Raw genomic sequence first — 144179 nt, 5'->3', positions numbered from 1 at the left:
TCAAAAAGTTTGAGGTCGTACTACAGCTTTTTTTTTTCTTGAGTTCAAGTAAGTTTTAATAATCAATAGCAAATTTTCATTAGAGGACATTCCGATTTTCAGCGGATTTACACATATATGCTAAAAAAATGTTTTTAATATTTAATGAAAAATTTCAACCGTTATATATAATACGGTCATCACCTTTCCCTTTATTGAAATATGAACATGTCGTAAAATGTGAACTGTTACAATTTACAAATACAATCTTAATATTGTCAGTAATTTAGTAGCATATTTTAATAAGATAATAGATTAATGTATAACTGACCATTTACGATATATGCCACAATCGACACGAATAGCATTAAATACAATCGAGATGGTAAGAAAGGCGTCTCAGGTAATTCTTGTTGCAGTCTTCTTTTTTAAGCGGTTAGCTTCGCTAGCCGCTATATGGCATGTGTCGGCAACCGGAAACCTCCATAAGGCGCTACCTATCGACAACAGAAACTTCAACAAAGCCTCTACCAATGATTTGTTTCTGACACATATAAAATATGTTAAATAAAATCAAGACTATCAAAACATCATATCTTTCGGTTTTTAATTTTTATCTGATTTTGTTTGTCAATGAAATAAAGTTACTGTTGTATTTTAAAATTTTATGTATAGGAGCATTTGGTGTCGAGATTAAATTTCCGTGACGTCAGCTAATGGCGATCGGGCCCTGTGACGAAATTTGAAATCAGCATGAAGTTAAGCTGATAACATTATCAACGCGTTGGATTTAAACTTAAGGAAGAAATATGTAGCGAGAAATATCATTTTTAAACCCAATGCTACACGAAAACCAGTAGGCATATCCGATTTATGTGTTAAATTGAAGCCTGAATTGAACAGGGGGTCAAAATGGCGTTGCACACCTTGTGTATCTAAACTGTACATAGACGGGTAGAATGTTTCGATATTTGGCTAATTTAGAGACTTACTGATAAAAACTCAGGTGCCTGTGATTAATTATAAAGCACCCCTCATGGACAATAAATATTTGATCGAATTATGCTACTGGCACAGAAAGGACGGGTTAATTACTGGCTTAAGGGGTTGAAGGTTATAACAGACTGCAAAACATCGGAGAATCTCTCGATCGAGTTTCATTTTCCTTGCCAAAATATTTAGCCATCCCTTTAATTAACTTAAGTTATACTAGTACATGAAGAAAGCTTTATATAAGAAAAAACTGAATACATCTGCAGAGTTCGCCATCATTTGAAATTTTACTGTGTTGCAGAGTTTACGTGAAGCACTAAATTTTTGCGCTATTTTCGAGATCAGTTCGCAACTGAATTACTTTTCATTAAACTTTTAAAGGAACATATGCGCACACTTTTTAAAATAAATCACTATTTCGATGTACAAATATTTTCGTCATACATATTGATAAAAGTAAAAACACGTGCTATGAAAAGCAGGGGAAATTCTGATCGATACAATCAAACTAATTACCACTTTTGAAAGTAAGTTTGTTGTACTTTTTTGTCAGTTTTTTTTTTATCAAATTACCGAATTGCAAAGGAAAAAATATGGAAACTTCAGGAAAGGATGATATTCTTATGAGTTCCTTAAAAATGTGTCGCATGCATAAAATTTTAATCGTTACTGTGTCGTAGAAAATTTTGCTGTGTCGGGAGCAACACAGTAAAACAGCTCATGGAGAACCCTGCATCTGTAAGCTGTACAGTTATAGATTATTTTAAAAGATGATGAAAGCTTTGTTTCCAGGGATAAATTCTGTACTCAGTCTAATCATTACAAACGATTATAAACGTCACATTATTTAAATATTTGCCAAATACTCATTATATGTTCGTTTATATATATCGTGCTTACAAGACTCTTTTTTTAATTATTGTCATGTACCATTTACTAATTCGAACTTTTATTTTATTTAAAGTCAATAGTGTACATTTCTTAAAACTTTATTATCTTGTTTACTTGTCTTTCTTCCTGTGAGAGAAATAGTTCATAATATTAATAAACAGATGTACTCAGTTTCTGTATCAAAATACAGAATGAATAGTGATCGGTCTCAAATGAAAAACGGATCCTTGAAAGTTCCGGTGCCTAGGAGAAGTAAGCATCCCCAATAACAGGTCACACCTGCTGACCTGCAGTGAGACTACGAAATTGAAGCCCTCTGAAATTAAATTAATTTACAAATTCTCTGCTCGTCCATCCGTTTTTCTCAGACTAGCCAGCTAAAGATCTATGTACAGAACTCCAAATAAATTAATCTTAAGAATTTGAATTATCATTACCGTCTTCCTTGGAAGACGGTATTGTATAGTTGAAGTTTTTTTTACAGTCGTCGGACTATGCACTTCCTCTCTTTTGTGATTGGTAGAAATTGCATGATGAGAAAATTTTCAATTATTTCATTGGTTGAAACGCTGTTCAAGGCAAGGGAGATAACTTTCTGATGATATATTTTTCATACAATTCCAATCTTAAAGAAATGACAAAACGAACAACAAAATCAGCAGTAATTAATTCTTAATAACATAGCGTTTTTACTGTTTTATAGTGATAAAAGTGTTTTATAGCAATAAATAAAAAGGTCTCTTAAATTTCATTATAAATAAAATTTGATAGTTATTGCTTGCAGGCTTTACAATTTGTTATTATTCTTTTCCCCTTTCTTGTTTGAAGAGTGAATGGAAATCAGCCGAGGTTTGCCGAAAGCTCTCGGCCAGTCAACGTTTACGGAGATGACCGAGCGACAACCGTGGTAGGGCTAATGCCCGTATAAAGTTTATTTAGAAATACAAAATAAAGAAATTCAAAAGAAGTATAGATCTGTTTACTATTTAAAATTGTTGCTAAAGACGGTAAGCTTTTTTGAAAAGCTCTACTTGTTTTATTTTCTTTTTGAGTAGGCTTTACAGTTACCTAATTTCAGAGTCAATAGAGCATGAAAGACAATTAAATTTGCAACATCAACATTTTTTTTTCGTTCTGAGCACATTTGGACTCCACCAATGGAGACAATTAGGAAGAAATTTTTTGAAATTGAACTTCCTGTCTTTCAAACTGAAAATCTCAGGTTGATATTTTGAAACATACATTTGTGACATCAGTCTTGGATGTTATTGGTTTTTCCATTTAGTTAAGTACCACAAAAGTCAGTGTGTCTGCTTCTTCGCTGATGACATTGGACAAAGATATGCATGCTTACTTTAATATCATCACTGAATGCATTTTTTTGTTATTCTACACTGTACAGTCAAATTCCATGAAAGCATGCTAACCGCTTTTCAGTACTTTCAGTACTTTGATTAACTACTTCATAGCCTTACTTGAGACAGATATGCTTAGGGATGTTTCTAACATCTTGCAAAGAACCAGCCAAGGTTTCTTTTGCTGCAATTTCAGCATTTAAATGAACAGATTGATGTATTTGGAGCAGGTTAAAGGTTTTGGTGTAGGTTCATCTTTTTGTTGAAAATCTAATTTCTAAATAATTGTAATCCCTATCTCTGTCAAACTTGCATTTAAATCTATTTAATTTTAATATTGTGCAGTAAGTCTTGTTTACGAACAAAAATATTATAAAGTTTGTGTAATTTAGAATCAGAATACTTGCTTCATCAACTTTAGTCAACATGTATTTTTTTTTAAATGTATTTTTTGCATTTAGATTAATTACCGGTACTTTGTATATTTAAAATTGTACAACAATCCGTCCCCAATCAACCCAATATCACCCCCCCCCCTGAAAACAGTTAATTAATAAGGAAACTTATATTAAAGTTGTTAAAGGGAAAAACCATATTAACACAAATCTTACATCAAAAAATCAAAAACCACATTAACATATAAACAGACGGATTGGAAGTACAACGAAGAGTTAAATTATATTTGTACAATCTTTCAACGTTTAAAAGTTGATTTCGTACTATAGACCGTAAAATTAAGTCCTTAATACTAGTAACCCCCCCCCCTTAAAAAAAATTCATTAACTTCTGCACCAACAAGTTCACTCCCATAATATTTTTCATTCTAATGAAAACTCCAGGACCTGCCGGTGAAAAGATGCAAATTTTGTCATATACGTGGCACTTTCGGACATCGAGCAGTGAAGGATAATTAAACGTGCCAGCACCTATTTCGACACAAGACTTTCCTTAAATTGATTCGAACCGGTCATTTAAAAATTAACTTCTTACTAGTATGTTATTCTAGAGTTGTGGGCAACTACGACCAAGGTAAAAGAAATCTTTAAATGTTAATGTTAAGATGTTAATGTTTAAGGACAGACGAGACGTTCCTTAATAATAGATAAATTTTTCTAAGAGTTTGTCATTGAAGTATTGCTACTTAAACATGTTTACTCACAAAAAATTGAGGTACCTTACCAGGCATTTCTGCAAGATACCATGGGTAGTTTTTCTTATATAATAATCCTTTGGGGAAGAAAAATAATTTTCCAATTTCAATTGTTTTAGTGTTTGGATTTTTTGACAGGTTTAGAAATCAGAATGTTATTAAAATTTTGAGTATTTTTCATACATTACGAAGATATACAAAACAGATTTCGAGGAACGTCTCGTCTGACCTTAAAGGTTAGGTTTAACTCCAAGGTCCCGTGGTCAAACGTCATTTTATATTCAGAAAGATAAGTTACAGGTAAATTACTTTTTAAAGCACTTCTTTTTTTAAAATTAATGACGAAGGTTACAGGTGTTTTGACTGAGATTTAATATCCCTACGCTCAACTTATGCAAAAGGGGCAGCTTAAGGATTTACTTAAAATTGTATATATCCATGGAGCAACCCGTTTTGCTTCGAATTCGCCAAATAATCAATTAAAAAGTTCATGGCTAAGACAGACGTTTTAACATACGTGTTTTTTTTCAAATACGCGACTTTTACAAAAAATAAGGAATATTGTGAGAAACATACCTTCACTGCGTAAGTAAAACACAATATCTATAGTGTTGAAATAATTCTGCAGGTCACAGGCAATAAAATATATCCATCCTGTCCTGGAAAAATTCAAGTTAATGCAGCTGGGCTGCGTGCGATATCCATCAAACAACAAATAAGAAGGCAAAAAAAGTTGGTTCTCATCTATAGCTATCATTTGTGAAAGTCTTTGCAACGCGACATTTTCTGTACCTAAAAAGAAATAAATTGATCTTTGGAAACTCTATTGGCAAGCAATTATCCTGGCTTGGATAAAATTTAGACATATATATTATTAATCTAAAAGTCAAATCTATTAGAATTTTTTTTTAAGTCAACATATACAAGGGTTGTCAGGTAAAATCGTGGAAAAGTTGTCTAGAGGGAACTCTTGATTGTTCTACCCGGGAACTCGATCAAAAACTATTTCCATAAGAAAAATTCAGTTTCACTTGTATACTAAAGCTCTGGTAATATTTATCTTTTTTTTTTTACTTTTAAGGCGTCAATACTACATTTAAACCAAACTGAACTAACGTTATCGAAAGTCGCCTTTTTTTCGTGTGTTACGTTAACCACTTTCCCATTTTGATTGCTCGGGAAACTGCCAAAAATTAAGCAAAAAATGCCTTGAAATTTTCCGAAAGGCGACACAATAGAAGGTGGACTAAAACTAGGATAATTTTTACTCAAATACCTATATTTCGAAATAATACTCATGAATTCTGTAATGATACCCTGGGTTTTAGCTCACCTGAGCCGAAGGCTCAAGTGAGCTTTTCTGATCACATTTTGTCCGCCGTCCGTCCGTCCGTTTGTTAACTTTTCACATTTTCGACTTCTTCTCAAGAACCAATGGGCCAATTTTGACCAAACTTGGTACAAAGCATCCTTGGGTAAAAGGGAGTTTAAATTGTTAAAATGAAGGGCCACATCCCTTTACACGGGGAGATTATCAAGAAAAGACAAAAATAGAGAGGGGTCACTCAAAAATCTTCTTCTCAAGAACCACTGGGCTAGGAAAGCTGAAACTTATGTGAAAGCATCCTTGGGTAGTGTAGATATTAAATTGTTCAAATCATGACCCCTGGGGGTAGGGCGGGGCCACAATAGGGAATTCTAAGTTTAACGTAGAAAAATATAGAACAAATCATGACCCCCTGGGGTAGGGCGGGGCCACAATAGGGAATCCAAGTTTTATATAGAAATATATAGAACAAATCTTAAAATTTTCTTCTCAAAAACCACTGTGCCAGGAAAGCTGAAACTTGATATGGAAGCATCTTTGGCTAGTGTAGATATTAAATCATGACCCTTGGGGGTAGGGCGGGGCCATAAGTTTTACATAGAAAAATATAGAACAAATCTTTAAAAATCTTATTCTTAAGAACCACTGGGCCAGGAAAACTGAAACTTATGTGGAAGCATCCTGGAGTAGTGTAGATTCTAAGGTTTTAAAATCATAAAAGGGAAGGGGGTAGTGAGGCATGATAGCATGAGGGGGAACCCGGTAAAGAACTGCATCACCCAAGTTACTCAGGTGAGCAATGTGGCCCATGGGCCTCTTGTTTACCTTGCGCCATAAGACTGCACACTGTGCACATTCAATCATAACAAACATTCTGAGAGTATTGCATGAGCGATATATGTCCCCTACCGGGTTCCCCTTTTTCTTCAGGATGTTACATCAATGCTTAATGTAAAACTGCACGATTTTTTAGTTTTAAATGCCTTAAACCTAAATAAAATAATCCACATTAATACAAAAATTCAACTCAATTTTCCAACGTCTTTATCTCGCTTCATACTTATGTCGAACATCGGAAGTTAGCGCAGCACGAACCCGATCTTAGTTAAACGAATGCGAAAAATTCAAAATGCCACAATTCTGTCAAAAATCAATGAAACGATGCAAAATTCAAACTTGATCTTTAACTCATCAAGATACACTCACATACCAAAATTCAGCTCAATATCTGAAAGCGTTTAGAAAAAAGTGCGGAAAACCAAGTGGGACAGACTGGCGTGGACAGACAGACGGACAGACGCAGAGGAACCATACAGTCCCCTCCGGTTTCATCGATAAGAGACTAATAAAATATTCTGGGGTTTCGTATTACAAAAGGACTTAAGGACGTTCAAATTCAATTCTTCGTATAACTTTTTTTATATACATTATATCGAAAATTATTTTAAACTTTTTAAAAGGAATGTGGTATAATATTTTTACACAAACAATTTCAAAGAGAAATATTGATCGTGACTCGTGGCCCAACCCAACCCCGGGGTCATGATTTGAACAAAGAGCTAAATCCACGAATGTGCTAAATCGGGTCCAATTATTTTAGGAAAATTAAAGTGAGGAGAAGAAGAAAATTGTTCAAGAAAATATTATCCTTAGATATCAAACTTGAATAGTTTACGCTAAAATTTTCATTTGATTACGTCCCATTTGTAGAGAAAACGTCGAAACACGTGTATTTTGCCTATTTTATCAAAATAAGGCATTTTTTCGTGTTTGGTTCAAATTTTTGCTGTTGCCACAACCTTTGTACCAAAAAAATACATTATTAAAAAGAAAATTCAAAAATGAACAAATAGAGCGTATCTTAATTTTGTTCGAGAGGTGTGGCCACATCGAAATTTATACTTTTCGTTCGATTCAAATCTCTTAACACAGACCTCTACAGTGGAAATAATACCTATTTTAATTGAAAAGAAAAAAGATTATGTATTGCTTTTGTAAATATTAGTAAGATTTTAAATGGAAGTGTTCCATTTATTATAGGTAACCTTTATGTTGTGGTGCAACAAAGTACGAAGTCTCTAAAAGAATGACTGCATAAAGACTTGTCGTGCCTTATTTCTTACATGTTCCCAAGACTTTTAATCTGATCTACGTTTTATTTATCATTGATTTTGCTGAAATGTTTTTAAATCAAAGTACTCAGAGGTACAGAGAGCCGGGCTCATTTACAGAGTAGGGCTTTATGGAAGATTTGATCATGTGCCAACCCGTTTTACATCTAAATAAAACTCAAAAAATGATACCTTATTACTTATACTTACATTTGTGACTTATACATACTTTAAATTTGCCTGATTGTTACTTTTAACGTGCAAAAGGCGTTATTTTTCAAACCCAACGGCATGTATGTAATCCACTAAACTCGCGTCGACCCTTTATGACGTCACACAGAGATTACGTCGAACGTTTATCCAAACGCACATCTATGACCTCTTGACCCCGTACCTGTATTTATACAGTTACAAAAACGCTTGCTTTCTGTAGTGTTATATAAAGGAAAACATTTGCAAATGTAAATATATACATGTAACCATTTTGTTTACAATGCAGTAAGAATTATTCATACTGGTATTGGCACACCTCAAGTGAATGACCTTTTTCCCTCTATAAACATCCCTGCTATAAGTATGAAGACCTACAGACAGTCTTGGGCATCGAACAGGTGTGACAAAATTGAATCCAAGCAAAAATTGAGCAAGTACGTGTATATACATGTACGGAGGGTGATCAAACAGTTCGCGAACTCTCTCTATATTCACAATATTACAATTTTGATAAGAATAAAATTTGGCACACCTATAGGTATGCACATATTCGATAAATAAGATATGGAAAGTAATGATTTTCTCCATCATTGTAACGTCATAATGTGAAATGACGTGAATATGTAGGTGACTCCTGACGAAAATGTTTTTTTTTTTTTACAGTTTTACTCGAGCAACGAACGAATGTAAAGTTTGACGAACAGCTTTGGAATTCCTTTGAAGTATCTTATAATAATTTGTACAAGGTTATTGGAGACAATATAGACTTTCCAGACATTTAATCAAAAATTTGATTGAATGTTAAAGTTATGGGAGGGGGATGTTTAAAAGTGACGTTTGTTTTGTAGCCCAGCGAGGGTAGCTGGGGTAGAGATGTGTCCTTTGTTGGTCAATTTGTGATGAAAGATTGCGAAGCTACAACTACACTTGTAAAAAAAAAAAATAGGTGTATGTCTTAACAATGATATTATAATTAAATCCTTAAAACACCGTTTTAATTAAACTTTAAACATATCAAATATATATATAACAAGGGCACCGCTAGGCGGAGAATCCTCTCGCGACAGCAACTTCACTGGTATTGGCAATATCTCATAAGAGATAAATTCTCTCAAGGGACGTTAAACATGTTAAAGATTGATGGTAAAATGTATTTTGTTTAATGTCCCTCTCAGGAATTTTTTCTCATATGAAGGCTTGCCGATGGATAGCTGCACATTCTTTTCTATAATAGGAACTGTCGGAAATGACGACCATTGAGCCGTGAGGGATCTTTTTGTGCAAGCATCTACTGGGACATGGGTCCTTGGTATACACAGTCTCATTCGAAGGACCAGTCTCCACGTCTCACAAAGTTTCAAAGGAATTAAAACCCGCAACATTAGGATCATCTCCCTTACTTTTGACAACATTATTAGTGGGGTTTTGTTGTTGATCCTTTTTTTTTTTTTTTACAAAATGCAAATTGTCTTGGTTAAATGGGGGCATAACATGTTTACCTAATTTGGGGTATATTAATAATAAGATATTAAATTGTTTTTCAGCACTATTTATTTCTTAAACATAATTAACGGGGTAGGGGATGTCTACTTTTAGCAAAAATCAAATAATTGCATAGCATTTTAGTTTGGAGGGGGGATAATATGCATACGTAATTGAGTGGTTTCCCTTATACTTAGCAGAAACATATCACGTATGCTATATGTTTAAGTTTCAACTTAAGTAATTATTTACCTACCTAAGTATATCTCACAGATTCAGGCAATATGCATTTTTTTCGTAATGAAAAAGAACAATGGGCATACAGTACCCGCATCGTTATTCTTTACAGGATACACGATACGATAGGATACACGCACGATACGATAGGATACACGCACGATAGGACAGGATACACGCACGATAGTATAAACGCAAAACACGATAAACGCAAAACACGATAGACCTGATAAACGGTTTTCACGATAGGATACACGCAAAACACGATAGGATTGTTATAAAATACAGAACGTTTTATGAAGAAACGAATAATTTCCATTCAATATAATTTAGTTAACTTAATTACAAGTATTTAACATGATTTTTTTTTTAATTATTTCTTCGACTAAGATAGATCTAAATATAAACTATTTACTTACAATTAATCAGTTTTAAATTCCTGGTAAGTAATCGTATAATTAATTATATGTTTCCAGATTGCCCGTCCTAACTCTAAATTACAGATACTGTAGTGTAATTACCGACGTCGGTTTGTTTAAAAAAAAATAGATTAATTTATAAATGCTTTGAAAATAGCGTTACAAACACAAGAAATTTTGGAAAGAAAAGGCAGCAGACACTTTTAAAGCAGTCAATACAGAAGAACACGTAAGTTGATTTCACGATTTATATATAAATATTTTTTTACACATTTTTTTACTTGGTTTTCAATATATCAATTATAATAAGTTGTATTCAAATGTATTGAATATGAACTTTATCTGTTTCTAATGGTATTACATGTAGAAATTGTTTTCCCAAAAGATATGTAATAATCAATAAAATTAAGATTTTTACGGAACTGAATTTTATTAAAATCCGACTAAGATGAGAGGGCCCGGGTAGCCCTGAAATGATTAAGTCCCCCTGGCGATAACAACTACGTGAAAAGGTAAAGGGGGCAGTATGTAGATGGTAAATACACAGGTGGAAGTGGCAGGTGGACAGGTAGACGGTGTACTGGTAGGAAACATTGGTGTCACCCTTCTTCAGTATGGCTTCCTGTGTTCGTATGGTACACGACTACTCTATAAGTAGAGGCGTTGTCAACTGTCTTACTTATTATAAAGAGTTCCTTTCTCGGCTTGACAAGTAAGTTTATCTTGTTCATATCTATTAGTATGCATAGCGTGTTATTTTAAAAGTAAAATTTTCAATCTAACGTTAAACTAGGAACCATGCAAATAAAGGTAAAAAAAAAATCGACATCATTTGAATTTAAGGGGGCCGACTATAGTTTTCATTGCGCAATATTTTGCGCATCATAGTAAAATGAAGCGTTTTAACTGTTTTAATGCAACTTTTTTCACTTAATTATTAAAATTAAACAAAATTAAGAAATTATAGGTATAAAAATGTAATAACAATTTGATATAACTCATTTTTTAACCGATTTTGCAATTGATAGGTAGGTTGACGTCGTTGCAGTGCGTTTTTGACGTTATGATAATCTGTGACTCTTAAAGAAAGGGGTAATAAAAATATTATTAAAGGAAAAGTAATAAACATACGCTCCTGAAATTTAAAACATAAAAATGTGAGAATATCTCCAATATTTTTATTATGTTTTCATGTGAATTCATTGTGTACGTCATATTTTGTAATACGCCATAAAAGTAGTAAAATTTGCTAATTTTTTGCATTTTGAGATGCCCCCTCTGGTAACAAGACGGTAGAATTTTGTGTTTCTTACATATATTGTTTAATATAGTATCATTCATTAAATATTATAGTTTGAAGAAAATGTCTATTGTAGTATTTGTATAATTCACTTTAAAGTGCTAAAAATAGGCATTTTCCTATATAATCCTATAGTAAATGTACCTGTATTTTGAGACGGTCCCTCAAAAATACCTGGACGGTAGATTTCCCCCAAACTTTGTATTAACACTGAAGTTAATGTAAGTTATGTATGGTATAAAAATGAAGAGTTTCGCTATTGTAGTTTTCACACAATAAAACTATAGTCGGCCCCCTTAATTTGGTCTAAAAGGTATGAAGCACAATAACTCATTCAGCATTTGGATAATTTTGAATTACTTTTAAAAGACAATTAACAGGAAAAAAATTAAGTACAGTGTCGTAGTGAAATCATAAACACCACCCATGCAAATACACCCCCCCCCCTTCAACAAAGAAGAAGAAAAACCGACAGATTTGAACAATTTAAAAATCAATATAAATATCATGAAGCCTTAAAAAGAGGACAAAATTTCTTATCAATGTATATATCAAAAATAAAAACTACATGTACAAGTGGATCGAATATTTTCATGTCCAAATTCCTACTTTTTTTAAACTTAGTTTCACTTTCGGTTTACGCTACATGTGCTTCTTTACTTGCATCACCATGAACGGTGACAGGTTTGTCGGTTTATCAGTTTTCGTTAATGTTTTTTTCATTGAAAATGTTCTATTTTCAAAGTACAAAGACGTCAGTACATGTTTCTAGTTATATGAAGATCAGTAATCTAACTGTGTCTCGGGACAAGTCAATACCACAAGCCGGGTCCGTAGGACTAGTGTAGGACATCATTTTAACAGTAGAGCGTTTTTTTCCCTACATGAATGTGTAATTACTAGATATAATTTTATTATAGCAATATCTATCAATATCTACGATTATGGCATTAGCACTGATGAGCACACTCGCATCAAATTCTGTCAGATCTAGAATAATCACATGGCCAGCATTTAAACTACAGAATTAGGATCATGTTGATAGCTTAAATTATTTTCATAGCTATATATAGTAGGACTGAAACGATACACCCCCTCCACAATACAATACGTTTTGCAATTACTTGTCTCACAATTCAATCGATGCGATACATTTTAAACTTGTTAAGAAAGAAACTCATCATTAGGTCAAAGAAAACAAATGTATTCAGATTCCAAAAGATACGTAAAAGGTGGTGATACAAAAAGAAAATGCTTCTTTTGCTCCTGTAGATTAAAATAACACATTCTCTGTGTCAATTCTAGCCGTAGCAGCCTGCGTTAAAACTTCCTCTGTCTCAATTATCTCTCTCTTGAGTGTCAAATTGTCCAAATGAGTACAAAGCCGATCATTTCAAGGGGTACAAATGTAATCTACCCTGATTATAAAAAGATGTATTGAATTGAAAATTTGATAGCTGATCGGATAAGTAACACTAGCTGTCAGTCTATAAAGTCATCAATTTACCGGATATGTTTTATGAGATGACTACCTGGTAATAATTGTATCTTTTTATTTAAGCCAATTTAAGGACACTGCTCAATGATTGATGAGCAAACTAGAAGTTTTGACAACTGCGATGCGATCGTCGACATGTGTCGTTAAAAATACAAAATTAGTGTTTAACTAGGCATCAGGCATAGACACCGTCTACTGCTTGATTCAAATTGGCTCTGTGGATCAAGAAGAAAAACTCTAGACCGTTTAAGCACAAAAAAACCCAATCATACCAGTCACATGAACGTTAAAGACGCAGGTGACAAAACATTTTTGACGTTAGCAAAGAGCAAATTCATTCTTTTTCTGTTTAATAATTTAACTTATAGTTTAAACCCATAATGTTGTTAGACTTGTACATGTTTTAAGAATGAAAAAATAGAACAGAAAATACCTATGCTACAGTTTGGTCCCGTGTAGCCTTCTCTGCAGATATAGCATGCTCCATTGTTAACGTCACAAACTTCACAATTCTCAGATTTATTACATGGCAGACAGTCGTCACCATAGTGGTCAACCTCACAACCTGCAGATGATATATAACAGAGAAGCAATTTTAAAACAGATTCATAACACCAGTATTGACTTGCCAATTAGCTAAATCTGCATAAAAAAACAATTCTTAGCTCATTATAATTCCACAAGATTATCAAAAATACTTTTAAAAAATGGAAAGAAAGCTAAATTTTCAACTATGCAAAACATTTTATTTAACATGTTTAATGACAGTGGTTCATTTGGAATTCATTCGGAAATTTGGTTTGCAATCAATAACGTTTAATGCAACTCACCATTTATTTCTATTTCACATAAATCAAATTCGACAGGACTTTCAAACTCGAAATCAAATGTTATAACTACTCCTGTGCGTTGTACATCAAATGTCACTGTATGTGGAATTCCTTCCCTTCCATACGAATTAAAGACACGAAAAGGCCAGCCAGGTGTGTCATCATCATAAAAAATGTCTGTTCCGTTGGCAGGAAATGATCCTTTTTAAAAGTTCATGGTGTAGAGGTAAAATAAATATTTTATCATAATACATGTACTAATACATATTTCAATATAATTATATCTTGTTTAATGAAAATTTTGGCAATCTCAGTAAATCATTTTTGGTACGATACATGTTATTAAATTACCTCTGAATATAAGTCGAGCCAAATTGATGGTGTATGCCTTCACAAGGTCAACAGTAAGATATACTCCGTATCCAGTAAAACTAACACAAGTGTTAACTTCATCTCCGTCGGTAAATTCCCCAGCATGGTTCATTCGAACGTACGTATTAGGATCGTTCATGAGACTGAAGACTGTTACAGTTTTACCAGGGGCTAAATTATCTAATTAAAATAAAATAACTTATATTGGTTGTTGTAATGAGCCTTTTCAATGGATAACAAATAAATCCTTAGAATTTTGGTCCACCGTTTTCGGTGTCTTTGTGGGAGAGATGTCATTAATTTTGGCAAATATGCCATAGTATGGTTGGATTTATATCGTCACAGGTAATGTACATGTCAAACATAAAGCCCTTTCTTTTCTCAATCAAATGTAAGGAATAAAATAAGGAAAAAATATTTGGTATCGTTTCGAAAAAAAATGTTTAGACGGACATACAGAGAGGTAGACACCAGTTACTTTCCCATTAGCTCCTCTTGTCTGTGAGCAGTATTGCTATTAGTTATTGACCAATTCCAAACGACTGCTTCTGTTTCTTCAATACCGACGCGTTCAATAAAACATACAATGCATATGCAGTGCCAAGAAAAATTACATGAAAGCAGATCCAATATCATTTGAATACACAAAATATTTACAATGGTCAACTTACAAATTGCCGCTATTCCTCTAAGATGGCACAAGAAGAGACAGAAATATATCTCAAAACTCTTCATGCTGCACTGGTAACCTGAATGAAATGAAATAAGACTCCTTAAAGATTAGCACAATTTAAAGAAAAACACAACGAACCGGAATGTTTTAAGTTAGTTTTTATGATGGGTGGGTATTTAAAAAGAACTATAAAAGGTGAAGAACAGCCTCTAAAATTGTCTACATTTTAAAATGTTGATACATCTGTGTGTCAAGGTACTTGTATATTGAAATCAGACCAAAACTGTTGGAAAAGTAGCATTTTGAAACATTTTCACAGAATTTTTTTGTTTTTACTAACTAAGGCAACACTGTTCAACGAAATCAAAACCCGATATACAGAAGTATGTATCCCAGGATAGTCTACTCGAGTGCCAGGAAATCAAACCAAAACTGTAGGAGAAGTAGCATTTTAAAACAATTTCACAGAAATTTCTATTTTTAATAACCATGGCAACAATAACAGGATTATGTATCTTTGTGTAGTCTTCTTGTGTGCCAAGTTATATTGAAATCAGACCAAAACTGTAGAAGGAATAGCATATTGAAAAATCATTTACAGACAGACAGACGGACGGACGCCGGACGCATTACTATCGCATAAGCTCTTCTGGTTTCTGACCAGTAGAGTTAAAAACGCCGTCTTTTAAGATCTAATTTAGACATACATGTAAATTTGTTTGCTAAACGTACAACTCTATGCTTTTCTAGTATAGTAGAAAAATATTAATACTCGTACTATATATGAATGTTAAACGGGCTAACACAGGGAAAGATAAGGCGACTGTACATAAAGCTATGCATGGATGCATTTTATAATTGGTTAAAATCCTCATTTACAAAAGAAATCCTTGCATTATCTACAAACCATAAATACTGTTGATATTGTTAAAATAATTGTCAACTTAGGAAGTGTTTTTCCACGTGCAGTTTAGATAAAAAAAACTTAAATATTTTTCAATATTTTTTTCTTTTTTTTTGGGGGGGGGGGGGTACGTCGAACACACTAATCGATGCAGTTCCCCCAATCCATTAGAGTGCATTCAACTAAAACAATTTCGTAAACCAGACAAATCTTGATTTATAATCTAGCTTTTGACTCATCGAGCGTAAAAAAATTATTTCCAATTTTACAATTATCTGTCCCATTTCTGTATTTAAATTGCACTGTTACAGATGTGTATCGCTCAACATTAAATTATTCTTTTTTTCTCTTTATAGTCTTAAAAGTAAAGGTCTGCTGAACTGATGGGCTCTGTGTGGTATGCAGCTAGGTTAAGGCCAACCATAGGAAATATGTCTGAAAATATTCGGAGAAAATCAATATAATGCTGAGATTTTTTTTTATTAAAATGAGTTTAAATTTAATAGGAATTCTACTAATACATATATATGCATTGGGTCTCACTCGGGTTCGGCCTAGGCGAGGTCACGTACATCAGCTGTTTGTCACGTGACTTGGTTAAAATTACCAACAAAAAATATAGTTAACTGTATTTAACTATAGTTTATTATAGTTAATCAAAGTGTCAAAATTGAAATATTTTCCAACAGATTTTTTTTTGGGGGGGGGGGGATACAGGTACGTCGCACACACTAGTCGACGCAGTTCCCCCAGTCTATTTGAGTACATTCAACTAAGACATCTTCGTGACCTAGAAAAAACTTGATTAATAATCTAGTATATAAATAAAGATAATCTTATACTGAAAAACTCATTATTTTCTTAGGGTCAAATTTTCAATGTTTGAAGGACAAACGGTTTGTTGGGACTTCATTTCGTGGATGGAGAAAGTTTTAGGAGTAATGTATTTTAAATTGTACATTTCGTGGTGGTCACAAATTCGTTTTTTTGTCCTGGTCTAATAAACAACGACCCCCCACAAAATTTGTAATTTCACAGTATTTCAATTCTTCTTGGGGTTGTATGCTACATGCAAAATTTTCTAGTACAAAATACGACTTACAGAAAAGTATATTTAAGTGCATTAAATCTTTCCGACGCGAGATTTAGGTGAAAACATTAAAAAGTGCATCAAATCTTCCCGGCGTGAGATTTAGGTGAAAACATTAAAAAGTGATTCATCTACAGAGAACAGCAAACGGCGAGGGATCAGAAATTTTTAGTCCTGTTAGATTATATTTCTTACAGAAACTTAAATTCTTTTCAAAATTTCTTTTACAGAAATTTTAATTCTTTTCAAAACTTCTTTTAATATGGTTACAAAGTATTTGGAAGACAATATTCTCTGAAATCTTTGTCTTATATTTACAATCACTTCTGTATCTGTTCAAAAAAGGATCTTTAAAATGTATCATGTTATAACAAAGTTTCATTACAATGTACCTGTAGGCAACAATCTAAGATGCTTTATTGGTTAAAAAATTATGGTAGTTAGAAATATTTATTTAAAGCGCCAATATTGAGAACATCATTTGATCTACATGTAAAATACAATAAATAACCTTAAAGTGTACAGGTGTAATTTTCCTATTTCAAAACAGCATAATAATCGATCTGACCCAGTGGCTCTGACGCTGCACTTTCTGCGTTAACTAGGTATAACAATTTGTTTTTTTTCCTGACTTCTCGAAGTTCTTTCTCCTACATTCCATTATTTCTTACAAAGTGCATTTTACTTAACTGGTACAACAGTACTTTTTTCATAACTACATTGTAAAATAACGTTTTTACTTGAACTTATACAATAAAACAAATTTTAATAAAACACCCTCTTTTGAAGATCTAATTTACACATACATATAAATCTGTTTGCTAAACGTACAGTACTATGTTTTTCTAGTACAGTAGTAAAATATTGATTAATACTCATACATTATAGACCAGTGGGGATCCAGGTAAGAATAGGTCTCAGTACCCCTTTGCTTGTCGTTAAAGACGACTATGGGGCGGTCCTTCGGATGAGAAACGAGACCCCGTGTCACAGCAGGTTTGGCACGATAAAGATCCCTCTCTGCTCAAAGGCTGTAAGTGCCGAGCATAGGCCTAAATTTGCAGCCCTTCACAGGCAACGGTGACGCCTCCATATCAGTGAAATATTTTGGAGAGGGACGTTCAACAGTATACAATCAATCGTACATTATATGAATGTTAAAAGGGCTAATAGGGAAAGATTAGGCGTTTGTACATAAAGCTTCGCACGGACGCAATTAATTGTTTACGAGCATCATTTACAATGGTAAGAAAATTCTTGAATTATTAAAAGACTATTAATACTGTTGATGTTGTTTAAATAATTATTAACTTGGAAAGTGTTTTTTCTTCGTGCTGTTTAGATAAAATAATTGAATTATTTTCCAACAGAATTTTTTGGGAGGTGGGGGTGGAGGTAGGATTGGCAGTTACGTCGCACACACTAATCGATGCAGTTCCCCCAGTCTATTTTAGTACATTCAACTACAACATCTTCGTGACCTACACAAATCTTGATTGATAATCTAGCTTTTGACTCATCGAGCGTAAAAAAACATTCCCAATTTTACAATTATCTGTTCCATTTCTGTATTTAAAGAGCACTTTTATATAAGTATATCACTCAACATAATAATTCTTTTTTTCTCTTTGCAGACTTAAAAGAAAAGGTCTGCTGAACTGTTGGACTATATAAGGTGGCAAGTGTATTCAGTACACAATAAAGGTTCTTTGTACTTTTAATTTATACTTCAAATTAGGAATTGAAATGATAAGAATATATGGATTAATAAATTAAATTAAATATTGGTTTTGACATTCTAATTACATTTAAAAACTAGACGTACTGTGAGCAATAACCTCACTTAATGATACACCCGCCTGACAGATGAATAAAATGGCAGTGCATCTCCATGTTATTTCCCAATCACGATAATTATTTTATAGACTTTTGATTTTATTATTGTTTGTTATCTCCATGTTTTAATACATAGATATTTGGATATGTAATTTATGAACTGTTTTATTTTTAACTTTAAATTATTTGAAGAGACCATTCTGTGCCACAAAGAATTTGTTCGGAAAGAGAAGGATTTGCATTTTTGTCGACTTCAGAGAGATATTAATCAAAGTACTCGGAAGTACAGAGAGCCGGGCTCATTTACAGAGTAGAATGGATTTCTTACATGAATCACGTTTATATTCTGATGAAAAAATTATCTTAAAACTAGCAATGTAAATGATAACACACTGACAGTGATTTTTTCAATCCTAATACCACGGTCCGATTTTGTCAGAATCAGAATTAATCTGGTACCGCAGTTGAATGTAAACAAATAGGCCAGTCTGGTTCCCTCTCCTGCTTTACCTCGTATGTGTAGAGAACTACGGTAACACTTATAATCAAAAACCCTTACGCTAATGAACTATATGTTCTTTGACTTATGAAGTTTTCAAAGTCATTACTACTAATGTTTATTTTATATAGATAAAATTTCGTTTTATTTTTGTTGTTTTATTTAGCGTTTTTTATTATCTCAAAAGCGGTTGAGAGTAAGAACTATATTTTTGCACGTAACTTTAAAATGGCGACTATGGGGTCAACATCCTGCCTTGAACAGGATCACATAAGCCGGCAATTGCTCTTTGAGCAATAAGCCCGGGTAAAAATAGGGATGGAAGATGAGAGGAGGAAGGACAACTGGGAAAAGTAGCCATACAGAGAAGGAAGATAAAAGAATAAGGAAATATCTGGAATAATCAGGAATGGCGAGGATGTACTTAATCTTGTCATAATTTGACCTGCAAACGCTTCTTATACTGTTAGTCACAGGCACTTGTTTCTGTAAGAAATTTTTGACCCATATTATAATAATAACATAAGGTATCTAACTCCGATTTACACCGAATACCCCCCTTCCTTAGAATTGCGCTCATTTACACTTTCCGAGGAAATGCACGGGTAAACTGTTTATACCCATGTCTTCTACGATAATTTATCTACACAACCATATCTGTCATGCTTGTCTATTTTCTTTTATCCGTAACCAGCGTCAAAACTCAAACAAAAAAATTATTACAGAATAAAGTGCCTGTGCTGTTAGTATCCTGGAATTTCATTTTGATTGCACAATTTGATTTTAATATATTTATAACGGGATCGACTTGGGTCTCAATTAGGCATTTCGCGCATCACTGAAAAAGGAAATTTTAAAAAATTTACAGTTTTAAAGCGATTTTTTTACTTATTAAAAGAATTAAGAAATAACAGGTTGAAAAATTTCATTAAAATTCTATATAACTGATTTTGCAACTAATATAATACGAAGATTGGTGTGTTTTGTTATATGATAAGGCTAATAAGGGGTTTTAAAAATGTTTTCAAAGGAAAATATAATGCTCTTGAAATTTAAGTCACAGAATTTAAGAATCTTTCCTGCATTTTTTATATAATTTTTTTCCGTATCAGTCATAAATATAATAAATATTCCTGAGTTTTTACCGTAATTGCAAATATGGATCAGAGAGGGAGGTGCCCAGATTTCTCCATAATAACAAAATATACTTTTCAAGAAAAAAAAGGAAATGATACCAATAAATATTTGTTTCTTAGTTTTATATCAGGATTGATTGATGAGGCCAAACACAAGCATCTAAATGAATTTGACCTTAATAAACTTTACGCCTTGCCAGATAGGTCTATATTTTTTGTACTGGTATGTTAAGTAGCAGTAGTACTACACAATGTGAGAATAAAACGTCTGAGAAGTTTTATTTGAAAGGAGAGGCCATACTTATAGTAAATAAAAATTTTGGTAAAAAATATATTGCAGAATTTAATCTGTTCTGCAACCAGCAGCGAGGACATTCGAAAGTTAAGCGTTCATACTTGTACATAAAAATTAATGGGTCCTTAAACGGATTTTTATACATATCATAAATGCTGATGGAGGCGAGAAAAATACGTAATTTTTATTGAAAAAAGTGATCGGGGTGAATGGGTTGGGGTGTATTTTTTAAATACCAATTACCGGTAAGCTACAAGTAGAAGACAGGTTATTATACCGGGCTATATGTAACACACGGAGGGGTAAAAATGAAATTTCTAGACAACAAGAGGAAAGTCCAATAAGCACATACATCAATGTATAACATATCCCACATGATAAGCACATTTCACTAATGATCAAATGTCACAATAGTCTTTTTTTTTGATCGATTACATTGAAGTTTAAAAGACGCAACATTTAAAAATGACAGATAGCTATGTAAAAGAGTTAATTTCTTAAGTCTGTTTCGACATGCTGGACATCCCGATTGTATAATTGAGAACTGTCAGAAGGTAAGATGATTTCGTTTTGCTGTAAGAGTGTTCTCTTCTCTCTGGTAAGGGAGAATCACACATCCTACTGAGGTATCGGACATCGATATCCGGCGTCTTTTCCCTTATATAACTTGTACCGATAAATGGTACCATTCCAAATGCAAAGAAGCGTTGAGTCCCCCTATTTTGAGACTGAAAATTACCAAAGAAAAAAACCCCGCTGGTATCGGTATCTGCTTAGCAAGACTGAAAGTTCAAACGTTGTACGAGTTATCTAAATGTTTCACTTCTTGTTATAAAACGATAGCAGAGAGCATGGCGGTTTGTACGAACACTGATGTCTCGTAACAGTAAATATTACCGAGAAAAATTGAATAGAGATGACTCTAGCAGAAAAATTGTACCTCCAATTACGGAAATAAACAACATGATATGTGAGATTCAGCAGACTGTTGTAAGTCCTAAACAATCAGAGGAATTCAAAAACGAACTCGAGCTGACTTTCTAACATGCAACAAAGTATGGGCTTCATTATGATTGATTTTACTTCAGTACATCTAAAAAAGGCTATTGTTGCATGTAATATAAAAATGTGTGGGGATGATCCTTCGTTAACATCGCCGTTCACTGTCGGAACAATTCTTGGAAACCAGCTGAATAGAAAACACCGCAAGAAAATGTACTAAGGACCTTGCAAGTCCTGTTATCAAATATACTGTTCGAAGCATAAAATTTATTATTCGCGAATATGTCTATTTTCTAAGGATGAACTGACTTAACTAAATATATATAATTATTTATATTCCCTACAACTTGAGTACTTTTGTTGCTATGGAGAATTAATGTTTAAAAAAACCACACAGTAAAGAAAAAGCCAGGGCTATGTTTTAATAATATATTATAATTTTGACCCACCTGCTTCAGGTAACGTCACAATAGCGGATATGATGCCTCGGCGTATGTTTTGTGTTTATGTCGACAGACGAGCCAATAACTACAAAGTTTGGAAATGTTTTTGTGTTCTTCTTCTAAATAGATTATTTTACGGGGGTTCATTGAACATTTATTGACGCAAATGTCTTAAAAGAATCCTCTCATTTTGAAATCACTCGAAACAGCAGATAAAAGACGCAAGGACTGGGGGGGGGGGGGGGGCCAAAAACCAAAAAAAAAAAAAGAAATATTGTTTTTAAAATATTTGTTTTTTTTTCTCAAATGTCAGCTCACGTGAGACCAATACCAGAAATATTGGTGGTACGGTTTTGTTACATATCAGGTGAGGCAGAAATCTAAGATTTGAGCTGATATTTTTATGATTGTGGCCCCGAAGCCAGTAGTACATGTATCCCGTCTTATGAGCCATGATCTGTACATGTAACCACTTAAAATTCGTTGCCACGCATGGTCACCGATTTTGATGAAATTTGACCCATTCTTAGTACTTGACACCAAAACATACATCAGATAAATTTTCGTTGCTATATGTCTCAACTGCGCCAAGAAGTTGTATAAAAGTGGAGTTTCGGGCAAGAAATCATTCGAAGCATAGATCCGAGAAAAGTGCAAGCGCAGTTGTGTACAAATTGGTGCAAGTTGCGGTGTCAAAAATTTTGGATATATCCAGAACACATAAAAAATCGGAAAATGCTGTTGAGCCCCCAAAAAAGAAGTTGAAAAGTGAAATTGCATCATAGGAAGGTTTTGCTCATTGTAGCTTTAATTTTGAGCATTGGTTTTAAAGGCCATTTTACAGTGTTTTTTTTTTGTTTTTGTTTTTTGTTGATTTTTTTTTGTTTTTTTTTTTTGTTTTTTTGTTACATTTTCCAAAAAAATATTTCTAAACGTAATGTTAATAACTTCTAAAAATAAATAAGATTCTGTTTAATTTCATGCCATATATAATACTTAATGTGTTGGTGGAGTGTCTTTTTGACAGTAATGATATGCAAACTTTATGTATTATGGAAACATTTCATTTTTTGCAGTTGCAACCGATATCGATTAATTTATGTACTTACACCCCCCCCCCCCCCCCCCCCCCCCCCCCCCCCCCCCCCCCCAAGAAATAGGTTTTTCACCATTGGCCGAGTTAAGGTGTTTTTTTTAAATCTCTGGGATTGGATATTTTTTGACAGGGATGGACTCCCCCTGGAAAAAAAATTCTGAAATGCATGTCTGAAGGTGCATCTAGCAAAATGGTTAATTTCATGCTCCCTAGGCAGGGGGTATCGGGGGGGGGGGGGGGGGGGGGGTAATGGTCTGAAAATAATTAATGCTTTGAAATCTCTTCTAGGTATTAATCAACCATTTATGATGAAATAAAGTTTGATAAAATTTCCAGAATTTTGAAATATGTGGACGCAGGTTCAGTGGTTCCTGTGGGGTGGGGTGCAAAACTGGTGGTTATGAAGTGGAAATGCTTTTTCTCTTTGTTACTCTGATCTCTCTCTGTGTAAAAATGAAGTATGGTAAGTGTATAATTATGATAAGCAATTTTGCTTCTTTCAAAATTGTTAATTTCATGGCTTTGAGATTAACCAAAATCAATTGTTGGAAAGTTGTTACTTGATACTCAGGTGACCTATAAGGCCCTTGGGCCTCTTGTTTTACACTCCAATATTTTTTTTTGATTGGTTTAATACTTTTTTTAAATGGTTTATGTACTTTGTGTTGCAGGTTGAAATGGTTTCCTCTCTTTGGATCAGTAGAGGGCATTGTAGCGTCCGTCTCCTTTCACGGAAAAGGCAGTTTGACGTGGAATTCTGCAGCTCATAAGTACATATTTGAAGCGAGGTCCTCTGCCTTTCTAGGTCTTTTCTGACCATGTTAACAATCCTGAGTCCTACATTGTTAGCATTGCACTGCAAACCACTAGAGGATAAAACAGGGCAGTTGAGGGCTTGGAAGACTTCCTACAGCGTACTTCCCATTGTGGGTTTGTCCGAATGTTTGACGTAGCTGTATAAGGTCCCTTCAGTCAGGTTTCTATCACCTCATACAGTTGTGTAGGATAATTTGGATTAACTTCATAACGAACTTCATTACGAAGATGGAATGCATTGTTAAACATAGGGCATGCCTTCCATGCATGTTTTGGCGGTGTTATAATTCTTGGAAGGAGTAGAATTCGCATGGAGCATGTAGTCTTTGATCGGAGTTGCATGATTGGCTGTTCAGGATTAAGTTGGTCTAAATTGTCCCTAAGATTGTTCTCTCTGGTCTTGCTGATTTTTGCAGATGCTTGCCCACTCACATATTCTTAGGCTTGTTTCTTCAAGCCACTAAGGAGGGGAGCGGGGCTTTTACGACCATCTGAAATTTGGAAAAAAGACCTCTTTTACTATGACCTTTTACTTTCATTTTCAGTCTGATGCTCTAATATTGTTTTGCTTGCTCCTTTTCTTTACTCAACAAGAAACCATTGATGTTATCATCAATTGTCGCCGGGAAATAAAACAAACAATGGAAATGATTCCTTGATCATCAAATTATTGGCTAAATACATTTACGTTAGTCATTCTTAAAGAAGCTGTATTCCAAGAGGAGAAAAGGTGACAGTCAGTAGAGATGGTGAGATTGAGGAAATGCAGGAAGCTGTGGAGGAGGACATACAGGAGGAAGATGTGATTCATATTTCACCTTCAGAGTGTGATGATTATGATGACGTTGAAGCTACTCTAAGCAGAAAAGACTTAATAGAGCTACAAAAAAAGTATTGTGCCAATTCAATGAAAATGATGTAAAATTAATGAAATAAATTCTGTTAAGTAGAAGAAAAGACTTAATAGAGCTTCAAAAAAGTCTTATGCTATGTTAATGGAAATTATTATGTGAAATTAATACTGTTTAACGTCCTTCTCCAGAATGTTTCACTGATATGGTGAAATTACTGAAATAAATTCAGTAAAGTAGAAGAAAGAGTGTGTCAAAAGTAATTACATTTAGTAAGCCTGAAAAGCATGGAATAAATTTATTCAACAAAAAATTAAACATTAATGAAGGTCCACCAGAATTTGAGAAGGTCCAACAAAAAATCTTGACCAGTGGACCTGCGGTCCACCAAGGTAAAAAAGTTAGTGTCAAACCCTGCAAAATATAGGGTCTCAATAGCTCAGTTGGTTAGAGCGCTGACACGGTAAGTCAGAGGCCCTGGGTTCGAGTCCCGGTTGAGACTTGACTTTTCTCCACCTGTGACATTTGGCGCCAAACGAAAAAAAAAACACTGATCCCTTGGAATATGCTTCAAGCGTTTCCTTAAGTCATAAATTTGAGAACGAAATTCTACAAGAAGAGGGGGAATTTGACATCGGGTCCATAGGAGCGTGAAAGTCAGTCAAAATATCGGGTCTCAATAGCTCAGTTGGTTAGAGCGCTGGCACGGTACGCTAGAGGCCCTGTTTTCAAGTTCGCTTGAGACTTGATTTTCACCACATGAGACATTTGGCGTCAAATGAAAACAAAAACAGTTTCCTTTGAATATGATTCACGCATTTCGTGAACTCGAAGAATTCGGGGACGAATTTCTACAAAGAAAGAGAAGATGTCACCCGGTTCACAGGTGCGTGGAAGTCAGTCAAAATATCTGGTAGTAGTATAAGCAGCCTAGATAGGGGAGCATTCTCATTGGCTAAGAGGATCACGTGGCTAAGAGGAGGGGTATAGGGGGTTCAAGGGAGTGCACTTTTGGCCCTGGGGGGAATAGGAGGGTCAAGGGAGTGCACTTTTGGCCCCGGGGGATAGGGGAATAAATTCAGTACAAGCCCCTGGGGTGTAGGGGGATAGGTGGGTCAATTCAGTACAGCCCTATGTCCAATACGGCACTTACACTGTAAAGCTTTTCATTACGCTGCTACTACGATTTGGCAGCGATTCAACGCTGCTTCTACGATTTGGCAACTATTCATGTCTGTGATTAAGACGTCACATTTTCATTCACAGTCAAGCCTAGAGCTGCATTTTCCGAGAACGTAAAAGAAAACAATAATAATAACACACAAGGCAAAAACAATGGATTTTTATTCAGAGTCAATATATACAGAATTTTCCTCTTGTAGGTGCTGGCTGGACTCTTTATTTTTCTCCGGGTCTGCCTCCCTTCCTAGATTACGAATCTCTTTCAGCACTTCTTTTAATCCCTGCATGATAGTAACCATTTCATTTAGGATACCGCATAGTAAACTTCTTTCATCTAGGTCTAAAAGATCCTGTGTTTCTGGTACGGCTTCGTTTGTATTTTCCTCTGACATATTTTTTAAGTCTGTCTAGTTCATAGTGCTACAACATGTAACGAAGAGTGATCGTAGATGTCCAGCGCTGGTTTATATACGGTTTGATTGTTTAGGGTCGTGTGCAAAAAAATAAGTTAGACTTACGTTTTGATCGTACTGTGTACGATTTTGTACACTGTCCAGTCAGCGAGCTACCCTATGCATTGTGACGTCATCCACTGTATAAATATGGCTTTTCTCCGACTTTCGGCTCATTTTACTGTCAGATCCATCTTCCGCCGGGCCTGGATTCTACCAGAGAAAAGCAGTTACATGCTCAACGACTATTGAAATGGAAAAGAAGGGAGAGAGAATAAGATCAAATTTTTTATGAAAAAAAGTACAAGAATTAGAGCTCCGGGAAAAAATGCCAAAATATTACAGAGAAGAGCTCTACTAGAACAACAACAAAGACAGCATCAACAAAGGACTAGGGCTCATGAGGGACCAAAGTCATATATCCATTCACCACCCAAACCCAAGGCCATTTCCAAGTACTATCAAGTAAGACTTAATCAAGCTAAACATTCTAGAAAATTTAAAGCGCAGGAAAATGTCTACACCGTCGATTTTAAAGAATTTCCAGAGGAGGAAAACGGGATTCGTTCGGCGATTATTTAGAGACATGCTACAAACCGTCAAATCTGAAATGCAGTGTAATCCTAACGATTACCTCTGCCTGAACATACGCCACGAGTCGCTGAAATTTGACATTTGGTAAGAGTTTACGCAATGTAAACGTTTGATCGAGGACCTCATTTTAGACAAAATAGAAGCCGTTCAACAATCCAAGCAAGATTTCAAACTGGGCGACGGCTCCATGGAATTCGATCTGTTTGATGTCAAGTATCCAGAAGGCAGTGGCGGAGACAAAACTAAACATTTAATGCTAAATATGGAGACTTTCAAGAAGATGAAAAGAGCCATCGTTCAGATCCACAATCCCTGGGATAAGTTTTGTTTAGCTAGAGCCATCGTCGTTACCCGACTAAACAGTGAAAAACTGAAAAACCCGTACATGATTTTTCCTATATATTCTTATGTAAAACTTTGATCGGCCATTTTGGCCCCACCCTAGCCCCGGGGGTCATGATTTGAACAAACTTGAATCTTCACTACCTGAGAATGATTCCACATGAGTTTCGTCATTCCTGGCCCAGTGGTTCTTGAGAACAAGATTTTTTAAAAATGCCATTAATTTTTCTCTAATTTATAATTATCTCCCCTTGGAAAAGGGCATGACCCTTCGTTTGAACAAACTTGAATTCCCTTTACCGAAGGATACTTTGTAGCAAGTTTGGTTGAAATTGGCCCAGTGGTTCTTGAGAAGATGAAAATGTGAAAAGTTTACAACGACAACAACAGACAACGGACGAATTTTGATCAGAAAAGCTCACTTGAGCCTTTGGCTCAGGTGAGCTAAAAACTCTCTATCTTGTAACTGAATGTAACGTCGATAACTCTTCAGAATGTAAAATTCGTCTTATTGCAGCATCGGATGACCTTTGATTCTTTAAACTTTAACTTAACCAGTTGCATTTCAGACTACTTTACCCAAACCTATACCGTCATAGGTCTCATCAACTTCATGAAATATAATCCAATTAAAACACAAAATAATTCCTACTGAGATTCATGCAAATGATGTGTATACCACACTAGTACTGCACGTGCAGTGCAATCTAAAAATGATAATGGTAAAACGTGTACTTAAGTGGGTATGTGACGCAAGCCCAATGTGATGCAGGTGTTCAGATACATTTATAGATGAAGAACAAATTTAAAATAATATCATTTGCAAAAGATGTTTTATCTTAACTTTGCCATCTTGGCCTATTTCCAAAAATAGGCAAATAGGGTGTGTTTGTGTGCGTGTGTTGATGGGAGAGGGGTGGGGTTTTACGAAATTGATTGGGTATATGACAGCTTTCAAGGTGTTTCTGCATAATCAAATATAAAAAGGTTTGTACATTTTGAAAAAAAATCATCAAAAACGCTTTATACCAATTTGAGTAATATTATTTGTTGTTGATCTGTATGAGAAAATAGATTTAAAAAGTTCCAATTATGGGCCAAAAATCTATATCCCCCTTTATCAAACCTAATTTACATCATTAATTAAATTCTGTTGTTTAATTTCAGACTGGCAATGAATTAAGAATACGAAATACTTATAAGATCGAGACCCATGGGTCACATGGTCACTTGAGCATATTATGCTCAATTTGATGAATACATATGTAAATCATTTAATTATATTGACTTTTTCCAAATTTAAAAGAGCGTGCATTTAGAGGCAAACACCTAAGTGCGGGTATTACTGTCTCATGACAGCATCTAGTTTTAAGTTTAGAGAAGATTTATTGGAAATATCAAGCCTCTCACTCATCGTAAGAATACAACACAGGATTTAATACCGCCGTGATAACAAATACTGAGTGTTGGTCGGCTCAGTCATCACCAGAATACGACATTGGATTTAATACCGCCGCGACAACTACTGAGTACCCCTCTTGGAAGACTGAATTTTGCACGTTTAGCCTGTTGTGTCAATCCCCTATAAAAGAAATCAGATGCTTAAAACGAGTAGTTTGACTCTATGAGAGTTGACCTTTGCAAACATCTATGCTCATCGACTGTGTTTAAGATTTTTAAAAGAATTATGAATGTATTCAACGTAAGATATCCTAAAAGACATATAAACCACAGGCACCTGACGTTACTTATTTTTCTTTACATAAAAAAATATATACACTTACCTAATAATAAACAAGGTCCCCAACGGCGCCATCTTGAATTTTACTAGGTCTGTCACATCCTCTTGTATTTTCGTCTGAAACTCCGTCAAATAAATTCTCTGCAACCATATTCTTCCTGTGGCCAGTCTTTCGAGGTCTAAACTTACGGACATTGCAACCAGAAGGCAACATCACACTTGTAAATATTAAAAATTCCTCGTCAAACTAGATCTACTGCTTCAACAATCCGAGAATCGCCAAAGGGGGGCCGGAAGTTTACATACTTGAAATTCTTAGGGAAAGCCCTGTTTTGATTGGTCAATATATTTAAGTACGATTTATTTTTAAAAATAACCTGCGAAAGTTAGTATACTTATTCCAAAAACAATAATTCAGACAATAATACAACATAATATACATGTAAGAACATTCATTTTATATCTCTCAAAATAATTTCGATATAGCTTGATCAAAGCGATTATATTTTATAAATGTCGAAGATCGGCCTGATCATGCTATCTGATCAATGAACATTTTCGAGACAAAATATTGAGTCGGTTGTAAGTCCCTATTTACATGCACTCAATATAATCAACACTGTCATTATTGACGCCCTGATTGAGCGCTATCCATGGAGAAGATTAACTTTGTTTATTTAAAAAATGTACGCACGTGTTTGAGAAAGGGGGGGGGGGGGGTCCACACAAAAATTATTCCAGGGAGTGTTGAGATCTGGACCTGCAATTTTATGTATTGCAATAAAGTAGTGGCATGGCGACATTTTTATTTTTTTCTTGGTGACAGATTATACAAATACATGTTGCATATGCTAATATTTGATTTCATTACATGTATATCTCCGAGCCTTTAATCAGTTGACCCCTCCCCTTTTTCAATTAAGCATATGCCAGGTATATATTTGTTCCATAATGTATATATATAACTGGATGGTTTGTAGTCTATTGTTTTTTTGAAAACCATTCAATTAACTCTGGATGATTTGTTGTTGATTTTTTTTTCAAGCACCCCCTTCTTTTATTCAAGATTGTTTCGAACGCAACGATCTGTATAGATTAATACAGTATATTTTACAGGTATGTTTATAAGAAGTGCTTTATTTTTCCCATTTTGCTTCTTTTTTTTTCATTTCAATAATCGAAATATTTATTAAAATTCAAAGTAATTATAACACGCCGCTTTTGATCCACCACGAAACGGAATTCCCATTAGCATATTGATGTAAACTTCCGGCCCCCCTTTGGCGATTTCTAGGATTGTTGAAGCAGTAGATCGAGTTTGATGAGGGATTTTCAATATTTGCATGTGTGATGTTGCCTTCTGGTTGCAATGTCCGTAAGTTTAGACCTCGAAAGACTAGCCACAGAAAGAATATGGTTGCAGAGAATTTATTTGACGGAGTTTCGGACGAAAATACAAGTGGATGTGACAGACCTAGAAAAATTCAAGATGACGCCGTTGGGGACCTTGTTTATTATTAGGTATGTGTATATTTTTTTTATTAAAGGAAAAATAAGTAACGTCAGGTGCCTGTGATATAAACAAATGTATTGTTCTTAATACTGTCAGAGTATTCTAATCTGTCACATTCTTCTTCTATATAGTAATTTGTTGTCTTTAATATTTTTAAAAACATTTTCCTAACTTGTATACTTGCCCTAAAGGGTCCAGGATTGGTAGCAACAGATAGTATTACAAACTTAGTATAAAACATATATGTATATGTGTATGGTAGACTTCCATTTTAGCTCACAACGACGAAGTCGATATGAGCTTTTGAAATACCGTCGGTGTCGGCTTCCCGGTTAAAGTTTTTGGAGCAGGTCTACATGTATTCCCAAGTTACGACCTTCGCTAGAAAATAATAATTATATATTGAATATAATAATTATATACTATTAAAAAATCAGTTATATCAAATTCTAATTACATTCTTATACCTATAACTTCTTAAATTTGTTTAATTTTAATAATTAAGCGAAAAAAGTTGGATTTAAACAGTAAATACACTTCATTTTACCATGATGCGCGAAATATTGCGCAATGGAAACTATGGTCGACCCCCTTAAATATAAATTAGCAATTCAGATGACTCTGCCATAAAATATTTGAAAGATTAAAAACTTATTTGATTTCAAATTAATTTGTTCATAATTTTGAAAATAAACACGTTATTCTACATTTAGCAAGTTGAGATAAAGCCACTTTCAGAGCCTTGAGAAACTCCAAATGCAGTCATTTTTCAGGGACCATATTTACTGCAGATAAATGCCGATCATGAGCAACAGAAAACAAGATGTGTGAATGTCAGAGTTTTCGTCATCTGGTTAATAGGTTAATATACGAGTACACTAATCCTTAAAAGAGGTGTAGTCGAGGCCTGAAAGGGCCTTTGACCCATTGCTTTTAATAAATGTAGTGGCTGCTACCAGTACATGAACCCCCTTAAAATCCACAATTTAAATGCTTGTAATGTAGTTCTCAACAATTAGTTGATAGAAAGCCTAAACTAGTTATAATAATCTAACTGTGTCATAGTTAAATCGGGTCCGTAGGACAATATCATTTTAACGATAGAACATTCTATCTAAGCCTAAACACGTCTTTGTCTTTTCCGGAATTCACAAGAGTTGTGAATTTTATCGTGCGGTATAGTGAGGAGTGCGGGTTGCCAATAAACCCATTCTCTTGCCTTGCCAGCTTCCTCAACAAAGGTTGAAATTCACTCAAGATACACGTCCGTGTATGAAGAGAGCAATGAAAGTTATCTTATGTCTTTAATATTTAGCTGATTAAAACCTGACATATGTGTTATATTAAAATTTATTTATTTAATAATTATACTATTTTCCCGAGTATTGGTTTCGTTGTCAAACTTTACACTTTGTTATGTACAGTATATTATATCTTGAATACTGCTTCTATCATCTGTATATTTGACTTGACATCGACCCTTGTCCAATCTAGAGCCGACAGTCAAAGTAACTTGAAATTTGGAATTCTGTACATAACAATGTATTTTTATACTGGAATAAACGAAACGTGACATTTTGTTAGATTACACACGGTCGCAAAACAATATTCCGGGATATCTCGTACCGTACACATAGCAGTGTAAAACGCTAGTTAAATAAATAAAGGACTTAGATCTTAACATTTTATTAATTTTACCAGAACCCCTGACCCTGGGCCCATGAAATTCACAATTTTCGTAAAGGCATTCTTGTTCATCATAGCTATATTCTCGGTTTCTTTACTCGATACCTTGGAGCACAGAAAAAGATATTCAAAGAATTAATGCATTTTTTAACTATGTAATCAGTAGAACCCCATCCTATCACCACAACCCTGACGCCATAAAATTTTTAATTTTAGGAGAGGCAATCTTACTTACCATAAATATGTACTTAGTTTTTTTTTTAAATAATACCTAGAAGAAAAGAAGATTTTCAAAGAATTTATGCAATTTCACTATAAAATCAATATAACTCCAGAGCCCTTGATCCTGGGTCCATGAAATTTAAATTTTTGTTAAGGCACTCTTGCTCATTATAACTTTGTACTTAGTTTGTTTCTTATTACCAAAAAGCAGAGAAGAAGATTTTCAAAGAAATTATGCAATTTTACAATATAATCAATAGAGCCCCACTTTAACACCAGACCCTGGGGTCCTAAAATTAACAATTTTAGAAGAGGCACTCTTTGTTATCATAATTATGTACTAAGTTGGTTTATTTAATACTCGGAATCTTTTAAAGAAATAATACATTTTCACTATATAATCAATATAGCCACACCCTAACACCAGAACCCCTAACCCTGGGGCCCTAAAATTCACTATTTCGGTAGAGACACTTGCTCACTGACCGGTCGGCAGGGGATGCTCACTCCTCCATGGCACCTGATCCCACCTCTGATGTTTCGAGGGTCCGTGTTTACTCTGTTCTTATTTTGTATTGTTTAATGGAGATTGAATACTGTTCGTTATCTCCATATCATTCACTATAACTATGTACTTAGTTATTTTATTTGATACCCAGGAGCAGAAGAGAAGACTTTCAGAGAAATAATGCATTTTCAATGCATAATCAATATAGCCCCACCGAAGCACTAGAACTCCTGACCCTGGGGTTATGAATTTCACAGTTTTGGTAGTGGACTCGATGCATCCTGATGACAATTATGCCAACTGGTTAACTGCTTGATGCCCAGGAGTAGAAGATTTTTAAAGATTGCACTAATTTAAGTGTTTTTGGCCCCATCCCCCATGAAATTCACAATTTTTGTTCCCCTTCACCCATAGATGCTATATGCCAAAATTGGTTGAGGTTGGTTCAGTAGGTTCAAAAAGAAGCGGAAAATGTTCAACGCACCACGAACGACGATGGACGAAAACAGATGGGGGGGGGGGGGGGTGAGTGTTGCACGCTCGGTGGTAGATCCGCCTTTGAGTTGCTACATGTATAACCCCGATTTCTACGTGATTATGTATTAAATTCATATTTAAATAATTTGTTTAACATGGATCGTGAATGTGCTCGACTGTATTGTTACATGTAAACGGGATGTACGCGATTATGTGATAAAAATCGTTAGTAATGTTTGTCCTTATGTTATGAATAGTTGGTATCTTGTTTGTTTTTAGGGAGCTGTTAGACAACAAGCCTCATAATACAGTGTTCTTTTTTGCATCAGTTGTCCAGGTATGTCCATACAGAAGTTTTTCAAAATATGAACAAACTATTTTTGAATTCAAATTTATTGAAAACAATTATGGAAAATTGACAAAGATCATCCAGTAAAGATCTACATTGTCTCTTCCATAGGAATAACTTCGAGAGCCTTTATGAGGTCCTTTTTCAAGCATAATCTATGAAGTAAGAAAACAAAATAAAAGACTCATCTAAAGTTTATATCCAGAGAGCGTTTATCAAAACATTTTTACCTCGAATATAGTAAAGAATTTCTACTTGTCAAAATTAAAATGCACTCTACTGACTCTAGCAGGCCAGACTCCATTTTACTGCATTGGGAACTTATCACTCTCGTATCAGGTTATGAGCCACGGTGAAATGAAATTAATATTGATTGATTGAATACTGTTTAACTTCCCTTTCCAGAATATATCGCTGATATGGAAACGTTACCATTGCCAGTGAAGGGCTCCAAATTTAGGCCTTTACTCGGCACTTTCGAGCAGGGAGGGTTCTTTATCGTGACACACCTGCTGTGACACGAGGCCTCGGTTTATACGGCCTCATCCGAAGGACCGCCCCATTTAGTCGCCTTTTACGACAAGCAAGGGGGTACTGAGGACCTATTCTAACCTAGATCCCCACGGGGTAATTAATATTGAATGTCATTACCTAGTGACGCCTGACCATCATCAGTGTCCCTCTGACGGATTCCCCGTTCCTAACTTTGGGATATCAAGGCTCATACCACGTATCTGGAGACCAGGGCCCGTTCAGGAAGGCGCGGGAACAACTTTTGAACCACCAGCCTCCTTTATAGTGAGCAGCACAGTTTTTATAACTACTCCCGTCGTTGTCTCTGTCAGACGTTGAGAATTTCATGCCAGACAGACCAAAGTAAAAAGAGCCCGTGTCCAATAAACTGTCGCCTAGAGTTTTAAATAAAAAAAAAAATGACACAAAACAGCTTCATGCTTGGGACAATCTACTCCTTGTTAAATTGTCGCTCTTGTGGCGCATTGGTTAAAGCGTATGCTCTAGGGTTACGAAGTAGAGAGTTGCTCCTTACTTCGCGGGTTCGGATCCCCGAGTGGGATGTGGAGACCGGTCTTTCGGATTAGATCGTGTAATAGATTAATTATATACTATATAATTATACAGAAAATTTATTATTTCTTGATGTTTTAAAAATGCAAAATTTATATACATGAAATATGTCCTATGATATACACTAATCAACCGTCCACAGGGGCTTGAGACAATCTTAGAAAAATCGGGTATATACATAATAGGGGAGAAGGGGCCTAACAAGCCACCATTAATTCCTTGGTGCCTTGCTTCAAACTCTAAAAAACTTCGATTTTGTTTGGAAAAATAAGGTAATGCACGAAAATTGCATTGAAAAAATGGTGTATGGCTAACGAGGGTGACCTTATTCTTCGAAGTTCGTATATTTTTTTTCTAAGTTTAAATGAAGAAAGGTATATGATCAATTTATGACAATAAAGGACCATATTCTGCCTTTCAACTGACAAAGCTTTTTCGTGGGGTTTTAGGTCAACTGAGTCTTTCAGGTGACCTATTTCTATCCCTTTTTGTCCGTCGTCTTGCGTCGTGTGTTAACATTTGAACATTTTCAGCTTCTTTTCTGAAACTACCGTACCAACCAGATTCGAATTACGGCATCTGTAGGTGAAGCGGAACGTAAATTGTGAATTTTGTGGTCCCAGCACCCCCCTGGGGCCTGAGAGTTTGGGCCAAAACCACTAAAATTAATGAAATCTTTAAGTAGAAGTGCATTTTGTCTTTGTTACTCTGATCTACTTCTGGGTATTAAGTAACTAGAGTAAGCATGCTAAGTGTATAATTATTGTAAACCTATTGTGCCTTTTTTTCAAAATTGAGAATTTTATAAATATCCTCTGGTGTATGATTGATTGATTGTATTCTGTTTAACGTCCCTAAACAGAATATTTCACTGATATGGAGACGTCACCATTGCTGGTGAAGGGCTGCAAATTTAGGCCTATGCTCGGCACCTACGGCCTTTGAGCAGGGATGGATCTTTATCCTGCCACACCTGCTGTGACATGGGGGTCTCGGTTTAAACGGTCTCATCCGAAGGACCGCCACATTTAGTCGCCTTTTACGACAGGCAAGGGGGTACTGAGGACCTGTTCTAACCCGGATCCCCACGGGGTGCCTCTGGTATAAGGCATGCACCAAATTCAACTGTTGGAAAGTTGATACGTGATACTCAGGTGACCTTTCAGGCCCATGGGCCTCTTGTTTTTAAAAATAAAAATCAAAGTTTTTCCAGATTGAAACGAGGCACCAAGGAATTAATGGCGGCTTGTTAGGTCCCTTCTCACCTTTTATACTATATAACCGATTTTTAAAAGATTGTCTTAAGTCCCTGTGCAACCGTCCAGGTAACTGAAGTGTAGGTTTTTTAGTTATACCCCTGGGTGTTACGTGGTATGTGCAGGAATGAAGATGTTTTATAACAGGCATGTCATTTTGGAATGACTTCGAGTCCCTTATAAATACTCTAATGACAAGATTTAATGTCAGCCAAGTAATCAACAAAAGAGAGCAGCTGTGTGTTCAAGTACAATTATTTGATATACATCAAGAGGCTGCATTTTGGCCAATTTACAGTTAGTACACCAGAAATATTGATCCCAATATGATCAAGTTTGCCATTATTCAATTCTAATCTACTGTAAAATCACATCGTGGATAGAGCGTCTGCCCAAGAGTCGCGGAGTGAAAAATTCTTCAGAAAAACATTAATCAACAATCAAACAATAAATCTCTTGGGGTCATACTTTCAAGGTTAGGGGAATTTGATTTTATGAAAAATTGACGAGTTGTTATATATTTGAAATTTAATATGAAAAAAGTTGATTTCATGGGTCACCTTACACCATTAAAATCAACGAAAATTAAACACCAAAGGAATAAGTGGTTTCAGAGTAGAATGGAAAGTAAAGTAACGAGGTAAGATAATATTCTAAATACTGTTATCAACACACGTCTATCGCAAATTTAACAAACTGTGCATACACATAATATGTAACATTACAATCATGTAAAGCTTAATCTGGTCGACAGGGGATGCTTACTCCTCACCTGATCCCACCTCCGATGTTGAGAGATCCTTGATTGCTGTGCTAATATTTTGTATTGTTTAATGGACTTTTGATCTTGAATCTTGTTCGTTATCTCCTTATGTTTCAAAGGTTAGGTTGAAGTTTTAATGATTTTTTTTTTTTGGTTAATAACTCGTTTCACACCCCCTTCCCCCTCTCTCGTTTATTGCCCTTCGTTAGATATCTTATTTCACATTAAAAGTGAAATTTGCCAATATATCTGACTCAGTGTAACATTCTACCTGTCACCTACCTAAGGTCCCCACTGCAGTTCCCGCCAGAAATAGTTTATACTTCTCCGTTTCGTTAGAAATGGTGAATTTTTCGTACAACTCATACAGACTTCTACCATTCTGGAGAGTGATGGAGACATAAAGGGACGAGTTGTTTTCTTTTGTTAAGTGATGAATTACGTCATTTCCTGTATAAAGACTCAGGTGACCTATGTCTATCCTTTTTCGTCCGTTGTCGTGCGTCGTGTGTTAACATTTGAACATTTTCAGCTTCTTCTCCTAGACCACAAAACCAATTTCAACCAAATTTGGTATACAGCATCTATAGGTAAAGCGTAACGTAAATTGTGAATTTTATGGTCCCCACCCCCTGGGGCCTGAGGGGTGGGGCCAAAACCACTAAAATTAATGAAATTATTAAGTGGAAGTGCATTTTGTCTTTGTTACTCTGATATACTTCTGTGTATTAAGTAACTAGAGTAAGCATGCTAAGTGTATAATTATGATAAACCTATGGTGCCTTTTTTAAAAATTGTTAATTTTATGTTCTCTGATATAAGGCATACACCAAATTCAATTGTTGGAAAGCTGATACATGATACTCAGGTGACCTTTAAGGCCCGTGGGCCTCTTGTTTAAAGATAAAAATCGAAGTTTTTACTGATTGAAACGAGGCACCGAAGAATTAATGGCGGCTTGTTAGGTTCCTTCTCACCTATTGTACTATATAACCGATTTTTTAAAGATTGTCTCAAGTCCCTGTGCAACCGTCCAGGTAACTGAAATGTAGGTTTTTTAGTTATACCCCTGGGTGTTACGTGGTATGTGAAGGAATGCAGATGTTTTATGACAGACATGTCATTTTGGAATGCCTTCCTTCTAGTCCCTTCTAAATACTCAAATGACAAGTGTTAATGTCAGACAAGTAATCGACAAAAGAGAGCAGCTGTGTGTTCAAGTACAAGTACAATCATTTGATATATATCAAGAGACTGCATTTTGGACAATTTACAGTTAGTTCACCAGAAATTATCGATCCCAATATGATCAAGATTGCTATCATTTATTCTAATCAACTGTGAAATCACATCGTGTTTACAGCGTCTGCCCTAGAGTCGCGGAGTAAAAAATTCGTCAGAAGGACATTAAACAACAATCAAACAAAAAAAAATCCTTGGGTCAAACTTTCAAGGTTAGGGGCAATATTTGTTCATGGGAATTTGATTTTATGAAAAATTGCCGAGTTGTTATACTAATATATTTGAAATTTAATATGAAAAAAGTTGATTTTATGGGTCACCTTACACCATTAAAATCAACGAAAATTAAACACCAAAGGAATAAGTGGTTTCAGAGTAGAATGGAAATTAAAATAACGAGGTAAGATAAAATTGGAAATACTGTTATCAACACACGTCTATCGCAAATTTAACAACCTGTGCATACATATTAATAATATATAACATTACAAATGTGTCAAGTTTACTCTGGTCGACAGGGGATGCTAACTCCTTACCTGATCCCACCTCCGATGTTTTAGAGATCCGTGATTGCTGTGCTCATATTTTGTATTGTTTAATGGACTTTTGATCTTGAATTTTGTTCGTTATTTCCTTATGTTTCATAGAATAGGTTGATTGATTATTGTTTTTTAACGCCGAGTCGGCAATATTTAAGCCATATTTCGGCGGAGAAATTTATATATTGTATGAACGGTTTTGAAAGTTTTGGGTTTATCTGGTGGCCCCCAGTGAGCCTACTCTTTTTCGAACTCCAGGTTAGGTTGAAGTTTTAATGATTTTTTGGGGGTAAATATTTCGTTCTACATCGCCTTCACCCTCTCTAGTTTATTGCCCTTCGATAGATATCTCATGTTACATTAAAAGTGAAATTGTAACAATCTACCTGTCACCTACCTAAGGTTCCCTCTGCAGTTCCCGCCAGAAATAGTTTATACTCCTCTGTTTCGTCAGAAATAGCAAACTTTTCGTACAACTCATACAAACTTGTACCATTCTGGAGTGTGATGGAAACATAAAGGGAGGAGTTGTTTCCTTTTGTTAAGTGAAGAATTACGTCATTTCCTGTATAAAGATTAAAAGGTGAATTGTAATGCACATTGTTTGTAAAGTAATTTTCTTCCAAAATAAGATAACATTCTTCATTTATTTCAACTAATTGGGGACCATTGGGAAGAGATCATCATATTCAACAGAACATTTTTTTTTTCTTGACCTCGATAATGTAAAAAATTTGTTTAACTATTCAATTTTGTTTCATGGACCTTTTTTTTAATATTATAATCACGGGGAAGGATACAAGAAACAAGGGTTGATATGCCTCTCATTTAACTAATTTGCGACCATTGGGAAGAGATCATCATATTCAACAGAACATATATTTTTTTCTTGACCTCGACAATATTAAATATTTGTTTAAGTATTTAATTTTGTTTCATGGACCTTTTAGTTTATTGTTATAATCATGGGGAGAATAAAAGAAACAAGCGTTCTTATGCCACTCATTTAAACTTAATGTTTCGGAACTATCAGTATGAAATGACAGATAAATGTACATTTATGTATTTAAATTAGATCTTAATTTACTCTGCTAAATTGATATTTCTCTAAAATGAAATAGACCATTTGTGAAATATGAAATTGGAATAAGGGGCCAGTTTTAATAGGATTTATATTAACCGATCCAGTCATTTTGTTCCGGTGTTCCGAAACCATTCTTATACGCCGCCCAGTTCTCATCAAAGCTCAGGGATCCATCCACTCGTTTTTGTATGACCTTCCAAAAGAAAAGAGATATCCGGTTATTCATTTCATTATTACTGTGACGAATATTTCTTAGATAGGTGTAATACAGGTTCATATTGTGAATTTCTTGTCTCCTATCAATCCCTTGTACGGCAGAATAACAGATTCAAATGAACATTTCTTTTGCCAATATCAAGACTTATAGCTGAACACGACTCGTAAATAGGCATACATCATTTCGATATCATAATCTACGATACATCAACACCACGGTATACTCTTCAGATTCGTCACACCTGCTTTATTGTCAAAGAATCGACGTGGAATGGCGACCCGTGTTCGTGCTGGTAATCTTTCATTACTCTATACCGGTGTCGACTGATTCCACTGAACAGTGTCAAAGTCCTGCCCTTTATATAAGGGGTCTGCAGGTATAGTAATTCTCTGAACAAAAATGGCGGACACATTCTTTTTAAGAATTGCGTTCAGATTTAATTAAGAATTCTATAACGATTATTGCCGAGATCAAAGAAATGCTGCGGATATGGTTAACCAATAAATCACGAACGTCATAAAATAATTTTCAGCTCAAAAACACGTATCAAAATTACATTTCAAATGCATATTTGACTGTAGAATGAAATACTTTAGACATTAATGTGTCGTCTTTTGCATTTTAATTGTGCACTGTAAATTGCAAAAGGGTGTTGATAACTGTCGGTTTTTATAGCTAAGCGGGGCTGTTCCACAAACCTCAATACGCAGTTTTAGTCCTAATAAAGCAGTAATTAAAATAGAAACATGATTCCGTTATTGTATATTCCATAAAATTATTCAATATACAGACCCTGAGACGTGCTACTACCCCACACGCCCGCTGCACGAACGGTACACGAATGCTACACGGTTTGCACGAAACGCTGCACGGTTTACACGAAACGCTACACGGTTTGCACGAAACGCTACACGGTTTGCACGAAACGCTTTGCGCGAAAGGCTGCACGGTTTACACGAAAGGCTGCACGAAACGCTTTGTACTCGTTTCTCACACGCTTTGTACACGATTCTCGCACGTTTTGGCCTCGGTTTGGATTTTATACTCGGAATATCTCGGGCATTATTACGGTTTTATCATTAATTAAATGGAAATCTACTTTCACAAAGCCACATTTAGCAGCTGTTTAAATTAAATATCAGTACACTAGTACATGTATCATATAAACCATTAGAAATATCTAATACTCTGACAGTTGTAATTCATTAAAAAATAATTGTCATTTTGTGTTTATTTATCCAAATGTTTAAAAACGAAATGCCGGTATCATGAATGCCTTCTTGATGAAATACAATTTTTATATATTAGCCATTCATTACAATGTATCTCCTGCAATTAAATATTTTTACGAGTATAGTTTAATAAATTAAACAAAAATGCGATTTCTTTCAGCAGGAATATGAACTCATTGATTTTAAATAATATAGATGATATTGTGTTTGAATTCCGTGGGCGGATTATTTTTCTTGAATTTGATTTAGTAATAAAATTTGCCTATATACTCTACAAACGATTATTGATACATTTTTAAAGATTTTTTTTTATCTTACTTAAGCATTATCTGTAGGAGGGAAACCGGTAAGGGGGTGTCTTAATCTATTTTTATTTTCTTTCTCTTTTTACATGAAGCTCATCAAATAAAATCAGTATACCCATCATACTGTAAAATCCTTCAAAACCCAACTAGACGTATATTACATGTGGACATTAATTAATAGTCACGGTATTTGACTATACATTGTACATACAATGTAGATCGATCTTTACACCGACATTCAGGTATATTACAAGAAAACGGAAAAATCTTAGATGAATTGTACGTGATTGATAAAACAAATATTATACAAATAATAATAATTTACCCCTGAACTTTTCATACATGATATTCATGGAAAGATTACCAAATCAGGTCTGTTTATTTTACTGTTTACGGCTAGAAATTCGGATTTACAAATAAAAGATGAAATCCGCTGATATATAAGTTGAACCAATTAAATATTCATAGAATCATTTTATTTCAAAACAATAAAACCCAGTCGTAATTTATAAGTGTCATTAAGCCGTGAACTCAACATGTACATATAGCAAAACAGGTTTTTACTTGCCATGCACTCGGAGCCCGTGATCATTATTGTTTACATGACCTTGATCACAGTTCAAAGGCGGAAAGAAGATTCCAATATATTGTAAGGACCTGTCAGATGTCTATAATTTAACCTGTTGAACTTTGTAATAGTTATTTGGTGGGTGGACTTTACTTGTAATGATATTTCATGTGTGTCAAAAACGTTGTGACAACATTGGCCGAGAATGTTAGATTTTGTATTTATTTTTACATGTCATGAATTAATTACCTTTCATCTTAAATCTGCATGTATTTCTTGAGTTAACTGTCATTATTTTAGCAGTTCTACATGTCTGGATTAGCTGTAATAGTTTGAATTATCCGCTGCCATGTCACTTGTTTACATTCTGTCTGCCATTTTTATATCGGCGCATGTTATGTACACAGTTTCGTATTTTACCAAACATGTTATTTATGCTATATTACGGGCATAATTACTTGCTATTTATTATGTTTATTATTATTGTGGGTTCTACTATTCATTTTAGCCATTATTATTCCCAATTACATGTGTCTACAACTTGCACTATATATTCGTATCTATCCGCGATATCGTCTGCATACTCAGCAAGATTACTTATGTGAAATTTACTAGTTTCAGAGATAAATTGTTTACTTACTTATTATGGACACATCTTTTGTAATCCATGTTTATTGATTATTTTGTCTTTTCACATGATAGTTCCAGGATTTGTTTATAATCTAAGTTGTACGACAATTTTGTCCGACAGTGCGACACGATTTTCATTTTGTACGATGTCGTACATTGTCGTGATTGGTGGAACGTCGCCGTACAGCATTTTTATTGGTTGAATCTAGTCATGTGACCCTTTTCCGAAGGTTATATATATGGGCCGATTTCATTATGTAAACAGATAATTTGCCGAGTTGACAGGCGCGTATATTTCAAAGAGACAATTCCAAGATCCGCCCATATTTTTCACAGTAGTCTTTTACAGCATTACAATCGTGATTTCATGTGAGAAAATGATCGACAATTATCTCCCAACACACTGGACACCTATTTAATTGTAATTAACTGTGGGGATCATCCTAGTATAGCCACTGTACACCCCCCCCCCCATTTTTATATAATAGTAGCCTGTACGGTAGACGCCACCAGAGTTTATTATTGTACCTGTTGAAATGAGAACTGATTTATGATTAATAAATATTGTTGAGACCAAGACAAATCTTGTGTTTTCCCTATAAGCTGAGGAACAAGGATTTTAGTACAGGAGTACTTACCAGTATTTATTTTGTAGCGTCCCTGACTTAAGCTTGGCCATTCCCAGGGAGCTTACAATTTTTGGTGTCAGAAGTGGGATGCCTATTTTCCTAAAGGCATCCAGTGATACAAACCCATTCCATGTCCAGTAACCGCCCAGCTGTCCAGTGTGTTGGTTTTTATTGTATATAGTGTCCATAGTGTGTGTATATTATAAATATACAAATTTACTGAAAAATAATTATTTTCAAAAATTTGATTTATTAGCCATTATTACACAAGTGGACCATGGCAGAGTGCTTTTATACCTCTCCTGACCCAGAAATACAGTTTAATATTCACAGTGAGGCAGGTCAAGGTGACCTACCCCCTTCTCCCAAGCAGGTTCGACTAGAGGGAATCAATCATTTACCAGCTCCAAATATAGCCCCTGAGATGCTCCGAACACCAATTATACCAGACTTTGATAGAATTCCTGTCCCAAGACGTCAGCTTGGCAACCCTATAGGTGACGTTACCCAGCAGGATATGTACCTTGCAAGGGGCCCACTCGATTGGGACCCTTCTAGAAGCAAAGGGGAATGTTGGAAGGGTTGGAATATGTATGTCTAAATCAAGTGTTCAGAAGGATATTGAATAGGATGGAATATTATCTGCGATGTTTTGAATTACTGCAGTTGTTGAATTTCAAGAATTTGAATCCGGTTTTTGTAAAGCATGTTAAATGTTAGTTCGAAAGGGAAACTTGAGATAATTAAGAGTGGAAAAATTAATTTAATATAATAGTATTGGGAATTTTTTTTTTTTATTTATTTAAAGAAAGATTTAAAACATCAAGTGTCTGAGACAGAAGAATATTAAAGAGCATGTAAAAAAAAAATAAAACAATTATGGTCAAATCAGGGACCTATTTATGGCTCAAATCTGCACCCCATATTACATGGTAAATTATGAAACTGTGTTCAATGGTTGATTTTACTGCAATTACATAACAGAAAAAATGCTTCTTAACAGACGTACACTTCATACATGATAAAAATACATTTTGCAACTGTATTTTGTTTTAAGTTAGGTTTATTTACAATAATAAAAATCCCCCAAGTTTTCACCAAACCGCTTGACGCCATATTAGAATGCTATCCTTCAGCTATCCTTCCATCTCTGACGTGGAAGGCTGAGAAGGCCTTCTAAGTCTACCCTACCAAACCAATCGAGCAGACAGAATGGTTATTCTGGAATAAGAAGGGTCCCAATCGAGTGGGCCCCATGAAACCTGAGCCTTATAATGGTAAGGAGGATTGGGACGAATATATTTCCCATTTCCAAGATTGCGCCGAATTAGGTAGGTGGTCTGATAGAACAAAACTTCTCTTCCTTGCTGCCAGTCTCCGTGACCAGGCTAGAACCTACTACATGAGTCTATCTGCTGAAGACAAAGAATCCTTCCAATCCCTAAGTGGTAAATTAAATCAGAGATTCGGAAGTAGTAAAAATCAAAACAGATGGCTGTCCAAGCTGTAGTTGAGGAAGAGGTTACCAGGTGAGTCTATTGCTGTTCTTGGTGATGATATTCGCCAGTTGGCACAAAGAGCGTACCGTAATCTTGATGCACTTGCCCACGAGGCACTGGCCCTGAATCAGCTGTACAAGGTCAATCCATTGGAAATGAAGTGTAGATGTATAGACAAGGACTGTCAGACCGTTGCTGAGGCCGTTGATGTGATAGAGAGATATGAATCCATTCTGGGCACAGAGGAAAACAATCAGAAAACTCAGGTACGCAATGTAGACTCTAATCCCAAGCCGAAGCCCTTTGCCAGTGAACTAGGATCTGAAGCATCAACAACACTTGACGAGTTGAACTCAACACTACAAGAACTTATGTCCAGACTTGACCGTTTAGAAAACAATGATAACAGTCAGAGGAATTATCAACGATACCCTCAACCCAAAAACTGTTTCATCTGCAATTCTCCAGACCACTTTATGAATATGTGCCCACAGAGGTATCAGCACCAGAGATCACAGAGACCTTCCTATAACAACACCAGGGCTAAAACAAACCAGGGAAACTCCCACCCGCTGATTCAGTAGGCCAGGAGCCAGTGGAGGTGGAGAGACCTAAGACCAGTTTGGAATCCAGGGGAGGCAAAGTGTACCATGTTGACCGATTATTTCCCTACCAGGGCAGAAACCCACCAAAATGTTACCAAAAACAGAACAGGTAATAGAACTTCAGAGTTGTTTACTTCATTAAGAGACTATATGACATAGGATTTTTTTTTATTATTGTTTTATATAATTGTGGAGGCCAGTGAAGGGAGGCGACGGGCGTGTGTGGTCTATGGCCCGCACCATTGGGTATTGGGAGGGACGGAGGTGCGCACTCCATGGCCCTTGCCCAAGTGGTGACGGGAGGCAACGGATGCGTGCAGCCTATGGCCCTCACTGGGTCGACATCTAGATGCGAGGGCCCTGCATCTCAAGATGTGACCATTGCCTGTGTGTAGATAAATTAGTTGTGTGTTGTTGCCAGCAGAGGTGCTGCTGCATTATTATGTTCCCCAAACGAAGTTGGGGAACATATTGTTTTTACTCTGTTTCTTATTATGTTCCCCAAACGAAGTTGGGGAACATATTGTTTTTACTCTGTTTCTTATTATTATTATTATTATTTTTCTTCTTCTTCCTGGGTACTTTTTTGTCCGGGAATGATCTCGTAAACTATACATCCGACTAAGGTGAAATGTTTTTAGGGTCAGTAGACATGTTATGTAGATTTGCGGAACGAAGGTCATTTTGTGCGCACGTGCTTGCAAGAGTGTGCACGTGCAACATGTGTAATGACCGATTTAATTGATATAGGCGTAACTTTTTAAATTTTTGATGAAATGCTTTGAAACTTATAATATAAGGATAGTAGCATAGACAATATGACATGGTCAAAATAGCAAGATCTCACGCGCATGCACGTGCGCTTTGCTCTGATTGGCTGAAACTAAAGTCTCAATATCTTGCTTGTTTTTTGAAGAAATCCTTTGAAATTTTGAAAAAAGCCATGCATTAGGATATCCTACAACATGATATATAGCAATTATCATGAAAACACGTGCATGCACGTGCGCTGCAATCTGATTGGCTTAAACTTTAAATAGCTATAACTCCCTTGATTTTCAACCAAACAGGATGGGATTTGGAACATAGATAGATATACTGGACTACTACAAGAAAATATGGTCACCATGCACATGCATACACGTGCATGTATGTGCGCTGCAATCTGATTGGCTGAAACTTTAAACAGCTATAACTCCCTTGGTTTTCAACCAAACGGGGTGGGATTTAGAACATAGATAGATGTAACGGACATCTACAAGAAGGTATGGTCACCATGCTCATGTATGCACGTGCGTGCACGTGAAATGAGCAAAATCAAAAAAACACTTGAATGAGCGTATCTTTTTAATACTTTTGGATTAAATACTTTAATATTAAGTATATTAAAATATATAGATTGTGTAGACAAGATGATATGGTCATTACGCACATGCATTCACATGCGCACGCAAAATTTGAATGAACTTGGTACACTTCTGGGTAAACGTTATTAAAGTCTTAAATGCATCGAGTTTGTCTTATTTAATGAAGCTTACAGGGAATATGGCACCAAAAGGGAGTTGGGGAGCGTTTGGGGAACATCTGTAACGGTCCCCGTTACAATTAGCACTAGTTATTATTATTTTTCTTCTTCTTCTTCTTCTTCCTGGGTACTTTTTTGTCCGGGAATGATCTCGTAAACTATACATCCGACTAAGGTGAAATGTTTTTAGGGTCAGTAGACATGTTATGTAGATTTGCGGAACGAAGGTCATTTTGCGCGCACGTGCTTGCAAGAGCGTGCACGTGCAACATGTGAAATGACCGATTTAATTGATATAGGCGTAACTTTTTAAATTTTTGATGAAATGGTTTGAAACTTATAATATAAGGATATATTAGAAGCATAGACAATATGACATGGTCAAAATAGCAAGATCTCACACGCATGCACGTGCGCTTTGCTCTGATTGGCTGAAACTAAAGTCTCAATATCTTTCTTATTTTTTTACGAAATCCTTTGAAATTTTGAAAATAGCCATGCATAAGTATATCCTACAACAAGATATATAACAATTATCATGAAACACGTGCATGCACGTGCGCTGCAATCTGATTGGCTAAAACTTTAAATAGCTATACCTCCCTTGATTTTCAACCAAACAGGATGGAATTTGGAACATAGATAGATATACTGGACTACTACAAGAAAATATGGTCACCATGCACATGCATACACGTGCATGTACGTGCGCTGCAATCTGATTGGCTGAAACTTTAAACAGCTATAACTCCCTTGGTTTTCAACCAAACGGGGTGGGATTTAGAACATAGATAGATGTAACGGACATCTACAAGAAGATATGGTCACCATGCTCATGTATGCACGTGCGTGCACGTGAAATGAGCAAAATCAAAAAACACTTCAACGAGTGTATCTTTTTAAAATTTGGATTAAATGCTTTAATATTTAGTATTTAAAAATATATAGATTGTGTAGACAAGATGATATGGTCATTACGCACATGCATTCACATGCGCACGCAAAATTTGAATGAACTTTGTACACTTCTGTGTAAACATTATTAAAGTCTTAAATGCATCGAGTTTGTCTTATTTAATGAAGCTTACAGGGAATATGGCACCAAAAGGGAGTTGGGGAGCGTTTGGGGAACATCTGTAACGGTCCCCGTTACAATTAGCACTAGTTATTGTTTTTCTTTTGTCATTGTTTTTAGTCTCCCTTGGTACCATATATTTGAATTTACTTTAGTGATAATTTGGTTATACTATACCTACTATTGCCAGAGATATTAGCAAGTCCTTTAGCCCATTTTCCCTCCAGGACCTATACAGATGACCTATCTTAACTCCTTGCCCAAGACTGTATATCCCTCCATACCAGCAGAAACCTATATTGCCAATTGTACCTGTGATTTCCTAGATTTTGTCCCATATTGAGAAGTCCTATAGCTGCAATGGTGCTACTTTGATATTTTACATTAATACCATAATGACCTAGAAAACAAACGAACCAATATTAGAAAAGGAATTGTTTGCTGATTCTTATATTGATTCTAAGCCGTTGCCAACCAGGCCGTAGACACCAGAACCCAGGCCCCAGCCCTGCCAAACCCAAGTTCTGAAGGAGCCAGAGAGATAGAAGATGCCCCAATGAGACTTAAGTTGTCATTCCTCCAGAGCCTGCTGCTGTTCCTTTGCCTGCTCTCTCCCCATTCCCTGAGGACCCATCTCTTGGACAACTGGCAAGACGGGCCAAAAAGCTTCTTTCCACTGGCTGTGTGCCACTACTGCCAGGAACAGCTGTTCTCTCTCCGAAGAAGACTTCTAATCCCGCATCAAAGAGCCTTGTATACCTATACCAATCAGTGCGATCTATTGCCATGGGTAAGAGTCACAGCCAACATGATGAGGCCATGGTTTCTTTTCTGGAGGCTGGTTGCACGCAACCGGACAAACAGTGGGACAAGGTCATCTCCAAGATCGATGAAGCTAGGATTCCTCTCCGTCTGACTGAGTGATAGTGAAATAACATTATTATGAACTTTAATATATTGCTGTATTGTTATTAATCTATGTACTGAATATTTGCAAATCTATTAATTCAGGAGAATTAAGGGGAGACAGGGAACATGTCACATGACTAAAAAGACATATTACGTCATAATCGGTGATGATATACATGTTAAACGTTGTTAAAATCAACAGTTCTTGTGTAATTTTATTCTAAATTCTAAAATTGTTTTTTAAACATTTAATTTCAGAAATTATTATGAATAAATTTTTTAAAGATCTTTCCATCATTTAGATATTGTGAAGTTGCCCAATCCATGCATTTGTTTCTCTTTACCCTGCAGTTTGACGTCAGTGACGTCATAGACGTAGTGTTTGAATTTTCAGTGCAGCGAGATCAAGTACACACCCGTCATGGTCAGTTTTATTTCATAATAAACAGGTCACAGTCAATATATCGAGATAAATTTCCGAAGCAGATTTTTTGAATTCATATTTGTTCGTGTTTAGTAGCAGAGATTCTCTCTATTTAGATAATTTTGAATGTTTATGTTTTCGTGTGACGTCACAATTGATTTCCCGCACTAGGAAAATACAAACGTGAAGCGTTTTTATCATGCTTACGTCTAATTCAACGATGTCCTGTCCGATATTGAGGTAAGCTTCACCCTGTGATATTTATGCAGGTAATAATTACGATGAAGGACTGACATTCAATCGTAAATTTAGAAATATTTATTGACAGAATTTTTTCCCAATGAGGTTTTTGTCGTTGAAGCTACCTTGAAAAATGAAGAATTTATCCCACCCAAATACTATATAAAATTAAAACGGTTGCTTTCAGATAATTTAAACACTATGAATATTCTGAAATATTTGAGCATATAGTGTTATCTATCATAATTATCGTTTGTGCGTAAAAATTCGCATTGTGGACTCCGTAATGGGCCCGTAAACATGAAGTATCTAAACTCCATTTAAACTCTACACAGGGCGGTATTTGTGGGGCGATATCTTATAAATAAGTCAAGAAATCCCATGACAGGGCCGTTTTAAAATGTTAAGTACATATTAAATTAGTAATATAAAAAATATGAAAAAAATTCATTGACAGAATTTTTTTCAGCTAAAGGTCCTGTTCCTCCTTAAGTAACTAGGGAGGGGGAAATGTAAGGACCTGTCAGATGTCTATAATTTAACCTGTTGAACTTTGTAATAGTTATTTGGTGGGTGGACTTTACTTGTAATGATATTTCATGTGTGTCAAAAACGTTGTGACAACATTGGCCGAGAATGTTAGATTTTGTATTTATTTTTACATGTCATGAATTAATTACCTTTCATCTTAAATCTGCATGTATTTCTTGAGTTAACTGTCATTATTTTAGCAGTTCTACATGTCTGGATTAGCTGTAATAGTTTGAATTATCCGCTGCCATGTCACTTGTTTACATTCTGTCTGCCATTTTTATATCGGCGCATGTTATGTACACAGTTTCGTATTTTACCAAACATGTTATTTATGCTATATTACGGGCATAATTACTTGCTATTTATTATGTTTATTATTATTGTGGGTTCTACTATTCATTTTAGCCATTATTATTCCCAATTACATGTGTCTACAACTTGCACTATATATTCGTATCTATCCGCGATATCGTCTGCATACTCAGCAAGATTACTTATGTGAAATTTACTAGTTTCAGAGATAAATTGTTTACTTACTTATTATGGACACATCTTTTGTAATCCATGTTTATTGATTATTTTGTCTTTTCACATGTTAGTTCCAGGATTTGTTTATAATCTAAGTTGTACGACAATTTTGTCCGACAGTGCGACACGATTTTCATTTTGTACGATGTCGTACATTGTCGTGATTGGTGGAACGTCGCCGTACAGCATTTTTATTGGTTGAATCTAGTCATGTGACCCTTTTCCGAAGGTTATATATATGGGCCGATTTCATTATGTAAACAGATAATTTGCCGAGTTGACAGGCGCGTATATTTCAAAGAGACAATTCCAAGATCCGCCCATATTTTTCACAGTAGTCTTTTACAGCATTACAATCGTGATTTCATGTGAGAAAATGATCGACAATTATCTCCCAACACACTGGACACCTATTTAATTGTAATTAACTGTGGGGATCATCCTAGTATAGCCATTGTACACCCCCCCCCCCCCTTTTTTATAATAGTAGCCTGTACGGTAGACGCCACCAGAGTTTATTATTGTACCTGTTGAAATGAGAACTGATTTATGATTAATAAATATTGTTGAGACCAAGACAAATCTTGTGTTTTCCCTATAACCTGAGGAACAAGGATTTTAGTACAGGAGTACTACCAGTATTTATTTTGTAGCGTCCCTGACTTAAGCTTGGCCATTCCCAGGGAGCTTACAATATTTTTAAGGGGTGTATCTGCGCACACAGGATTTAAAAAAGAATATAAAATTAAGCATTTAGTTAAACTAACATTAGATGGAAAATTACAACAAAAAACGAAAGACTGTACTAGTAATTTTATTAACCCCCCTTTTCTAAACACGTGTGCATGTGAATTAAAATAATCATCCATTTATTTGACAAAAATGAGCAACACATCTGAAGGTATTAAAAGGTATTAAATGGCACATCGTTTCAAAACTTTCTTTCGCGTACTTAAAATTTTAAGACAAAGAGTCCCAATATATTCTTGCATTTGCTTTTTAAAAATTAAAAAAAAAAGTAGAACGGGTATTTCTTTCTTTGAGAAAAAATATTTAAGAAGCCATGATCGCGTGGATACTATATTGAATTTAATGCCCTTAAAATTGTTGTACATAGTTTATTAATTTGAACACCTTTTCTTTAGAAGGAAAAGAAAACAAATATTAAAATATATGTTATACATTACCGTGTAATTTCATTTTGTTGTTCCGTTTTTTTTTACTCCTAAAATATCATAAGCATAATTAATAATTAATTCAATAATAAAATAATAATACAATTTAACATCCTGACCCATCGATAGCCATATTTAAAATGAAATGACTTCCGAATGAATCTTACACGATTCTTGCACGAAAGTCGCACGTTTCTTACACGGTTCTAACACGAAAGTCGCACGTTTCTCACACGCTTCTCGCACGCTCGCTGCACGGTTTGCACGAAACGCTTTGAAGCTTACACGAAACGCTGCACGGTTTACACGAAACGCTACACGGTTTGCACGAAACGCTGCACGGTTTACACGAAACGCTACACGGTTTGCACGAAACGGAAAGCGCACGAAAGTCACACGCTTTTTTGGGGTAGTAGCACGTCTCAGGGTCTGTATGTTACAAACAAATTTGTTATTGATAAAGGCTATTTTAATGCAACGAAAGTTCAAATCGTCTATATTCGTACAAGAACACAGATTTCCCCTCTGGTTTTTAAAGGAACGGCGAATTCGAGACATGGTGATCTAATTCATCTCTTTATAGAGGAAACGATCAGCTGTATTTTATGGCTCTACGTAGAATAGATAATAAGTCATTGTTGTCGTGCAGGATAACCTCCTCGGTCTCGAAATGATGTTTCACTTGAAAGATAAAAGCCGAGGCGTTAGGCTTATATCTTTTGACAGCATTTCGAGATTTAGGAGGTTATCCTGCAACATTCTAGCGAACCCGGACTTTATTTCTTAAACATAAATACCGTCCACCCGCCTCCCGCTGTTTCCATGTCGCAGTACACTGGGACTGGTTCTGAATCGGTACCAAAGGGGTAAATATCATATACACCGGAATCAGTTTTACCATTTTCGAGGAGTTCCTTACAATCAGCTGCAGCACGAACTAAAACAGAAAAAATATATTTACAGATATTGATTCTAGAAATATATCTAAGTTTGAAAAAGAAGAGCCCGAAAAAGTATTTTCCTCTCTACTTTTAATATATATATCTACATATAATTAAGAAATTCTTGCAAAGTTTTCGTATTTTGCACTAGAATTACTTGTAGAAATAGTTGCTGTTCTTATCTATAGATTCTGCATTGGCGTTTTTATTCTCCGTCTTTATGGGTACATGTACATTATTTCGTCCAAAATTATAAATATTGGAATGAGTTTTAAAACTGAAATCGTATAATACTCAAATTAGATAATTCTTCCTTAATATTGCGTGTTATTCTGCTTTCCTCCTGTATGATTTTTTTAGGTTTTCTTTTCGTTCCTTTCAAAAAAAGATGTTAAATTCTAATAACATAGTAATATTTAGAAGAAGAAATAATCCCTCCACATAGGACCCAAAAAGCTATGTTTAGTCACATTGATATGGACCGATTCTTAGGTAGTAGATTCAGGTTTGTTAAAATTATGATTCTGTATTCCCAGGGATGGAGGAAGGGGCGACAATGGCGACTTTTGCAAAGAGTTAGAAAATAAACTTCCACTTTATAACCAGTTTTGCACCTCATCCCAAAAGAACCACGGACCATGTTGCCATATATTTAAAAATTTTGCAAATTTTATCATAAAATGGTTGATTTATACCAAAGAGCAGATTTCAAAACATTAATTTATTTTCATACTATGTACCCCCCCCCCCCTGCCCCGGGGTGGGGGGTGGGGCATAAAAAATAACCATTTGCTAGATGCACCTTTCTTTATCATAAATATATATACTTGGATTATTGGCATAAAACCCAGGAGCAAGGAAAAGATTTTCAAAAAAAATAATGCATTTTCACTTTATAACCTATATAGTCCCTCCCTAGCACTAGAAACCCTGACCCTGGGGCCATAAAATTTACAATTTTGGAAGAGGGACTCTTTCTCATCATAACTAGGTGCTTAGTTTGTTAATTTAATACCCAGAAAAGAGAAGAAGATTTTCAAAGAATAAATGCATTTTCACTACATATAATCAATAGAGCATCGCCCATACCCCAGAACCCCCGACCCTGGGGCAATAAAATTCACAGGTTTGGAAGAGGCACTCTTGCTCATCATAACTATGTATTTACTTAGTTTATTTAATACCCAGGAGCAGAGAAGAAGATTTTTAAAGAAATAATGTATTTTCACTATATAATCTATATAGCCCCGCCCTAGCACTAGAACCCCTGACCCTGGGGCCATGAATTTCACAATTTTGGTAGAGGACTCAATGCTCAATACATTCGTGCCAACAGTTTGCCTGCTTGATGTCCAGGAGTAAAGGAGAAGATTTTTAAAGATTGCAATAATTTTAGTGGTTTTGGCCCCAACCCCGGGCCCCCCGGGGGGGGGGGGGGCAGGGACCATGAAATACACAAATTATATTTCCCTTCACCCATAGATGCTGTATACCAAATTTGGTTCAAATTGGTTCAGTTGTTTCAGAGAAGAAGCTGAAAATGTTAACACACGACGGACAAAAACAGATAGCAATAGGTCACCTGAGTTACTCAGGTGACCTAAAAAGACAGCATGTAGATGTTTTTTTTTTCAACCTTGACAAACCAAGTCCGTTATCCAGGTCCCATTTTTATGGCAGATGATCGTTCCGGATCCTCGCTGTTCAAAGGAATCCAAGCATTTAATGTGTATTCGTTTTTGTATTCCTATTCCGTCCCAGTCCTGTACATCCCACGTAGTATTTTCGTTATTGACAGGAATCCCACAATCTGAGAAAGAACCATATTTCCCTGTCGAGATTGTAGCTCTACTGGTTATACTTATAACAAAGGAAGAGATAAGTAGCAGCTGGGACTTTAAACTTTACAAAAGCAAAAAACAGAATACTGATCCTGATAAAGTCTCTTCTTGTGACAAGATTGCAATATGACTACTACTGTAGGAATAGCTTTTAATAAAATTTTACAGCATTTTCCATTTAAGTTACCATGGAAACACCAATCAACAAATCACAAAAAAAAACAAAAGACAATTATGTACCTCAGTGTAGTCTCAAGTATTTCAGAGAAATTTCTATTTAAGTAATCATGGCAATTCTGTGTTTCGAAATCAACAACCAATAAACAGAATTAAATATCTCAGTATAGTCTAGTGTGCCAAGTTATATTGAAATCAGACCAAAACTGTAGGAGGGGTAGCATTCACTGAAATTTCTATTTTTAGTAACCACGGCAACACTTCGTCAAATCAAAAACCGATGGGTGTTGCTAAAACGCGGAACGGAACGGAAAAAATTATGTCCAAAAAATAACATACATTCGATATAAATCAGATATTAAAGCAATATTCTTGATGCGAAAGTCAAACCTAATAAAATTTATTGTCAACTTTTATATAAAGTGAATCATACACACCACCCGCTCAGAACTGTTGTAAAAGCGATTATCTATAAAATACATGCTAACTAGACTTAAAGTCCTGAGTATTCATCTGAGCCTTTCAAACAAATTATTTTCTTAAAAGAAAGTTTATTTATAAAACAAGATGTTTTGAAATAGGGAGAAGGAAAAAAGTACTAGTACTTATGTATATGCATATATTTGTCCATCTTCGCTAGCCAAGGGTTTCCGATCCGATACCTACTCTACAACCCTTGGCAGATTTGGCCGAAAATTTTAGAACTCGCGCAAACGAATTTGATTGGCTGCGAAGTCCGAGTCTTCGCAAGGTTTTTACTAATCGACGATTTTCGGCTGAATTAAAGTCTGTTCGTGTTTTATGCACAAATAAAAGTAATATTTACAATGGATGAAAGTTAGGACGTGATCTATGCTTAAAAAACAAGGGATTAATTAATTTGAATTGTTTTCTTTTAATTATATATGTTTTCAAGAATTATTGAAAGGACCACATAAGTCCGTGTTCCGCATTTTAGATGCATCAATTTAAGCCAATCAAATGTCACGGCTCATTGATAATAATTGATACCGCGACAAGTAGAAAGTAGTGTCAAACTCTTGAAGAACGATACCTTCTACCACTTTTGAGGTGTGCCCACTGCCCACAGCTGTATGAAGTTGTTTCGATATATTCCACATGGAGGTCGCCATATTGTTTCAAACGTCATATTGATCTATGTATGTTACAGCTATTTTCATTGGACAAATATTAAAGAGCTTCAAGGGACTTAACTCAATTACGGCGATAGGCGGCGCAATCAAAGTTCCCGTTTGATAGGACTAAATCTGCCAAGGGTTGTAGAGTAGGTATCGGATCGAAAACCCTTGGCTAGCGAAGATGATATTTGTCATAGGTATCGGAACCGGGGGGCTAAGCCCCCTTCCTACAGTCACATACACACATACTTTTGTTGCAAAGGTAGCCATGATATAGGCAATGTAGTTTGAATCGTACTTGTATGTTTAGCCCCGCACCCCAACTTTAAACAATAATGTCGCAGATTAGGCCAATGAGGTTAAGTGGTACTGTTTGAAAAAAAAAGGTACTGAAAGAAGTTCGACCCCCCACCTTCCCCACGAAATACGACTCTGGGCAAAGGACATATTTTCCTTTTTTGGCTTGTCAAGTTTTTTTGTATGTTGGAAATTTTTTCTTTTCGATTTAAAGCCCCTTTTAATATGCTTCCGAGCCAATGTTTGTAAGGACAAAAATAACTAGTTTTATCAATCAGATTATGCAAGCTGTAGCGAATCCAGTAATCTTGAAATGGAGGAGAGCAGTTTGGAGTATGGGCAGGGGAACACAGATACGTTAAAAAATCAATCTGTTAAATCTTGTATATGTTTGGACGTAAAGAGGAGCGGACCTTATGCAACTTCTCAGACCTTTCCGATGAGCGGGAAAAAATTCAAACTCATCCCCCCTCCCACAGTCATAACCTTTTTACCATAGAAATGTTCATTGACACCCACGCGTTTTGTCAATGTAATCAATATAATGTAGTAAGTTAGTGTAAAAACATAACTGAAAGATGTTGGAGTTAGGACTTATCCCCACTCCCGAAATAAACAATTGTCTTCTTTTTGTTTTTGTTTGTTTGTTTTTTGTTTTTTTTTTTTGCTTGTCAAATACTTTTCAAGCAAGTTTACCCCCTTTCAAATTCGACTGTTGGTCACAGCTATATCAGCAATTTTCGTAAATAAGAGACTGAGCATGAATAACTCAACTTGTATTTAATAGTGGGGAATTTAATATGTATACGACATATCGTTTATGATTAAATTAATGTATATTTAGTGATTTAATCCAAAATAATATAATATTCCGTTCAGTTCCGTTTTCTGTTCCGCGTTTTAGCAACACCGAAAACCAATGCATAGAATTATGTATCCGCTAAGCAAAGTCTACTGGTGTGCCAAGTTAAATTGATATCGGACCAAAACTGGAGGTGGAGTAGCATTTTGAAAAATTGTTTACGGACGCCAGACGCATTTCTATCGCATAAGCTCTTCTGGTCTCTGACCACTAGAGGTACAATTCTGTATAACTTATCCAAATAATAACTTTTCTAAAGTAAGATTTGATATGTTGTATGTTGTTTAACGTCTCTATTTCTTCGAGATGTGGAGACGCAACCATTTGCCTGTGGAGTGCTACAAATTTCGTCCAATACTGGACACTTAGGGCCATTGAAGATTGATGGATCTTTTTCGTGCTAGCACCCACTATTCCACGGGATCTCGGTAAATACTACCTGTAGAAATGTAGCTCTCTGCTTGTGAAAAGTCGGACAGATGAAGCAAAGAACTACAGATCCATGCGTTGTAAAAACCGTTTTAGATTTCCCCCGTTGTAAGAATTACATCCGATAATTAAGCATGTACATGAATCTTTCTTCTCTACTTTAAAATATAATGCAGCAAAAATCGTTATTTAAATTAGAACTCAAGTCTGTGTTAATTATTTAACTTTTAAAATCCCAATGCTTCATCATCCGAAATGTAAAAGAAAATGCAAGCATATTGTATTCTGCATACATGTAGCTGAATATAATCATTCGCTGAATTATGCAGTCCGGAACCATTTCCGGGCATGTATAGAAAGCCAGCGGCGTAGTAAGGGTACTTTTGATGTGGACGCCCGATCGCGACTAGGCAGGTGCCCAGGACCTACATACATTGTAAGATCCCTAATGGGTCCCGAGGGTAAGGCTTTTTAAAACATAAATTTCTTATTTACTGAATTCATCTTACACAGGTCATTGCTTTTCTCTCAAATGCTATGCTATTATATAATTTATAAAAAAAAAATTACCTCGTACCGATACATGTATTTCCACTGACATATAACCTATAGAGCATACAGAAGTCATCGCATATAACATATTGTGATAATTTTAATCAATAAATCTGCGTACACATTCGTATTTCTGACAACCAATTGTTTCGTTATTTACTGTAATGCACGATATAAGCAATGAGAGCAAAACATGACAACGGGAAGTGAAACACTGATGCCCCTGTATTGAGTTCATGACAAAGGTTCAAGTTTCTCAAAGTGCACCTTAAACGTCCAAAGTAGGTAAAAACACTTCACAAGAAGCCTACATTCAATTGGTAAAAATTGCCTGTGTTCCAGGGAGTGTCTTGTCTAAATGAATGTTCAAGTGAAAAATTAAAGCCCTAGAGGACTTTTGCGAGATGTACTGACTTTTACAGTTGACGGTTTACTCTGGCATTTAAACCTGTATCATGTACGGAGGATCAGAATTTATGATGGCTAAGAAAACTTTTCTAATGGTCATAGGTATTATGTTACGGACAGTAGTATAGAGGGGGACATTATAGCCCACTTTGAGGATCGGTACGATTGAGGATCGTGACGTAGCAAACAGGAAGGTAATTAGAGCCGAGAAGGGGGTAGTCGTAATCAATGATTAGGATTAATACTACGACATGTAACCTAGATTAAATCATTTGAAGAAGTCTTTCCGGAAAACAAATGGTTTAGTCTGTGTTTTTATTAAAAGAGTGAATGAATAATTTAGTTATAGTGTTGATAAATTTGTTTCATGTATTCAGACGATAGTTTATTTATGAAATTTGTATTGGAAAAAATATGATTGATAACGACGAATCCTTTCTTAATGTATACTGAATAATTATACCGATGTGTGTTCTCAAACGGGATCTTATTTATAAAACTTAAATGTATTAAAGAATAGTATTATTACAGTATAATTATTGATAAATAAAGAGGTATTTAGTAATCCCTTTGGAAAACGGTTTCTTTTAAAAAAAATAATTAAAATGATAATTGATAAGTGAGATTTAAAAGTATAATAAATAAATAACAACTCTGATATAGTCAAATGAAAAATATTTATTCATTCAGAAAGTGTACATTGGTTAAAATCGAATCCACGTTGTTTGAAGTCTGTAACGAGATTTTGCTTTAATGTTTTTATTTTCAATTGTTTTTTTCTTTTTGACCACTGGCTTTTCTGTAATAAGCGATTCCTCGGATTCCTTCGTAGATAGATTGGTTGATGTTGTTTCAGGCTTTATCGAGTCCTCGGATTCGGTCTGAGTTGACATGTCGAGGTTCTGTGATTTCTCCGGGTGTGGTAGGGCTATCGTGTTTTCAGGTACATTTTCTGCCACAACCCTCTCCGCGTCTGCTTCGGAATTCGCGCGATGTGTCTCCTGGAGTGACATGAGACGGTTGTACTTCTCGTAAGGTATCAGCACAGATTTCTGCATCACGTCCACCATTTTTTTAGGAAAGGTTTTACGATTTTTAACAAGGTTGCGATGCCGAGCTGGTTTCTTTTTAAGTAACCTCCTTTTATTCTTTTAACCGACTTCTTGTCGCCTAGTACGAGGAGAAAAGATTTATATTTTTTAAGAGCTTTTTTCTCTTCTGGATTCAGTAAAATAACACTATGGATGACGTTCGCGGCTATTTCACCCAACACGTTTCTCTGGTGATGGAACTTAAAATCAATTTTCTTTGTGCGGGATTTGACTGAAGCAAAAATTCTAAAAAATGTCTCTGTTGTCTGACAGCAGAAGTCATCATTAATATCTTATACCAAAGGTCAACATTTATTCTTATAAACATGTGTATACTGTAGGGTCCTCTCCCGGAAATATATCTGTTCTGAGTCTAAATTTATCTTCGCCTCGTGGTGACGTGTCCACCACCAGGTAACCGAAGGGACGCTTAGTTGCATCTTTGTACGCCTCCACCAAGAGATTAGAACATCCCGGATATAACTGTCGACCCAACATTGAAATTTGCGATGCATCTCTGGCATTTTTCATCAGTATCAAATAGTAGGTATTTAAAGCTATGGTTCTTGACTTTGAACCTTTCGGAAATAAATTTTGTGTAATGAATACTACACTGAGACGTCGGTGGTGACAGCCTTGAGTAAACAAAAGTTCCATGTCGGCATCTCTGACTACTCGATGCATTAAATCGTCCAGCACAATTAGCGTATGTTGTCGATCAGAGGTCAGTTCCTCTATTTCTTTGTTTGTGGGAACCCCGTGATGTAATCTCAAGTTAGAAAATCGCTGCTCCATTTCGTCAAAAAGAGGTTGATGAATACCGTAACAATACAAAATTTTTTTAGGAGGCTCACCACCATACATTTCATTCAAATCAGTCAACAAGCGGTAAACAAATCGCGTCTTACCACTTTCTGTTTGACCGCTTATACACATACTCGAACACGGTTGAAATGGAATAGACATGTTGTAGATTTAAGTCTTATATCCGAGTATCATTAACCTTCTTATATTTTTTCCGTTTTTAAAGAGGGGTTAGGTAATATGTAACCTATTGCACTGCTAAGTAAGGAAATCCACAGTTCAGAGGAACCGTTCTTTAGAGATAAGTTAACAATTGAGGTAATGATGATGATATACACCACAATCATTTGACAAAAGTAGACAATTTCAGATTTGGGAATTTTATTTCCCATTAAACACCACGACTCTGTTGACGAGCTGGAAGTTCTCTCCATGTTAAATAAAATGCTTTTGAATATAAAGATACTGAACCCTTCTTATGACCTTGTCTTGAGATAAATGACAAAACGTTAATTACACCAAAAATCTTTATTGTGTATACAAGTATATACGTATGTAAATATATACGATAAATGAATTTTGAGTTAAAATTCGGTAACAGTATAAATACATGAGAAATAATAATGAAAAAAAAAATACATGTAGATGTATATATTGAACACGGATACTTCAAAATAAACGAGTAATATTTTTTTAACCACATTTAAGTCAAGTACATAAACAATCATTCAACGTACATAAATAATTACCAAATTTTACAGAAGAAGCGAAAATATTAGATAAACTTTCTTATCACATCCAAGAGATGAAACGATGCAACGTTATGGACCCCCCTTTCCAGTGCAACACAAACTTTACAAAAAAGAAAGTATATACAATCTCTTCGAACAACAGTGTCATGCAACAAATAATGTCAATTACTCGCTTTCCGCGAGCATGTGTACTAGTTCGAGATCAAAGTCATCTATTTCAGTTTCATATTCCTTTTTGCTTTTTACAGGACATAACTCGAAATCTAATGGTTCAGTGCTAACTCCGTCATTTAAAACTTTTCTCTTACAGTAAAAATAAGTCAAACCATTCCTTATTTGACGATACGTATACACACTGTTGTTTCTAAGTTTGAATCCCATATTTGTTCCAGTTCCCACTTTTTGAGTTTTTAATACATCTCTGAATAAGGCGAGGGGAGCTTTAAGTCTTTTCTTTGAAATTCCCTTGCAAGAGAACTTTAGTTTCGTTACCAAACGTGGTTTGATAACTTGAAATTTTCTAAACCTACATTTCTTTGCGCGTCTAAGTAGTCGCTGCGCTACAATCAATTGACTGGAACGTTTCTTCTGCGTACGCGTAGAGACGATGTAAGTCTTCGAACATAAACCTATCAGTTCGTCACCTTCAAATTCAATTTTGAAGAGTCCAGGCGTTCTACGATCGAACTTTGCGTGTCTCTCGCAACAAGTGCGAGGAAACCAATGCCGATCGCAGTCCGCCTCGATCTCTAAAGTGTCGACACAGTGACCTTTGAGACTGTGATCGTAAATCTGTCGCAATTCAGGTTTAATCACAGACTCAAAGGTGGGTCCCGAAATGGCCATGTAGGCAGTGTCGGTGTCCATCTCGCAGTATTCAAAGTCTGCACGGTTTACAAATCTATCCATGAAGTCATTGTAAAACTGTAACATGTGCAGTTTTGCATACTGCAAGATAAAGTAACCGATCTGAATGGGTAAATTCAGTTTTAATTTTTTCTTATTTTTTTCAATTTCGAAAAGCTCTTCCTCGTCGAAAAGCGTAGATAATTTCTTAAAAGTGGGTTCGTTTGTCTCCATCATGGCCTTTCCTTCGCCGCGCACGAATTTGACGGTTTGAAACTTTTCCTGGTCCATAATTGTGGATCCGAATGCACTATTTCCTTCAAGTTTACGCGTATCCGCAATTATGGATTTCGTCGGGTCTACGTCGCCTTGACGTCGCGCGTCGCTTACATCGCGAACGAAGTTCTTAAAACATCTCTGAGGTGTATATTCTACAGTCTGGTAGATTTTGGTAATCTCCAGACCGTGCTCTATATACCAGCGCAGTAAAGGCGTAGCTATTAACAGTTGTCGCGCTCTCATGCCTCCTACCAGAAGACGACGAGGTTTCGTACTCAGATTAAACCGTTTCGCATGGTTTTGCATGTGCGAGCCTATGGCGTCAAATGGAATGTCCGTGGTACAAAAGAGAGGACTCATCTCTGAGAAATACTCGAATGGTGTCATACTCGGGTGTTTGAAGTGATCGGGCCAAGCCTCTGGAACCCGAATGTCACATTCTACCATGCCAAATAACTTGCCGCTCAAAACTTCTCTAATGACATCATCATGTGTCATGGGACCTTGACCTGTAGGTTGCTTTCTCGAGTTGACGAATGTTTTCAACTGAAGGTTAGTGCGAATGTTGTTACGGAAAGTACACTCGCGCATTTCAACAACCTTGTAACCTTGTTTTCTGAGGTAACTCGTTGCAAGTTTGGTTTTATTTTGTCTCATTTCTAAGAGTTTGTCGTTTTTGACATGACGAGTCAACCAACAACGATGTCCATGCCAGTAACATCCATGAAACTGCAGCACCGTGTTAGTCTCCTCGTCGTAGCCGTCAACAGGAAAGCGGCCAATTTTTTTTTCTTTACCTGAATTCAGCTTATGTTTGATGGCTTTATATTTCCCACAGTGAGACAACCAATCTAACCAATCATATGCAGTGGTATATTTATCTCGTTTCTGAGGTTTGAATTTATCGAGCATGCGCCTACGCACGAAAGCACCGACGGGCATTTCTTTTCCTATACAGTATAGGTATAGCGCATTGGCGTCAAAGCCGATAATTCGACCACATGGCTTTTGTGGATTACCACGAATAAATGACCTTTTTGTTTCATGGTAGCGTTTGAAAATAATGCTCGGTCCTCCTATAATATTCTGCTTGATCGTGTCGTACAGATCTTCATTTTCACGATCGAACAAAGCAAAACTGGCCCCCTCTTTCGTACCACTTTCAAATAACATTCGACGCGCAAGACCCGGTACAGATATACTACATTTAAATATGTCAATACCGCGCTCGAAATAATATTGCTGTAAATTCTTCACCGCTTGCACGAAAGGTTCGACGTCGAGATTGTTGTACCATACGAGGAAATCGCGAAACGTTGTCATTTTCTTCTCGTCCCACACTCTTTGACAGAAGGCATATTCTTCGTCGGTAATGTTGGCGTTTTTGAGACTTGAATAAAAGGCCTCGTGAGGTGGAAGTCGGTCGTAACGAAGTTTGCCTATATCATCGAAAAATTCGTATGGGAAAAAACCCTTACTCTCTTGAACATCGAATGCTCTTAAAAACCTCGAATAATTTATACCAGGGCTCAGATATTGAGAGAGGTCTAAAAACTTAAAAGTGTTTGTGCTGATGCACGAATAAGCATTATTGCGTTTGACAACAAATGCGCCGTTTTCGTCGAGTCGGAGGTGTTTGACGATGTAACTCTTAATTAAATTAATATCGTATTTGGCCGAATTGAAACCAATGCAGATCATTTGTTCGCAATAACTTTCAAATTCTTCTTTTAATTTTTTGGAAAGTTTTTTTTCTTCATTTACCATTTTATGAATTTCCTCATCGTCTCCGATGCACTCGAGTGCGTCTTCACTAATTCTCTCGTCAAACACCGAGTCCTCGAGGGCGCTAAATACATCAGTAAACTTTTGTTTGGTTAACTCGGTTGCTCTCTGAGCGATTGTTGTCATGTTCTCTAGCATTTTTTCAACAAGAGAATCAATGTTTGATTCAACAATGCATAGGGGTTCGGTGTGGTCTTCTACATTTGAACAGATGCTTACGGATACGGGAACGTGTTGTTCCGTATATTGAAGACTTGCACTGTTTTGACCATCATCAGCTGATACAAGCATAGATTCAAAGTCGTAAACTAAAAACCATTCATACAAACGATCACTGGGATTAACAGTGATACCGTATTGTTCTAATTTATCAAAAATTGTGTTTGGGGTAGAATAAAACCCTCCTGGAAATTGTCTCTTTGTTTTATTCTTGCACACTCGCTGATGTTTTTTCAAGTTTTTCAAATACCCAAAATGACGATGACAAGTTTTGCACTGAAATTTTTTGGCGTAAGTGTCGAATTTCGTAATGTATGACAAATGATGTTCGAAGAGATTTAAGTAAATATCATTTGAATATTTACATTTTGATTTGTAAATAACATGTGCAGAACCATCATCTAGCAAAGAAAATACGTTGACATTGATTTCGAAACATTTTTCGAAATAGACTAGCTGATCTAAAGTAATACCAGAAAATGTTTTTGAATTTGAATTTATGTCTTTGTTTTGTCTTTTGTTAAAGGAGACCCATTTTTGAAATAGCTCTTGGGTTTGTCTCTCCAACAAAGACCAATCTTTATTCAGGTGATATGCTAAACAGCGGAAAGCACAAAGGTTGTCTTTATATACATAACCTTTCTTATTCGTTGTCATTGAAATGAGTGATTTTGATTGACTGATGTGTTTAGGCACAGTAACTCTACCGTTTCCCAAAACAAAATTCAAATGATATGTGACGATGCGGACATTTGTGATCAGAAATGGTTTCCACTTTGTATCGGGACGCTGACGCAAAATATAATCAGTGATGTTTAATTGCTGCATGCGATGCTGTAAACGTTTTAAATGAATTCTTCTCGATACGTAATGGGGCGTTGAAATACCTCTTGATTGTGATAAGGTTTAAAATACCGATATTCACCTGTTTCGGTGTTTTTCAATATTAAACCAAATTCTAAATTTAAACGGAAGGCATTTTGTTGACGGTCATAAATTTCGTTTCCTGCTTGCATAATTTCGGAAACGGTGAAATGATTATCAATAGGAAAGTTGTATACACTATAAACATTTCCTTCCTGGTGTCTTCTCAGGATTAAAGAGGCATTCGTCTCGTATACATCCTTTAATTGTTCATCAATTCTTTCGCATTCCCCCCATGGTGGAGACCCATTCCCCCAGGGTCTGGGTTGTAACAGACCTGCTCCTATTTGAACATGGACATTCATCTGATGAACTTACAATGTTCGTCGACAATCAAATCTTTGATGACATGTTCGACACGTATAGCCAAAAGAAGCATCCTAAATGAGAATTAAAAAAAAATAAACTTCATTGTAGCAAAATACTAGTATAGATTAATCATCAATTTCGTAAAGTGCGAGTTAAATTTTTTTTTTATAATTATTTTACCTTCGTTGCGTGGTCTTGTTTTTGTTGTGTTGATGAATTTGATGATCTTTGCTCATTGTTCTAAATGAAAAAAAAAATCAAGATTATGTGATGAACGAATCATGAATACAAATTTTAAGAGATTGTTACCTCACTGCAGACTTGTATAGATATAATAGATAAAAAAAAATTATAATTTTGAAAACTAACAAACCTCAAAGCTGTTGTCTTGAGCTGATGTCGAAGGGATTGAAGGATCGTTGTTCTGCTTTAATTTAAAAAAGACCAGTAAAAATATATTTAAGAAAAAAAAAATACTATGAATATAATATAAAAAAGACCCAAAAAAAAATAATTGTCATAAATTACCACAGATCCGTTGCTTTTGTTTCGTTGCATTGACGTCGTAGATGTTGTTGGAAAATTGCTCTAATTAAATAAATGTGTGAAAGAATTAGAAAGAGAGATAAGATGTGACCTTTTTTTGTTACTATTCTTTTTATTTTAAACAGCATTTTTTTCATAATAATTATATCATTATAAAGTTTTGAATGCTGAATCCAAAAAATGACAAACTCGGGATATTAATTAAGATGTCTGGATCATTCTGCTATTCGATATTTTTAAGTGATTGTTTCCCGTGTTGAAGGGAAGTAACTGGAATAATCTTTAAAAAATCCCGGATGATGATGTGTAAAAAAGGAATATAGATGTACACGTGTACTGCTTTTCCAGACGGATTAATTACAAATACTGTATTTGTTTTATATGTAAAGAGTAAAAAAGGGGATTTTTTAGTCTATCAAAGCATATAAATAAGCCTGCGCTCAATGTATTTTTCACTTCCTAACTTGTACCTATAATATTAACATTGAGAAGGACAGAAAATATGGCAGGAAGAAAAGGTGGAAGTGTAAGTATTTAAACATATTTTATGAATTATATAGAAGTTTTTTTTTTCAAGATTATTTTCATCTTCCTGCGATGTCATCTAATATGTGAAGCGAAAAAACTATCTATTAGGGGAATTCTTTACAACAGATGTAATGCAAAAATGTTTAGTGAAAGAATAAGAATGTTTTAAGTCATGGACGCTAAGGGACAATAACTCTCATGTACATGTATCCTCATTCATACATTTTCTTTGTTGTATATTTAATGTAAATGGTGTCATGGATATTCACAATTCAATCATGTTTATAAAGTAGACATTAATTTCAAACCTTCCGCATCAAAATACTGTATTTGAACTAATTTTAACACATTTTTTGAAAAAAAAAAAAAAAGAGAGAGAGAGAAAAAAAAGAGAGAGAGAGAGAAAAAAAGAGTGTTCACTCAAATAAATGTTTTTAAATACCGACATACTTTTAATGATACCTATAATATCTTATAAAAATATAATAACCTATTATTAGTTATATTTTAACTATATTTATTGAAAATAATGATTTTCTACTTTGAACTATTTTGAGGATGAAAACATCCCAACAAGTAAAAAGAATCATAATCAAATGCTAAGTTCGTTACACTAATATTTACTGTCAAATTCAATGTTAAGCGAATGAGTGGTACATGTACATGTAAAGCTATATCAGCAAACTTTATTTAAGTAAACACCTTTCATTATTTATTCGTTTCAATTTCAGACCAATGATGTGTGGCTCAATTCCAGAGTCATTGTCATAGATTCAACCCCTAGAGGACCTAGGTTTCGCCAGGTTTGTTTTTATCAATTTGAATTTTTTCTAATCTCTATTTTTAAAATTGTAAATATTCTACGATCAATCAAGAAATTTAATATATAAACTATCGATTGAACAACAAATGTTAATGAATGACAAACGCATTCATGAAAATTATGTTAATAAAAAATGTAAATATGCATTTTTTTGTAGGTGAGGAGACGAATTGACTTTTCTTCGGAGGCTGGGGACGGCGCATGCGTGAACCTCCAAACACCTTCAGCGTCCCCCCAAATTCCTGCAGATACGGTACATATATCTTATATTTTAATTAACAACAATTTTCAAAATGTGGTACTATACCTTGCATGTCTGCTGGTGTCTTTGATACTTTCTCTCCTCCAAGTATTCAGTGCAGCAGTTATCACACTTAAATAATTTATCCTTATGCTCCTTGCGAACATGTAATGTGCGATGCGATGAAAACTTAAAAGTATAGTCACAGTAAAAGCATTTAAATTCTGCTTTGCACACTCTAACATGTCGATCGTAATTGTCTTTACGATTTAGTACCTTTTCACAAATATCGCAACGAAAACTATTTGTTTTTTCGTGTTCATTTTTACAATGTCGATTGTAATTAGAAACAGTACTAAAGGACTTGTTACATATAGCACAAAATGTCTGCATAATTCACAGTCATTCTTTCAAATGAGTACATTTTCCTCAGTCTTATATAGTACATCATTAGTCATACACATGTATTACATTATTTTACATGGATAATCTTTTTCCGGGTTATGACTGAATTCCGGGTTATGACTGAATTCATCATGTGTTATCCGAAAGTAAACAGTGACGGATCCAGGGACGGCGCACCGGAATAACATTTCTTATATGTAAAAAAATGTGTCAGCTTCCGAGGGATTCACCCCGAACCCCCATCAGGACCGTGGCCTTAATAGCCCTACCGGGGAGGAGGGGGGGGGGCTTCATTACAACCCCCCGCTCCCTACCTTTTACTGTACCCTCTCGTTGCGAAATTCCTGGATCCGACACTAATTAATGTATTTCATGTAAGGTCATCTTTAAAATTGTTTGACTGTGCTTTCCCGACCAACTCAATTTCCCTACGTTCCAGATAAAACGAAATATATATTATTTTTCTTTATTCCTTTTATCTTGTCAACAAATATTTAAAAAAAAAAATTGAGTCGGGAAAGCACAAGTAAACATTATTTTAAGGATGATCTAACCATGAACTTCTAGAGGACCTGTTTTATAAAAAAAGAACTTACGACTACGACCAAATTTAATTCTGCTAATAACTTCTCTTTTTTGTGCTCGTAGTCATAAATTTTTTCTTTAGAAAATACAGGCCTCAGTTTACTTTCCTTTGTTTTATACATCCTTAAGTTTTCTAGTCCTTTTCATTATAATATCATTTATCTTTTCCAGACCATCCAGGAGGAGGTATTCACCCGCGCCTGCAGAGACTCGAAGAAAGTCTGGAGGCGCTGAGAAAGGAGGTGGCAGGAAGGAGAATCCTCCGGAAGTTAAATGTTTGTCATTTTTGTGAAAATTAAAATGTTTTAAGTTTCAACCTGTCTTTTTTTTTCAATTCTGTAAACGGTTGAAACAGACTGTAGCAATTGTACTGAAAATTTACAAAAGAACCACTGACACAATAATACAAAAATTACAAATAATTCAAATATTTATATTTCGTTTATTAGATACATAATTTCAGAAAAAAATCAACAAGTTTATGAAAAAATATCTTTACAAGTACAAATCAATATGACAGTCTGATGGGTGGGCGCCTCTGCCTCGTTGAGCGTCTGAGTGGCGCTGGTTGGGGCGCTGGCATGACTGGGGGAGGTGTGGGGGCTCGCACGAGTACTTCACGGCCTCTTCTCTTTACACAAACCGTTAGAATGATCACTAAAAAAAAAGTTAATCACACTTGAAATCCCGCATGACAACTGCATCGAATTCTGTAAGGGATTGAGATTCGAGATCCACCCGTCTCCTCTGGCACCTTCTTTTAACCATAAAAACGATCATCCCCATGAATATAAGTATCACTACACCCGTCCCTCCAAGGATAACATATATCCAAGGTGTGTCTAAATAAACAAAGGGTGACTTTAGAAACAACTTCTATGTAATAGTAATTTAAATAATCCTTTATACTATTTATTCAAATTTATTTATTTTTTAATTCAAAACTTACTGAAGGTAAAAGCTGCCAATTCAACAGGTCTTAGGGTGGTCATTGCTACGTCTTTGGGTTCACTGATGTCCTGGGCGTTCTGAAAAAAAGAGATAGAAACATAAATTTCAATTTTTAATTTACTTTTTTAATTTTGTTAAAATAACATCGATTCAATTGAAAATTCTTAACGATATATTTCCCTTACAAGTTTTCTTTTGAGAATTAAAATTATTGTTTTTTTTATGACATAGATAACAAAATTAAATATATATATAAAAAAAAATATAATTACCTGACAAGTGCGGGAGCCTATGCGGACCGTCGTCCAGGGGTTTGCTGATATGTCGTTGCAACTGGCTTGTTGGTCGTGGATGATCAGCCTGGTCAGTGCCGGATAGTCTTTAATGTGTATCTCTCCTATGGCCCTCTCCAGGATGAGGACGTTGGCCATGACGTAGTTCCCCCCTTCAAACTCCCTCCAGTCTCGACACTGCACTACCCCCTCTGTCACCCCGCACCGCGCATCAACTTGTATCACCAGAATAGCAATCAACATGAACATCGTGCCTCTTGAAGTCTTCGAATTTAGAATTAAGATGGCGATTTTTTTCCTTCATCTCTTATATAATAAATAATGACACATTCCAATTAGGGGTGGAATGGTCATTTAAATTACGAAGTCATGATTGTTTTCCCCCCAAAATAAATTCTAACAGTTGATAACTAAGGGTATAATTGTTTTTAGAATAATAGTGGGGAAAAAAAATTGGATATAATGTACAAACATAGTTTTTAAAACTAATAAAAGATGTTCATCATCCCTGATTAGTAAAATGGAACTAGTCCTTGACCAGTGGAAGTGTCCATATTGGTAAAGTTGCCCCAAGGTTAAGAAAAATAATCATTTACAAAGAAAAATGATTAATTAACGATTAAAAAATGTCATAAATATTAAAACAATAAATCTTAGTTGTATGTTACTTAAATTATTTGATTCCGTAGAAGTTCAAAGTCAGCTAGTTGAAGAATTCCATTCCTTTGCCCCCCTTGAGAAAGTCGAGTCACCCAGGCGCTAGCGGCGCCTTTGATGCTTCTCGAAGACTGTCCCCTCGCGTAGCGGACCAGCTGCACGATGGGGACATTACGCAATGTGTATATACGTCTGTAGTAGGAATGATTATACACGATTCTTAGTTAGCACAGCCTTGAATCGAGTTTGCTGAACATTACGACTTTATTCTCGTAAAAGTATTACGTTTTATTTATTCAAAAAATAGTAAATCGTGAGATTGTATATAAATTAACACTGATTTTACTGAATAAAAGTATTCTTATTACGTTTTTTTTTTTAAAAGATGGTTTTTTAGTAGCCCTTAAACCTCGATTGTATTCTAAGACTTAATTCTTTAATGTGAATATACAAACATCGAGAGATAAACACAGTTAAAGAAAAGATTAATTAATTGTAGGTTTTTTTCTTTGACCCCCTCCCTTCCCATTATGTATGATCAAACGCGAGTTAAAAAATAAACATATTAGACACCTCCAATGGCCAAGGAGAAGTAAAAAAATATTATATATATATATATATATATATATATATATATATATATATATTCAAAAAATTATTTTTCCTTGGTATAGGGATAAAATAAAATCCAAATTCAAATGATAAACTCAAACTTTTATCTAAAGCGCTTTCGCCCCATGCGGGCTCATCAGTAGATTTGAAATTGTAAACAAGTTACATTATGACGTCATTCTCGTGACGTTATGTAGGCAACGTTAAACATAATGACTGTGACGTAATAGTAATATAAAGTACAGTTCATATATATATATAAAATGTACATAATAAAATAATTTGATATAAATTCCATTTAACAGTTCAATTTTGGTTTAAACAGATTTATAAAATATTGTTCTTTTCCGTAAAAAAAGGAAAAGGTAACGTCAAACTTCATTCCGTTTTTAAAAATAATGGTTTGTCCGGTTTTTAAAACCCCCCCCCCCCCCCTGATTGCTTTAAAGAAATTGTGATTGAAGCAGGTTAGAACAAAAGGGACGTGATGTCTAATAGTACGTAATTCGTTAATATATATATATATATATATATATATATATATATATATATATATATATATATATATATATATATATCAATATAGTGTAATAAATATACTCTTAAAAAGGAAAAGTTAGAATGACCCCCTCCCCCCCCCATTGCTTTACTGAAACTTAAATTGAAGCAGCGTCTGAAAGAGAGAAAAAAATAACGACAAAATTTTAAAAGGGAAACATCTATTTCACGCTTCTGTACACCAATTAACAATCATAATAATTTACCAGGTGTTGTTGTGCTCCTGCAGAGAGGACAGCCAAGGGACTTCTTTAGTCGCCGAAAACATGGCATGCAACACGCTATTTTCTTACATGTGTAGCATATATAGGACACATTTCGCTCCTCACAGCAAAGTCTACATTCAAAATAGGTAATCGGGAATCTTGCATACATGTAACCCCACCTCACCTCTCCAGTTTTGTTGTTCATGATTTTGAGGGAGGGGGGGATTCGTATAGAGTGAGGGTTCAGTACTGGACGAGTTTTAATAAAAGACTTTTTATAAGAAATCTGTTTAGTTTGTTATTACGCTGATTTACTCAAGTACTACACGGGTGGTCAGTTTGAGAAGGTGTAATAACATCCTTCTTCTTTGATAAAACACAACAATTCCATTGTAACAAATGAAGTGATAGTTTTGAGTTATTTACAAAGAGACCTTAATAGATTTATCTGTGTAAATAATGTCTGTGGGTTAATTAACGTGTTTTCTTTTTCATTCACTGACACTACATGTATCGTCTACTGAAACAACACATCAATAGAGGTAATCCACATTTACTTAAAACTTCACTTTTTTTATTTCCCCAATAATCCATACAACTTCATTGTTTATAATCCCTTTTTTTATTCCCTAAATTCCTCATTACAAACAATGATTTTTTTTTTTTAAATGATGTTATTTGGTTTGGAGCAAAATGAAATTTAAAAAAAAAAAAAACATTATTTGAATTTTTTTAATCAATACATATCATTTATAAAATCAGTCACCAAGCGATCATTAGCATGCGTATTTAAATCATAAAAGTCATGTACAATGGTATTCATGGAACGTCCTTTAATTCTTTGTAAGATGAAATAGATACAGTATTGTCCACACAAAGAAGATTTCTCGGACTGGATTCTGGAATCGATATATTTATATCTCGGTCCATTGAATATTAGAATACTTTGAAATCTCCTATGATAATGTTCCGGGGGATTTCCGAGGGAATCAAAGAACTCCATAGATCCTTTTGAGGGAAAATGAAAAACGACCCAATGTAAACCTTTTCCTCCGCATTCATCTGTATTTACGATCCAAAATTGGTGCTTTTTTGCAACAGCAGGTAGGTCGTCGCTGCATACGACTTGAACGTCGTATGATGATAAATAATGTTTCAATTCGTAATTGTTCATTTGAATATAATGCTCCTAGACTGATCAATGTGGAGAACCTGTGGGAATTTTCCGTACAATATTAAAGTCACACTCTCGGGAAGGGGTAAAGCGAATTTTAATTCCAAGCGACAATGACCTTTCCGCTTCGTATTAAAGTCGATGTAGGGATTAATATTCAAGACATATAAAGCATTTCCAATGGGATATTCCCCTCGCTCTACACTAACGTGCTCTCTACCTTGAAGCAGGGTTTGGTAAGCTTCCAAGTACGCGCCTGAGTCGTAATTCGGTTGTATAGGTTTAGAGGGAAGTGATTGCCCGTCAACGTAGAAAGCTACAAAGTTACAATTAAAATGTTGAAAGTTATAAGGAGATTTCTTATAGTCTCCGTTAAAGGCGCTACTGGACACCATTCCCAGAATGAGCGTAGACGGAACTTCTCCTTGAAATACGTCGTCCATGGTCAAACTGAATTCTCCCTTAGCGATAGAAGCAATTTTTAAATTAGAAAACAAGTAGGGATACACGGCAGGGGACTTCTCCAACATTTTCACATGCGCCATGGTAAGGGCGGGATTAGGTCGCTGAATGCAGAGTTTAAAACTGGCATCGATAATTTGTATTTTGTAATCTTTACCCTCAGCTGATTTTAATCTAAATGAATCCTTACTTGGCCATAGTTTTAGGGAAAGCGCGACCCCGTTCAAAACCAAACGATCTTGTTGAAAAATATCTACGTGTAAGGGACCTTCCAAGTCCAAAATTTTTCCACCTTTGGTAAACTGATATCTTTGAAATAAACCGATGTTTATCCCTTTGATCGGGTCCGTATCGTCGGGATCAGAGGTGTCTTTAAAGTAGAGCTGAGACTGACGGACTTCGTAGTTTTCGGAGGATGTAGATAGTAAGGTATCGATGTAGGCCTTGTAGGGATAATTCGTTCCCAGCTGTGACACTGGAGTCTGCTGCAGACCTGTGTCCACTTGAGAAAAGATGCTGTGTAGAGGTAAGTTAGTCAAACCAACGGCATTCTCTTCGGTGATGGGGGTGTTCAGCGGACTTAGTATTCTTAGCTTAACTTTTAAGCGACTGTTCTGAAGGTCCATGTATCCGGTGGAGAGAGGTGGAATGTTGAACTCCAAAGCAGAATACTCAGAAATTTGATTGATAGGTCTAAACTCTACCCATTCTCTTGTAAGTATGGTCGTGTCCGTCGGCGGAGGTTCAAAGATGGAGAGCTGGGTCAGATGGTTTTCGTTCATGATTAATCGTCGAATTGGGTGGTCAGCTTTGGCTTCTTAGTTCTAGGTTTAGCAGGTCTTCCCGGTGGACGATACATTTCTCGCTTTCTTATAAATTTTCGCTTTTTCGGTGAGGAGTTGTCGTTTTCACGTTCCAGTTCCGATTTAGCCATTTCGATTGCCTGAGCTACTGGGGTCACTAATTTAACGGAAGGGTGATGGTCTCTGGAAGGAGTTTCATTTCGGTGTTGCGAGCCGCTCCCCACAATGTACCTCCCTTTATAATCCGGACGAACCCTGCCAGCGGAAATGTCTTCAAAATGCTTTATCCATTTATTAAAATCGGGAACGTAAGGAACCCATTGCATTTTATCGTAGTCGTACACCTCTACTGAGCCCATGGTTTCTTTTTCCGCAAACACAAGACACACGCAAACGATTCAATACTTGTTGGAATAGGTCTTAACTGTTCGTTTCTTATAAAAACTCTGATGTTACGAAAGTCTTGTTTAGATATATCAAAGTAGAAGGGAGGGTTATAAGACTCCTTAATGTCCTTTGCTACATCGCAAGCTCGCAGAACCGGTATCATATTATTTCGAACATAACTGTCTTCAACTATATCGCAACATACGTACACTCGAGATACCGCATTTTCTTTGGACAGACGAATGTTTACCTCTAAAAGTGCGCACTCCCAAGAACCGGTCAATATGTATTGCTTAGGTAGAGTAACGATAAAATCATCGGGAGTATTAGAGGGATGAAAATTTGACGAGTCTTTCCCGTCCAAAAATAAATACACAGTCATGTTTTAAAGCGAATCGTGGCTCTTCTCTCTTATAACTTAAGATTCTCTGTCTCTCAAAATACGAATGAGTATTCTCGCTAAGTAATAATCTCTCAAAAATCTTGGAATCAGTTCGCAGTGAGAGAGTAGTGTCTCTTTTTTTCTTGCAATTGAAATCCTCGGACTGATCAATTGTCTCATAACAAGCCGCCAACGCCGGAAATGAGAGCGATCGCGAGGTAAGATCGGAACATGTCCTTGCAGCAAGTGAGCCACGACATCGCAAAGAGCTAAAATTTGTCGATCGTTTGCACTAGGAATCATAGTGCGCTGTTGACTGCGGTTAGCTTGTCTGAGAACTCTCAGAAAATTGGCATTCTGCATTATATTAGATTGCTCCATTCTTTTATTTTTTTTTTAAAAGTAAATTCAATGCTATGATTAAGTTTTATTAATTATTATATTTTATATACCACATAATTAACTCTTCTTATAATGTTTTAATGACGATCTGGGTATGTAGCTGTTAAATTTTTTAGGCCACCCCCACCATTTGACTAAAGCCTGATTTCCTTTATATCGCAACACCTTCTCGATTCTATACATGGCGTCTCTGTCGATGAGTACTTTTTGTAATTCTCCTTCGTAAAATGTCCCTTTTATGTCTTCGCCATCTATGTCCTGTAATTGATAAAGGGGTATTCTCTGTTTGACCATGCGCGATTTAACGACGAAGTATTCACCTGTCCATCTCTCATCGTATTCTCGATCAAATGGTTGTCTCAGATGAGAAATGCGAACTCTATCGCCGACTTTAAAATGAAAACGCAAAGGTCCAGATATATTTATTTCTGATTTTTTAACTTTACTTCTGGGAGCATGATCGTACATGTTCATCCATATAGATGCTTCGTCCTTCTTTTTCACTTGTTCGGGCGCCATTTTGATGGTTCGGTGATAGGTGGCGTTGTAACTCTTTGTGACATTAGCTAAGACATCGATCCATCGATGAGTCTGATTTTGAGTCATGTATCGACTCAATTTTGATTTTATAGTTTTAATACCTCTTTCGGCAACGTTTGCTTTCTTTTCGTTTTGAGAACAGAAATGAGACACACCCTTTTCTTTTAAAAGCTTCTGAACATCTCTATTCATGAATTCGGAACCTTTGTCGGTTCGTATTTTCTTGGGCTTGTTAGTTTTTGACAATAAAGAGGCTAACGCGCGTGACATCTCGCTACCTTTGGTGGATTTTAAAGCGACTGTCCAGGCATATTTCGAAAATACATCAATGACAAAAAGAAAGTAACCAAATCCATCGTTTTCTTTGCGATACGAGTTCAATACGGCCGTGTCAGCATCCCACTGATAACCAATCTCTGGAACGACTACTCGCACACGTTTAAATTTTCTATTAATCTGTCTATGTAGAGTAAATGTTTCCTGTTTTTGTAACCAGTTCTTGATTTTTGTTCGACTGAGAACATATTTTCCCTCTTTTCGCACGGCACGATATAATTTTTCCAACCCCCCAAATGACCCTGGATGCTTTGGGTTGTAATAAACGGACTCTAAATATTTCTCGTACGACATGTCTCTATCAAACATTAAAAGAAAGTGTTCTTATAAACACATCTCGATTTCTAAAATTGTTGGAAATACTACGTTGTCTAAATCTTTCAATCTCTTGATACCGGTGATAAGGACTGTTCCTCGCAAATGACAGGTGAAATGAATACCTTCTCGTCGTAACATGACAGCGGGAAACAACTCCGGGTCGTATGAAAAATTCAAACTTTTAGACAAGGAACTTGCGTCCACTTTTCCAGATAATTTGTGGCAAGCAGACGCAGTGACTAGTCGTACGTTTTGCAAACGTACATCGTATCCGAGTTTCTGTATGACGCGTGCATACTTTCTCAGTCTTTTTAGACCTTGACTGAAACTTTCACAAGGACCATTACAATTTATTTTCCCATTGGAAAATATTAAACAATTTCCTCCGATTTTCCTATTCTGGTAAATTACACCCGGAAAGGACCTAGGGTCGTAACGTACATTAATTAACTGTTGAGTCAAAAAGTTGAGATTTAGTACACAGTTCATTTCTCCCTGATAAACCACGTTAGTCAGCCTCATGTTGAAATCATAAAATGATAAATACCCTTTCCGAGTTGTAATTTTTATGAGCATATCCTGATGATGTAATATGATTATATAACAAATCGGAAACATGTTTAACAATAACACAGATCATACAACAAAAAAGAAATCATGTTTAACAACTTCATTTATTGACATGTTAAAGAATATAACTACATTTTACAGTACAAGCTCATATAATATGTGATATATCGACAAAGATTTTAATGCAAAACGATTCATAATGAAAGGGAAACAATACTGATAAAACATACAAATAATTCTAGAAATATTTATATTACAATATTCATGCTAATTATTGTTCTTTAAAAAAGTTTTTTTTTTCCATTCACCGTTTCTTTTCACCAATTCGTATAATTCAGCGGGTTACAGGTAGGGCACTGGAGCAGGCCTAATTGATTCAAATGATCATCGCGCATGAAACATGGAACGAGTGAATCAAATTCGGGAATAGCTTTCCCTATTTCAGTCACATGAGACTTCAACTTTCTGTACTCGATCGGGCGAAGACAAAGTCCCTTTTTCGTTGGAGCGAGTGGTTCTTGACCTACTGGTTGCCAGTACTGACGAATGTCCACACATGGATTGTCCTTTTTAATTGTGCAAAAAACGTTGGATCCCATGTGGTAATTTAACTCTTCATTCTTGTTCAAAGCGTTATCAATCATATCTAAAGCCATTGTCCATGTTTTAAAAATGTCTGGTTTTAAACTTATTCCCTTACTGCTTGGATATCGATCTGATTCCCATTCGCGTAGATCTACTCTGTATTCGTCGTCTTTCGTCGTGTATACCTCCACGAAACGTCCATTTTCTAACGATAACTTACAGCAAGAGGAAAACATGTTGTCGCCGTGAATGCTTTAAAGTAAATGATGAAATTACAAAAAAACCCTTTTCGGATATCACGCCGGAATAGCGTCATATCCGATTCATAATGTATTCATCTTGCTAGACCGGAATTGATGAGTTCATCCGGACATGCAAACACTGTGTGTTAATGCTGACTAGTACAATATTTTGTTTACGGGTGTAATCGTTTTCCGGTCTGAAAACATGGATTTCCATTTATGTTACTCGATATAAGTTTTAAATGTTTCTTGAGCACTAAATCAATCATTGGGGTTATTCTCTCGATTCGTGTCTTAAACCGACATCTGTCTACAGCTAACATCATCCACTCTCCTTTACGGTTCTCGTAAGGAATGTTAATTATTATCACTTCATTTAAAAATCTTACACACTTTTTCATCTTTATCAAAATCAATTTTTTTATCACCAATTCATTAATTAACCACAAAAACACAGACTAAACCATTTGTTTTCCGGAAAGACTTCTTCAAATGATTTAATCTAGGTTACATGTCGTAGTATTAATCCTAATCATTGATTACGACTACCCCCTTTTCAGCTCTAATTACCTTCCTGTTTGCTACGTCACGATCCTCAATCGTACCGATCCTCAAAGTGGGCTATAATGTCCCCCTCTATACTACTACGGACACTAACATGTGAAGACCGGGAGTATAGGGGAGGGTGGTTGTGGTTTCCTTGAAGAGCAACTTACATGTATTTGTGCTTTGAAATAACCCATTATTTTCGTTTAATTTAATGTTGAGGCAAATATTTATATCATAAAAGAGCTCCCATTCATTGTCCTAGTGTAACTATAAAAGTCAGCCAGCCTTACTCGCAAAAGTCTAGCTTCAATCCTTCAACTCAAAGGTCAAGGTCAAAACTATTGGTACCCAAAGAAAAGTCTTGCATGTATCACGAGGAATACACCTGTGAAGTATGAATTCCTTACAACCCAACCATTCAAAAGTGATGACTAAGGTTATTTTTTAATATTATGCAAAAGGGGGTCATAATCAAAGATAGTGAGGTAAAATGTGTTTGTACTCAATAGATATCTTAAAGCAAGAAACACGTATTTGAAACATGAAATCTAAAGCTCCATCTAATCAACAATAACGTTATGGCCAAGGATATAGTTTTTAGACAAGTATAATAAATGACAAATATAGTTATAGACAAACAATGTCCCAATGTCTTCGATTTCACGGGCATAAAAATAATCGAAACTTTCATTTATCAATATCATTTCTTTTATTTTACTTTCAAATTGTTGTAAACAAGTAGAGCTTTTTTAAAAAGCTTACCGTCTATAGCAACAATCTTAAACAGTAAACTGATCTACACCTATCAGGCCGTATAATTCTTTTGAATTTTGTATTTTGACATTAGATTTTTTCTGGCATTAGCCCTACCACGGTTGTCGCTCGGTCATCTCCGTAAATTTTGACTGGCCAAGAGCTTTCGGCAAACCTCGGCTGATTCCCTTCTTTAAACAAGAAAGGGGAAAAGAATAATAACAAATTGTAAGGCGCCTGCAAGCTATAAAAATCAAATTTTATTTTATAATGAAATTAAAGAGACCTTTCTATTTGTTGCTATAAAAATACTATGTTATTAAGAATTAATTACTGTTGATTTTGCTGTTCGTTTTATCATTTTTGTAAGATTGGAAATCTTGCAAAATTCTTAAGTCGTACGACAATTAAATCATCAGAAAGTTATCTCCCTTGCCTTGAACAGCATTTCAACCAAGGAAATAATTGAAAATTTTCTCATCATGCAATTTCTACCAATCACAAAAGAGAGGAAGTGCATAGTCCGAAGACCTTTAAAATTTCAACTATACCAAGCTATTCCAAGGAAGACGGTAATAAGGATTTCTTACCTGACAAAACGCACTCGAATTTTCCTAAAGGTTTGTGGATGCATTTTTCATTTATTTGACAGGGTGATCCGGCACATGACTCTGCGAGAACCTGATTATTATTTTCAAAAAAGAGAGATATTTTTTTCAACATATGAAATAACATAAAATTATGAACCTGAAAATAATTGACATATTAGATACATATGTACCTGGAGAAGTAAATCTATTGTTAATTTAAAAATGGAAATCCCCCCCCCCCTTTGTCATGAAAATTTTGAATATACCGGGTGGCAGTAAATACACAATTTACAATATGACATATTTTGTTTACATCAGTTTAATTTTTAAGAAAATCACAGGGCGAGATTTGTATTGAAACTTTACCTTAGCCTTGTTTTTTCGTACCCAGTTAAATATACAACATGACATCTTTTTCTATGTTTAGAATGAGAATACAAAGATATTTACCTCATCCCAGTTCTCTATGTCAGTGTATAACCAGCCCGCGGCTTTTCTGTAAAGTGCTGGTCGAGTTACGTTTCTTCTAAAGTTTATTTCACAAAAGTTGGCGCCTTTATAATAATTGACCGACCTACACCTCTTTGTTCTCAGACACTCTTCAACACAGTCCAGTATGCTATAGTTCACGTAAGATTCTATCATTCCATAGAGAAGTCTGTAGCCAAATTGTATGGAAGAATATCCAGCTTTTATATCTCCTTGGCAACATAAGAGAATACTAAGGATTATGAATACAGTTTTTTGATATTTGAAGATTTTCATGACTCCTGCCAAGCAAAAGCCACGTTTATGAAAGTTAGACGACGTTAAGTTGTTTATTATCCTCTCGGTGGATATGGAAGCATCAGACCTCTAAATTTTCTTTCATTCAAATGCAGTGTTTAACGATTTTTTCCACTTAATTTATACAGAGTATTTAATCATTATTAACAATCTAACACTTTCATAAATTAAAAATAAGTGTATATTGATCTTCAACTGCAGAAGAATGGCTGAAAATATTTACATCGTTCTCTATGGGTTTGTTTTAAAGTAGACTGCGTTAAATGTCGCAATGGAATAGTTGAAATAACATTTAACCTTAAAAATAAAACATATGCAACTGGAAAAAATATCAGGAAGAGAAGGAGCATGCTCATTGAAGAGTTTCATCTTATTGTTTGAAGGAAATAACACATTCAAAAGCATGACAATTGAATTTAGAAGTTCATCATATTGTCGATTTAAACCTATTTTCCCTGTGCGTATTTAAATTAAAAAAAAATTACATTTAAAGCTTAGATAACGTCTTAAGGAAAAGCAAAAGACACGAACTGTCTCTTTTTTAATATATGCACGAAGATATTAAACAAAACGAAAAAAACAATAAAGAGACAAATTCAAATGAAATCAAGATGTTTTATTATTATGTTCCCCAAACGAAGTTGGGGAACATATTGTTTTTACTCTGTTTCTTCTTATTATTATTTTTCTTCTTCCTGGGCACTTTTTTGTCCGCGAATGATCTCGTAAACTACACATCCGACAAAGGTGAAATGTTTTTAGGGTCAGTAGACATGTTATGTAGATTTGTGGAACGAAGGTCATTTTGTGCGCACGTGCTTGCAAGAGCGCGCACGTGCAACACGAGAAATGATCAATATAATAAATGTAAGCGTAACTTTTTACATTTTTGATGAAATGCTTTGAAACTCATAACATTAGGATATATTAGTAGCACAGACACTATGACATGGTCAAAATAGCAAGATCTCACGCGCATGCACGTGCGCTTCGCTCTGATTGGCTGAAACTAAAGTCTCAATATCTTTCTTGTTTTTTGACAAAATCCTTTGAAATTTTGAACTTTGCCATGCAGTAAGATATTCTACAACATGATATATAGTATATAGCAATTTTCATAAAAACACGTGCATGCACGTGCGCTGCAATCTGATTGGCTCAAACTTTAAATAGCTATAACTCACTTGGTTTTCAACCAAACAGGATGGGATTTGGAACATAGATAAATATAATGGACTTCTACAAGAAGGTATGGTCACCATGCACATGCATACACGTGCGTGTACTTGGGGTGCAATCTGATTGGCTGAAACTTAAAACAGCTATAACTTCCTTGGTTTTCAACCAAACGGGGTGTGATTTAGAACATAGATAGATGTAATGAACTTCTACAATAAGGTATGGTCACCATGCTCATGTATGCCCGTACATGCACGTGAAATGAGTACAATCAAAAATATACTTGAATGAGCGTATTTTTAATACTTTTTGATTAAATACTTTAATATTTAGTATATTGAAATATATAGATTGTGTAGACTAGATGATATGATCATTACGCACATGCATTCACATGCAATGCTAAAATTTGATTGAACTTGGTACACTTCTGGGTAAAATTTGTTAATGTCTCAAATGCAGAGTTTGTCTTATTTAATGAAGCTTACAGGAAATATGGCACCAAAAGGGATTTGGGGAGCGTTTGGGGAACATCTGTAACGGTCCCCGTTACAATTAGCACTAGTTAAAATATTAAAAATAAAATATAAGAAAAGACATCCTGCAAAAAATGTTCCTTATAATTGGAAACGTATTTACTTTTTCTATTAATATATAATAAGGAATTACGATTACTAGTGACATTTACTTGTATTTTTACATTGGAAGATCTTATTATCGTCTACTAGGATCTTTTATCTTATACAGCGCCTTTACATATTACAATTAAACGCTTTCTCCCCTTCACATTTATGAAGCAATAATATGAATCTGTTGAGATTGTTATAGAGGAAAAATTTGGGATTTGTCAAATAGTTTAAAATGGGTGTATTTTGTGTTTTCTTTTAACGAAAACAAATACTTTGCCGATGTGATGTACAGATTGTCAAAGATAAACTAAATTTAAAATAAAAAAAAAATCTGGCACATTTCATAATGATATTAGGCCACAACTTCGTATCAATGTATAAAAATTATTATTGATAAATCAATTTCTCACTGAATGATTTGACTAAAGATTTGCGGGATTGCGTTGAGCGCACAAATATGAATGATTAATTCTTACTACTTAAAAACAGGTTAACTTTAAAATGGATGTGATTCTTCCTTAAATTTACCATGTAAATACCAAAACATTGATTTGATACATTTTTTTGTTTGTTTCTTTGTTAGTTTTTTTTCGGTTTGAGGTTTTATTGTGTTAAATTTAATTTAATATCTCTTTACATCAAAACACTTAAATCAACAAAAATTCACTTCCCTTTTGAATACATATTTAGGTTCTTTATTTCGTTCTAATCATTTTAAAAACATTTTTTGTGTTAAGTCCATGAGACTTACGAAAATTGGTCACTTCAGTTCAAAGTGGCCGTAGCGTATGAAATATCTGTTGTTCGGTTGACATTCAATTGCAAAGTCCATACATAAGTACAATGATGTTAAAAAAACTAATTTGTGATTTGCATTCAAGTTAAGATATTGAATTTTAAAAGTAAGATTTTATGCACTTCTTATAATGTTACTGTTTTTAATCTGTTCAAATTTGATTCATTTTAAAATACAGGAAGTATCCATGCCCTACTAACACGTTAAGTATAACATGCTTGAGCCATCAGACCATAGAATGGTAAAATCAACACTGAATCACACATTAAAAACTCTGTATTCAGAACAAGAGGCTCATGAGCCTAACAGGTCACCAGAGTATAATACAAAACTGTAAAAGATTCAATCAAGCAAAGGCTAATTATATACGCAAAGGTTTTTTTTGTTGTTTTTTCTGGGTTTTTTTTTACATAAAATAAACACCCCTTCAATAGATGCTAAATGACTTGAAATTGGTTAACTAGTTCCAGAGATGTTGCTGAAAATGTTGAAATGTTAACGCACGACGACGGACGAAAAAGAAAGCAATAGATTTAAAAAAAAATACTTTTTTTTTAAATTAAGCCAAGTGTGTAAATTTAAAAAAAATTCAGAATTTTTTATTATGATTTTTAAAGCAAGATCCAACCTCTTCAAGTTATATCCAAGAATACTGATCATAATCAGATTTAGAAATAAAAATATAAAAAAAAAGAGCTCTTTCCATACATACATATAAATCACTAACCATCGATTACTATTTTACAAAATCTTGAATTTAATTCATTCCATGCATGTAGCATGGTGCACAAAAAATAAATAAAAGTTCATTAATGTGCACAAATATACTGAATTTTAATAATTGACATACCCCTGTCATCAGTCATGCGAGTTCAAAATATTCTAGGTAAATTCTATCGTTTGTATTTTTGTTAGCTCCTCGATTTATTAGTTTTATTAAAAAACTAGAGGTACTGTGAGCAATGAGCTCACTAAATGATACCCCCGCCTCCCATAAGGTTATAACTGATGACAAAGTCGATGTACTCAGTGGTACATGTATAAGAGGAGTTGCAGATAAGAGATGGGTACCCTAAAGCGTTACAGACGGACGGACATACCGATTACAATATACCCTCCCACTTATCAAGCGGGGGGTATAATGAATGAAACACTAAGAGAACCCTAAGGATGGATGCTGCAGTATTTCCTGCTTTGTGACGCTTTTGTCGCTCTTAATTATTACTTTGCATTATAATAAATATTTTAAACGTTTTATATTGATTCTACTATAGCAACGCTATTTTTCATCTTTTACATATCATTTGTATCAGTCATTCAATAAGGAAGTGCATATTTTACATTTCCAGGGAGAGAAGGGACTGATTATTAATTATGCATTAATACAATATCGCTTAGTTGTTATTACAGAGAAAAGTTCAGAACGATCGGTCGTCACTTTAATGACCTATTGTAACATTGATGTTTAGAGTGTAAATTTAATTAATTGAAAAATGTATAGAATATTAATACACAATTTACTTTCTGAAAAGTGAGAGGTGTTCAACCAATGACAAAATTTAAAATTTTCTCATAAATAAAGAAAATACAAATATTTTTGTTTATTACAAGTGTGTTTCGAAGGCACTTGAAAATTCATTTTCTATAACAATAACTTTAACGAGATACTGTGACGCATAACAGTGGAAAACGGACAAATGTATAATTTTTGCATGTAAATTTTGTTTAATTCCTAAAAGTATTAGGTTTCAGAAATTTTCAGGTTTCCATACTTACCATGGTCTCAAGTACCAAGGAATGAATGTAAGTAGACCAAAATTTTGAAGCAATCTTTTAAACAGGAGACCCATGGCCCACATCACCCAACTGAGCACATTGGCTAGGAAATAATAGCAGAAATCACTTCAGTATTGAGAAATTTACAAGGAGGTTGGGGGTCTGAAATTTTAAACTACTAACTACCTGATGACGCTTCCATAAAACAAATTCCTTTTCTGTTTTTCAGCATATGATTTTTCCCTATATATTCATTTGACCCCACCCCACCCCCATAGTGGGCCAGTCCTACCCCTGGGAGCCCTCAATTGAACCAGTATGACTTTGTACTACATGAGAATGCCTTTGTATCAGTATGTTTAAAAATGGCTTTTCTTTTCCTGGGAAAAAAAATCCTTGATATTTCTAGGCATAACTAACTTTGATCCCCAATTGTTGCCCACCCTACCCAACCCCTACTTCCCGTTCATGATTTGAACAAACTCCAATCAACACTACATGAGGATGCTTACATAAAGATAAGACCAACCATGGCTTTGTGGTTCTTAAAAAGAAGAGTTTTAAAAACCCGATGTATTCATTCCTATGGAAATCATATCGTCAAATGTGGCCCCGCCCTATCCCTGGGGGTCATGATTTCAACTAGAATCTACCGGTACACAACCTGAGGATGTTATCAGATAAGTTTCATCTTTCCTGGCCCAGTGGTTCTTGAGAAGATATTTCCCATACATTCCTATGTAAATCTTTGATTGTCAGCTGTGGCCTGGCCCTATCCCCCCCCCCCCGGGAGTCATGATTTGAACAAAATTGAATTTACACTACATGAGGATGTTTTCACATAAGTTTTATCTTTCCATGGAGCAATTCCTCTCGACAGCGAGGACGACGCGGATCAGGAGGAACCACCAAAAAAGATGACCAGAACTTTTGACGGAAGACTTTGTAGAGCACACGCCATCCGAACATGATATTAGCGTCTCGCAAGAAAAAGGTGAAAATGGATTAACATATTTCTGTCAATATAATATACTGCACAATGTGTTACAATGTACAAGAAATTAATGACAGAACTGTGTTTGCCAGAAGCCTTAAGGTTTGTATTGCAGAAAAAGCAAGAAAACTTACGACGTTTCAACTTTAAATACAACCATTCCCCACGATAAAGTGAAGTCCAGGCTTTTTGATATCATTGACAGCTGCTTTTTCAAGTAAAATGGAACTCGTAAATTTACTTACCTGGCCATTGATCATTTGCAAAACTATTTTGTTAAAACGCATTCTGATTGCACACATAAGTACTCTGAAGTTGACATCAAAGAGATGCTTATATTTGTGATTGACAATATATATGTGTTTTTTGGAAAGCAGGTATACCGACAATCTGTTGGAATTCTCATGGGTAGCAACTGCGCTCCATTATTTGCGGACTTATTTTATATTCAAATGAAGCAAAATTTGTGCAAAACCTTGTGCATGAAAAGAAGAAATCACTTGCTGTGGCCTTCAACTCGACATTTAGATATATCGACGATGTATTGTCAATAAAAAATGGTAATTTCCATTAGTACGTCGATACGATATATCCTGGTGAGCTTGAGATAAAAGATATTACAGATACCGACACTTCTGTTTCATACCTGGATATTTTACTTGAAAAAGACACTAGGGTAAAATGATAGTGAGTCGGACACATATTTTTTTTAACATGAACTGTATTTAATCCAATGAGTGTACAGTGATAAACTTTGCTTTGATGTTCTCCATCGGGACTCATCTAGCGTTTTTATGTCCTTTAATGCTTTAATATGTTCCGAATTGAATAAAATCTTTCGAAATAAGAAAAAGTTGCGAGTGACCGTAAGTCGGACACCATGCGATCGAAAGTCGGACATAGTTTTACAACTTGATAATGAGACGCGCAAGCAGCACAATCGATGGGATAATTTATTGAATCTATCGAAAAGAAGCGATTCACAGGTAAATTAAACATCAAAATAATTTAGCATGACGTTTTCACCGAAATTTCGTCGTTTAAAACAAAAGCTTATTGCAAAATTTCAAAAGCATGTATATAGGCCTTATTAAAATTTAAATAAATTATTTAAATGAAAAATTCATTAAAGTTGGACAGGTACTCTATTTGACAACTTGGATAAATCTGTATTTCCATAGTATTGTAATGGAGCGTATTTGACCATGCCTTCTATAATTGAATCAGAGGGGTATTGGAAATGGACTCTTCCAATAGGCTGAACCCCCTTGAGTAGGTAGAATAGGCCAGGTATATATAAATGAGACGCTTGCAGCTGTGAGGCGTTGATTTTAAGGAATTAGTTAGCGACTACAGATCCTGGAGAAGTGGAAGAACCGCTAGGTATTTATAATTCATTACTAAAAAATAAAAAAGGAAAGACAACAGTCTAGAGAAATTGTTGCAGTTTGTTTTTGTAATTCTCACACCTGTTTAGCCATTCTTATGTGTACATTATACATATCCTATTTACATAAAAATAGCAAAAGTATATATATCTGAATTGTGTTTTATTGTTTTTTAAATGTAGAAGATAAAAAAAGCCAAGTGCTTAAATGCATATATTAGTCAATAAAAACTTAATAATTTGATAACAACAAATATTTCAGTTTCAATTATCAACAAGTTAATTCACGCAGTGGCATTGCTGTTTCGTCAATTTTCCCTTTTTTTCCTTTTCCTTTGTTTGCAGTTTTGATCTTGCCTCTCTTCAATGCCTTCTTTTCCTGTTTTTCTTTTTTAATTTCTTGTGCTTGTTTTTTGTGTTTGTAAGCTTCGTCGGCCGTAATAACAAAATAATGTGTTTCAGGCTTGTTGAGTTTACTCGATTTTGAAGCCCTCAAAATGGGATCAGGAAGTGACAGAATGCTGGTATTTTCCTCCGAGTTCTCATTTTGATCAAATGGCAAGAAAGGGTCAGAGATGTTCCCATTATTACAATTTATTTTGTACATTTTCCAAGTTTGGAAAAGAGGGTCTTTAATGTCTTTGTTGCTAATTAATGCTGCCGTAAATTTCAACAGCTTAGCTGAATCAATTGTAGATTCAAGAACCTCTAATGCTCTTTCATTTGTTACAGGCGCAAGATCTGTTTCAACAGCAGTACCATCTGTCAAGGATTCTACACTTATCTGCCCATCAGCATCCATTGTAATGGGAAGGTTAATTAGGGTTGCTGATGTTAAATCAGCGGAAGAAAATAAAGGGACATCTAAGGAAATAGAATGTGACTGATCAACTGCTTCAAGCTCCGCTGACGTAGAAAGCTCTGGAGATAAAGAATGCTCATCAGAATGGTGTGGGGTTTCCTGGGAGCATGCACTAGTGTACAGGGTTGCGGGTTTGTAAGCCTCATCCGAGATAGCCTCAGGGTTGAATGGGAAGATCCCAAATGCTCTGAACCCATTTTTGATGATTGAAGGTTCAGTGGCAGATTTCCAGGCTTTGGTAAACATGCGGAAGAACTGTCCATGACCTACTGGAACCCCGGTAACTTGAATGAAATTGCTAAGTTCAGCATTCCATGTGTTCTTCAGAGATTTAAAAAAAAACTCCTATCTAAGGGTTGGGTCCAATGGCTAGTGTGGCTTGGAAGCTCTATGATGATGATGTTTTCGCTTCGTGCCAACTCGATAAACTCCACATTGTTGTGTGAGCTATGGCCATCACATACAAGAAGCTGAGGGCGATGTTGCCCAATGAAAGGTAGAAATGTGGACTCAATCCAAAGCCGTCCTATACCATCTTTAGTCCACCCTGACTCTGACAGAGATATATTTGCGTTTTTAATTGGAGTTTTCTGCAAGTACTCAGTATCCTAGCTATTAAGACTGCGCTTTGTTTTGCCAGGAATGATAAAGTGAGGTGGAACTGTGCAACCATTTGCATTGGCACATACAATTACAGTGACAAGTTGTCGCTGTGTAGAACATTTGGCGTGGACAGTTTTTGACCCCTTCTCTGCCACGATTTTTCCAGGCTTGTGGGCTAATGTTAGCCCAGTTTCGTCCATGTTCCAAATGTGCTCTGCCTGCATGTCGTTTTCATTGAAAACTTTCCCGAGTGCAAGGAAAAACTTTTCTACTCTGTCCTTGGTCATGGCAGCATGTCTGCTTGAAGCAGTAGCTTCTGGCGACCTTAAAGAAAAACTGTTATGTCTTTTTTTAAGTCGCCTCCACCACATTTCAGAGGGATTTTTATTTTTGAATGCGACATTTTTTGTTTTTGCCATAGCACTCGCTGCTCTCATAAAATTATATTTGCTAAATCCTATCCCCAGAGCAGCCCTCTCTTTTGCTGTCTCTATCAATTCTTTTTCATCTTCAAGAGATAATTTTGGTTTTGACCCCCATACCCCATCCTCTTTCACTTTCCCACTAACTCTGTCGCTCAGAGTTGATGAGGGTACAGAATATTTCTCTGCAGCTTTTCGGAGGGAGGAATAACCTGATTTTACTTCAGTAATTGCCCTGTGCATATTTTCAGGATCCCAAGCTCCATAGACTCTTTTTTTCTTTGTCTGACACCTTAGCATCTGTAAAGTTTAAAATTTTGTTTGTGTGATTTTTTCACGTTTTTCTAACAATTGTATATGAAATTTGAAAGTACCAGGGCAAAAATTCTATTGTGATATTATTATTTTTTTTCTCTTTCTGTATTTATTCGTTTTATTAATTTTTTTCATATCGTTCTGAGAAATATAATCTTAAAATTTTATCAGCAAATGGTTCGATTGCGCCAATCTCCCACCAGAGGGCGTTTTACGCTCATCGTTCCAACAAAATATTTAATACCAGAAAGCTTTAAACACATAACATCATTGACAAAACATACAAAAAAGTCAATATTTATACAATTTTTGTTGACATTTAATTATTTGACAATCCGTACTACTTTTTAGACGACAACAGAGGTGTAAGCGGAGCGCGCCCTCTGGTGAGAGATTGCGATTGCGCATCTGGATTGAGTTGCCTTGCTGAGTAAAGTTTTATTCTTTGATTTCATTGGTTCTTTAATTTGAATGGTTATTGTTTATCAGTACACGTTTTTTCATATAGTTCATTTTTCTCAAACGATTACTTTAGGTAAATTATCTCATATGTTATATTCCAAATTTCTATTATTTTGACTTATTATACTTTCTTTATTTTAGATCAATGCCTTTGTTTCCCCAATAAATGATGAAAACGTAACATCTGCCTTACTCCTTACTGCTCGGTTACACTTTACATGTACCAACCGCGCCTCCTTCATATCCCTAAAATTTTTGTTAATTATTTTTTTAATCCGGGGGGGGGGGGGGGGGGGGGGGGGGGTGGTACAAGTAATTTACTTTTATGAACTGTCATTAAGTAAACAAAATATACAATCGTAAAAAGTTTATTTTCTCTTTAGTTATTTATTTGGGAGTGTGGGTGATGTTGGGTGGTTACAAATAAAATATTCTTTTTTTTCACTTTGACCTTTCTAAAAGAACTGTCATTTATCAAGAAAAAATATATAACAACATGGTCCAATTCAACATTTATTAATTCATTCCCATAATATAATTATAAACGAGTCTGCATCGATATAATTGAGTTTGGACACATTGCAAATCACCACACTTTTAATTCATATTTGTCCAAAACTTCTTTAACACGATTGATTTGTTCATCTTTAGTGAAAAACCCTACGTTACACCTCTGGAGAGGACCACACTTTTTATTAAATTTTTCAGCAATTCCCTTCGGTTTTACGTAAAATTTTTGTGGATAAGATTTTCCTCAAAGAGTTTACACAAATGGAGTGCATCTTTCCGGCAGAGGTAGGCTCGTTTATCGGAGCAATCTGTATCTGCATACACCGCCACAGCATGCTTATCTTTGGGGTTAAAAGGTTCATTTCTGGCGAAGTATATGTTACCAACCCTTAATTCTGTCCCTCCCCAGTGGTGCATGCCCACCGCATACACACCAAAAACGGCGACTTTCTTCATATTTGACTTTGACTGAAGTGACAATATAAAAATATACGTGAACGCGTAAATTAATCATTTATTTTTTAAATTTTATTTTTTAGAAATATACTTATCGATTCAAATAATTATTTAAATGTCTTTGAAATATATGCCGATTTTTATGACTAGATTGAAGAATACACACTTTCCAAATTTTGAACCTTGTGGGTATTTTTTAAAAGGTAGGTCTAGATATATAAATATGTATTCATTTATTAATAACATGATGAAAGCAATACAACATATTCTTTTTCTCATTAGATTTAGTTTTTTTCAATTGCCCCAGTAGTTTCAAATTTCAATAGTGATTGTTTTCAAGCAACCATTGCATATTTTAATTAATGATCTTGAGTCGGACAAGCTGTCCGACTCAATATCAATTGATAAAATATAGCTGTCCGACTTAATATCAATTTAGCCATCTTGATTATTTCATGAGACACGATCCTATCTCCGAAAATATAAATTAAAATATAATATTTTTATGAAATAAACATCTGTTACAAATATTATATGTAGAAATTTTAAGAAAATATAGTCTTAAAATACAGAAATGAAATGAATAATAAGATATCAAAAAGGATTAAAACCCCTTAATGGGTGCCTCATTTTACCGTGTTTGAAGTTGCCACTTCTTGACGCTGCAGCAGCAGAAAGACCCGGATGACACTGTGTGTAAAGCGCGATAACTCTAATAACCAAAAGACAACAAAAACGATATCTGTTGATAGTTTATTCATAAAGCAAAGGATGCGATAGTAAATGTTGAACAAAGTTGGTGTCCGACTCATGATCGCGTCCGACTCACGATCAGTTTACCCTAATGGTAGCTGCAGACCTGTAGCGTTATGGTTTTATATACTTGTCTTTGACCATAACGCTACAGATCCCGTAATGCAAAAAAGGTGCAATTTACGGCGCAATATTTTTTGCGCACTTTTGGGAGAATTTCTCCATTTTCCATCATCGGTCATTAAACTACCTTTCACTCCCTAATTCTAGACACATTATTTAACTAATCTATATATTTTATCCATCTACTTACCCTTTATAGTCGTCTCTACAAGTGATAAACTCACTTGACTAAAATTATATGTTAGATTGCTAAAAATTCACTTCAAGCGAGTTTATTGTCTTTAGAGACAACTATAAAAAGTTGGGAGGTAGATAAAACATAAATATTGGCTACAGAATGTGTCTACAATTAGGGAGTGAAAAGTAGATGATTAACAAATGCTAGAAAGTGGAGAAATTCTCCCCAAAAGCGCGCAAAAAATATTGCGCCATAAATTGCACCTTTTTTGCATTACTGGATCTGTAGCGTTATGGTCAAGGCAAATATATAAAACCATAACGCTACAGATCTGCAGCTACCCTAATGGTAATCTTACAACCAAGCTATATGATAAATATATATTATTATAACAGTAACTTGATCCGAAGGGTCGTATCACGTCGAGTTGACAGGCGCGGATCATCAGATCTAACGAGACGCGAAGCGTCGAGTTTGATCTAATGATCCGCGCCTGTCAACGAGACGTGATACGGCTCTTCGGATCAAGTTACTGTTATAATGATAAATTTATTATATACCCCCTCATAACTAGCAAAATATAGCAAAAGAAAACTTTAGAGATCAATTGCATAACATTTATCCATAAAACAAAGCATAATAACAAGGGACTTTTTAACGCGCAAGAAAAATAACGTCATATTTCTGCGTACTACGTCATCAGTTTCAGAGAGTGGTGATACGGATTCAGAAAACAACATGTTGGTGATCCGGAAAATCGCATCACGACGTCACGTGATAGCGTAAATTCAACAGTAAAATTGAGTGATACACATTAGGTATATAATAAACGTGATTACTTTAACTTTTCTATCGTCAACTTTCCTTACTTATGCAGCAATATACCTTCATCAACTCCGTGTGGAGTATATATATCCAAATTGATTCGATACGCAAGCGCATGTTGCATCTACGTAGGAACAATTTCTTAAACGATGTAAATTATTGACAAGCAAGATGATGAAACAAGAATATCAGCAGTCTCGTTTAAAGTCATGATTTCATAAGTTCTATGGTCGATACAATGACTTTGTCAGCTAATACAATTTATCATTGACTCAAAAGCTGACTGACGTTTTTCATACCAATTGTAAGTCCATTATTTATACACTGAATTGACGACGGATTTTCCCGATCATGACAAGATGCACACTGCGGGTGTGACCAGTCAGCAGGGGATGCTCACTCCTCCATAGCACCTGATCCCACCTCTGATGTTTCAGAGGTCCGTGTTTATTTGCTCCTATTTTGTCTTGTTTGACGGACTTTGGTGTTGGGTACTGTTCGATATCTACATATCCTTCTTCCTTTAATTCATTACTTCAAGAGGAAGAGGACTGTATTTCAAGTAAGACCTCTTGTAGCATCTGTTGGAGTTGAGTACCTAAGAGACATATCTTCTGCAAGAATCACATAAATCCTTTCTGAAGAAGAACTTGTTGATGATCGATGGCCAAAAAAATATATTATAACAAAGGTTATATATGCATGTAAATAAGCAATTCAGATGACTCTACAATGAAATATATGAATGATATTATTACAAAATTGAAAATAGTTATTAAATTTTTAATTTATTTGTTCAAAATCTATGAAAACACATTAAATAGTTCATTTTTTACCAAGTTGAGGTAAAGGGACTCTCAGAGCCTTAAGAAACTCCAAATGCAGACATTTTTCAGGGACCATTTAATTTTAGAGAGGACTTGCCTGTCTGATGTATAATCAAATTATATTATCTGACTTGACATAAAATATTGACTAAATTATATTAATGCAGATAAATGCTGACCTTGATAAACAAGAAACAAGGTGTGTTAATGTCAGTTTTTTTGTCACGTAGTTAGGGTTAATGTACAAATACACCATTCCTTTCAAGTGGTGTAGCTGGGAGCCAGATCCATTGCTTTTAAGAAATGGGAGTGCTATCAGTATATGACCCGCTAAAAATCCGTAATTTAAATGCTTGTAATGTGGTTCTCAACAATTAGCCACGCATGGAAATAAAAATAGAAAGCCTAAACATGTCCTATCATTTAACTCAGAAGAGTTGTGAATTTTATCGTGCGCTATAGTGAGGAGTGTCTTTTCTCCTCCTTGCTGTGCCACATAGCAATGATACTGTCCAAACATCCATTCTCCTGTCAGCTTTCTCAACACTAAGATACAAGTCCGTCTGTGAGGAGAGTAATGAAAGGTTTGTAATGTCTTTAATATTTAGCTGATTAAAACTTGACAAGTATGTTATGTTAAAAGTTTTAAATTTATTAATTTAATGATTATATAGTTTTCCCGAGTATTGGTTTCATTGTACCTATGTACATGATTTCTTAAACATGGATCGTATATGACCATGACTATATTGTTATACGGGAAATATGCGATTATTTAATAAAATATCGTTGGTTGTGTTTGTACTTATGTTATGACATAGTTTGTATCTTTTTGTTTTTAGGGAGGTTTAGACAATGCTTCATAATAATTAATATAATCTTCTTCATTTCATCAGTTGTTCAGGCATGTCCATATAGCAGAATTTCAAAATAAGAACTAAATATTTTTTTAATTTAATTTTATTGAAAACAGTTATATAAATAAAGAGAATTAATTTCCTTCAAGAAAATTTAAACAAAAAAAATTCAGGAGAAAGGGTATCTCAGTCCAGATGTAAAAGCTACAAAACAAAGGTATCTTTCATGGAAATAGTTCCGAGAGCCTTTATGAAGTCCTTTTAGAATCATCAGCTGTGAATAGAAGAGAATTAAAAATATAAAAACATATTATCTCAATGTGTATATGAAAATCACTGAACATCAAATACATGTATACGTATATCTAAACGACATATACTTGTATATATTAAAAAGGCACTTCGGCAGGCCAGACGCCATTTTATCGAAGGACTGGATTATCGGGTTATCCGTCACAGTGAAGTGAAATTATCAAAGAAATATTTAATATTTTCTTACAACTTCTACAAATTCTGCAATTTAGTGCCGCCTGATCATCATCCGAGTCCCCCTGACAGAGGACCCGTATACAACTGCGGGATACCAAGGCCAATTGATATATGTTGGACCGTTCAGGAAGGCGCGGTAACAGGCGTTGAACCACCACCCTCCTTGATTGTAAGCAGCACAGTTAGTAGAACCGCTCTGGTCGTTGTCCCTGTCTGGAGTGGAGAAATACATCCCAGACAGGTCACGTTTTTCATTCCCAGTGTTCAACATACTGTCACCTGTTGAATTTAAGGAAAATACAAAACAATGACATGTCTAGCTTCATCCTTGGGATAAATTTATATATTCTTTTTAGCTCATATAAGCCAAAGGCTCAAGTGAGCTTTTCTGATCACATTTTTGTTTGTCGTCCGTCCGCTCTTTATCCGTGTATAGCTGTTTGTTTGTCCGCCCGTCTGTAAACTTACCCATTTTCGATTTCCTTTCTAGAACCACTTAGTCTATGAACCAAGCCATGAATTTTTTCGATATCAGTACCATCTCGGGTAAATAACTTTCTTAGTTATTTATCGAAGGATATGCATCATCATTCCTACCTTCAGAAAATGTATGATAGTATTCAACTGATAGTGGCTTTAATGGTGTATCAACCTTTTATATACACCCACCCAAATTGTTCGCTCTCTCTATGAGAGGAGAAGGTGAGTTCGTTCAATACGCAATTTTTTTCTTATTACGAATGCCATTTTCTAGAAAATTCTTTTAGATGCAGACCATGCTATTACCCTTTTCAATAATAATCAATTTTGGCTCTGTAATGAGCCCTTTAAATTATTTATGAATATAAGTTTACCCATGACAATAAAAGTGGAATATACAGTTTTTATATTTAAATCAGCTGAAAGAAATTACAACTGTGATAATTTTCGCATAAAAAACATGTTGCACGGTAATTTTATCTAAAGAATTTTATTCACTTGATAGCATTTTAAAACCTTATTTCAATAACAAATAAATATCACTTAGTTTCATATTAAATTTTTATCCCTACCGTAAAAATAAAAATTTAAGAAATATTCCTTTGATTTACTCTGAGGGCATACTCTTTACTTCAATTAGATATAACACTTTTATTGTTACAGTAGTATTTTAATAAAAATTTAATTTGGGTATTTATGAAGAAGGATGTGTGAAAAAGACCCTTCATGTCAATATGGCATAAGATCAAGGTCATAAGGCCAGAAAGACATAGCGTATTCTATAACATTATCCTGATTATCTCTGTATCATCTGTCTCCTTCGTGCGTCACGTAAAGGAAATAAGAACCTGCATCTCTACGCTGTCCTGTATGCAATCTTATCCCCTGGTGTTTGGAATATGATAAACTTATGTGAATTTTAATCTGTCCCCATATTTTGCTCAGATGACAAATCTAAGGGAAAGTCACCATTGTCTGTATTAAGCCATCCAAAGTGGACAATTTACAGTGCAAATTTCTCGTAATAAACCTTTTAGACGAATTCTTGTGGATCAGATCACTGAGATAACCATACATAAAGACACACAGACACCTTGTGGAACAGCCAGTTCGCTTCAGTTTGAAAGCAGCAGCAGCTGTTAAACGCTACAATGTAACTGGAGAGTATCGAAGTACCTCTCTAGGACTTTAACAGTACATGGATGGAGAAAAATTATCAGTTGTATCTCATACAACATTGCAACCTCCAAGAATTCAGAGGGAGGAACAGGCTGTGTCAACAATTGTCGATAAAGAAATGGGTCAACCCTTTAGAAGGGAAGCAGGATCTTGTTAGCATATCAACTGCCAGGGTTGCACTAAGAGAAATAACAACACACTTGTTGCATTGCTTATCAGATTGGTGAGGAAGCTTACATAAACTGCAGAAATGAAAAAAATGGAAGGAGATCCACCAGATATAAAGTCCTATGACCCGAATTAGACTCAAAGACTTAAAACATTCATCAATTGGAGTCAAAAGCGGGAGGTGAAATCAAGTGGATGCGTAGCAATCTTAAATCTGACAGAACCCTGTTTGGTCAGATAATTGTGATGACACAAGATCGTAACCTACAAATGGAAAATATTCTTATGTACCCACTAGGACCGTTGTCGTAAGCTCTATCCACACCAGATTGGATATTACGAAAGACAAACAGAGCTGCGTTAGCAGCAGCGTTACAGAAGAATGTTTCTGAAGCTAAACAACTGTTACAAAATTCTGCGTTCTGATTGACGGGATGAGTTTAGATCAAAAGGTTTTAGGTGATCAAATTATATTTGGAGATTTTGTACACACGGTGTTTTCAATGGTACTAAGAGCCGGGGTGAACAGTGACAAGATAGATGTTGTTCTTGACACCTACATAGAGAAATCATCAAGAACAGCGAGAAATGAGTTCAAATAAGAGAAGATGGCAATCAACTGTCTTCAGAACATTACCTTCACTCAAATTGTCAGTAGCAGAAGTAGTAGTAGACTAGAGCAGTTTCTTGAGCACGATTAACAACAAAAATAGCATCGTAAAGTTTTGTTTGTGAAAAAATGCATATAGATGAAGCCAGGTTTTAAAGAAAGGCAGCGTGGAAAGGTTATCTATGCAAACATGATAGAAAAATAATATAGAATAACATATCAAGACCACGAGAAGATAGCTGATCTCCAGAGCCTGCAAGAAGAGGTAGATAGACGCCTACTTCTTCATGCAGCAAGGCAAGGCTATAGTGTCATAATTTTGTTTGAGGACTCTGATGTTTAAATCATGGCATTGGCATTTAGTGACAAGGTTGAAGATCTGATGTTCAAGAAATGTGGGAGTAAAACTTACACTAGACTGGTGAGCATAAACAAAGTGTCACCAGCATCAGAACTGAAGCATGTCGTGCACTAGTGGTGTTGCACTCCTACACTGGATGAGATACTGTAAATGCATTTGCTGGGAAAGGAAAAGCAACTGCATTGAAACTGATGACTGGTAGCAAAGATTTACAAGAAATGTTCCAAGACCTAGGGAAGGGATGGGACGTCTCTGAAGATTAGATGCATTTACTTGTCATCTACGTGCTCCAAAGGCATCAACCAGAAAGGTGAATGAACTAAGATATTTGCTTGGACTGTTTGAAGAACTGCCTGAGAGCAAATTACAAGGCATCAATATGGCAAAAGTGTGTTTGGCAGGATCATGAAGTACCTTCTAGTCCGGTTGGAAGAGGATGGATGATGGAAAAGGCAAGGGGTGTACAGCATTTAGTAGTGTATTGGATAGACCCTCAGCTAGCTCCTGAGGCAGTATTTGATTTGTAAGCCTGTGAATGTATAAAAATGTACATTGTGTGTGTATGATAAATGGACTTGAGCACGTATAACTGCACTGATATGTTTAATCTTGCTTAATGTGAAAATCAAGAATCATCTAACAAATCAGAATATGAACTGAAAGAGAATGAATAAAGAGGACATTGATAATGAAAATGATTTATTTATTATGATAATGATATATTGTGAATATGTCAGGTCTCAAGTAGAGCCTTTATGTAAAGTGTTTAATCTCAAGCTAAACCTGGTGATAATGGACACTGGTATGCTCTTCTATAAGTAATGCTGTTAATTTGTTTAACATTTTTCAAATCAAACCTTAGCAACACATGTGCACAATCATATGTGCTTTGGTACTTATTTTCGTCAATTCTCTTTATAAAGAATTATGAGGAAATTGTTGAATAAAAGTTGCAAAAATATGCATTTTTTTTTAGAATCAATGCCAGTAACTCAGTTTGAGCTCTTTTAACGTGGTCATCCTCATATCTCTGACTTATTGCAAATTCTAGTAGAACTTTCTATCACGGTTGGTGACTGTGTGACAACTACTATGGAGGTTGCAATATATTCAGCTCAAGATAATAAATTTGAACAAATTAAGGGCAAAAACTCTGTCTCCAGCATTGGAGACACAGCGGGTTTGATGCTATCATACATTTTCTCACTAGTTAGGGGTATACCTTACCAAATATCATTATAAAGTTTATTCACCCAAAATGGTACCGACCACCCCCAGTGGTTCATGGACTAACTGGGCCAATTTTAACCAATCTTTCTACAGAGCATCCTTATGAAAAAGGAGTTTAGATTTTTTTAAAATAAAGGGTCAAGTCCCTCACAAGTGGAGATATTAAGTAAAGATAAAAATAGGATGTACTCATTAAAAATTCTTCTTAAGAACCACTGGGCCAGAACAGCTAAAACTTATGTGGTAAAGAACAGGATGGTCAAAGCTATTCAAGTGAGCGATGTAAGTCATGGGCCTCTCGTTTAAATAATATAATTGTTCATACTCCTTGGCAACTTGGTGAAACATATTATTTTTACATTACGTACGTAGAACAGGTTAGTTATATGTACGTGGGATGCAAAGGAATGAAGATGTTTTATGAACAGGTTTGGACAAAGGATTACAAAGGTCTGGTAGGCCCTTATACACAGTCTAGTAACGAAATTTCACATCAGCAAAGCAATGGACGAGAGATCCGCTGCGTCAATTTATAAGTACACGTGTGATATAATAAAAGGCCACATTTTAGATGATTTTTAGTTTGTTGATCAGAACAGATCGATTCCAAGATGATCAAGTTTGATTTCATTTAATTTTGATTACCTGGTAAAACACATTTATTGTTTGAGTATAATTTTCAAGGAAGTGTTTGTTCGAAGGAATTTGATTTTGTGGTTGACGATTTGCTGACTGTTGTTATCGTTTTGACATTTTTATATGTAAGGGATGATTTTATGGGTCTTATACAATTATATCCACAAAAACTAAATCTCTGAGAAATTTAGTGGTTTCACCATAGCATAGAAATAAGAAAAATTTTGATTTTGATTTCTAAAATACTGTTATCAACACGCTCTTAAATGTATCATTACAGATATGTAAAACTTATCTGTAAAACTTCAATCCAATGTATACATAACGCTTAAGTTTATATGAATGAATTTTTTTATATACACATGTTTAACCCCCCCCCCCTTCTCTAATTTGTTGTCCTGCGAAATATATATATATATTCATTAATGTAAGTTATTTTAGTAATATATCTCACTCTGTGTAACAATTTACCTGTCACCTACCTAATGTTCCCCGTGCGGGTCCCGCCAGAAATAGTTTATACTTCTCTGTTTCGTCAGAAATGGCGAAATGTTCGTACAACTCGTACAGACTTGTACCATTCCAGAGGGTGATGGAGACATAGAGGGACGAGTTGTTTCCCTTTGTTAACTGATGAATAACGTCATTACCTGTATAAAGATTAATAGGTGTATTGCAATGCACATTATTTAAAAAGTAATATCTCCCACAATTAGATTATAGTCTTAATATTGATTTCGTTCACGAGGAAGAGTTCACCGTATTCAACAGAACATTCATTTTTTTTCTTTTTCCCGCGACTTTATTATTTTTAGGTCACCTGACCTATTGCTATCTGTTTTCGTTCGTCGTCGTGCGTCGTGTGTTAACATCTGAACATTTTAGGCTTCTTCTCTTCAACCACTCAACCAATTTCCACCAAATTTTACATAAAGCATCTATGGGTGAAGGGGAACAAAAATTGTGAACTGGGGCCTGAGGGGTGGGGCCAAAACCAATAAAACTAGTGCAATCTTTAAAAATCTTCTTTACTCCTGGACATCAAGCAGTCAAACTGTTAGCATGAATGTAATGACCATTGAGTCCCCTACCAAAATTGTGACATTTATGGCCCCAGGGTCAGAGGTTCTAGTGTTAGGATGTGGCTCTATTGATTATATAGTGAAAATGCATTATTTTTTTTTTTAAATCTTCCTCTTTGCTCCTGTATATTAAATAAACTAACAAAGTACATATTTTAGATGAGGAAGAATGCCTTTTGCAAAATTGTGAATTTCATGGCCCCAGGGTCAGGGGTTCTAGTGTTAAGGCGGGGCTATATTGACTACATGTATATAGAAAAAATGCAGAATTTGTTTGAAAATCTTCTCTGCTGCTGGGTATTCAACAAACTAATTAAGTATATAGTTATGATGAGCAAGAATGCCTCTTCCTAAATTGTGAATTTTATGGCCCCAGGGTCAGGGGCTCTGGTGTTAGGGCGGGACTATATTGATTATATAGAGAAAATGCAGAAATTGTTTGAAAATCTTTTTCTCTGCTCCTGGGTTTTCAACGAATTAACTAAGTATATATTTATGATGAGCAAGAATGCTTCTTCCAGAATTCTGAATTTTATGGCCCCAGGGTCAGGGGCTCTGGTGTTAGGGCGGGGTTCTATTGATTATATAGAGATAATGCAGAAATTGTTTGAAAATCTTCTTCTCTGCTGCTGGTTATTCAAAGAATTAAGTAAGTATATACAGTGGCTGGAACGTTATTGTTGACAAACCAATCGTGTAGAATCGTTCGTGTATCGTGAGTGATCGTTCGTGTAACGTGAAAGATCGTTCGTGTATCAGACTCAATCGTGTGCGTTTTTAATCGTGCGAGATCGTGCGTTGAGAATCGAGTAAAATTTCGTTTTGTAAGTTTTTATCGGAATGTTATTTGTAAAATAAGCATTTCCCTTGTCTGTTTTTCTTAATTTATTAATTAAAATCCAAATAAAATGAAAAAGCGCGATTTAAATAATAGAATGCAGAACGAACTAATTATCGCCCGTAAACAAGCATTATAGTAAGTCGTACAATATTAAGTTCTCGTCAAATAGCGCGATCAATATTGTGATAAACCGTACATAGATCTTTATCGCCTTTTTGAAAAATCTTATTTTAATATTTATTTACTTCTTATTGTGGTCAAGATAATCTTGAAATCAATTCATTGAAAATAAATATATTTTTTTTACAAAGAAATAAACATTTCTCAATGCTTACATAACTAGTTAGTGGACAAATGTACATGGACGGCATGATTTTCGGGAGTTTTCATTATCTGTGTTTATCTCTCGAGCCTATTTGTAATTAATTCGTTGATATCAATTTTTTTAAATCGGAGAATTACTTTAGAAATAATTATTTTTAATCTAAAATATTAAGTCTTGCATATATTTAGTTACAGAAATATCATTTTCCGTTTTTTTCCTTCAAAGTCTATGATATAATATTGATAATTCTTTGAAATCTTAAATAAGTAATAAGCCGTATTTCGTTTTGAAAATATTGATTCCTAAATATTTTGAACTATTTTGAGTGAAGAATCGTGCGTTTGCGTTAACAATCGTGTAAGATCGTGTAACGTGTAGAATCGTGAACGTGAAAGATCGTTCGTGTAACAGGTTTAATCGTGCGTTAATCGTGCGGAATCGTTCGTGTAACGTGATCGTTCGTGTAAGTTGTCAACAATAACGTTCCAGCCACTGTAGTTATGATGAGCAATAATTCATCTTCCAGAATTGTGAATTTTATGGCCCCAGGGTCAGGGGCTCTGGTGTTAGGGCGGGACTACATTGATTATTTAGAGAAAATGCAGAAATTGTTTGAAAATCTTTTTCTCTGCTCCTGGGTATTCAACGAATTAACTAAGTATATATTCATGATGAGCAAGAATGCTTCTTCCAAAATTCTGAATTTTATGGCCCCAGGGTCAGGGGTTCTATCGTTAGGGCGGGGCTCTATTGACTTTTTAGAGAAAATGCAGAATTGTTTGACAATCTTCTCTGCTGCTGGGTATTAAACAAACTAATTAAGTATATAGTTATGATGAGCAAGAATGCCTCTTCCAAAATTGTGAATTTCATGACCCCAGGGTCAGGGGTTCTGTTGTTAGGGCGGGGTTCTATTGGTTATATAGAGAAAATGCAGAAATTGTTTGAAAATCTTCTTCACTGCTCCTGGGTATTGAGCAGATGAACTACCTATATAGCTATATACGATGAGCAAGGGCCATTCTTCCTAAATTGTGAATTTCAAGGGGGGGGGGGCTGTACTTGTATGCTGAAAATGAATTGATTAAAATCTTCTCCTTTCTATTAATCAAATATTTTTTTATAAGCAACTAGGGTGCTTTTTCCAAAATTGTGAAATGTATGGACCAAGGGTCAGGGGTTCATGTGTGGTACATGTAGTGGCACTATACTGAATATTGTTGAATATTATTGATTAGTTGAACGGCATTTTTTGTTGCCCTATTCTGTCTATGGGTATTAAGTAACCAAACTAAACATGTTAAGTGTACAGTTATGATTAGCAATGGTGCCTCTTTCAAAATTGTGAATGCCATGGCGTCTAGTTTAAAACATGAACCAAAGTCAATCGTTGTAGAGTTGTTGCATGATGCTCAGGTGGCCTATAAGGCTCATGGGCCTCTTGTTTTATGAACCTTTCGGTTTTTGTTATAATCAAGGAGGAGGACACAACACAATCAACGTAGTGCCCTCTGGTAAAATGTTCTGATTCTGCTCACATTGTCTCAATTAACTTTTTTTTAGGTTTAAGAACTATCAATGAGGATTGACAAGTACATGTGCATAAATGTATTACCCTGTGTTTAAATCAGATCATAATTTCCTGTGTAAAATGATATGATTCAAAGATTTATTTGTCATGAAATTGTAATAATGGCCCCATTTTAATAAGATTCATATTTACCGATCCAAACATTCTGTTCCGGTGTACCGAAACCAATCTTATATGCCTCCCAGTTCTTGTCAAAGTCCAAAGATCCATCAACTCTTTTTTGTATAACCTTCCGAAATAAAAAAAAAATGGTTATTCAATCCGTTACTTTTGTGACGAATATTTCTTTCAAAAGTGAAATCAAGATTCTGATTGTGAATGTTTTTGTCTTTAACCAAAGTCCTGCAAAACTGAATGAGAAAATCTCATAAACATTTCTTTTGCCAGTATTAAAACATTATTATTAACTACCGTCCAGCCACCTCCCATTGTGGTCATGTCACAGTACACACTGACAGGACTGGTGTCGATACCATACGGATAAATCAGGTATACACCGGAATTAGTGTGACCCATCTCAAGGAGATCCTTACAATCAGTACGAACTAAAAGAGGAACAAAAATACATGTAAAAATATTGATTCTAGAGAAATAAATGCAAGTAAAAGAAGACCCCCCCCAATCTTTTTACCAAAACCAAAATGGCCAGCTATCTGTATGTCGCCATGATTGATAGAGGAATGCAATTCTCGAGTTTCAGAAATTATGGCAAAATTCTCAACACCAGATTCCAATAAAAAACGAGGCTCTTATGCGATATACCCTCTCGTCAATCGAGCGAAAATTGTGAAATACGCTGCCGAGGAAGGACTAGCAGCTGCTATAAGGATATTTAAACAAGACTTCCATGATTTAAAAAAAAAGTTTACAACCAGATATTTTCGAGATTCCTACAAGCGTAAGTTATCAAACTGTAAGAGATAACTTGACTTTAATGATATGGAAGAGTGCATGTCGTGTAATAGAAAGAGGTCGTAAAACTCTGTTGTCAGATGAAATGGACAAACCAACTTAAGAAAATCTGGTGATGTTTTAAATATTGCAATAGAGCGCGCTGTAGGTATGGACATTATTATGTACGAGGATAAACAACTCGAGAAAAATGGTGGTCCCATAACTCTTACGAAAACCTTGGCCTATTCTTCATTACAGAGAATGAATGCTGTACCGCTAGGACCCATATTCCTGATGAAAATTTGGAACAGATAAAATATGAATTTCTATCAGCTATTTAAAACGCTGTTTTCGAAAATGACATTCCACCTGAACTTGTCTACAACTGGGACCATACTGAATTACATTACGAACCTGTATGTAAACTGGACCATGGATGTGTACGGCTCAACAAAAATTCCGATTTTCATAGTGGGCTTGGATTGATTGATTAATTGTTACTGTTTAACGTCCCTCTCCAGAATATTTCACTGATATGGAGATGTCACCATTGCCGGTGAAGGGCTGCAAATTTAGGCCTATGCTCGGCACTTACGGCCTTTGAGCAAGGAGGGATCTTTATCGTGCCACACCTTATACGGTCTCATCCGAAGGACCGCCCCATTTAGTCGCCTTTTACGACAATTAAGGGGTACTGAGGACCTATTCCAACCCTAATCCCCACGGGGCTAGTGGGCTTGAATGACAAGCGTCAGATCACGACAGTTTGTGCAAATATAACTTTAATGTTTATTTCATGTCATGATTATCGTTCTTTAATGTAATGTATAGATGTCGCTTCAATTTAATCACGTGATCATTATAACTTGAATATAAACCATGATTTTTGTCAATTTGTTAGTCTGTTGGCTCGCGTGTTTCTTAATAAGAATCATAGTTCCTCAATAAAAAATATATACCAAGAAATGCCGAAATAAGCGAACAGTCCTGAATAAGGAAAGAAAGCAGTTTTCATCCTGAATATTGAATAAGGATACAGGTTAATTTATTTCCAAGAAATAAGAAAGCAATAGAATGTCGTAAAAGTCCTCTTGTTCCATATCTGAAAAACCAAAAAAAGCGACTTGGTCTTCAATTTTAAGATTCACAAAATGCATAATGCATTTTTGATGTATTCAGGGCGCAGGTGAAGAAAGAATTCAGAGGTGATTTAAAAATAACAAACATGAAATTTGCATTGTGTTCATACCCCCAAATTGCACTGATTGGTTACTACAATATGGATCTGACCGTGCAAAAATTGTTAAAGGACAAATTGAAGGATCGTGTTTCAAATATGGTAATCATCACAAATATCGAAGCAGCTAGAGAGATTAAACGGACAAAACGATCTCCGACTATCTTTCTTGAAGCTGTCTGCGTAGTGGTTAGTACAAGGCATTTCTGAAGCCTTTGGATACAAGCTCCCATCTTATCAGTTGTGAAATAGATTTTGTCCTCTCTCATTTTTATCAGGGATTTTAAAGAAATATAGTAATTGTTTGTGAAGTTTAATAGTGATTTATGACATTTTACTTTCACAATGTATACTATTAACTTTCGGCATTTGAATGTAATATTTAAAAATTATTTTATGATACGGTAATAAAATTAAGATGCGAGTTTGGTTCTTTGAGCTGTCATCTGGTTGTCACTTCCCTAAATATTAATTTTTCCGGTTTAATGCAACCGCAAAAATTACTTTATAACGTTTTAGGTGTAAAGTTGCAAAAAATTCCAACCGCAAAAATACGTGTTATACGGTATATTTTCTATTCAATAAGGATCTTGGAAATAAAAAAAAAGAAGAAAAGAAATACATGGGTACTTGAAAACGACAATACAAAGATGTTTTTTTTTTATTTTCAAACCTTGACAAACCAAGTCCGATATCCAGATGCCATTTTCATGACACACGATAAATCCAGATCCTCGCTGTTCAAAACGATCCAAGCAATTGATGTGCATCCGTTTTCTTATCCCTATTCCGTCCCATTCCTGTACATTCCACGTGGTATTGTTTACTTTATTGATAGGGATCCCACAATCTGATAAAAAAAAAATTCTGTCAAATTTACTCATCTAAACATTTTACCTAAGAAAAAGTTGAATTGATTGATTATGCATGTATGTTGTTTAGCGCCCCTCTCTCGTGAATTTTTCACTCATATGGAGACGCAGCCACTCGTTGGAGAGCTACAAATGTTTTATACTCGAAAGTTAGGACCATTGCGCAGTGAAGCATCTTTTTCGTGCCAGCACCTGCTGCGACTCGGAACCTCTATTTCACGTACGTTTCTTTTCCAAAGGACCGGGTCCCAAGTTCCTATACGGCCTTATCCGGTCGCCACGTCCCACACTGGGATTTGAACCAATTCCTTCGACTTTGAACCACTAATTTGACTCCTTGGATTGTAAACGTTTCAAAGCCCCCTGAAGCTCTTGGGTTTTTGTATATTTTAAGAGTAAAACTAGGCACAAAAATATTGCTATTGTCCCAAAGTATGGCATTATTATTATTCGTATCATACTTTGAAATTTTAACTGAGGGACTGGGGTTATTCACATGTACGTCCCCCTTAAATCCGTCAGTGTATATTTTGCAATAATTTATCTGGAAGGTATAATTATTCGACAAGATTAACCTTTTGGGTGACCGCCCAGTATTCCGACGGTCCGATAGTCCGACAGCCCCATAGTCCGACGGTCCGATAGTCCGACAGCCCCATAATCCGACGGTCCGATAGTCCGACAGCCCGGTAGTCCGACTGCCCGGTAACTCGCAGTCACATATAACTAATTCGTACAGCAGAAAACAGAAAATGCGTATTGAATATCATAACATAATATAAAAGAAGTTTATCTTTAAAAAAAGATATATTTGTGAAACACTATGCGCCCGGCGTCAACAAAGTTCAAAAAAGCTATTTATAGCATATAGGTCACTGTCAAGGTCACAATGTCGTTGACCTTGGTACTATTAGAAAGAAATTGATTAGTGGAGTATGCATACCAAATATGAAGTCTTAACCATTCATTGTTCAAAGGTTATGGATAAAGTTAAAGCTTGCAGACAAACAGACAGACAGACAGGACAAAAACAATGTACGTCTCGGATCTTTCGATCCAGGCGCATGAAAAGAACATTGGTGATCTAGCGCCGTAACAATTTTTAAACACAGAAAGAAAGGCTCGTGATCAACTAATTCATTTTGCTGAATTCTTAGTGTGTAATGAATCTGGAGTGTTAAAAGAGTAATAATTTTTGTGAAGTGTAATTTATAGAATTAAAATATATCAGTGTGGAACTGCATTTTAACAAATGCTTTTTGTGTCAGTCTTGTCGACAATTTTTGAAAAGAAATAAAAGTTTTTTTTATGAGGTTTACGGCAATATATCCGGGAAGATGGTATACTGTAAACCAACTTTTATTCGCGATTCGTCAGTTTATAATTTCGACAAATAAGGAAACATTGTACATAAAACAAAGCAAATTAAATTGTTGGCGGCAATTTATATTCATGACTTAAAAGTAAATCGTGACACTCGATCGCGAATAATAGTTGGGTTACAGTACCTCACAAGCTAGATGCCTAGAATCTTGGCAAGTTTTTCTTGTGTAGTTAACGTTAAACTTCATAATCATAAATAGAAATTATTGACACAAAGAAATTATTATCGTACAGTCTGTCTATGGTCGTTTTCCCAGAGAACATGAAGTTTTCCCGCCCAATTCGACCGTGAAGCCGAGCATGCGTACCCCAGACATTTGGACTATCGTAGAACTTTGCAAGCGCTCTCGAGAGCTAGCAATTACATAATTTTTGTCATGCATGGATCTGGTGGGGGGGGGGGAGAAGTTTTCATGCAGTCATTTTATACATATTAAGTAAAATGTGACCTTGCCCTCCAGGCACAAAGCATCGTTTTAGAAAGGGGGGGGGCTTGAGAAATATTTTTTCCTTACCTAATAAAAAAGTCGACAAGCAAAAAATGAAAAGAAAAAAAGCGGAAAATTAAAAAATGCCCAAACTCGGAAATCCAATTTCGTGGGGGTGGGGTGATGTGGGGGTAGTAACCAACTTTTTTCAAGGCCAACTTCCTTTCACTTCCTCACTTCCATTTTTTCCTACATTTCCTTGATATAAGTATACTGTGGTAAAAAGTGGGGGCCAACAACCTCTTCAATTGACATTTTCTATAGTAAAGGTAATGTTGGGGAAAAGGGGGGGGGGGTCAGGCCCCGTCCTGCCCCCCCCCTGTTGCTATGTGCCTGTCCTCATCTAGAAAGCACACACCCTCGAAAACGCGGAACTGTGTAAAGTTGGAATGCAAAGTTAAGTATGAAGCATTATCAACCCATCTCACCGTCAGAAAAAGGATTTTCTTTTTATGCACCCGCACTGGGTGAAAAGTCCAGTTTCCGCAAAACTGAAACTATATGGAAACCTTGCTGAAACTTGGCGTTGAAGTTTCCTGTATGGTTTCCGCAATGCGGAAACTATATAATAGTTTCAGCAAGTTTCTGTAGGGTTTCCGTATGCTGAAACTATTAGGTTTGTTTCCAAATAGTTTCCGCAAAACGGAAACCAATGTAAAATTTAATGAAATGTCAATTTAACGATACTTTTTAGTTTCAGTAGGTTTCAGTTTCCGGAAACTATTGATTTCGATTCCATATGGTTTCCGCATGCTGAAACCGAACTGAAACTTTTTCTTTTCTTTTCTTTTTTTTTCAAATGGGTAAAAAATCAACTCAAATGATTTTTTTACTATTGATTTCGATTCCATATGGTTTCCGCATGCTGAAACCGAACTGAAACTTTTTCGATTGTTTTTTTTTCAAAAGGGTAGAAAAATCAACTCATATCATATTTTTATTTACTTATACATTTTCAAAAATGGTTTTATTTTTAAATATCTACTAGTTCATGTTCAGATTTTGAGATGTGCTCTGTGTAAACTTACACATACCGATATTGATATCAATGTTAAGCACTTTATACAAGATCCTTGCTTCAAATTAATTTATTTCATATTGTGCCGGAATTAAAAAAATATCATTTTTAAACAAAATCGATTCCTCTCAGCAGGATTTTCTACATTACCCAACTCGAGACTCCCCCTCGGGAATTAATTCTTTTCATAACATACATTATTTTCACAAAATATTACTTCTGTATGAGAACAAATCAAGGGTTATATATGGAGGTTCCTCTGTCTACAATTACATTTAATGTTAATTTGTTTAAAAAAGAAAATTAGTGTGTCTTCATGGTGCATGAAATACAGATAATTACGAGAGCGAACGTTTACATTATTTGAGATAGCAAGTTTTGCATTTTTTTCCTTATACATGTATCTATATTCCTGAATGGAAAATTATCATTTCAATAATTCAATTTGTTAACAACAAATACTGACTAGAAAGCCTTTTTTACTATTCAGTTTTCGACATAAGATATATAGTGCAATAGTTACTAGTTGTTTTTATAATTACATTGATCATGTTGATTTAGTACCTACATACGTATATGTATTTTTATCTCCGTTCTCATGAATACATTTTATTCGTTTAACAGGCGTTAATCTTATTCGAAAGCCGCGGGTAAATATTGCAAGAAAACATGTCCTGAACATTTGATGCCATGGTTCTTAAGATCTGCAGCATATTATGTCAATCTAATTAAAATTAAATCGTCTCATTTGTTACCCAAATGCTTATTCGCACGAAGAAGACTTATTAATTTAAAAAGTCTGTTTTTGTGAAACAATAGCCTGGGAGGGAATGGAAAATCTCACTTTTCTTTTCTTTGAACCCCACTCGCGGGCACCTGTCCTCACGTGCCACAGGTGGGGAGACACGTGTCGCGAAGACACCTGCTACCGTGTTGGTGTATATTTTGTATATTCTATGTGGATTGCGAGGTTTTTCTACCTTAGAGGAACAATGGGCTGTGACCAGGCGTAATATATACAATGTACATGCAGTACATGGTATACACAGTATAGTCACTAGTAATGACCCCAAGGTGTCTGAATTCAAATTTTAAAAATTAAAAAAAAAACCCACACACTCTATTTATAAAAAACTTCACCTAAAATCAAACAAATAAGATTGTTTCATAAAATATTCTATATAAAATGTTTCATATAAGCTATTAAGTTTATTATGTGTTGGTGATTAAAAGAAAAAAAAAGGAAAAACCTCTCAGATATTTATCTATTATAGATCAATCTAATAAATAATAAAACTAATCTACAGGTAAGGAGAATATTTGCTAGTTCAATAGACTATTTAAAAAAATTCAGTATTATTTTACAATTTCTCTGCAAAGAAATCGGCAATCACAAAAAAATCGACAATTAATGGTATTCCTTGTTTGCCACCATTGCATGTAAACTTCAAATATTGAAAATATTTAGAGATATACGCAACCTAATGAAAACAAAGTCTATGAATTTTATTTCATAACTTTTTTCTGTAGGTTATTTCTAAGTACACAATAAAACAACGTTTTATTTCTAATTTAGAGTCCAAAACAGAAAAGTGTGAGGTTATTACAATAATAAGGAAAAGATAAGAAAAAAAAGATAAATACATTTAGTAAACAACAATATACATGACATGTGTAAAGGACTATGACTACTATTACATATGATATCATTTATAAATTTGCTATTCTGTATTGAGTAATAACTAATAATTTTTTGTTCATCATCTTATGCCGAGATATAGCGCTATTTACTATCAATGGAATGAATTTTTTTTCTTTGATGATCATCTTTTTTACATGACCGTGTTATAAAAAATGAATTTTGATTATCATTTATACTGTTGGAATTACATCTACATAATCGATCTTCTTAGTTAACATATAGACTTATAATTAATTGTACATGTAGATATTTTCTGAGATGGAAATGTTTAACAATTGATTAATAATTCTTATAACCCCAATTTTGCTTTTGAGTTTCACAAAGGTATAAAAAGCAATACCAGAGAGAGAGAGAGAGAGAGACAGAGACAGAGAGAGAGACAGAGACTCATACAACACATTCTAATATAGTTTGTTTTTTTTTCTTCATTTTATTTAAGTTACGAAGGTCAAAATAAATCATAATATAATTCACTATATAACAATGATTATAAACTTACATGTACTTTGTTAATTTATCTATTCTTTTTAGGACACAAATAAAAATATATCCCATAGATTAAGATTTTAAAAAAACATAAACATAAATTTGCAGACTTGTGGTAAAATTTTAACCAGCTAATTCGTATCGCTTACTAGAAAGGGGGGGGGGGATAAAATCGCTCTTGTTTGTGGATAATATGCCATCAGCATAACTTTGTTGACTTGTATACTTTTTTTCACACAATAATCTAAGTACACGTTTATATGATTTTCAATCTATTTGTAAAAATCTGGACAGACCGTTTCAACAATTGCATGATAATGATGATAATAAGGGACTTAAAATACGGTTTTATACCCACTTCGATTCCATGATCAATTTTATTTAAGCATTTAAAACTGTTCATTCTGTTGTAATAAATGCAAGGACGTCTGCAATTAAAACGTAAAAAAATATTGCCAAAAGAGAAATGCAAAAACTAAGGTGAACTGGCATTCAATCACTAGGTGGCGTATCGCGATAGAATGCTTCTCTCTCATTGGTTAGATTTTTAGTAGAAGAAAGAGGGACAAAATGGCGAAGAAAACACCAAGAACTTGCTCAAGAAAATCAACAGAGATGAGAAGATCTTTTGACTCTACACAGAAGAAAGGCACCACAAACGACAGATTAGATACAGGTAGTTATTTCTTACACTTCATAGCACCTTTATTTTTGTTTTTATTGACTGCAATCGTAAGAATAAAGTTTGGTCAAAACGGCGAGTTCCAAAAATTCAAATTGACCATAGCACAGTTACAATTATTTTGAAAAAGCGCCTTGTAAATCATTCTCAGCTTAGGTTGTGATACGTATAATTAATTGCTGTTAAAACGGCCGCATGCATTTTGTACCATTGTATTTATCTTGATGTTTTCGTATGATAATTAAAATATGTTTTTTCTGCATCGTCCCGATCACGTTAAAAAGAAATACGTGTTGTAGTATTCCGGAATTTTAAATGTAGGTTGGTTTTAGAGGATAATATCGTTATGAAGTTGTATCCGGTGTTTACTTTTTCGGAAAATCGAAAGATTGGCCCCCAGGCTTATGTTCTTTCAGAAAAGGTGAGCTTTGTTGTTCATTTTAACTGCTGGATGTGTTCATTGTTATTCGCAGGAGTAGTTTCTTGAATCCTACATTTATTTTTTGCTGAATTGTATTTATTATAATATTGATGGAAGACTGTGCTGCACAACCGAGGAAGGGGTTGAATATATTTTTAACATACATGCAGTCTAGAATCGTAAATATTAGACATGTTAGAAGGCATCATGTTCGGAGAATGCCATTGTGTAGTATTGTATCACTGTGAAATGCCAACTTGTACATGTTGTATAGTCATGAAAGTAAAATTCCTGAGAACTTGCAGATTTGGGGATAGTGAGATAAATTTTGGGAATTAAGTGAATTGATAATTTTCAGAATGCCTCACATTATTCAAGTTGAAGTATTTTATTAAGTTTCATACCATACATTATGATTTTGAAACATTGTCGTACGTGAACAAAATAGTTATACACAAAGATACATAAACATCTTTTCTTACAAGGCATAATTATAATTAATTAAACGTAAAATGTTAAAATGATATTTATTTTTTTAAATAAAGAGATCAATTGTAATTTCCTGCTGACACATGTGCATGTTTTGATCTATATGAAACAATTAACACTATTTTAGCATCCTAAAACTTGATTTACTGGTAGTGTGCATGGTGTAATTGTTCATTAGAAATACCATGTTTTTATTGTACCTTGTGTATTAAATGTGGTGCAGTTTCTAAATACATCAGAAATCACAACCATAAAAATGATTCTCTTGATCAGATATGAACAGAACAGTATTTACCTGAAGTGGGTATTATGATCTAGACTGGAGCTTGATGAAATGGGCAATTGGCCATTTTCAATTTCTTAAGTTACATGTATTGATTCATTATACAGTCATATACTTGTATTTATTTGTTACCCTTTAGAGAACTTTTTATTAATGTGGACACGTCACCAACACAGTCTCATCCGAGGGACCAGTCTCTATGTACTACATTGGATTCAGACCTGTGGTAGGAATCAGCTCTTACTCCCCAACTCTAGGCGTGTCGTTCTAACCACTGGCAATGTGACCCATTATGAAAATTTGACATAATACTTTAAATTCATGATCTCTAAATTTTATTGACTTGATAAAATGACTGATACACAAATAAGACTTTTGTAATCTCTCTGTTTATAGCTGTTTACCATTTGCCATATTTCTATCACTAATTAAATCAGTTTTCAACAATAGCCACTGAAGAGTCCTAGTTGTGTTTTATTATACAGATGATTTTCCCTTGATGTAAAATAGAATATGAAATAAAATAAATTATCAAATAAATTATAATTTTGAATAGGAGAACATGGAGAGGCCAGGGCCTACATATCTTAAACAAACATAATTTAGATGTAGTCTTGTTTTTATGGAAAATTATAACTTATTTAATTTTTCTCACTCTCAGATATAATTGCATTGCAAGATCTTGTAAAGGTTGTGATAGCCTGATAGGACTGCCACTTAGAATTAGACCAGAGTGTGACTGTGATGATTTCCAATCATTTTTTCATTGTCATGTGTCCATTAGAATTTTCACTGCATGTCAGGTGCAAGGAAATGGACATGCAAGTGGTTTTTGGGACTTTTCTGATCTCATGCTAAAAACAAAAAAGTTATTACTGTTAGGTACTGTATTAACTCGATCTATTTTAATTTCAGATATCCATGGAACAAATCATCTGAAAAAAAGAGAAGATGAAGAATACTTCTGTTAAAAAGTATGTTTTAGTAGTAAGAACTAAGTAACTCTATTTTAGGAAATTAAGGACTAAAGCACAAAGTTAATGTTTTTATTTTCTATTGTTTTCTTAATCTCACTGTATAATTTAAAGCTCTCTATTTATCATAGTCAGTGGTGTGTGTGTGTGTGTGTTGGGGGGGGGGGGGAGGGGGGATGTAAGCTGCTTTCCTCTACTTTTTAAGCTTTATAAAATATCTTTATATGTTCGGCATTTCCATCAAATTAACGGATGTTAACATTTTCTTAGAAAGTCTAATTTTGCGTGCTACCTACTAAAATTCTATGATTTATTTAAAATAAGTATTTATAAATAGGCCTATTTTTAGGTCACCTTAGTAAACTCAGGTGACCTATTACTATCTGTTTTGTCTGTTGTGTGTTAACATTTGAACATTTTCAGCTTCTTCCTTGCAACCGCTCAACCAATTTCAACCAATATTGGTACAAAGCATCTAAGGGTGAAGGGGAACAAAATTTGTAAATTTTATGATACCCCCCCCCCCTTTTTTAGCTCCTGCGCCGAAGGCTCAAGTGAGCTTTTCTGATCACATTTTGTCCGTCGTCCGTCCGTCTGTCCGTCCGTAAACTTTTCACATTTTCGACTTCTTCTCAAGAACCAATGGGCCAATTTTAACCAAAGCACAAAGCATCCTTAGGGGAAGGGGAGTTTAAATTGTAAAATTGAAGGGCTAAGTTCCCTTACAAGGGGAGATAATCAAGAAAAGACAAAAATTTGGTGGGGTCATTAAAAAATCTTCTTCTCAAGAACCACTGGGCCAGGAAAGCTGAAACTTATGTGGAAGCATCCTTGGGTAGTGTAGATATTAAATTGTTAAAACCATGACCCCCGGGGGTTGGGCGTGGCCACAATAGGGAATTCAAGTTTTACATAGAAATGTGTAGAAGAAATCTTTAAAAATCTTCTTCTCAAGAACCACTGGGCCAGGAAAGCTGAAACTTATGTGGAAGCATCCTTGGGTAGTGTAGATATTAAATTGTTAAAATCATGACCCCCGGGGTTAGGGCGTGGCCACAATAGGGAATTCAAGTTTTACATAGAAATGTATAGAACAAATCTTTAAAAATCTTCTTCTCAAGAACCACTGGGCCAGGAAAGCTGAAACTTATGTGGAAGCATCCTTGTTAGTGTAGATATTAAATTGTTAAAACCATGGACCCCGGGGGTTGGGCGTGGCCACAATAGGGAATTCAAGTTTTACATAGAAATGTATAGAACAAATCTTTAAAAATCTTCTTCTCAAGAACCACTGGGCCAGGAAAGCTGAAACTTATGTGGAAGCACCTTGGGGTAGTGTAGATTCTAAATTGTTCAAATCATGACCCCCGGGGGTAGGGCGGGCCACAATAGGGAATACAAGTTTTACATAGAAATATATAGAACAAATCTTTAAAAATCTTCCCCTCAAGAACCACTGGGCCAGGAAAGCTGAAATTTATGTGTAAGCAGCCTGGGGTAGAGTAAATATTAAATTATTAAAATCATGACCCCCAGGGGTAGGGCGGGGCCACAATAGGGAATCCAAGTCTTACATAGATATATTTAGGAAAAACCTTTTAAGAATTTTTTTCTCAAAAACTACTTGGCCAGGAAAGCTGAAACTTATGTGTAAGCATCCTGGGGTAGAGTAGATATATTTAATTGTTAAAATCATAACCCCTAGGGGTAGGGCGGGGCCACAATAGGGAATCTCAAGTTTTACATAGATAAATTAGGAAAAATCTTTTAAGAATCTTTTTCTCAAAAACCACTTGGCCAGGAAAGCTGAAACTTATGTGAAAGCATCCTTGCTAGTGTAGATTCTAAAGTATTAAAATCATGAAAGGGGAGGGGGTAGGGGGGCATGATAGGTATAGCAAGAGGGGAAATTGGGTAAAGAACTTCATCACCCAAGTTACTCAGGTGAGCGATGTGGCCCATGGGCCTCTTGTTTTACTCCTGGACATCAAGCAGTCAAACTGTTGGCATGATTGTAATGAGCACTGAGTCATCTACCATAATTATGAAATTCATGGCCCCAAGGTCAGGGGTTCTAGTACTAGGATTGGTCCATATAGCTCTTTGGAATTAATCAACCATTTATGATGAAATAAAACTTAAGATAACATTTAGAAAATGTTGAAATGTGTGGCCCCAGGGTTAGTGGTTCCTGTGGGGTGGGGTACACAACTGGTGGTTTCAAAATGGAATTGCATTTTATCTTTATTACTCTGATCCACCTTTGGGTATTGAGTAACCAAAGTAAGCATGCTAAGTGTATAATTATGATAAACAATGGTGCATCTTTCAAAATTTGGAATTTCATGGCTTTTTGTTTAAAACACAAACCAAATTCAATGGAGTGAAAGTTGTCACATGATACCTATTAGGTCTGTGGGCCTCTAGTTGTTATTCAAATAAAAAAATATTTTGATGAACAAGTAGAATGAAAGAAAATTCCTTAATTTATTCTGAAAATCAGGAACAAATCTATACATACATATTCAGGTACATTTAAATAAATTCAAGTTTGTCCTAGTCAAGTGTTTAAAAGAGGCGACTTTAAGGACAGACGAGACGTTCCTTAATAATAGATAAATTTTTCTAGGAGTTTGTCATTGAAGTATTGCTACTTAAACATGTTTACTCACAAAAAATTGAGGTACCTTACCAGGCATTTCTGCAAAATACCAGGGGTAGTTTTTCTTATATAATCCTTTGGGGAAGAAAAATAATTTTCCAGTTTCAAATCTTTAAGGGTTTGGATTTTTTAAAGACGTTTAGAAACTGGTTTAGAAATAAGAATGTTATTAGAATTTTGAATATTTTTCATACATTACGAAGATATACAAAACAGATTTTGAGGAACGTCTCCTTTGACCTTAATAAACTAATGATATTTTACACTTGATAAATTTTTAGATTTCATTTTAAATCATTCTGATAAAAAAAAAATGCTGAAAATGTGAAATTAATCAAACAAAGGCTTGTACTAGAACAGCATTAGGGACTTTGTCAATCCAATTAATATTAAATGTTAGATACTGCCTAAATCTAACAACATCCTGTAGAGTGTCACGTCAGAGGTCAAATTCTATTAACCAATCAAATAGTAAACTGCAAAATTATTGTTTTTCATATATTGAAATGAATAAGTCTAGAGTTGTTCCATATTTGACATCTGACGTGACCTTCTATGGGATGTTGTTAGATGTTGTGTAGCGAGTATGCGAGAGGATCTAACATGTTGTTTTATTTAGATTGGGATTTTGTTAAACTATATTTATATATATTTTCAATAGGTTGAAGTAACTGATGAGCAGATCAATCCAACTTGAACATGATATCATTTCTCCAATGATGAAAACAAGTCTCTCTATACTCAAGCATTGACATTTTTAAAGTCGACTGAAACTGGAACAGGTCATACATGCAGACTACATTGATGTGTTGCACAGTTCCGAAAACATGCAGCTACCACTAGCATAAGCATGATAAGTGTAAGTGGGTCATCAAAAAATGAGAACCACTCATTAAGGACTTTTCTGTTGGTTGATGATGGACTACAAACTGAATTTTTAACAAAGGAATCCACCTTGGTGCTTATTGGCTACTTATGATGTGAACTTGTGCATTTATTATACCAAGTAATTTTACATTTCCTTGATAATACTAGACTTGCATAAACCAAATTCAGATTTAGTTGATTTATTGCAGTAATGCAGTTCTAAGTTCCTCTCGCAAGATTATATCTCTGATGTATGAGACATCATTAATTGCAGACATTTTCTCTGTCCTCCTGTCGTGACTTGAGGGCTTGGACTTAGCTGTAAAAATGTTTATGATGCAAGAGAAAATAAATGTTCTACCCGATGTATGTAAATGTTGATAATAACATTAAATATTCTTTGATAACTAGTGTTAGTGTGTTGTTGTTTTTTCCAATATGAGAATTCAGGGGGAAAATGACTTTTGGTTGAAAACTAGGGCTAAATTGTGTAGTCAATACTACAGTTTCCGTTGCGGAAACCTATAGTATACCCTATGTATATCAATATTGTAAACGCATACTGAAACCTTGCGTATACCTCAAGTTTCAGCAAGTTTCTGTTGTGGAAACCATTGGTAAACCATATGTATTTCAACCGTATACGCATACTGAAACCTTGCGTATACCTGAAGTTTCAGCAAGTTTCAGTTGCGGAAACCTATGGTACACCATATGTATTTCAACAGTATACGCATGCTGAAACCTTGCGTATACCTCAAGTTTCAGCAAGTTTCAGTTGCGGAAACTATTTGGATTCGTGGACACCTTTGGTTTCCGCACTGCGGAAACTTGATGAAACTTGAAGTTTCCGCACTGAAACTTTGCAGAAACTATTAGTAACCTTAAGTTTCCGCAGAGTTTCAGTAGAGTTTCAGCCATGCGGAAACTGTATTTTTCATCCAGTGCCGTAAACGAAGTTTCAGGGGTATATAGTTTTTGTCTTGTCCATCCGTCTGTCCCTCTGTCCGCAAAAAATTTAACCTTGCCCATAACTTTTGATTTAGTGGAGCTATGATTTTCATCCTTGAAATGTGTATTCCTTGTGACAAGACCTTTCTTTGGGTACCACCAAATTTGACCTTGAAGTTTGACCCACTTCAACAGAAAAATTTTACTTCGGCCATATCTTTTGAATAGTAGCAACCAGGAAATTTATACCTCAAATACGTAATTTTTGTGGCAAGAACTTTCATTGGATACCAACAACCTTGACATTTTGACCTTGACCTTGGAGATTTTTTTTATTTGTGAAAAAAACTTGGCCATATCTTTTTAACAGTAAGGAATAGGGCTTTCATACTTCACATATGTAATTCTTGTGAAAAACCCTAGATTGGATACCAAGAACTTTGACCGTTTAAACTTGACCTTTGAGTTTGACTTTCTTTCAAAAAGCAAACCTTAACCATAACTTTTAAAGAGATATCGCTAATGCTTTCACATTTTACATATTGAATCCTTGTGACAAACCCTTTTTTTTTTTGGCAAGACTTTTAACCGTTTGACCTTGACCTTGATGTTTGACCTACTTAAAAAAAGTAACTTGGCCTTAACGTCTGAATGATTGGGGCTAGGGCTTACATACTTTACATATGTATTCTACGTGGCAAGACCTTTTATTGAATTCCAATTACCCTGACCTTTTGACTTTGACCTTGGAGATTTTGTACTTATGAAAAAACTATAACCTTGGAAATAACTTTTTCACGTTAAGGGCAAGTGATCTCATACTTCACTTATGTAATCCTTTTGAGAAGACCCTTCATTGGATACCAAGACTTTTGATCTTGACCTTCGAGTTTGATCTACTTTAAAAAAAAAAACTCTTGACCATTCCTTTTAAAGGGCTAGGGCTAGTGCTTTCAAACTTTTCATATTTAATCCCTGTGACAAGACCCCTTTCATTTAACTGCAACCCCTTCATCCTTGACCTTGAAGTTTGACCTACTTTTAAAAATTTTAACCTAAGGTCTAGAGCTTCTATACTTTACATGTGTATTTTTTGTGGCAAGGCCTTTTATTTGATACCAATGTCCTTGATCTTGAAGATTTCTGTACTTATGAAAATTTCTTCTCAAGTACTTCAAGGCCATGCTTAGTGATATTTATAGGGAATCACCCTCAGGTAGTGTGGATTCTAGTTTGTTCAAATCATGACCCCCTGGGGAGAGGTTAAAATTCAAACCCCCTTCCCCCTCAGTTAACTTTCAGTTCTGATCTGATATGCACTTTTTCCTAGCAAATTGCTCAGATGAGCGATGTGTCCCCGGAGCCTCTTGTTTATTTCATATTCTGTGGCGACAGCTTATTTTAACATATATTCATTTTGTTTTGTTTGATTAATGATACAGATTAAAAACAAGTCTTTCATAATCGTCCAGAATTTCTTTTTTTTAATATATTTTTTATAATTTCATTGACAACAGAATTCATGATGTACTCCGAGAGTTTCAAAATGAGGCAAGAACTTTGTCATATCAAGGAGTTGACTGAGAATAACCATAATGACTGAACATAAAAAACCTTTTTTTTTATTAAGCACATATATTTAGAAAAAACTATTATAATAATTATATATTGTTTTGTCGGACTTTAAAGCAAATCGGTTTAGAGCTTGATAATATGTGTCCTTTCATGTAAAAAAACCAGAAGTCTCTGTCGAGACTGAAGCTCTACTGGTTTGTTCTTATAGCAATGGAAGGGAAAAGTTCTTAAGCAGTTGGGAATTGAAACTTTACCACAGCAATAAAAAGAAAATTGATCCTTGATTAAGTCTCTTTATATTCTTAGTATAGTCTACTTGCATGCCACATTATATTATAATCAGACTTAAACTGCAGGAGGAGTAGCATTTTGAGAGTTTTTTACAGAAATTTCTATTTTTAGTTACCATGGCAACACCGTTCATCGAAATCAAAATCCAATATATACAATTATGTATCTTAGCGTAGTCTACTTGTATGCCAAGTTATATTGAAATCAGACCAAAACTGTAGGAGGAGTAGCATTTTGAAAGAATTTCACAGAAATTTCTATTTTTAGTAACAACGGCAACACCATTCATCGAAATCAAAAACTGATACACAGAATTATGTATCTTAGCGTAGTCTACTTGTATGCCAAGTTATATTGAAATCAGACCAAAACTGAAGGAGGAGTAGCATTTTTAAAGAATTTCACAGAAATTTCTATTTTTAGTAACAACGGCAACACCGTTCATAGAAATCAAAAACCGATATAGAGGATTATGTATCTTAGTGTAGTCTATTTGTGTGCCAAGTTATATTGAAATCAGACCAAAACTGTAGGAGGAGTAGCATTTTGAAAGATTGTTTACAGACAGACGGACGGACAGACAGACAGACAGACGGACGGACGGACGCATTACTATCGCATAAGCTCTTCTGGTCTCTGACCAGTAGAGCTAAAAAATATGATTTAAGGTTTCAATTAAAGCAACTTCCCTATTAGGAACCGTTTTAATACTTTTGAGGTATTTTCTGATATAAAAAAAATTCTTGATATCAACAATTCGAATTCTTGATATCAGAAAATGTTGTGATATCAAAAATTTGATATCAGAAAATCATTTTTTGATATCCAGAATTCGAATTTCTGATATCAAGAAATCATTTTATGATATCAAAAAATCTTCGGGATTTTGATATCAAAAAATCCTCTGAATTTTATTATATCAAAAAAGTAATTTTTTATATAAAAAATTCGAATTCTTGATATCAAATAATCGAATTCTTGATATAAAAAAAAATATGTCATTCATTCTTTTGATATATCATAAATTCGAATGTCTGATACATGTATTATTATTATTATTTTTTTTTTTTTTTTGAAATCAAGAATTCGGATTTTCTATATCAGAAAATGATTTTTTGATATCAAGAATTTAAATAAATTGATATCAAGAATTTCTTTTTGATATCAGAAAAACTTAAAAAATATAAAAACGGCGCATCATAGAAATCAATTCTTTGATATCAAGAATTCGAATTTTTGTTTCAAAAATTACGTTTTCTTGATATCATAAATACCGAGGATTTTTTTTTATACCAGAAAATTATTTTTATGATATCAGAAAATAATGGTATTTTTGATAACAAAGATCTTGTTTATTTTCTGATATCAAAAAAACATATTTTCTGATATCATAAAAATGATTTTTATTATATATAAAGAAATCACTCAAATTTCTGATATCACAAAATGGTTTTTTGATATCAAAACATACCTTAAAATTTTTAAAAAACGGCGCCCCATATCCCCCTGCTTTGATAATGGTCATTTTAGCTTTTGCCTCTACTTTATGCGCATACAATGTGCATTTTTATCATTATACGCTCGGTTTCACTGATTTTCAGTTCACGCTTTAAAAGCTTTTGTAAGAAACTGTCTGATTTATTACATGATCAGACCCTGTCGGTTTTGGCGGTTTTTCGTAATTTCCTTGAAATAATGTCTAATAGGATTAATTTTAATTCTTTACAATATCGGTGATGGTCAAAATGTCAAAATGGACTACCGGGCCGTCGGACTATCGGACCGTCGGACTACTGGGTTGTCGGACAATCAGACCGTCGGAATACTAGGCTTGACCCTATCTTTTGTGGTGTATAAAGTTATACTTAACTACTAGTATCAAGTCCGGTAATCTGATTTTAAATATTATTTGGTTCTAAAATGGCCAGCGCAGCGAGCCAAAAAAAAAATTTTGAATTGAAGACTTTTGAAATTAAATTACAAGTAAATAAAAAAGGTATTTGTACAATATTTAATTATCAGAAGTCAAGGTCAGATTATTTGTTTTCTTTGTAGTGGAGGACAGATTATTTATTTTCAACATTTTCAGGGACATTATTTATTTCCAAAATCTGCCAGCCCCCCCCCCCCCCCTCAGAATCAAATGGTCGTCCCCTTAAGCTGTATCAAATCTAAAAAATATATATATATTTCACGTTGACTATTCAAATCATTGTAGAAATTTAAAACGAATTTAGTTGCTTGTTTGCCTCTGTATTTTCAGTTAAATAAAATGGTTCTTTTAAAGGATTTGAATATCATTTTATTTATCCCTTTGTTTGTATCTCTTTCTTCCAGCTATCTCTTAAACATCCGGGGTTTAACGACGTTCCCTTATCAAGATAGAAAACACAGTAAAACTTCAGTAATTACTATTTATATAGCACAAGGGCATATATAAATATTTTGACAAGTAATATCTCATTGTTAAGGAAAGGTGGAGGTGTGTTTCTCTTAGATATAACAAGCGATTTCTTAATTTTATATCATTAAGGGTTGCAACTGCAACGCTTAATGATACACCAGTGTGTATCATTAAGCGTCGAATATGTCGATATTTCCTTGCTTCATTAAGCGTAGATGTTGCACTGCATTTGTGACGCTTAATGATACAATTCTGTCACTAAGCGGCGATTTAGCATTACCGGTTGATGATATCAGCTATTAATGCAATAATTTATGGCATTAAGCGTTGCAACTGCAACGCTTAATGCTATGTGTATCATTAAGCGGCGTTTTATCATTAGAGGTTGCTACAGTGCCGAGCAAAAGGAAAAATCTGAAGCCCTTCACACATTTATATGGTGACGTCTCGACAGGAATGAAGAACTTCGTATGGAACGTAAAACAAGATTCATCACCAACTGTGACACAGGACTTAAGATTATACAGTTCAATTAGAAGAACCGGCTTATTCTTTCAATAGTTGTATTCAAATTAGTAACGTACGGATAAAGATCTTTTTAGCCGGGCTTATTGTTCAAAGAGCAATTGCCGGCTTATGTGATCCTGTACAAGGCAGGATGTTGACCCCATAGTCGCCATTTTTAAGTCACGTGCAAAAATATAGTTCTATACGCTCAACCGCTTTTGAGATAATACAATCGCTAAATAAAGCAACAAAATAAAACTAAGTTTTATATATATAAATATAAATAAACATTAGTAGTAATGACTTTGAAAACTTCAGTCCGAAGTCAAAGAACATAGTTCATCAGCGTAAGGATTTTTGATAATCAGTGTTATCGTAGTTCTCTACGCATACGAGGTAAAGCAGGAGAGGGAACCAGACTGGCCTGTTTGTTTACATTCAGCTGCGTTACCAGGTTAATAATGATTGACCGTGGTATTAGGATTGAAAAACTCAATGTCAGTGTCTTATAATTTATATTGATAGTTTTAAAATATTTTTTCATCAGAATATAAACGTGATTCGTGTAAGAAATTCATTCCACTCTGTAAATGAGCCCGGCTCTCTGTACTTCTGAGTACTTTGATTTGCCACGCGACCATATTTACAATCAGGACTTACATGCTCTTCAACCTCGATTATAACACCAGCCACTCGAAGACATTCATTTTCCAACAATGTAGAATATTCAGCTTTTAAACTCTTAATTCCTTGCTATTAAATAAACTTACCCCGGTCTATATGTCTGACAATTAATATACATTTATTTACTAACTTCAAAGGCATGCTTTGTGCAGACTTGATTTTGCATTTACCAGCAAGATTTAACTTTTTATCAATTTTACATATATTAAAAAAGAAGAACTGATTTTCTGGTTACAAAACCTTGGTTTAAGAACATGGTCTTTGTCATTTTATAATACCACAGCGTTTTGGCAACCCGACACCACTAAAACTTTGAAATCTTTCTCTTTTTAAGCGATTCAAAAGCGTGAAACGAAGACAGTCCATAACGAAAACTAACTGCCGATTTCCGTACAAAATTACAAATCAGTCCTGAAAAATTCAAATTAAAATGATGTATACTTTTCAAAATATCGACTCATATACAAAGTGCAATTACGGTAGTCGCTGCACCAAAATAACATCATAATTATGATGGATAAGCGTCGTCATACACTTAAACGCTTCCCCTTCGTTTCATTAAAAATATTTGTTATCAACGAACACATTCACACATATTTCTCTTTTAAAAGAATTTTTGGCAACCATTGTAATGATTTTTTTTTTTTTTTATCTCAGTCTATACATAATTTAGTTATCTGTCAACATTCTTTGAACAGTACCATAAGAAAAACTTAAAATTGTCTCATATCGCTCTAACCGTCTAATCGTCTCTCTTTTTGGACAATGTCATACACCATTTCAAGAATGTTATCGCCCGACCTCCCTTTTTCGGTCTTTCTGTCCTCTGCTGATTATTCAGTGACGAATGACCCGCTAAAATCGCTGAAACCATCTATAAACAAGTCCCTTGTTTACATTTTATCCTCTGTGTGTCTGATTATCATTGTAACTTTTTCTACGGGCGATTTTCCCATTTTGAAGCAAAAACGCATTACAGATCGTTTCAGCGATTTCGACATTTCTTTTGTTCAATACAGCAAATTAAAACACCTATGTTTATGACCAAAAAGCAATGGCGTCATTTTATCTTCAACTTAAGACTAGAAAAAAATTATATTTTAAAATATCGGAAGATTAGATGTTTTTAAAGATGTTTTTTAATGTGTTTGTCTTTTTTCATCCTACAAAGTTACAATTTAAAACGTGACGTTGAGTTGAGACGCGGCAACACCCCTTATGTTTAATATTCTAAATGTCTATAAAATTAATTCAAGTAAACATTATTAAATGAAATTTTCAATTTTGATTAGATTTATTTTTATGCATCTTTTGGTATATGTTTAATATTCTAATGTCTATAAAATTATTTCAAGTAAACATTATTAAATGAAATTTTCAATTTTGATTAGATTTATTTTTATGCATCTTTTGGTATATTATATTTGATAATATGACGCCAAATATTAATGATATTGACACAGTGACATTACTTTTGGATCAACCCTCGTAACATCATCAGAATTCTAGAAAATACATTAAAATTGCGATAGTTCGCAACAACTGATGTTGAATACATAATTTAGAGATCAGTTAAAATTATTTAAATGACCAAAGGTACACAATGCCACGTCTGACATAAGGGACGATTATATATACACTAAAGAACTCATTCAATCTTATTTCATGTAATTTTATTGCTGAAGAACTTTTTTCCAGATTAGAGATGTGCAATAGAGTTCCTTGAAAATAAATTTTATGTTAAAGGAAGCTTTTACTGAAAATTAAATGTAATGGCTTGTACATTCTCCTTTGAAATAAACTGCAGTAAAGATCGTCATTTTAAAGAAGACTAAATTATGTATTAATGATTTAACTTTTGAATACCATTGCCACATCATTTGAAATGTAAAACAAAATGCAACAATATCCTATTTTGCTTAGCTGAATACATGTATATTCATTCAACGACTTATGCAGTCGGGACTAATTTCTGGGGCTTACGTAGAAAACAAAGGGCGTACGCATAATGGGTCCTAAGGGGGCGAAGCCAGAAGGCTTAAACATAAAATTTCTTGATAATATTTGATACTTAATCACCGAAATCACTTAACGCAGTTTATTGCTTTTATCTCAAATTCTCTTCTATCATAAAAATTATCTCGGAATGATATATCTTTCATTTCATCTAAGCTGCATGACAACGAAAAACTAACTTCACAACGCATTCCATTTTACAATGCAGTTATGTTGAGGCTTTCAGAAGCTTTGAATTGCATGTCCTTAAAATTTCAACTTTTTTTAAAATATCAAAATATATATACTATGAACGTTTATATTAACAAATTGCACAAAGGTAATTACTCATAGTTTTTAAAGTGTTTAAAACATAAGAAACAACTTTTAGTTACACTTTTGTATTCTGTATTCCTATATTCCAGAAAGTGCTTTGGATTGGTCACATTATTAATAGTGTACGAAATATTTAATGATTCACTCGGTCGTCCTAAGACGATTAACGACATAATCATCATCTACGCCAAATCTTCCTATCAATCATCGGTCAAAAATTTACGCAGCTAAGTTAAGGACGCCCATAGAAAATGGGACTTAAAATATTGCGAGAAAGTCAATATAGTATTGATATCTTTTTTTATTAGCATGAGTTTTAATTTAGTGGGAATTGTACTAATGTATGTATGGGGTCTAAGCTGAGTTCGGCCAAAGTGACTTAACGTACAACAGCTATTTGTCACGTGACATGGTTAAAATTAGAAAAAAAAATATGCACGGATATAATGATCGTAAAAGTGTAACGATATACGGATAATTTTTCACCAAGAAGTTGATTGTGTTTTCTTAAAGACAAATTTCTTAACCCGAAAAGTGCTGGGAGCAACTTCCCCATGCCCGGGGATTATATAAAATTTAGCCGTCTTTTGATAAACTTCGTGCATTTACCTATAAGCATTGAAATAATGTAATATTACAGAAAAAGTCATAAGCGCACAACTTGCTCCTAGCTATTTTCAAAATAGTAGGGACAATAGATACATGTGTACAAATTATCATATTTTATGGTTAAAGGTACTTGGACACAGATTTGAAGTTGATTTTTTCTCTATAATATTACGACTTATATATTTTAATAGCATTTCACACAAAAATTAATTAAAAATCTTATTTTATTTGAAAGTTATTGAAATTTAAAATTTTTTGGCGGGTTTGATTGACACATCCTTGCACTTTCACAAATTTTAACTTTATTCTTAATCCTTAGGAATAGTGGCAATCTTGTTGTGTATTAATGAAAAATATTAATACTATAATCCAGAAAATTCAGAGTAGACATGTTCGAAAGCAAAACAAACACACAATATATTGTCAGTCCGTGCAGTTGTGGTGAGCAGACTTTGGCGGTTTAATGCACACGGTGAATTGTAAACACCAAACAATAACAGACTCTTGCCTTGTTTACAAAAACTGTGTACAAAACACAAGTGTGCTTGATTTGCTAAACTCTGTACACAATGGAATGACAATTCTTGTAAAGGAGTTCTGATTTCTAACAGTTCTACTCTGAATAAAATTATTTTTCTGGATTTAAGTTTTAAACTTTCTCATTAATACACAACAGTATTGCTACTTTTCCTAAGGATTAAGAATAAAGTAAACATTTGTGAAAGTGCAAGGATGTGACAATCAAACCCGCCAAAAAATTTAAAGTTTTAATAACTTTTAAATGAAATAAGAATTTAAATTAATTTTTGTGTGAAATGCAATTAAAATATATAATTCGTGATATTAAATAACTTCAAATCTGTGTCCAAGTACCTTTAAGTGGATATCGTTGACTTTTGAGACTTTCGAGGGGTTGTGCCTGTGATTGTAGTACGTTTGTGTCAAAGGCATTGTATACATGTACGGGGTCCCCCTACCTATATTTACCACAAGGTACCTAACTCATTTTCGGGCACCCCCGCTTTAAGCTTGTATTCACTAAGAAATCAAGCATACACCTACATTATCTTGACATAGTTCGCTCCAAGAGATATTTTTCAACATTGCTGACGTCTCCTATAAAGATATTTTGTTGTTAAATGCTTATGTATTCATCGATAATCAGCTGGAATCATAGTAAGACAAACTTTAAGCTACATTAACTTCCGGTTTAGCGGTTACGGACAAAATATTTTTTATGAAATTAAAATAATCTGCAAGTGAAAAATAATTGGTAACATTTTGATAGATAATATATTTTTTAGGTACTAATTATACTTTAGCCTTATCCAGAATCTCCTGTTGCAATTTTGTCAACGCCATGACTTTACTTTCACTTTTGCATTGCTTAACTTAGCAACCATTGAAATCACTGTATAACATTTCGACCCAAATTACCAATTGAGCAAGATTTATTACAAAACTTTTTTTCTTTTTTTTTTCAGGTTCCAGGTTATCCAGAGAGGTCAAACGTTAAGTTTGACCACGATCCTGCAATTTACACTTATAAACTTTCAGAAGATATAGTGCTGATGATTTAGAAATATTGATGTAATTTACATCAATATTTCTAAATCACCAGTAATGTACTGTATTGTAATGTACTGAAATAAATAATTTCGAGGAAGTTTGTGACTATCTTTTGTCCAGGGATTGAGTTTTAGGCCATGTATGTCAGTCGACGCTTCCTTTTTTATCAGGTGACAGATAGAAAATCTGAATCATGAATTTAAATGTCCATAACTTCCTTATTGTTTCACCTAGACAAAAGAAACATACATCATTGAATTTGTCTCTAAAAACCCTTTCTTTTGATATACAACAATGTAGGATTAAAAAAAAAAGTAAGATCCTTTGTCCTCGTTAGCGACGATGCGGGTTGTGAAACACTGATGCCCCTGTATGGCAATTCATGGCGAAGAATCAAGTTTCTCAAAATGTATGTCAAACTCCCAAAGTCAAGGTTAACAAATTAAAGGTTTACACATTTAAGGGGGCCGACTGTGGTTTCCATTACGCAATATTTCGCGTATCATAGTAAAATTAAGCGTATTTACTGTTTTAAAGCAATTTATTTCACTGAATTAATAAAACTTTTATAATTTTAAATAATTTTTAAAAGGATTTTGAAATTGACAGGTAGATTGGCGTCGTAATTGTGTGTTTTTGACGTTACATGTAGATAACGTGACGCTTTCAAAGATGGGATAATAAAAAAAATGTTGTAAAAGAAAAAGTAATCAACATATGTTCTTGAATTTTAAAACATAGGAATCTGATAATCTCTCCGTTATATTTAAAATTTTTTGAATTAATCCTTTGCATGGGTCATAATTTGCAGTACTCTATAAAATAAGGAAATTCGTTATTTTTTGCATTTTGAGGTATCCCCTCTGGAAACAGGGCGGTAGAATTTTGTGGCTCTTACATATAATGTACAATATGGTATTACCCATCATATATTATAGCTTGAGCAAAAAGTCTATTGTAGTATTTGTATAATTTGCTTTAAAGGCGAAAAATTGGCACATTCCCATAAAATCCTATAGGCAATGTACCTGTATTTTGAGACGGTCCCTCAAAAATACCTGGGCGGTAGATTTTCCCCAAACTTTGCATGTACACTCAAGTTAATGTAAGTTATATATGGTATAAAAGTGAACTGTTTCGCTATTGTAGTTTTCACAAAATAAAACCACAGTCGGCCCCCTTAAAAAGAAGCTGGAATTCAAAAGGTTAAAATTGCTTGTATTCAACGGAGTGTCTTGTGTAAAGGATATATAAGTAAAATATGAAAGCCTAAGTGGACATTAGCGAGAAGTACTGACTTTTGCAACTGTTAGTTTACTTTGACATTTAAACATGTATGTGAGGCCTAAAATAAGAATTTGTTTGCAGTTGCCTACCTACCCACTGAAAATGCATCCGACCCAAACTTTTTTTTAGCCATTTTGTAATATCATTTTTTCCCAATTTTTCAAGTATTGAAACTGTTTCAATTTCAATTTTATTAATCAGTGCTTTATAACAAGAATGGAGCTTATTCTTGTTTAGTAGGCCAATGAAAAGCTCCGTTATTTGTTATCTAACAAAAATCTTCAAGCAATAAAAAAAGAATGCCTTCCTATCTACCCAGTCTAAAAATTATAGGTCGGCAACTGAAAAAAAAAATTTTTAAAGCTTGGCCTGATACAAAAACTTTTTAATGGTCAAAGGTATTATGTTAGGGGCACTACATGTAACATGTGAAGACCGGGAGTAACGGGGAGGATGGTTGTCGTTAACTTGAAGAGCAACTTATTTTGCTTTGAAATAACCCGTTATTTTCGTTTATATTTAATGTTAAGGCAAACATTTCATAAAAGAGCTTCCATACATTGTGCTAGTGTAACTAAAAGTCACATTGTTTACAGAAGTCCAGTATAAACCGTTCAAAAGTTATGACCAATGTTAATTATTTTGGAAAGATGAAATTGAACTCAAGGTTAAGATAAAAATCTAACCTGACAAAACGCACTCGAATTGTCCTATAGCTTTGGGAATGCATTTTTCATTTATTTGACAAGGTGATCCTGCACACGATTCCGCGAGAACCTGTTAATAATATATATATATATAAAAAATTAGATAATTCATGTTTAACAAATGAAAAATAATGAAATTATGAACCTGAAAATAATTGACAAAAAATGAGAGAATTTTTGTTCAACAAATGAAAAGAAATGAAATTCTTCAAATGTACGTAAGAGTTAATACAACTTCAACCATTAAAAAAAACAAATGGTTACAGCAAGAGAAAGGGGTTCTGCGTTTATGTGTACCGTACAACCCACATCTTAATGACGATAATGCCATCATTTTGTCATTGGAGCAATTAAATTAAAATTCTGAGTAATAAGTTTACCGGTTGAATTAAATTTTAGATGTCAGAGCGTCTGCTCCAGGAGTCGCGAAGTCAGGAATCGATCTTTCCGTCGCGGGTTCGAATCCCACTGCGGGACGTGAAGACCGGTCTGGCGGATGAGACCATGTAAATCGAGGTCTTATGTCGCTTTAGGTGCTGATAGGAAAGAAATCCCTCCCTGCTTAATTGTCTGGAGTGCCGAATACAGGACAAAATTTGTAGCTCTCCACCGGAAAGTGTCGGCATCTACATATACGTGAAAAAATCTCAACAGGGATATATACCTGCAATCGATCTTCGATAAAAAAAAAGTAGCAAAAATTATGGTAACGACAAGGAGAAATAGCGGTAGTGAGTTAACTTTAACATTTTAATAACATAAGGGTCATAAGCTGTTGATATGGGAGCTACTAAATAAATAATTGGTAAATAGTACACACATTGGAACTTATTTTTTCTTCTAAATGTTCAATGCTAAACTTATACTTAACAACTAGTTTTAAATTGAATTTATTGATTATAATAGAATGCGGAGTATAGCATAAGAAATACACCATAGATTCCCAAAAATATGTTATCTATTGTATAAAGTGTAAATTTTAATATAGAATTCAACCTCCTTTTCTTCCCATTGTTATGTTAATTTTTAATATACCGGGTGGCAGTAAATACAAAATTTACAATATGACAGACAACTAGTATATCTTGTATATACTGTCACCTGGTTAACTCAAAATTTACAATGACATTTTTACCTATACACATTGTTTAGAATGAGAATTAGAAAATAAAATATTTACCTCATCCCAGTTCTCTATGTCAGTGTATAACCAGCCCGATGCTCGTATGTAACGTTCTGGTTGAGTTATGTTTCTTCTGAAGTTTATTTCACAAAAGTTTGCGCCTTTGTAATAATTGACCGATGCACACCTTTTGGCTCTGAGACACTCTTCAACACAGTCCAGTACGCTATAGTTCACGTAAGATTCTATCATTCTATAAAGAAGTCTGTAGCCATATTGTATGGAAGAATATCCAGCTTTCAAATCTCCATAGCAACATAAAATAATATTAAGGATGAAAAAATCACTTTTTAGATGCTGGAAGATTTTCATGACTCCGGATTAGTAATATCAACGTTTTAAATTTTATACGTAAGTTCTTGCTTATAATCCTTTTGGTTGAAATAAAGCATTAAGCCTTTACATTTTCGTCTGTCAAATGCAGTGTTTGAGGATTTTTCCATATAATTTATCCCTAGTATTTAATCAATACTCACAATATAACATATTCATCAATAAGAATTAAATATATTAATATCACCTGGAGAGGGATGTTTGAAAAATTTCCACCGTTCTCCAGGTAAATGTTAGACTAGACTGCGTACAATGTCACAATGAAATATTTACAATGACTTTAAAACAATTAACAAAATATAGCATGGTATGGCAACATAAATGTAGCAATGATTAAACTTTTTAAAATACGAATTTGATATATTGGTACCAAAAGTAGGGTATTTTTCACAAGAAATACCATTGTGAAATATGAAAGTACGCCAAGTTTAAAGTTTTTCATAAGTATAAAAATCTTCAAGGTCAAGGTCATTGGTTTCCAATGAAAGGTCTTGTCACAAAATTAGATATGTGAAAAATGAAAGCCTTAGCCCTAACCGTTCAGAAGTTATGACCAAGGTTAAAAATTTCAAAAAGTAGGTCAAATTCCAAGGTCAAGGACAAAAATCTTCTTATCAATTGAAAGGTCGTGTCACAAAGATTAAATATGTAAAGTATGAAAGCACTAACCCTATCCCTTTAAAATTAATGGTAATTGCTTGCTTTTTAAAAGTAGATCAAACTCCAAGGTCAAAAGGACAAAGTTCATGGTATGCAATAAAGGGTCTTCTCACAAGGATTACATATGTGAAGTATGAAAGTCATATTCATTACCTTCCAAAAGCTATGGCAGAGGTTAAAGTTTTCTCACAAGTTTAGAAATCTCCAAGATCAAGGTCAAAAGGTGAAGGTTGTCAGTATCCAATAAAAGATTTTTCAACAAAAAATACGTATGTAAAGTATGAATGTCCTGGTATCTACTGTTCAAAATATGGCCAAAGTAAAGTTTAAAATGTGTATAAAAGTGGGTCAAACTCCAAGGTCAAGGTCAGTTTCAAAGAAAGTGACTCTCATCAGACACGTACCTCTAATCACTTGACTCGACACTAATTCAGTGTTTCGGCGGTGTGATACGAGGTTTATGATTTATAATTCCTTACAGTTAATTACTTACATGTAGCTGCAATTCCGCCATCATCAGCAGCCTATTTGCAAATCTGTTATACAGATTATTTAATTATTGAAGATGTGATCATATCACTCAAATTCTTATTGTGTTTATATGACACAATAGGCAATTCAGAGAAAATCGCATTGCAGTCTTTATCTTTACAAAGAATGTGCCAGTATTTTATTATTTTTTGTTTTATTTTCCGGAGTCCTGGATTGTATTTGGTTAGTAACAAAACCAGATCTCTCTCTCTCTCTCTCTCTCGTTTTTTGGTATAATTTTTCACTGTGAGAACTGTGTCACTGTAATAATTATCAAGAACGTTTTGTATATTCTGATTGATTTCATTTTCACTATAGCCTCTCTTTTTGAGATTCACTTTAAATTCACTTAAAATTTCGTTGAGTGCAGTAGTGTCAACAGTATTTCTTAGGTGACGAATGGTTTCGCATTTAATGAATCCCTTCAAGACAGAAGAATTATGAGCACTACAGCGATCCAAATATTGGAACGTGTTGGTGGGTTTAATATATGTTTTAAAATCCATTTCCTTTGTATACGGTGGTGTCTAGGAAATTCATACTTTGCTTGGAAATTTCATGTGTGAATTTCATTAATGGGTGATGGGCATTGGCTATAGTGAAAAGTTCATGAATCTCATTTTCATGAAAAATGATAAATCCATCGTCGCGATAGCGACCCCGAAGTATTATTTTTGTTTTCCCCGGAAATTTGTTTAGAATTTCGTTGGTGATCTGATGCAAGCAAATATCACATACAGATGGGGAGCATTTAGATCCCAACGCACATCCTTTAATTTGTTTGTAAATATTTGAATTAAAATCAAATATATTATTTTTCTAGAATTAATCTGAGTAAATAACTCTGGTCCGCTTTGGGCGGGGCTTGGATTGAGAATACGCTTCTGTCAAATTCTCTGAAGGCCGTTTCAACGGCTGCGATTAGCTCTTCGAATTGCATGTTTGTGTATAGTGATGTTACATCATAACTGACCAGCAGGCAATTGCTGTGTGGTCGCAGACGTTCTATTTTCAAAATGAAGCCTGAACTATCCCTAATAAACGTGTTCAAAGTATGAACAACACATTGACTTGTTTTTTCTGAAGGTGCCTTTATTTGAGATATTTTAGGCCTCCCTTGTGGGATGATAGACGTTTTGTTTAATGATATTAAAGATTTCAATATCCAGTTTATGTATTTTTGTAAAATAGTAAAATAAATATAATCTCCTTATTTTTGTGCTATCAGCTTTGTGTAGAAAGTTATAAGTAATATCATCAAGCACACCCTTGGCTTTCATTTCAGAGACTCTCTTAACTATAAGTTCCTCGAGATGTTTTAAATTGGGATCTGTTATCCGGCAGTAAAATTTTAATTGCCGTTCACCTTCTTTAATGTAATCAACCGTTCACGGTAGCTCAGTCGGTAGAGCGCTCGCTCCGTGATCGGGAGGCCGTGAGTTCGTATCTCGGCCGCGACTGACCTAGTCGTTAAAATGGGTAGCAACTGTTCCTTCGCCATGCGATCGGCACTTTGAAGTGAAAGTTGCGGGTCCTTCGGATGAGACCTTAAAAACCGAGGCCCCGTGTCAGCGGCAGGCGTTGGCACGATAAAGATCCCTCACTGCTCAATGGCCCTGAGTGCCGATTAAAGGTCAAAATTTGAAGCCCTTCACCGGCATACGGTGAAGTCTCCATATGAGTGAAAAATTCTCGAGAGGGACGTTAAACAATATAGATAGTTTTCGATGGATCCAAATTTAGCAAAAGTTACCTCCCGTTGGTCGCCATATTGGAGGTCGACTCGGTGAGTTTTCCTCTTTGTTTTACCAAGTTTAAGAAAATATAGCAGAAATATTTGGTGGAAAATCTTTATTAAATAATTTTTTTCTTAAGGTAGAATGGGATATCTCCATGTTATGACGTACTTCCGTTTGAAATATTGTTTTGATTTGCATGAGCGCTTATTATCGGGTCAAAAATTGTAGACGCACCGTTTAAAAGAACAAACTGTAGCTAATTCAATGCAAATTCTCGTAAGTCGACATTTTAGCTAAAATAGACAAAAAGTATATAAATTTACTTTTAATTGTACTATTGACATTTAAAAAGCAAACTCTGTAAATCATATAGTTTAAACATTGCAGCTTTTGAACACTATTAATGAAAAGCTGTCTTTCAATTGTTTAACTGTCCAATACCCAGGTGTGCGATGAGGCATGGATAAGTATGAGGATTTCACATTGTGCTTAATAATTACCAATTAATTATCACGTTAACCAGGGCTGGTCTTCTTTGTTATTTAATTCAAGAAGTAACTGTTTGGTCACAAATCAGCTAGCTGTTGGATATAGTCCGAATACTTTTAAAAGAATGTAATGGCTCGATCTGAATGAGACACGTTTTGAAAGCGATTGTCCAGGCATTGTCTTCAAAACAGTTCTAAGTTAAAAACTACCAATGAAAGAAAGTGCGATTTTTTATATCGGTGATAAAATGCTGAATCATTTCTTACATAGCACCCAGATTTTTTCAACCCCTGGAAAATAAAGAAAGATAACTCTTCAGTTCGGATCTTTTAATCCAAAAATATTTAAATGCATCTGATATTTTCCATTTATATATATTTTTTCAATTTCTTTATTTCAATTTGCCGACATATTAGCATACATTCTAATTGTAGATTTTCATGCAATTTTATCCGTCTGTTTTCAAGAAATGAAGTTTTTCCCAGATTTTTACGCTTATTTTTTTTTTATTAAAAAAATACGAAGACATATTTCTTGTCATTTTTGTTTTTATATACACTTGATATTAGAAAACTCCTGCCTATAATATTAAGCTTTTGATATAAGAATTATATGATAAAAATCAGTTTTGTATTTCTCATTAAAATAATAAAAAAAAAATATTAAAATTACGATTTAACATACTGAAGCGTGATGGCATTTCAAATCCTCCTAATTTGGGTAAATGAATATATAGGAGAAATTCCGTTTGGTATCCCATACCACCTTAATAAAGGAGGCTTCCAAAAATTTATATACTACAGAAAAATAATGATTCCTAATTCAAAATCGCAAATATAAAAATTTAAAATTGGTTGAACAATGAAGGAATATGAGCATTTGGACCTCCAGTATGGCGGCCAACGGGAGCTAACTTTTGCTAAAATTAGGTCATATGAAAACTATCTTTACAATCAATCAATAAATCTTTAATGTAATCTGATTTACGCATGAAAACACTCATGTTATTTTTATCAGCTTTTTTGATAACGATGTCATTTCGTTTTTAAGTTCTTTTAATGTCTTCTTTCAAGCAAACTTAAACTGTCAGCAGTTTTACTAACTTCCATAGACGACAATTCAAGTTTTGTTTTGTCAATATATGTTTGTATGAAGTCATTGGATAATAATGGTTCAAATCCGCTTTTTACGCGGAAAGGATGAATTTTAGTATTTTCATTAGGATCATGGAACATATTTAGATCTACATTTCAGTTTTCTAGCATTTATTGAAATCTCTCATGAGTGAATTTTTAGCTCAACTAAGCCGAAGGCTCAAGTGAGCTTTTCTGATCACATTTTGTCCGTCGTCCATCCGTCCGTTTGTAAACTTTTCACATTTTCGACTTCTTCTCGAGAACCTTTACGACTTCTTCTCAAGAACCAATAGGCCAATTTTAACCAAACTTAGTACAAAGCATCTTGGGTGAAGGGGAGTTTAAATTGTTAAAATGAAGGGCCAAGTCCCCTTACAAGGGGAGATAATCAAGAATAGACAAAAATATGGTGGGGTCACTACAAAATCTTCTTCTCAAGAACCACTGGGCCAGGAAAGCTGAACTTTATGTGGAAGCATCCTTAGGAAGTGAAGATATTACAAGGTAAATAGTTAAAATCATGACCACCGGGGGTTGGGCGGGGGCACAATAGGGAATCCCAAGTTTTAAAAAGAAATATATAGATCAAATCTTTAAAATCTTCTGCTCAAGAACCACTTGGTCAGGAAAGCTGAAACTTATGTGGAAGCATCCTTGGGTAGTGAAGATATTAAATTGTTAAAATCATGACCCCCAGAGGTAAGGCGGGACCACAATAGGGAATCCAAATTTTACATGGAAATATATAGAACAAATCTTTAAAAATCTTCTTTTCAAGAACCACTGGGCCAGGAAAGCTGAAACTTATGTGGAAGCATCCTTGGGTAGTGTAGATATTAAATTGTTAAAATCATAACCCTCAGGGGTAGGGGGCATGATAGAAATAGCAAGAGGGGGAATCTGGTAAAGAACTGCATCACCCAAGTTACTCAGGTGAGCGATGTGGCCCATGGGCCTCTTGTTAGAGTTGCGTGAGCTCGAGGAGGGAATGAATTTGAGTCCTCTCGCCAACAAAAGATAATTTGTCTGTTGTGAGATTAAATACATGTTCCTGAGCCAAGAGAACTTTTGTTTTCTCCTCTCTTTCTCTCTTTCTCAATCTCTGCAGAATTATAATTTGGAAGTCTCTAATTATATCTTGAATATTGCTTATATCACCTGTATAAATGACTTGACATCGACCCTTGTCACAATCTAGGACTGACTGTCAAAGTTACTCAAAAAGTTTCGATTTTGTCTATTACTTTGTATTTTCCACATTGGAATAAACGAGTCGTGACCTTTTGTTAGATTACACACGGTCGCAAAACAAAATTCCGGAATATCTCGTACTGTACATGTACACACATAACTGTATAACGCTCGTGAAATAAAGGACTTAAATGCTATCATTTTTATCAATTTATGTTTTAAACTTAAGGTAAATGCCTTGTTTTTTATACATACAATTTTTTTAAGGGAAGGGGGGGGGGGGGGGTTGTTGTTGTTGAAGGATTGCACCCCCGGTGCCGGATCTGCCTTTGAATTGCTATAACCACCAGAGTTCTATAAGGTTATGTAATAAACCATATGTATATGATTTGTTTAACATGGATCGTATATGGACACAACTATATAGTAACACATGATGTACGCAGTTATGTAAAAAAATAACTATGGCTATGTTCCTACGCATGTATGACATACCGGTAGTTTGTATCTTTATTTTTAGGGAGTTGTTAGACAATTCATAATAGAGTGTTCTTCCTTTCATCAGTTGTCCAGGTATGTCCATATAGCAGAATTTCAAAAAAAAGAAGAATGAAATATTTATGAATTCAATTTTATTGAGAACAGTTACATGTATATTTTATTGAGAACAGTTACATGTATATAAGTATGGAGAGTTAATTTCATTCGAGAAAAAATAAAGCAACAAAAAGATGAAATTAGAGGACAAGGGTTTCTCGGTACAGATGCTATAAATTAAAGGTCTATTTCATGGGAAAAAAATTCTGAGAGTTTTTATAAAGTTCCATTAAATCATCAGCTGTCAGTGTAAGAAAACAAGAAATCTGTAAGCCAATGCTCACTAGTAATACCCCCACTCTGATGTGAATCAACACTTCCATGTTAATATATATACAAGCTCAATTACAGACAAATGCACAGCAAAATATGAGTTGATATCAGATTAACATCAAAATGAATCCCACTATATAAAATGTCTCAACAAAGAGTGTACTAAAATTTCAAGCATTTGCGATGAGTAGTTTCTGAGAAAACTGAGACGAAAATTTGTTATGTATGAAATGGACAGACACACAGACAAACAGGAAGTTGTTTGATTTGAACAAAAATGTATCCCAACGTATGGCATGACTTAGAGAAGATTGTATTAAAATTTCAAGCTTCTGTGAAGAAAAATTGCGACGAAAATTTGTTGTGTATGAAACGAACGACAGACAAACAGGAAGTTGACATCCTATTTGAACAAAAATGTATCCCAACATATGGCATGTCTCAGAGAAAACTATTAAATTTCAAGCATCTTTGATGAGTAGTTGCTGAGAAAACTGCAACGAAAATTTGTTATGTATGAAACGAACAGATGCACAGACAAACAGGAAGTTGAACAAAAATTTATTCAAACGTATGGCATGACTCAGGGAAAATTGTATTAAAATTTCAAGCTTCTGCGATGAGTAGTTGCTGAGAGAACTGCGACGAAAATTTGTTATGTATAAAATGGACAGACGCACAGACATACAGTAAGTTGACATCAGATTTGCACAAAAATGTATCCAAACATATGGCATGCCTCAGAGAAGATTGTGTTAAAATTTCAAGCTTCTGCGATGAGTAGTTGCTGAGAAAACTGCGACAAAAATTTGTTACGGACAGACAGACAAACAAGGGTAAAACAGTATACCCCCTCCCCTTCGGAGCGGGGGTATAATTAAATAAATAAAGACATTTTAACTTCTCTTACTCAGAGAGTGTATAAAAACCACTGAACGCCAAATATACATACACTTATGGAGTTTTATGAAGAGACTTACTTTTACATTCGACAGCTTACTTGGACATTTAAACCTGCGTCATGTACGGAGGTACGGAATTGAAAAAAGAAAATAGAAAACATCTCAAGAGGTGAAAGTTATTGTATTCGGGGCTTAGAAATAATTTATCAAACGAAAATTATAATTAATGGTAAAATAAAATTTATTTGGATACTTTATTCAAGCGAATTAATATATCCTTTTATTTTAAATAACTTAAGAAATGAAATTACTGAATAAAGAAGAAGACACATTTCTGTAGGAAAACTCGGCAGAAGTTAGTCAAGACTTGAAGGGAGGGTGTTGAGGGTAGGAATGTTTCCATTTTCGTCCTAGACAACGTAATATGATCTCTGAAATAGAAATTTGAATTATTATCTTTTTGTTAAATATTAAGATCAATATTTTTTCACAAAAGAGCTACCGTATATTTTCCTGTTGTAAAAGTAAGCCGTCAACTGTAAAAGTCAGTGTCTTCGCAAAAGTCCAGAAAGAGGTATACTTGTTTGAATTGAAAAGGCACATAATAACATTCGTATCAGGTTATAAGCCACAGTGACATGAAATTAACAAGAAAATTTTGAATGTTTTATCACATGTCACCTAATGACGTCTGATCATCATTTGTGTTTCGCAGACAGATGTCCCGTTTGTAACTGTGGGAAACCAAGGCCAATGCCACGAACTTGTAGCCCAGGGACCGTTCAGGAGGGCGTAATTACACTCGTTAAACCACCAGCCTCCTCTCCTATAAACAGCACAGCTTCCACCACTCCATCGATCGTTATCTCTGTCAAACGTCGAGAATTTCATCCCAGACAAATCCCCGGAAGAGATGTCTGTGTGTAACATACTGTCACCTGGAGAATTATATTAAGCTAACTTTACAATAATGTTTGTTTTACAAAATAAGGTTACTAAATATTTGAGTCGAGCTATTTTAAGCCAGTCTAACGTGAGAGGGTAACCAAACGGTTTTTTAAATGGCCTTACAAAGCTACTTTATAAAGACATTCACGTTTTCTTTCATTTATAAGTTTAAAATAGTATAAGTCTGCATCTCTCTATCTCTCTCTTTCTCGATATCAAAGTGAGAATAATTTTTTAAAGTACCTAGGGTTCCAGAAGCATTCTCTGCCAAAAAAAGTTGATAGTCATCTTCTTCATTTGAAACTGAGAACTGATCGTACAACTCGTATAGTTTGCTACCGTTCACCAGAGTGATGGAAATGTAGAGATTGGAGTTCTTTCCCTTTGTTAACTGGTAGATGAGTTCATTTCCTGTGTAGCAAGTATCAGAATTAATAATGCGTAAACGACAGTTCTATTTAGGGGTAAATGATGTATTAAGGAAGAGTTAAATTACACATGTATTGCCTTACTAGTGCTACCTGTGTTTTACTCTTAAAGCTTACTTCGAAACTTCAAGTGTCAGACATTTCTGTTGTATTGATAATTAAGACTTTTGAACTATTGTCAATATATTGTTCAGAATTCTATTCTGTAGTTATTTCTGGTCTCCTTTCGAGAAATGAATTACAGGAGAAAAATGAATATTGTTTGCAAAGTACTAAGTATACAATTTAAAAATCACTGGACCTTTGTTTTGCTCTTTCGACTGGAAAAAAGTGGACGAGTTTGGATAATTTTTTTCGATTGAATTTATAATTTATAATTACCGATCCAGAAATCTTGTCCCACGTCACCAAATCCATTTTTATAATCGTCCCAAGTTCTCTGAAAGCTCACAGATCCATTTACACGTTTTTGGATTGCCTTTCAAAGAATTACATTTATCTAATAATATTTTTTTCAGCAATACTTATAAAAAATTTTGTGTGTGTGTCTATCACGGACAAAAGGAGAACAAATTATAAATATGTACTCTAATGTAATGCGTCATTTTTTTAATAAATTAAGAAATAAATACCGTCCAGCCTCCTCCAACTAAGTTCATGTCACAGTAAACTCTGACAGGGCGGGGGTCTGTACCAAAGGGATAAATCTCGTATACACCGGAATCACTATGGCCATTGTCACGAAGGCCCTTACAGTCTTTAGCTGAAAGAGAAACGAATAATAGGAAAATGCATTTGATACAAGTTGTTTCTAAAATGGATTTTTTAAGTGTTTATAGATAACAGACACAAGTCATTATAAGTAGGGAATTATACATAATTATATTATACATGTAGTTACAGTGTAGTTACTATGTAGTAAATATAACGATCCCGTTCTTTGCGATACGGATTAAGTTAATATTATATTCCATAATCCATATTAATGCTTAGTTCGAAAACCTATATCAATCATCAGACCACCGTGCAAACATCCATATCATGATCTTCGACCAGTAGAGGAAAAACTAAATACCGTCCATCCACCTCCCCTAGTTTTCATGTCACAGAACACTGGGACTGAATCGGAGTCGGTACCAAAGTACAATGTATATCTGTTATACAGAATTAGTGTCTGTGTGACCATTTTTACGGAGAACCTTGCAATCAGCACCAACTAGTAATATTGATTTTAGAAATATATATACGCAGATTTGAATAAAAAAGAAAGTCCCCCCCAAAAATCCAATCTTTTTCCTCTTCATTTGTAATATGAAGCATGTACACTAACTGTAAAAATCAAGAACAGTTGTCAAGATTAAAAATCTATGAAACAAAACAAAATAACAGCTGAGCAAACACGGACCTCCAAAACATCGGAGTTGGGATAAGCTGCCATAAATGAATGAGCATTCCCTGTCGACCGGTCACAGACCGTATACTCCTTGTCATAAAAAAAAATCCGTCGTCAATTCAGGGTAAAAATAACAGACTAAGAATTAGTATAACAAGAAGTCTCTGTCGTGAAAAAAATTTCATAGAAATTTCTATTTTTTGTAATCATGGCAACACCTTTCTTCGAAATCAAAAACCGATGCACAGAATTATGTGTCTTATTATACACGTAGTATACTTGTGTACCATGTTATATTGAAATCGGACCAAAACTGTCAGAGGAGTTGCATTTTAAAAGAATTTCACAGAAATTTCTATTTTTAGGAACCATGGCAACACCGTTCATCGAAATCAGAGACCGATGCACAGAATTATGTATCTTAGTGTAGTTTACTTGTGTGCCATGTTATATTGAAATCGGACCTAAACTGTAAGAGGAGTAAAATTTTGAAAGATTGTTCACAGACAGACGGACGGACCCATTACTATCGCAAAAGCTCTTCTGGTCTGTGACCAGGAGAGCTAAAACACGCCAGTCAGCATTTTACTCAATGACAATTTATTGATTTAAATTTGAGTTTGTTGACTTCTGATCTTGAATACTGTTCGTTATCTCCATGTTTCATTGTAATTGCTGACCAGGTCATTGTATCGGCCATAGAACTTAACGAAATAATTATAGCTGCAGAACTGTAGCTTTCCGAAAAAATAAATAATGATAGACCGGAGAGCTACAGTGTCACCCATTGTAAAAACTGTAAATTTATTGCGCACTAAAAAGTGCAGACTTCTGAAACTGATTACGGAGATAAAAGTAAATAAAGACAAGCATGCCAGATATGGTTGTGTAGATAAATTATCGTAGAAGACATAGGTATAAACAGTTTACCCGTGCATTTCCTCTATATGTGTAAATGAGCACGATTCTAAAGGAGGGGGTTACTCGGTGTAAATCGGAGTTAAATACCTAGTGTTATTATTATACTTTGGGTCAAAATTTATTACAGAAACAAGTGCCTGTTGTCCACACATTGCACAATTTTTAAAAAGTCACCCTTGCTTTAAAAAAAAATGATTAAAACAAAGGAGCAGATTTCAAACAATACATTCATTTTCAATATATAAGAACAGATCCCCCCCCCGTCTTT

General features: G+C 34.8%; 3 protein-coding genes and 1 long non-coding RNA gene across 5 annotated transcripts; 2 read left to right on the top strand and 2 right to left on the bottom strand.

Moving 5' to 3' along the window:
• Positions 1 to 34514: 34514 nt before the first annotated feature.
• Positions 34515 to 142728, bottom strand: LOC134279022 (ficolin-2-like). Its single transcript, XM_062761347.1, has 4 exons — positions 142673 to 142728; positions 39931 to 40027; positions 37252 to 37419; positions 34515 to 34772 (listed from the first exon to the last, which is right to left on the bottom strand). The coding sequence occupies exons 1-4, from the start codon at positions 142697 to 142699 to the stop codon at positions 34579 to 34581; spliced, it is 486 nt and encodes a 161-aa protein (XP_062617331.1). The 5' UTR covers positions 142700 to 142728; the 3' UTR covers positions 34515 to 34578.
• Positions 66305 to 69028, top strand: LOC134279016 (uncharacterized). The gene is made up of 4 exons (XM_062761332.1): positions 66305 to 66656; positions 67390 to 67461; positions 67639 to 67734; positions 68884 to 69028. The coding sequence occupies exons 1-4, from the start codon at positions 66633 to 66635 to the stop codon at positions 68944 to 68946; spliced, it is 255 nt and encodes an 84-aa protein (XP_062617316.1). The 5' UTR covers positions 66305 to 66632; the 3' UTR covers positions 68947 to 69028.
• LOC134279008 (uncharacterized) lies at positions 69241 to 70886 on the bottom strand. Its single transcript, XM_062761320.1, has 3 exons — positions 69936 to 70886; positions 69662 to 69740; positions 69241 to 69554 (listed from the first exon to the last, which is right to left on the bottom strand). The coding sequence occupies exons 1-3, from the start codon at positions 70203 to 70205 to the stop codon at positions 69382 to 69384; spliced, it is 522 nt and encodes a 173-aa protein (XP_062617304.1). The 5' UTR covers positions 70206 to 70886; the 3' UTR covers positions 69241 to 69381.
• Positions 112254 to 118683, top strand: LOC134279026 (uncharacterized). Of its 2 annotated transcripts, none has more exons than XR_009994561.1 (3): positions 112254 to 112570; positions 114685 to 114743; positions 118067 to 118683. It is a non-coding gene; the product is annotated as an uncharacterized LOC134279026 (long non-coding RNA). The 2 variants fall into 2 exon arrangements; XR_009994560.1 differs by lacking the exon at positions 112254 to 112570 and adding an exon at positions 112934 to 112997.
• Positions 142729 to 144179: the final 1451 nt, after the last annotated feature.

The sequence above is a fragment of the Saccostrea cucullata genome, unplaced genomic scaffold (assembly GCF_032062105.1).
Source record: "Saccostrea cucullata isolate Sc308-1 unplaced genomic scaffold, CSIRO_AGI_Scuc_v1 ctg3685, whole genome shotgun sequence".
Taxonomy (NCBI): domain Eukaryota; kingdom Metazoa; phylum Mollusca; class Bivalvia; order Ostreida; family Ostreidae; genus Saccostrea; species Saccostrea cuccullata.
Note: the sequence above shows the minus strand (reverse complement) of the source record. Positions and strands in the feature narration are given on the sequence as shown.

What these genes read in the sequence shown, in the direction of transcription:
- LOC134279016 (XM_062761332.1), top strand. Translation starts at nt 66,633, where the DNA reads ATGGCAGGAAGAAAAGGTGGAAGT. An exon ending in GAGGACCTAGGTTTCGCCAG is followed by an intron (nt 67,462 to 67,638) that starts GTTTGTTTTTAT and finishes ATTTTTTTGTAG; the next exon opens with GTGAGGAGACGAATTGACTT. An exon ending in CCCAAATTCCTGCAGATACG is followed by an intron (nt 67,735 to 68,883) that starts GTACATATATCT and finishes TATCTTTTCCAG; the next exon opens with ACCATCCAGGAGGAGGTATT.
- LOC134279008 (XM_062761320.1), bottom strand. Translation starts at nt 70,205, where the DNA reads ATGTTCATGTTGATTGCTATTCTGGTGATACAAGTTGATGCGCGGTGC. An exon ending in TAGGCTCCCGCACTTGTCAG is followed by an intron (nt 69,741 to 69,935) that starts GTAATTATATTT and finishes TCTTTTTTTCAG; the next exon opens with AACGCCCAGGACATCAGTGA. An exon ending in ATTGGCAGCTTTTACCTTCA is followed by an intron (nt 69,555 to 69,661) that starts GTAAGTTTTGAA and finishes TTGTTTATTTAG; the next exon opens with ACACACCTTGGATATATGTT.
- LOC134279022 (XM_062761347.1), bottom strand. Translation starts at nt 142,699, where the DNA reads ATGAAAACTAGGGGAGGTGGATGGACG. An exon ending in CTAGGGGAGGTGGATGGACG is followed by an intron (nt 40,028 to 142,672) that starts GTATTTAGTTTT and finishes TTCTTTTGGAAG; the next exon opens with GTCATACAAAAACGAGTGGA. An exon ending in GGAACAAAATGACTGGATCG is followed by an intron (nt 37,420 to 39,930) that starts GTTAATATAAAT and finishes GTCTTTATACAG; the next exon opens with GAAATGACGTAATTCATCAC.